Here is a 114,419-nt window from a genome sequence, read left to right on the forward strand (position 1 = left end):
TGGTTTGTTTACTTCCATGTCATCCGTCAACTTGAACATCCTGTTCTGATTTCTGTTTGCGTGCATGAATAATTCTTGTAATGCTACCTGTGTAGCACTAATTTCCACCACTAGAGTTCACTAAATTACATCATTAGAATACTTTGTTTCAAACAAGTTGTAACTATCTCTTGGAGTAGCTTAAATGAAAGACATTGTGGCCACATGACACTGAGCTGTAGTTTCAAATAACTCAGTGTGATACAATTCCTGATTATAATTTTGTCATAAGGGACAGAAATGCAACCGAAATGTTGTGATTTGGAATAAGTTCCAGATGTAGTTATTTGTCTTGTAGGTCCTCCACTGACTTCTATGGTTCTTAATGATCGTATCGTCATTAAAAAGTGCACCAACATATCTATGTGTGATCCTCAGGTCAAATTGGACCTACAATGAAAACTCTTTATTTATTAAAAGCTTATTTTTAATTGAATATCGTTGAAATAACACGACTCAAAGTTCAACACGTTTTACACAACTGACAAAGACTTTTCCTGGTTAACCTCATTAACTTTTATAATTTATAATCTCAGGCCTATTTCATAACTTCTTCACATGAACACGCGCGCGCACACACACACAGACAGGCTGCATTGCATTCTGAAGCCCGAAGGTGAACAGTCTTTTAAGAAAAACGTTATAAACTACATAGAAACTCGTTATAAACTGAAATAAGTTCTTTAAACCCCTAACAACGAGTCTAAAATAGACTTCAATTTAAATCCTACCATTAACCCTTCATTTAACAGACACCTTATAGCCTAGACATTATTTGGTCCATTGACGAACCCAGCAGGCTCTTCTAATCCAACCCTCGGGTGCCTTCCTCTGTTTCCCCACGCTGCTGCTCCTCTGTCTGTACACACACGCTCCCCCATCCGGTGCAGAGTGGACGCGGCGCGGCTTAAATCATCTGACGTGTTTTGCGCATTTCCTGAACTGGCGCTTGAGCGTAGGGAGGGAGAGAGTGAGTGAGTGAGAGAGAGAGAGGGGGAGAAAGAGAGAGAGAGAGAGAGGGCGAACAGGGAGGAAGGCTGCAGCGCAAAAGACTACATGAGCGTGTAGCTCAAATGCTTTCGCCTTCTCAAATCAACAAAGAAAAGAAGCAGCTGAATATCTCGGCGAGTGGATGGCAGTAGTCTCCGAGCGGTTCGTCAGCAGACTGGGAGAAGGAGGAATCCCAAACGCCTCTCCCACTCAACGCATATTGGAAAACGAATAGTACAAGACAACCCCATCTGAAGACCATCACATTTGGGATATTTTCCTCTATATTACTGCCGCTATTTCGCCTCCTGGACTCGTTTCTGTACTCAGCGCTATTCCAGACGTAGGGAATTCGATTGTTTACGTATGCTTTCCCATTACGAGGAAAGACGGGTCGTAAACAAAAACAGGAGCCTCTGGGTTTGCATATCGCGTTTTTGCATCCTATTTGATTGTTCTGCTCAAATGAGAGAATCAGGTTGATCCGTGTAGTGGTTTGAGGGATTAAATCAGCACAGCATCCATCTATATGTGCATACTGATGACGTGATGACATCTATGAGTATAGCGACCCCCTGAATCAAAACCTGAAAACGTCTGTTCTTGCAAAGAAGCCAGCTGCATCTCACTTGAGCGTCATCATGGTGGTTTTTAATGGAGTGTTGAAGATCAAAGTTTGCGAGGCGCTGGACCTGAAGCCCACTCCATGGTCGCTCCGGCATGCTGTTGGACCGAAGACCCAGACCTTCCTGCTGGACACGTACATTGCCCTCAACGTGGACGATTCACGTGTGGGCCAAACTTCTACCAAGCAAAAGACAAATAGTCCAGCTTGGAATGATGAGTTTGTAACAGAGGTTTATGATGGGAAGAAAATTGAACTGTCCGTCTTTCACGACGCACCAATTGGCTATGATGACTTTGTGGCCAACTGCACTATACAGTTTGAGGACCTGCTGCAGAATGGCAGTAGGCACTTTGAAGATTGGGTATGTTTATCTCACAATTTATTGGCATGGTGTAATCACTTCAGTCTGGCCCCTGGGGACCCCTGGGGGCCCCTCAACACTACACATTTTGGGTGTCTTACTATTCTCTCACACCCAAGGTTATGGAGCACTTCTAATGAGACAGGATTGAGAAACGCTGGTGTAATCTAGTGCAGTGGTTCTCGATCCCGGTCCTGAAGTAGCCCAGCACTGGACATTATGGATGTCTGCCTTTATTTATCACCCCTGATTTATATAATCAGCTCATATACCTGCACAAAGACCTAAAGTTGGTGTGGAGACATCCAAAATGTGCAATTCTGCAGAATTTAAAAAAACACTGATCTGTTGTCTAGGCCATAATTTTCACAGGGGCTGGTCGGTTTCTCCTTCTCCCCAGCAAAGCCCCTTAATTCCCAGCCTTCCTCATGGGTTCTCACGCTCTGGGGGTTTTCCCATTTCTCGACAAAACATGTTCTTGCTGCTGTTGAATCCAGACCTACATTTACCATTTCCGTCAAGTGAAGCTGTTTTGCAAATTGGCTTCATGAGATGTAATGCTCTCATGCTAGAGAAGGAAATAATCAATGCTTATTATGCAAGCTGTAAAACGAGTTTGACACATAGTTTGCTAGATGTATAAGTTACAACCTGTCATTTGTCTTGCCATCTTTTCTGACAAATTATGATACCTCTAGTATAGTGCTACCACATAGACCTGAGTTTTTCACCTTGCTAGTCACCTTATTTTGGATTTTGTCCACTTGGTAGAAATAGGCTCATTTAGAGCTCAATTCATTGGCTTTCATTAGAGTTTAAATAGGGTTGGCACTTTTGTGTCTTCTCTTTTGAGAAAAGAAAGGCTATATGCAATATAGATTGTAATATTGTTTGCAATTACATGCTATTGTGTGTTTTTATAGGGTGTATAACGCACATGCAAACTAGTAATTATTATTATTTTTTTTTTACAATAGTCTAAAAGTGGAATGTTTTGATGCTGCTGTGTTATAATGTGTTTCAGTGTCATGGAAAAATAGTCAGAGATTAATTTAGCATTCTAATCATGCCTGGAATTATGAGTTGGTCTGTTATATAATCTTCGCCCAGCTGAGGGGCTGCAGTGTGGAGTGCTTTGTATGTTTGGTCGTTAGACACCCAGGGAAAGGTCAGCATATATCGATTATGTCGCTGCATTGGTCAATCTTCCCCTCCTGTCGCTGGCAACTCGCGCTGTAAATGTGTCAGACGAAAGAGTGAGAAGGAAATCAATTTAATCTCTGCATTCCCCCATCACGGCTTTGACGACCAGCCTAATCATCATAACACATCCTGAGCCCTCTGTCTCACTGCCAGCTCTTTATTTCACCTGTGTAGTAACATTAGTCAAGTAAGAAATTGTTAACCCATCCCAGTTGTATATGCTAAACTAATTGTACGTTTTTTTTTGCAAATATTGCTAGTTTCCAAATGTTAACCTTACAAATGTATCATCACAAAATGTACAAATACTTGTTTTTTTTTTCTCTTAGACCGATAGTCTAGTTTTGGCTGTTGAAAGGGTAAAATTGCATTCACTATGCCAATGCCAATCATAAAAAATGGCTCTACAAAAAGGGCAGTTTGTGGCATATGTTAATTATGGCAAATGCATCGAACATAATTGGAGCTGAATGTTTTGTCAGACTCCATAGCCACAGACACGCTTGATAACAACGATTCAGACAGAAGCTCTGGTATGTCTAATTTCCCAGAGAGGCAGAGAAGTACAATCTTCATCTGCCATGTCTCGTTTATGCAAATTAATAAAGCAAGAGTTTGCTTTTAAGAGACAGTGACCGGAGACAAAGGGTGAAGGTGTCTGGTAATCAGAGTTGTGCGCCATTCAAATTTGAATTGAGAATGTTTAAAAATCAATGCCTGAATTTAAACAGAATTTGAATTGAGGTAACAAATAGGACAAAGAATTTTAATTTGAATATTAAGAATTACAATGTAAAGAACATGTAACGGTATTTATTATTATTTTTTTTTATATCGAAAAGCAACTTACAAACTAGCGGTTTGATAAAGCCTTGTTTGAAAGCGTTTGAGATTTAAAAAGCTTCAAAAGCCTGGAAATGTACGTTTTTAGGCTTTGCAGACACAGAGAATAACACATAGACAGATAATATAGTTCATATTAATACTTCATCATATTTAATTAACTTTTGTGGACTTTTCTTTGAACTATAATTCAGTAAATTTCTCTTCCTGTCATTCCAATTCAAATTTTAATTAAACTCAGGCCCCGTTTACACTAGTGCGTTTTTGTTTTAAAGCGGCGTTTTAAAATGAAAACAATCCTCGTCTACACTGGTGTTTCCACAGCGTTTCAGAAACGATCTCCGTCTACACTACACGGTCGAAAACGCATGTCACATGACCATTCATGCACACTGGGTATGCGCGTACAAGTGTAAACCGCTGCCTCTTGCGCATGTATGTAGCTGCAGTATTTAAAAAATGCAGAGTTTAACTGCACAGTGGCTGCTAAAAATTACAGCAAAGCCAGCAAAGATTGCAGTTCAGTCTCCATGTTATTGTTTACATGGTCGTCAAGGATACGCAGAGCGAATGTGGGCAGCCATTACACGGTTGTCAAGGATACGCAGAGCGAATGTGGGCAGCCACGCCATCGTTTTCAAAAGTCTCCGTTTTGGTACATTTACACTGAAACGCAACCCCAGCGTTTTCACACTAAAATGGGCTCTGCAGCGTTTTCGAAAGTCTCCGTTTTCGAGGTTCGAAAACATCAGCGTAGTGTAAACGATAGGCGTAACCGTAGCAAAACGTATGCTTTTTAAAACGAAAATGCACTAGTGTAAACGGGGCCTTACTGTAGAATATGGACAATTCAATTCAAATTCCAGCTCAATAATTGAAAGAAAGTCAGTTCTTTAATTCTGAATTTTACACAAACATGTTGGTGATGTGATGTTGAATTTGTTGGGGGTTTTTTCCTGTTAGAATACATGGCGTATGAGCCTTAGGATGTAAACTTCTTGAAGTTTTTAGCGTTGTCTCGAATGAATAGAGGGGCACTATGTCTAAGACTGAAAAAGAAACCAAATGAGGCTAATTTTTAGGAAGACAGTTGTTTCTTGGCTCATCATTTGAGTAGCAGAGACTGGAGCCAGACGTCTCCCGAGAAACCCATACTGTTCACTCAGTGGACTCACATCCAATGAGCTTCATCTGTACATTTACTCCCACTGTTACCCACACAGGTGGAGCTTTATTCTGCTTGGAACAAGGAGAGCATGCTTGCTAATTTGGATAACCACCTCTACTTTAACAAACACAAACAAAACCACTAAGAAACAGTAGCAGCAGTGTTACAAAACTGTTTAGTGGAAAAAGTAACCAACAAGGACCTCAGACCCTAAAGAAGACGCTGTTGTGTCATGTTTGTTGCTTTACCACTTCTCTGTTGGGTTTCTGGCCTGTAATCGTTCCCCAGTACATGTTGCGGTGGCCTGGTACGATGCAATAAAGTTTTCAGAAATTGCACCACTTTTGGACAAACACATCTTCTTCTAAGCTTATGGTTATTTTAGTTTGAGTAGACGTGTTAGCTTGTCTGTGTAGCGTTTAGCGGAAGAGGTAATTGGAGCCTGGTCTTTGTGGATGGTTCTCAGACACTACTAAGACAGCCTCCCGTCTTTGTTGTGTGAGGCAGGAACGGACTGAATAATTTACAACCCTTCCATCAGCCTCTTTATGGAATGTCTGACCCTGCAGAGATCATCCACAACACCCTTAGCTCAAGTTAGCAACAATCCCATTATCACCAGCGAAAGTGGCCCTTATCTATAGGGAAATCCTTGCCTTCAGTTACCAGCCTTTTACTGAGGAGTCATCTGAGAAAGGGGACCGCTTGTGGCAGGGAGAACTTCTGTTGATCTTGTAGCCATTCATTTGCTCTTGTCTTTTTCGGGTTCATTTATTCTCCTTCCTCATATTGTCCTCCTTCTGCTGTCCCTCTGTTTCCTTCATTTTCTCTCTACTGAGTTTCCTTCCTTTCCATTTTGTTGTCCAAACTATCCTTGTTAATTTCATAGATATTCATGCTAGTCCAGGCCATTACAAACCAGCTCCAAATGCTTAAAACACATTTCACTAGGAGTGTTGCTTTAGCCACAGATAATGAGCTTTAAAGGCCTGCAGTTTCCTTAATGTCTTTCCACTGCATTACAGCTTACATTACAGTTATCGATTGCACTCAGTATTTTACAGGTTTATGCCCAGCAGCTCTCTTTCCATTGTGTCTTCTTAAATGTTGGTGTTAGCCATACAGTTCTTCCTGGTTACTGGACATTGACATCATCTGCCCTCACTTCTCCCTGGCCATTTGCGCAAATAGGCCAGGCTGAGGCTAAAACACAAACTCCTCCCTCTCCTTGGCATACCGTTGCCACAGGAACCCGCATCACCCTTTTGCCAAGCCAAAGCGTACCGGTGTTGATTAAGTTCCTTCACCCATCAGAGATTTCTTAGGAATCTCATATCTGTGCTTCTAGACTAAGGTGGCAACATGTTGACTTGCACAGACAGAAACCTTCCCACGTCACGCCAGTTCACAGTGTTTTTCATCAGTTCTCAAATCTCTGGATTTGAAGGGGGAAGGGTGAATTGTGGGTAAGCAGGATCAGTCCATCCAGCAGCACTAATTAATTTCATGAAATGACTCGATGAGAGACCGGTGAAATGTCTTTATATGTTTGTTGTGTCCTCTTGTTTAGTTTGGTTTGTGTGAGTGCTGTGCAGTTTTGTGTGTCACCGCCGGTTGTCTAGCTTTCACATGCTGCGTTGAGCTCTCGCCTGGGGCACATTGAGCATGCTTACAGTGAAAGGGAACAATACAGGTGACATATGAGATACTCTGGCAAATATGCCTGATCTGCACCGCTATCTACATGACCCAGTTACTCACACACTCACACACACTTATACTCTCAGCTCCAGAGCAAAATACAGCACATATGGGAATATTGTCTCTTTGTAGCTAGTGCTAATGGGTTTTAAACTTCTGACTTGTTGATCTTTGGTGTGGATTGAGGGTTAAATTTATATTAATTAGTGAATGGAAAATGGCATCTATTACAATGTGATAGATTTCATATTAATCTTAGAATTTTGAAGCCATTTTTCTCGGTTCTAGTGTTGGCAGAGTTTTGTGTTTTTTGGGCATCTTTTTTCTTTTTTTTTTAAAGAAATTAATACTTTTATTCAGCAAGGACACATTAAATTGATCAAACGTGACAGTAAATTCCATAGACTGTAAAAAAAAAAGTATAGATGACGCACCTCCACTCTCTTCCATTGTAGAAAAATGAAGCTGCCAATGTACCAATATGGCGCTGATATCTTGTGTTGATTCGGGACCTTAGTCTGCGTAGTAGTGAGAGAAGTAGAGCCGCTATCAAGGCCCTGCCCACACTCCTGCAGAATGGTTTACTACAGTTTACTGCAGAACAACTCATTAATGTTGGTGTGAAATAAACAGTTATGGAAATGTAGAAGTTAAAGTTAAAGCTCCAATCTCCTCCTGAAAATCCCAAAAAATGTCAGTTGGTTCCTCAGTGACTACTTCACTCAGAGAAGCTGTCAATCACAGCGGTTAATAATGATGTCACACCCCGTTTTTATAGCATTAAAGGTGCTCTATGTAAGAATGACAGCTAGTGGTTGAAATTGGTACTGCAGTCCAAATTCAAAATATTGTTTGCCCCGCCCCCTCCTCCTCAGACTGGATGCTCTTGCGGGTTACCAGTTTGAAGACACGCAACAGGAGCGAGCTCAATTGACATTGGAAGGCGAGGAGACTTAGACACTGTAAGATAATTAGTTGATTTATTGATTCATGATGAGTTGATATCGCTTTTTAATATGCTCCCGTTCATAGAGATTTTTAGATGGATGCTGAGGCTTTTTAGGTCGGGTAGAATCTGCGATCTCTGACCCAGTTTGTTCGCTGGCTTCCATGGCTGCAATTCGCTGCATGTGTTTTCCGCCGACTGGCGGTTTTCCCCGGGTGGCGAAATACTATTGGGTAAATTGGCAACGTGCGGTCTTGCACAGACCAAAACAAAAACAGAAATTCTGACATGGAACGCAAATTTCAAAGTAAAATAACTGGCTGTAGCAATGGTTTTCAGAGAAACGAGTATTTTTATGCTTTAGTACAGTCAAAAACTTACATAGAGCACCTTTAAATAAATAATTAAATAAATTAAAATAACTAACTAAAACCAAATTTAGTTAAAAAACGAAAACTTGAACTTACATCAACGTGATAAAAACTACATAAAATGACCGTAGCCATCTTTGGAAAAAAATATTTGAAGTGTAATTTAATTTAGTTTGTCTCACATCTATAAGATTACATGGAGAGGGGCGGGGTTTATGACCTATACTGGGACTAGCCACCTGGGGGCGATCGAGACGCTTTGGCTTTTCAGGATTTGTGCGGCTCACTTGTTAAATACATTATGTTACTAAAACAATAATGTTACTAAAGATGTCAGTTTCGAAATAAATGCTGTTCTTTTGAACTTCTTATTCATCAAAGAATTCTGAAAAAAATGTAACAGTTTCCACAAAAATATTAAGCAGCACAACTGACTTCAACATTAATAATAATAATAAATGTTTCTTGTGCAGCAAATCAGCATATTATAATGATTTCTGCAGGATCATGTGACACTGAAGACTGGAGTAATGGCTGCTGAAAATTCAGCTTTGGCATCACAGGAATAAATTATATTTAATATATATTAACATAGAAAACAGTTATTTTGAACTGTAGTGTATATATTTCAAAATGTATTTCTAATTATCTTTTAGGCACTGTAGATGCAAAATATGCTTGTTAATGTTACAAATAAAATATATTATTATACATTTTTACTGAAAAAATGACTTCTTTTCCCAAAGAAGTGTTCATATGGCCCACAGAGAGGCCAGAATCTCCCATCATCACCACCATCATCTGCAGTCATCTTCACTGCAGGAGTCGGCAACAGACTCGAATCCTCTCAGCACCCTGTTCACACTCTGCATGTCCACACACACACACATACCAGTGCACCACAACCATCAGTGTACATGTGTGTGCGTGCTCGTTTTATAAGATTTAAATCAAAGTAATTCACACCCCATGATGTTTGAGACACAAAGGCTTGTAGTCTGTTCCTGTGCTCTCATTTACATGAGTGTTTCATCTCCAGATGGCTGTTTTCATTTTGTCTGGTCTCTTTTTGCGCTATTTACTAAATTAAAGCCGCGAAGCCCTCTCAGGACCTAGTGTTTATTCAAACTGAATTCCAATCAGACCTTCAAAGGCTCTCATTATTAGTCTGTATCATGAATTATGCACAATTAGCCCTGGTGTGGTGTCTTATTAGTAATTCATGGATCTCTGAAGGTTTCACTCAGAGCCGGTACGTTCACGGAGCCGAATGTGCTCGTATGGCCACATTTGTGTGTGATTTTGAGTGTGAATGGGAGCCGTGCGTGCCGCCCAGCCGTCATGCTGAGGCTCTGCTGTTGACAGATGGACGTAGGAGGACTGTTGCTGAGCTCAAACTGTCTTAGAGAGAGGGTAAGAAATGGATGAGGAGAGTATAAAGGAGGAGAGGGCGAAATTGAGGAGGAGTGGAAAGAAAGTATTCCTCTATGTTTAATCATAGCAGAGACTCATTTAGAAATCAGTGGCACGTGTGTTTAAAACTTCTTGGACCTACTTTTGATTTCCCATGTGCGCAGTTAGGAGGCCGTCTTCAGTCGCACACAGTATTCATGTCTCTCTCTCCCGCATCTCTACAGTGGGCTCTCCTAGTCAAATGAACAGTCCTAATAGGACTAACAGCTTAATGTGATGAACTTCTTGACCACAGTCTCATCTGTTCATATTTCATTTTTAAAGAAACAGGCCGCTTTTTTGTATAACCAGGATTGATGCATCACTTTTTATATTTAGTCCTGAGACACAGATCCATAAATCGCAACCACCTCCACATATACTGAATGTACAAGGTAGAAGTTTAGCATAAGCTGTCTTCCCAGTGCATCATACAAACTAATTCAAACTTCATGTTTATATTAAAGGGATAGTTCACCCAAAAATGAAAATTTGATGGTTATCTGCTTACCCCCAGGGCATCCAAGATGTAGGTGACTTTGTTCTTCAGTAGAACACAAATGATGATTTTTAACTCCAACCGTTGCGGTCTGTCAGTCGTATAATGCTTGTCAATGGTAACTCCATCTATAAGAGTCAAAAAAACAAGCACAGACAAATCCAAATTAAACCCTGCGGCTCGTGACGACACATTGATGTCCTAAGACACGAAATGATCGGTTTGTGCGAGAAACCGAACAGTATTTATATCATTTTTCACCTCTAAAACACCACTAAGTCCAACTGCCTTGCACATCCGGTTGGTGAGGTCTGAACGCACGTTCTGATGACGGAAGTGATGTCTCGCGTGTATACTTCAATGAGTGCAAGACATCACTTCTGTTGTCAGAGCGCGTTCAGACCTCACTAACCGGATGTGCAGGGCAGTTGGACATAGTGGTGTTTTAGAGGTGAAAAATTATATAAATACTGTTTGGTTTCTCGCACAAACCGATCGTTTCGTGTCTTAGGACATCAATGTGTCAACACGAGCCGCAGGGTTTAATTTGGATTTGTCTGTGCTTGTTTGTTTGACTCTTATAGATGGAGTTACCATTGACAAGCATTATACGACTGACAGACCGCAACGGTTGGAGTTAAAAATCATCATTTGTGTTCTACTGAAGAAACAAAGTCACCTACATCTTGGATGACCTGGGGGTAAGCAGATAAACATCAAATTTTCATTTTTGGGTGGACTATCCCTTTAAAGGGTTATTTTGGCCAGAAATAAAAATTCCGACATCATTTACTCACCCTCATGTCGTTCAAAACCTGACTTCTGTGAAAATAGAAGATATTTTTTTAAAATTCTCAGTGTTTTTTTCTGCCGATGCAGTGAAATTTAATTATTTTCTACTGATTTTTTTCAAGTCATACGGATTTAAAACAACCTGAGGGTGAGTAAAGGCCCGTTGACACCAATGATGATAATTACAATAAGGTTTTATTAATCATTCTAATTTTATGAGAATAGTCCACAACTATAATAATAACAACACAGAGGAACAATATCATTGCAGTTATTTCAGAACCAATTTTTCCCAGCTGATGAATGATAAAAACATTGACAGCTAATCAGAATCCATCTTGTTTAAAAGACCTTGAGCAACTAAAGCGGCAGATGACTTAAAGGTGCAGTAGGTAATCTGGGAAATGCTAACATTAGCCTGCTAGCATTGAAAGCATATGATCGCACCCTCCCTGCAAAACGCGTCCAACCACCTCCAAAACACATAAATGTGCGTACACACACAACTGTCTGCAATGCGTCGCAAGAGATGGCGTTAAACTACCTCATGTCTCCAAGCACGTAACATTACAAAAATAATGAATGTAAACAACTTAGAGAGCTCTGAACTGGACCACCTGACTGCTGCAGATTCATTTCGGTGTTGATACTGTTGACATGGATACGAGTCTGACTGAACAGCCCCGGTCAGAAAGTTACAGGTTGGTGGGAACGCAGCAAAAGTTTGTTGTTTTGATTCGGTAGGAACTGTAAAAGGTAGCTGCTGTTTGTTTGCAGTGAGGTCTGTCTGTATATACTCTGTATAGCATGAAACGCGCTGATGATATCTGCGCGAACAGGTTGCTCGAGGATATGTAAAAACATGTTGACAGGCAGATAGGATATTGTATTATTTCATTCGGACCAAATATAATAATTGGATGAACATATTATGGTCCTACGTCTTCCACAGACGATATATATTTATAAAAACACATTTAGACCATTTAACATATCTTTAATAACATGCTATCAGGATATGAGACTTTTAACCAGTATAACAAAAAATGTTTATGTAGAGAATCACCTATAGCAACTTTAACGGCAGTGCATGCTTATAATAAACAGGACATTATCTTGCGTTGATGCTAATATAGTTGTCGTTATAATTATCTTTAAAGATCATTCTTGGTGTGAATTGGCCTTAAATTAATTTTTATTTTTTTCTGAAACCTGTTGTTTCAAAAACCTCAGCTTGTTTTTAGACCGCTGAGCAGTGCTAAGCATTTTTCCATAGAGACGCGCATTCGGGAGAGCGTGAGCGGCATGTGTTCTCTGTGGCTTGTGGGTATCTGTTTGCACAGCGGTGATTAGAACAGAGAGAGGGCGAGTTAAGGCCAATGAGGGGTGCACGTTCTGGCTCTGGAGGACAGTAACCAGAGCAAGAGTTTGTTTTCTTTGTGTTGTACTTGATAGCCTTTCCACATACACACCACACTGGCATATCCGCATGTGTGAAAGAACTGGTCCTGAGGTGATTTTTAGCGGATGTATGAAGTCAGTTCTCCTCAAGTTCTCACAGGTGTCTTACCAGACTAACCACAGGTGTAGGTCATCACATTACCTATTAAAGAAATTCCACTAACATCCCAGATACATTCTAGAAACTGTCCAAATACTTCTTGTTGTAACTTATTTTGTAATTTTGCACTTCTCCTTCTCATTCCATATAGGAGAAAACAAACTAGACACAAATGAGACAATTGTTTACATTCAGTAAGACAACTGATCTATGTAATTGTTGTGGATAGTATTTCTCAAATAATTTGGTCTTGAATGAATTTGAGAAATTTTTGATTTCATATGAACATTTGTAGACTTTGGTATCTTGGCAAATCTGGCTCTTTTAGAAAATCTGTGAGGCAGGAGACTCTTCACAGTATCTATTTGTTCTCTATGTCATGTCATTTATGTCTAGGAGAAACAGTTGAGATATTAAAGCGATCTCATATGTGATATCTCTTTTCTAAGGGGAGGGACAGTGAGACAGTGAGCCTCTTGAGCTGTGGGTGTGGACGAGGTTGAGCTGCAGGGTGTTGCATAAGAGGAGCTGATTATGTCCCACGGCTTATCTCTGGGTTTTATCCTCCCTTTCTCCCCTTTCTCTCTCTCTGATTTTTCTCTCTGTTCCTTTCCCGTTACATCCTCATGATATCCGTATGATGACTTTAGTTTGACCCCCTGTAACATCCACTGTTTTAATTGATTTTGTGCATGGAGTGCTACAGTGACCTGAGCAAAAGTTTGAGACTGTGTACTAAATTAAGAGGCACTCAACTACACATCCCATGTAGCATTGCAAATGATACTCCAATTAGAAACAACAGTACAAACTATTGACCTAGTGAGCTTAAGTATGTAATTTATAATTATTAAAGCACTGTTTTTGTAATGATTAATGAAGATTACTCTGTGTGTGTGAAAACAATATACAGTGTGTGAATACAGTGAAAATTAATAATTTTTTTGTGAATTTCCGTTGACTTTGATTGTATGGACAGCAACATTTATCAAAAGTTATTTTCATATGGGTTTAGATCAACCAAACCCATATGAACAGTGTGAACAGTCAGTTATAGTGGTACATATGAGATCTGTGGATGAAAAAGGAGCGAAAGAGAGAGCAAGCCTTAGAGATGCCACAAAAGGAGGAAGAAAGAAACAGCACAGAAAAAGATAAAGGCAGGAAGAAACAGTCTCTCTTTGCAAGTAATGTAATCTAACACTCTGCAGCAGTGCTGCTGTACATTATTCAAAAGGGACAAATCAGTATTGATTGACAGACTGTTGTACATCTGTCTGTATTGTATGCTCATAGTGCTCTCTGGTTTTCCTCAGCCGTGTTTTTTTTTAATCTCCCACTTGTTCATTTTATAAAAGCTTATATAATTATAAAACTTAAAAGCTTTACAGAATTTCTCATGTTATCAGTGTAATATACATGGTTGGCATGTATGCATTTGACAACCTTTTGACATCACATGCAAACAGACAGATTAACTACATCAGTTTGTTCACTGCCACTTAGCAAGAGGTTTTAAAGTAATGCATTGTGGGGTGCGAAAGTCTGAGACCACATTGAAAATGTGGGATTCATCTAATTTAAACCTAGAAATGAAGAATGTTAAACAAAATGGAAAACCAAAAAATGTTATAACTTGAAATGATTAAGAAAAATGTAAGATTCTGCTCTATTTCTGGGTCACTTATTAAATAATACATGTAACTCGTATTTGTTGTAAAGCCGATAATGCCATTTTCAGTGATATAAATGTATTATATATTTTATAACTGCATTTTCGCTAGTGATCTCAAACATTTGGGCCCCATTGTTTTTTACAATTCAGATGTAATTTAAATGCAGTTAATGCACCTTTATAAGACTTAATTTGCCCCAGTTTTACTGAGAAACATATTCAATAGCAGCATCTTTTGAGCCATATAAGAGAGACTGGTATCATGCCACAGGCTGTTTCTTTCACATGAGTTCTTCTCTTGTCATATTTGGCCTTGTCCCAAATGATGTACGTGACATAGACTTTGCTTGCCTTCGTTTGCACATGTAAGTCAACAAAATTCTGTTGCATTTATCATTTTAGGATTGAGTTGATGCTCATTACCTCCCCTTAGCTCTGCAGATAAAGCCAAAAATATTTTTCTTAATCAATGTTTTGTCTTGTTCCACAGTTTAAAAAAAAAACAAAAAAACATTTAAACATCTATAAAACAAAATGTATTTCATTAAGAGAATTTATCTTTGATTTTTTCCACTTTTTGTTCCTTATTTTAATGGCAATTTTTTTTTTTTTTTAAGCATAAACCTCATTAAATTCTATTAGATTTTTTTTTTTTTTTTAATGACAGTGTGGTAAAAATAAAAAACTCAGGTAAAAACTTAAAATCTTGTTTAATTTTTCTTTTTTTTTCTGGAGAAAAAGACAAAAATATTGATTTAATATTGAAAAAAAAAATGTTTTAAGCATAAATCTAACATAATTAGCAAGGTTTATACTTAAAACAAGAAAAACTATTATTTGCAAATGGAGCAAGAAAAATAAAGTTTAGGATAAAAGGTAAAAAAGATTTATTTTAAGGATGTTTAGACATTTTTGCTGGAAAACTAGACAAAAATCCTTTTAAAGCAAATGTGAGCCTTCTGATGACTTTAACTAGACTGCCGTCTGCAGGCTGTCCTGGAGCCCGTATGATGACAGCAGCTTTGGAAAGAGCTTTCAAGTCACTGACGGCTGGACAGGCTCACAAACTCACATACACGACCAGCTAAGCTGCTTTGCCAACATTGTTTAGCAAAACATGATACTGGTTTCCTGGAGAGTGTCATCAGGGAGACTAGAACACACCGCTCTATCCTTGCACGTTCATACACACACACACGCACACGCAGTGGCCTTTCCTTCCTCTGCTAAATTTAGTGGCCGTTGCACCTCTGAGACAAACACACTCAAGGAGGCTGCTGTTGAATGGAATCTCATGACATCACAGGAAGAGAGGGGGTGGGGGAGGGGCCACGTGACCGAATAACAGACATGTCATCACCCTGTTAGCATTTCAGATGACATCATCAGTGGTTCTACAGTCGTAACTTTCGTCTTACAGTGATTTAAAGGGTTAGTTCACCCAAAAATGAAAATTCTGTTGTCATTTGCTTACCCTTGTGTCATTCTGAAGTTAAACCCATAAGACTTTGGTTAATCTCCAATATTTTTAATGAAGCCTGAGAGGTTTCTGTCCCTCCATTGAAAGTCTAGGTAACAAAAACCTAAAAGATCCAAAAAGGATATAAAGGCATAAAATGAATCACTATGAACTGAATGATTTAATCAGTATGAATTGAACAATTTAATTAAGTCTTGTGAAGAGATACAATCACTTTATATGATGAACAGATTTAATTTACGCTTTTATTAACAGACGCACACACAAGCTTCCGTGTTTACCATATTTGATGTGCTCTATGCATGTGTCAGTCATTGTTTAGATGTAAATAAAAGCCTAAATTAAATCTGTTCATCATATAAAGTGAATTTATCACTTAAAAAGTGTTTTGAAGATTAACCAAAGTCTTGAGGGTGAGTAAATGATGACAGGATTTTTATTTTTGGTTGAACTATCCCTTAAAAGCGATTTTTGATTGTAATTTCATCAGAGGGTAGATGGTCTGATATGTTCACGAGGGAGGTTTTGAGAGTGCGACAGGTTCAGTTTTCGAAAGTGCAGCAAAACTTGATGATTTCATCAGGAATTAAAGGAATAAATCAGGTTTTTCCCCTTAGCTGAAAGAGGAGGTTAAAATCGGGGCAAAACGACAGAACCGCAACCTCCGCAGCACAAACTGTGACTGAAATCTGGGCAAACCAAATCTCTTCTGCTGCAGAGCCCATCAGATGAGCTTGTGCCGTTCTTCATGTCCTAATTCCTGTATTCAGGAAGAGGCTAAGACCGGGAGTGCTGATCTGGCACCAGGTCCGCCGTGTCCCTGATGATCTAGATCACTGTGAAGAGAAAAATAAAACAGGCCTCCTATTTTGAGACGCTCTATGAATGCAGCTCAATATCTCTCTCTCTCTCCGACACCTCCATCCACCTCCACACATGCACCGCGGGGCCTGAATTCTCGCTCTCTCTCTGCATAATAAGATTAAGCAGTGGTTTCCTGACATTGTGGATCTGGTGCCTCTCCCAGCTCCTCTTCCCCCACGCGGAGTTGATGGCGAGTGGGCGTCGAATCTCGGCTAGGCGTCGGGCCCATGTGGGGTCTGCGTGGGTCGCTCGGGGATGTGCTGCACTGGCAGGAAATTGTTTGAAAAGGAATTATAAAACCGAAGCAGTTTCCCTGCCAACTCTCTGCCACCCTCCATCCTTAGAGACAACAAAAAGAGGCAGAGAGCAGGAAGTTAGTGAGCGCGTGTGTGAGGGGCCCATCCCTGTAGAGGGAGATTCACAGAGGGAATCTATTACTGGGATCGTGAACTTTGGCATCAGTTGATAAAACTAAAGGTGATGTTGAATGAGATGTTTTATGGAGCGTGTTCACAAAATCAGTGAATAATGTGTTTCTGGATGACTTTGTCTCTCTTTTGTGCTGAGATGCTCTCCTCTGATTGGTTTCTTTTCTGTGTTTCCTCTCTACAGATCGACTTGGAGCCTGAGGGCAAAGTGTACGTCATCATCGATCTGTCTGGATCCTCCAGTGAAGGTGAGACTCTTGAGTCCACGGCAAATTAGCACAAGAAGCAAACTGTTACAAAGACAGACAGTACTATAGGTGTGACGTCAGGCACTCAAGGAAATTGCTGACAATTTTTTTTTTTTTTTGCTAAATAATAATACAATAACGTTCAAAAGTTTGGGGTCGTTTGAAGGAAATTAATCCTTTTTTCAAGAAGGACACATTAAATTGATCAAAAGTGACAGTAAAGAAATGTTTTCTATGTCAAATAAAATTTTCTGTTCATCAAAAAACCTTGAAAAAAAAAAGTTTTTCAGTTTCAACAAAAATATTAAGCAGCACTATTTTTAAATTGATAATAATAAATGTTTTAAATTGATAATAATAAGATAGAATGATTTCTGAAGGATCATGTGACTGAAGACTGGAGTCAATTTTAAATTGCATTAATATTTCACAATATTACTAAATAAATAAATGCAGCCTTGGTGAGCATAAAAGATCTGAATGGTAGTGCAATATATGTTTAAGTTAAAGCTGCAATGTGTAAATTTTAGGAGGATCTATTGACTATATAATGTACATAACTATGTTCTCAGTGGTGTATAAAGACCTTATATAATGAACCGTTATGTTTTTATTACCTTAGAATGAGCCATTTCTATCTACATAAACCGCGGATCCCCTTACATGTTAAGTCGCCATTTTGCACCGACATTTTTCTACAGTAGCCCTAAACAGACAAACTGCTCTACAGAGTGTGTTTGCTTGACTGGCTACTCTCTTCTGTCTCAGACAACGATATCTTTGTCCTGTGTTGGCCACCGTAGCTTCTCTATATTGCAGTTCGCAACCTCACTGCTAGATGCCGCTAAAATTTACACACTGCACCTTTAATATATAAAATTATATAATATATAGAATGTTTGAATATTTAGTTTAATTTTATATTAAACTAAATGTAATCTTACAGTTGCCATTTTAATCAAAGTAAATCGAATTAAACTTAATTAAAGCTGCAGTCCATAAATTTTGCCTCTTTGTCGCCATCTCTGTTTGAAACCTGCAATTGCAGTTATTTGCGGAATTATCATCTTTACATGGTTTGTGTATCAACACGGCTCCTCAGCGCGGATGAATCTAATGTTTACTGTCAGTCACCACACCGATGTGGATACTGTACTTTGGAATCACAGATTCTACATCTTAGAAGTATGACCAAAATAAGAATTTTCACTGGAAAATGTCATCTGAACAAGTAAGTAACAAATCTGCCACTTTTGTTCTGACCAACCGAGAAAAAAAGCATTACAATAAATTGTGCTACCAAAGATGATTAAATCTAACGATTGCTCAGCTCATATCTCATCAAACTGTGCAAATTATTATTGTTATACTTTGTTCTCAAATTGTTAACGTTAACAACATTAGCATTGCGTGACTATGTGTATTTAGTGTGTATTAGTGTTACCTGTAGATTTCAGTTTCTGTAGCCACTCTGCAGTCCGAAGTCTTTTGCTTTTGTCTATAGGGTGAATCTCCAGTTGTCACTGATGATTGTCATTTGGACCTTTCCGGATTACAATCCACCATTAAAATGATAAGTTTAATTATTTCAGCTGCGGTGAGAAAAGGCTATAAATGATCCGCCATCTGCAGCATCCTCACATGATATAGCCTACTAGCTGGGACTCCTTTATATAAACACACGTAATGACGCAAAGACGAACGGCGGCATGCTCGAATTTCCCGTGGAAACCTACCAGTACCAGTCTAATTAGAAAACATTATTACAAACTTACCATTGTGAATCGGACTAAGGTAAGGAGATAGTTTTGAACACTGGCTGGTTATGTACTTGCTCAACCAAAAACCAAAAAAAGTTACGGACTGCAGCTTTAATATGACACAAAGTATTTTCTCAGTTTAAAGGGAAATTTGCATCCAAAGACAAAAACTGTAATAAAAAAAATGAACATTTGTTTTGTGCAGTCACTGATAACTGAATAGTAATGATCTGAGAACTGGTTTGTCTGTCCTGATGGTGGGCGTTTGATAGATTCATGAAATCCTCTTGGTTTTGTGATGCATCATTAGTGTATCAAGAGAAAGGCCTGTGCCAAGATACTTATAAATGAGAGGAAGTGTGTGTGTGTGGAAAGCAGCAGTGTCCATTAGGGAAATCCCACTCTTTAACTCTTCTGTGTGTGTGTGTGCGAGGGCTGAAGCTGTTCTTTCCTGGGTGTGTGTCGAGCATATGTTCTGAGAGCCCACTCACAGACCTGAGGCTGGTGCTGGGAGATACCTTTCTTCAGCTGAGGTAAACTAATGATGCAGACTCAAAGCAGAAATGCTGGACTGTGATTCAGGAATAGCTTTGTTTAATTCCCCACTCAGGTTATAACTGACTGGATGCATTAATGGAGATGATCATGACAGATAATCTTCATTGAATAACAATTCAATCAAAATTCAGATAATGTAGTGTCCGTCTCTGTGTTTTAAAGGGATAGTTCACTCAAAATGGAAAATTCTTTCATCATTTACTTATGTCGTTCCAAAACCATATGACTGGATTTTACCTATTGAGCAACTGCAGCTATCAAATCTCATTCTGACATGTGTATATTGCAACTTGGCTCTTCAGTCCGTGTTGCACAAGGTTTGACGTCAAATAATGGTATCATAATTTGTGCTGCTTTAGCTACAGCCACCAAAATGAACATTGCAATGCCTGTATCCAAAAAGTTTGAGCTCTTTTGTTCAACTTATGGTCAAGACTATTTTTTCCCATTCATATATGTAAGAGTGGACCATCTCTTCCTTATACAGTCTGTGGTTTTTTTTTTCAGCTCACAAATCTGCTGTATTGTATGGTTTCCAAAAACTTTGAACAAAGCGAAAGAGTCATATGGGCTACTGTTGTGATGTTTTTTCTTGTCATTTTTTGGAGCTTAAAGGGATATTTCACCCAAAAATTTAATTATCCCATAATTTACTCACCCTCAAGCCATCCTATATGACTTTCTTCTTTCAGCAAAACACAATCGGAGTTATATTAAAAAAAAATCCTGCCTCTTTCAAGCTTTATAATGGGAGTGAATGGTGCCATTTTTTGAAGCCCAAAAAAGCGCATCCATCCATCATAATATTAATCCGTACGGCTCCGGGGGGTTAATAAAGGCCTTCTGAAGCGAAGCGATGCATTTTTGTAAGAAAAATATCCATAATTACAACTTTATAAACTGTAATCACTAGCTTCTGTTAACGGCTTGAGAGAGAGAGAGTCAAGTTCCGGCGTATGGCTTCGAACCTAGGCGTAGCGTAAGCTTAGGTGAAGAGTAGACATCTCTCGTGGTTCAAACAAATAGGGCTGGGCAACAAACTCAAGCTCCTCTGATATTTCTCTTTAAAAATTCTCATTTTAGAATTCTAATTCGTCACCGGTGTTTTGTTTTGCTCTATCCTCTGCGCTTTTGCGTTCGTCAGTATGTCTTGTGTCGGGTTTGAGGTCACTGTTCGATCGGAACTAAACTCGCATATGGTTGTTACCGGAAGCCAGTTATTATAGTTTATAAAGTTATAAATATGGATTTTTTTTCTTACAAAACCGCATAGCTTCACTTCAGAAGGCCTTTATTAACCCCCTGGAGCGTATGGATTACTTTTATGATGGATGGATGTGCTTTTTTTGGGCTTCAAAAAAAAACATTGACTCCCATTATAAAGCTGAGAAGAGCCAGAATATTTTTTAATATAACTCTGATTGTGTTTGGCTGAAATAAGAAAGCCATATACACATAGGATGGCTTGAGGGTGAGTAAATTATGGGATATTTTTCATTTTTGGGTGAACTCTCTCTTTAACGACACTTTGATGACCAAATATTTGTTTTAGATTGAACTAGCTCTATTAAAGCATGAATTGTTTTTTTTCATTTTACAGATTATTGGTGTTTCGATACACTAGGACACTAGGCTAATTCATCAATGAGCTGTGATAATAGGCCTGCAAATGTGTACGTTAACGCTCAAATGTAAGGGGCAACAAACAACTACACAGCGCCCACACAAAGGCACATCCACATACAGTCGCAACAGACAATAAAACGCACACATACAAGCTCTGTGTCTAAATAATAGTTGTGTTGTCTGGATGTTGCGTTAATCACAGTCCTCTTTTCAGAGGTGTCGTAAACTGAGGATGAGCTTGGCTGGGGATCACTTAATTCTAGCGTCTCCGTGCAAACAGTCAGTTAGTGCTAATGTGCGACTTTGCTCTGGGCATAAATGAGAGCTCAGCATCCCTCCAGGTTATATCCAGTGGTCTGAGCAAAGCCTTGTTCTGTATTGTATGTACACACATCTATTGATCTCTGGTTGATCTTTCATATTGATTCAATGCACTCTGCTTGTTCTGACCTGCCTGGTTGGGGTGATTTGACATGGGCATGAGAATCCCAACAACAAAAAAAGATCAGGCCAGTGCAGTATATTAGTAGAGACTGATAAAATATCAATAGATGTCACTCTCAAGAATGTATCAAAAAGGTCCCTTTTAGATCATGACTAGGGTTGGGAACCAAGAGCCAGTTGTAATTAAAGGGTTAGTTCACTCTAAAATGAAAATTCTGCCATTAATTACTCACCCTCATGTCGTTCCAAACCTGTAAGACCTTTGTTCATCTTCGGAACACAAATTAAGATATTTTTGATGAAATCCGAGAGCTTTGTGACCTCTGACCTGACTGCAACATTATTACCACTTTCAAGGCCCAGAAAGGTAGTAAAGACATAGGCTGCATCCGAAATCACGTACTGTTGAGTAGGTACTACATTTGAATTTAAATTGACTTCACAGACTATTTTAAGAGGATACAGGAGAGGATTTGTGAATGGAGTTGAACACGCATTCGTACTATATAGAACATACTTTTTCAAAAGTTAAAAAGTACGTTCTATATAGTATGAATGCGTGTAGTATGAACATCTGCCATATTGTTACTGTCACATGACCTACCAGCATCAGTTACGTCGCTTCAACTCCATTCACAAATCCTCTCCCATGGCCTCATGGGATAGTAAAGTGTCCATCGTATGCGCACGTCAGAATTTCGCTGGAAGTAGTAAGTCATCCGGGTACTTTTCGCCTACTGTTACTACATACTACTCTGTTCGCATACTTTTTTCCGCGTACTATATAGTAGAGAAGTATTCGATTTCGGACGCAGCTATTGTTAAAATAGTCCATGTGACTACAGTGGTTCAACCTTAATGTTATGAAGCGTCGAGAATACTTTTTTTGCGCAAAAAACAAACAAAAATAACGACTTTATTCAGCAATTTCTTGTCTTTTTTCTTGTATTCTTATTTGTTTTTTGCGCACAAAAAGTATTCTCGTCACTTCATAACATTAAGGTTGAACCACTGTAGTCACATGGACTATTTTAACGATGTCTTTACTACCTTTCTGGGACTTGAAAGTGGTAAAAACGTTGCAGTCTATCAGAGGCTAAAAAGCGCACAGATTTAATCAAAAATATCTTAATTTGTGTTTCGAAGATAAACAAAGGCCTTACGTGTTTGGAACGACATGAGGGTGAGTAATTAATGACAAAATTTTCCTTTTTGGGTGAACTAACCCCTTTAAGAACAGGGTCTATTAAAGAAGCAAATTATTTTCATGACATTCACTTCCGGTAATGGTTCTCGCACTGCATACTAAAATACCCTGCATTTCTATTCAGCATAAAACATACAGCGTGATCAATTAAGTTTTATTGCTGAGTGTATGGCTCTTGTGAACTGGTTCTTTTTAGCGAATCAGTAACATACACCATGACCAGTGAAATCCGATCACCAAACTAATGTCTATGAGCCGATTCTTTAAGTATATAAAAAACAAACTCTCAAGCCTTTGACTCTTATGAACTGGTTCTTTTAGTGAATCAAAAACAAAAAGCTTGACCAGTGAGGTTCAATTCTTAAGCGAATGACTCTTCTGAACGGTTCTTTTTAGTGAAGCACAAATACTTATGAATCAGTTGGAGCGGTTTCTCAGTCAAGCAATCTTTAAATGCTCAATCTCTTTAAAGGTTTAGTTCACCCAAAAATGAAAATTCTGTCATTTATTACTCACGCTCATGCCGTTCCAGAACCGTAAGAGCTTCGTTAATCTTCGAAACGCAAATTGAGATATTTTTGTTTAAATCTGATGGCTCCGTGAGGCCTACATAGGGAGCAATGACATTTCCTCTCTCAACTGATTCATTACGCTCCGAATCTTCCTGAAGCAGTGTTTTGAAATCGGCCATCACTAAATAAGTCGTTATTTTGTTTTTTTTTGGCGCATCAAAAATATTCTCGTCGCTTTATAATATTAATATTTAACCACTGTACTCACATGAACTGATTTAAATATGTTTTTAGTACCTTTATGGATCTTGAGAGAGGAAATGTCTTTGCTCCCTATGTAGGCCTCACGGAGCCATCGGATTTAAACAAAAATATCTTAATTTGTTTTCCGAAGGGTGTAAAACGGCACGAGGGTGAGTAATGACAGAATTTTCATTTTTGGGTGAACTAACCCTTTAAGTTCTGATAAGCTGCCAATGTTTTTATCATTCATCAGCTTGAAAAAATTGTTCTGAAAGTGATTCCAATGTTCCATTGTTCCTAAATGTCATTATTGTAGTTATTTTTGTTACTTTGTAGTTATGGTTATCGTCCTTGGTGTGACCAACCCTTAACTGTTTTATGTTGTTCTTTAGACCTAAATCTGTGTCTTTTATGATGTGTAAACTAAGATACAGTTTATGAGTTTTATCAGTGGTGTTTTAGAAGGATAAAGGAGTGAATGAAGTATGTTACCACATTTGTGTTCTTTGTTGATTTGAACAAAGAACAAACATGAAATGATCCCAGCATTTGGCAACACAATTGTATTTCTTTTTTCTTTCTTAAATTCAAAAGAAGAATGAATGTAATTGAATGTTAAAGAACCAGAATCATTAGAAGGAGTCGGAATGCAAATTTTATTTAACATTTTTTTACAAATCCTTCCTCATGACCTTTGATCTTTTCTGCCATGGAGACTATACCACCAATAGCAGTTGAGAGCAGTTTTTGGTACCTAGAGGTGGGAGAGAGTGTCTTGTTTCCATAAACAGATCCAATCAATGAGTCTTACACACACAGGAAAGAGACTCTCTTTAGATATGAAGGGCAGTTGAGCTATTTTCAGTGGCACCTCAAGCTACGCAGACCAGAATAACTCAGGCACTGCAGCGTCCTTGTATTCTATAAAATTACCCACGTTCCTACCTGCCTGACCCACGTCCCACTAGGCTCTTTTGTGTGTTAAGACCAATTCAGAGCATGAATTTTCATTGCTGTTTACAGACTGATGATATCAGAGGCTTCCCAAGCTGCACTGGTCACAGATGTTTCACTCGGATAAATGAAATATATTTCTGTCTGTTCCACTGCCTGAGCGCATTTATATACACATAAATCTTGAGATATTGAAAAGAAAATGGGAGCAATAAAGTATCGTGACTCCAACCTGCTTTGTGTAAGTTTGTCCCTTTTGCCGTTATCAGCTCACCCTTCTGATGAGAGGTGACAGACGCTGTGCTTCTATCTTTACCCTCCTCTATTTATAGTGATCCTCTCATCAGCCAAATGTATTCCTCCTTTCTCAGGATTCTGACTCATCCCATCATTCAATACATTTAACCATATTAAAGGATAACCAACACAGGTCGAAAAAAGGAATAAGTAGTGTGTGTGTGTGTGTGTGTGTGTGTGTGTGTGTGTGTGTGTGTGTGTGTGTGAGCGCGCGTTTTTGTGATTTATGAGGACACAAATTTGTATAATGACATGGGTATTACACTGGTATTACGACGTAAACATGAAATATGAGGACATTTCATGAATATTTAAAATAGCTTTAAAAACATACTAATAAAATGTTTTATTAAAAATGTAAAAATGCAGAATGTTTTCTGTGATGGGTAGGTTTAGGGGTAGGGGTGTAGCAGTGTAGGGGGATAGAATGTACAGTTTGTACAGTATAAAAACCATTACGCCTATAAAATGTCCTCACTTTGATAGTAAAACAAACCTGTGTGTGTGTTTTTGTTTGTTTGTGTGTGTGTGTGTGTGTGTGTGTGTGTGTGTGTGTGTGTGTGTGTGTGTGTATATGCCTGTGGAGTGGAAACGTTTTTGTCGGGTGCAGCATGTCAGTTGTTCAGGATTTACTGTCTGAAAATAGCAGGTGGGACTGAGCCATGGATTAACAGACACAGATACACACCTTATAGGTGAGACAAAACAATGGAAGCATGTGAAAAAGTTTAGTTGTAGATTAAATATAAAAAATAGTTGCGCTTTATTTTACAGTATGTGCACTTACTGTACGTGTACTTACAGTGTACTTACCTAAGAAAGTACTGGGTAATATAAGGTAGCTACATATGTTAGGGTTAGGTTTAGGGGTTGGTTCAGGGTTAGTACCCAGTTATTTCCCAGTTAATGTCATTACTATAAAAAGTACATAGTATATACATGGGGAACAGGACTGTAAAATAAAGTGCTACCTAAAAAATATTTATACACTACTGTTTGAAAGTTTCGGGTCAGTAAGATTTTTGGTTGCGCTTTATTTTACAGTAAGTGTACTTACACTATTCTTACCTAAGAAAGTACTGGGTAATATAAGGTAAAACATGGGTTAAGGTTAGGTTAAGGGCTAGTTTCAGGGTTAGTACCTTGTTATTACTCAGTTATTACTATTAGAAGTACATAGCATGTACATGGGGAACAGGACTGTAAAATAAAGTGCTACCAGATTTTTTTTTTTAAAGAAATTCATACTTTTATTCAGCAAAGATGCCTTAAATTGAACAAAACTGACAGTAAGGCATTTATAATGTTGCAAAAGATTTCTATTTCAAAAAATGCTGTTCTTTTGAACTTTGTTCAGTCCTGAAAGAATTTCCACAAAAATATTAAACAGCACTACTGTTTTCAACATTGACAATGTTTATTAAGCACTGAATTAGCATATTAGAGTGGTTTCTGAAGGATCATGTGACACTGAAGACTGGAGTAATGATGTTGAAAATACATTACCTTTTAAAATACAAAAAAAAAAAAAAAAAAATTACAATTTAAAATTCTATTTCACAATATCACTGTTTTTGCTGTATTTTATGATCAAATAAATTCAGCCTTGGTGAACATAAGAGACTTCTTTCATACACATGAAAAAATTGTACCCAGATCTGTCGTGTTGTATAATGACAGTAGTAACCTAAATGTAAAAAAAAAAAAAAAAAAAAAAAAAGGTGAAATGACCCAAATAAATATCCAATATAGACCAATATGTATCCATTATCGAGTGGTACTGATAAATTAAAAAAACCTCAGATAACCGATATGCTACTTATATATTGTGTATCCCTAGTCTTTTTCCAACTCCAAGGCTAGACACTCTGAAAACACTAGTCAGGAATACACTTAATAAACACATAAAAACACACACACTACAGTGGTGCGCGTTCATAGCAATAAGAAAAAGACCAAATATTGCTACAGCTGTCCTCTAACAAACCCTTTAACCCCATTTCTGTCCATCTCCTTCCTGATTGGCTGTCTCCATCCACTTCCTGTTCGTCCTACACTTGAACTTTCTCCCAGGGTTCATGTGTTCACCGCTCAGTGAGTGTCAGCCTTTGGCTGCTTACCATGTAAATGTATGCAGGGCTGCTAGGAGAGCTAAAATCGGCTATTTTTATATTTTTCTCTCTCTTTTCCTTAATGAGTTTCTGAATCTGAGGCTTTAGTGCACTAAATGTTCTCTATCTATTAGTTTTCTTCCAGGTTGTCTCCTTCTTTCTACAACTTTCAAATCTGTCTATCTGTATGTTGAGCAGAGGGGATCTTCTGCGGTCGCTGTGTGTGTTTGTTCAGCGGGGCGGCCCAGGCTCTGAGATGGTTTAGATTGCAGGGGTTGCCATGGAAACGAGCCTGTGCGCTCACACTTATAGATGGATGGAGTGGGTGAGAGGTCTGAGAGCAGGGGAGAAAGAAAGCGAGATGGAGAGAAGGGTGAAAGAGTGGACAAGGTCAAAATCTGAACAATGACATTGCTGTTGCGAAGAGTTTTCGCATTAGTTAGCGTAACCTGCACACAGATGTTTGTCATTCAAATGCGGCTCGGGGTGTGTGGCATTGTGAAAACTCACAGAGTCTTAAGCATATGCATTTTGTGAAGTGTTCCATAATATCTGTTCTAAGTGTTGGAGCTCTGAAAGACTCACTGGTGATCTTAATGTATTTCCCTTCATGTGATCAAGGACCCTCAACGGAATAATCTGCACTCATTTAGATTTAGAAAGCAAGTGAGATAGAGAGTCATGTGACAGATGGCTAGTTAGATAACATCTCAGATCACTACGCCACTGTGGCTCAGTAATACTGTAGGACTGTGATATCATCTGGCAAGCTTACTAGAGACAGACATGACAGCTTGACAACACTCTTGTGACAACTACATGACTGAAGGAATCTTTCATATCCATCCAATCCATCCCATCCCATCCCATCCAATGCATCCTATTCCATCCATCCCATTCCATCCATCCATCCATCAGTCCATCCATCCTAGTGAAAGTACACCTTTCAAAAGTTTGCAGTCAGTTTCAATGTTGATAATATATAACATAACAGTTGTCCTGCTTCATATTTTTGTGAAAACTTGTGATACGTCTTTTTCAGGATTCCTAGATGGATAGAAAGTTCAAAAGAATAGCATTTATTTAAAATGGAAATCTTTTATAACATTATAAAAACTACTACTACTAATAACTACTATGTACTTGCATAAAAAAATAAGTACAATGTACTTATTGTGTTCATATTATATTGCAAAACACTTCTGCTGCTACTGAGGTGGGATACGGGTAAGGTTAGGGACAGGTTTGGTGGTATGGCTAGGTTTAAGGGTGGGTTAAGGTGAAAGGGATGGGTCAACAGTGTAATTATATATGTAATTACCTAAATTACTTACAGATGTAATTACATGCAGGTATTTTTAAAATATAAGTACAATGTAAAACATGTATGTACACAATAAATGCACTGTATCAAATTATTAATTTAAATGTAAGTACTTAGTCACACTTTATATTAGGTGGCCTTGACTACTAAGTCTTTACTGTCATTTTTGATCAATTTAAGGCATCCTTAGTCAATAAAAGTATTAATCTTTTTCAAAAAGTAAACAAACAAAAACATACTGACTTCAAACTTTTGAATGGTAGTGCATTCTGTACTCCTTATTTAATTGGATGTGCTCTTTGTGAACGCTGCAACCACTGGTTATGAAAATTACACATGACTTAAGGTCTAAGCATTTCTAAGCATATTTATTTTGCCGCCCATATTAAAAGGCTGCTGTATTCACACAGCAGGAGAGTAGCTGCGAGTACAGTTGCAGCGCTGAGTCTATTTTTGCCGTCCGTTGTGCGCTGAACTCAGTGGAAATAATTGAAAATACACTGTTAACCTATTCATGAACACAGTCTTTTACTATATATGCTTTTATGAAGCAACATAAAGTACTGGAGTAAACTACTCACACTCAATACAGGTTAAATGCACATCGACAAGCACAAAGAGTGGTTTCTCTTCAGTTAATCTGACTGAGTCCAGATAATTTTATAACAGATTATAGCTTTTGCAATTTGGGGTTTGAGTTCCATTCTGTGTTGATTAATTACTATATATTTGGTTCACCATCTCATGTAAATTAGATTTTGCAATGATCAATTTGTAATAACACTAAATGACCATGATCTCATGTATTTCCTTTAATAACTGCTATAAATCATACATGAAATGCATGTTACCTAATATGCATGTTACCTAAATGCATGTTAGCCTAAAAAGCTTGAGTCTCTTAACACTCCTGTTGAAAAGACCAGCATTACCAACATACAGTATGTTGTGTTTTGAATGCTGGTCTGCAACATGGGCTGCTGGTATGCTGTTGTAAAGACTTCTGAACTAGTTTAAGCACGCTGTAAAACCGAACAGTAAAACTAACTAAATGAAATGAGTTCATTCACTCAAATATTACTTAAACCAAAAAATAGAAAGAAAGAAAAAAACAAAAACAAAAAAACGCACATCACTTGAACTTGCTGAATCACTTAATAGCTTTATAATATGCAACGTTTCGTACTATATATTTATAGGTACTATATATTTCTTTACTCAGATATTACTGAAAATTCATTATACTTAATAGAAAAAAATACACAAACTCAACTAATTTGATTAAGCTGAACTTAAACTGAATGAGTTGCAACAGATTTCTAGTTTCCAGCATGTTTTCATCAGACTGAATAAGAAAAGTAAATGTTGATTTAAGTGTTATTTTGTGTTTTTGCATGATATTAATATAGGGAGAGATGGGTTAGTTTCTAATATTCTGATTTATAGGGGTTTTTGTTATTTTGCAATTTGATTACCATTGTGGTAAAGAGTAGAGCCTGTTATTAGGTCAAGGATTTGCTGCAAAACTTCAAGACTCTTTATGTTTTATGTTGTGTACATGCAAGTGTATAGTGATAGTATCTTTCATAGTTACATTAGCACATACAAGTGTGTTATTGTTAGCAAGCAGTTAACTGCGAAAGATTTGAGTTAATATGATGTTTATACATTCAAATTGTATGAATAAGCTTGGACAAAATTGTAATTAACATGTTTGTGTAGTACAAAATCAAAATTGATGTAGACTACCTCAGTTTTTTTAGTTTTGCCAACTTATTAGGGTTTACATTGCAGCAAACTTCCCTTGGTCAACCAATTTCTACAGAAAGACTTAGCTCAACAGGTTATGGTGGCCCACCAGCTAGACTAGCACCAAACCATCACTAACCAGTTTTTACCAGCATGCTCTTTTCCGCAGGGTGCTATCAATCTGAACTATTTCTCCAGCTCTAAACTCTTTAAACTTTATCTGGGATGATGAAGTTTAAGGTTGCCACTCATCTGCCACTCATTGATTAATCTGAAGTTATGGAACCGACTGTCATTGAGTTATAAGCAGATTTGCAATCTCTCTCTCTCTATCCCTCTCTTTTTCTGATTGATGCCATTTTAATTGGTCCCATGCTGTGCTCTGGCTGGATTGGAGAGTGCTTGTGGGTGGCGTGTCTGGGGCTGAAGTGGCATTGGCGTGGGTGGAGGCTGCCCCGAGCTTCTCTTGGCTGTCTGACCGTGGGCGAATACAGCCGTTTGGCTCAAACTCTCATCAGCTCAGCCTTCCACAAACCAATCAGCAGAATAGTGGCCGAAATATACACGAATTAAAAGAGTGGAACAGAGAAGTGTAGATGGATGAGTATAGTGCGGATGGAAAGGAGAGACCGTGGTTTAGTGGAGCGCACGTGCACGTCGTCCCTGATCACCATGGACACAGTCACTAGGGAACGTGCTCATGCATTCTCACCTGCTGCATGTCATCAGACTTGAATGAGAGAGATAATGATTGTAAAGGTGTATGTATACTGTTCACCTTCATCACACTTTGTTTCTCTTTTGCATGTTTCTGATCTGAAGTTTATCTCTTTATTTGTTAGCATTAACTAAATAGTGTGTGTGTAGGTGTGTGTTTGTGTGTGTGTGTGTGTGTGTGTGTGTGTGGTTCAGGCATTCCATACAATATGGGGACAAAATGTCCCCACAAAGATGGCAATATCTGAACTCCTTGTCCTTGTGGGGACATTTTTTGGTCCCCATGAGGAAAACAGCTTGTAAATCATACTAAATTATGTTTTTTGAAAATGTAAAAATGCAGAAAGTTTAAATTTCTGTGATGGGTAAATTTAGTGGATAGAATATACAGCATAAAAATTATTGTCTGTGGAAAGTCCCCAAATAAAAATAAAGAAAATAAGAACAAACTACAAGCAATAGCACAAATAAATACAATAGAGCAAAAATACAAATAAATAAACAGTTTTTTCAAGTTTTTCAGGTAGTTTTTCAGGGTCTAACAGTAGTTTTTGGGTACAGAAATAATAATTCAGTATGAATTAAATAATGATTTATCCTTATTAAAGTTAAAAAAGTTATTCAGTCAAGAGCAGTGAGTGATTTCTTTGTCTTTTGTTGTTTGATTTACATTAAAAACACAGACAGCAGCAGGAATATTCAAATTGCTGTCACTTAAGACTAATGCACTGATCCAATATACTGATACTGTACACATTCGTTGTCTTACTTGACTGTTTCTGTATGGCTCTGTGATCAGTAGTAAATGCTTCTCCGTCTGAAAGCCAGGGGGCGCTCTTGTGCAGAAACTCAAAATATGCTCTGCTGCAGTAGAAGATAACACGCATCATATCGCTGTAGCTGAATAAACAGAAAATTTAAACGTTTTAATTGATTAAACATGACTAATAAACACACGACTGCCTTATTCTGTGTAAGAAGCCACATCATCTCACAGGACGCTCAACTGTCATTATGAAGTGAGTTTGGAGTAAAAACACATTATTAAATGTTGTCTTTTGTTGGACAAGATGTTAATAAATGCTTCTCATGTCTGGAAAGATGTTTGACGCGTGCTGCTTTTTCAAATGTTAAGCGACTCAAACTCGCAGTGCTTTCAGATGGATTAGCATTTGGAGCCATACTTCATTGACAAGCTGCGCATAAAAAAAAATAATCGCAGCCTTTGCGATTTCATATTCGCACTAAGAATCGCGTTTAATCGATAATCGTGTTTAAGTTCAATTTTATTTTTCGTATCGTGCGATAAATCGTGCAGCCCTATCTCAAAGCACATAACATTAACAATAATGAACATATACAACTTAAAGAGCACTGATCTGTATCACCTGACTGCTGCAGATTAATTTCAGTGTTGATAGTGTTCCCATTGAAACGCATAAAATCGAGTCACAAATCGTTTAGAGTATAATGTCACAGGTTTCTATCTCTTCCAAATTACGGTAGTTATGGCGTGAATGCAGCATAAACTCATAAGGAACTGTAAAGCGTGGCTGCTGTTTTGGTTGCGGTGTTTGTGACTGATGTCTGTCTAACTCTGCATAGCATGAAACGCGCTGATGACGTATGATGTCTACACAAACAGGATGCGCGAGGGTATGTAAAAACATGCGTTGACAGACAGGTAGGACGTCCTATCTTATCCCTCAGACCAAGGTTTATGGTCGTACAACTTCTAAAGATGATATAAATACATATAAGTACATTTAGGCCATTTAAATTAGTGATTGCTAACGGGATGTAAAGAGTCTTTCAACCAGCATAACAAAAAATGTTTTTGAAGCAAATCACCTACCCTGCCTTTAAAATGATACAGTTTTGTGACGACTGCCAGCATGATGTTCTAACAATTATGAATAAAATTGTTTTGTTTTTTTTAACTATAAAATAACATTTCTATTAAAATAGCTATCTGTCATTTTGTCCACCATTTTGGGTGAACTTTTTCACTGAGCTTGCCACTGACTATTCTAGGTTTGTCTTCTGTGAAAAATACAGTATGTGTGATGCCGCCTTACCCTATTTTGGTCAAAATCTCTCTAAGAAAGCATAATTTTGCACCATAACTGCCTTCATGTTGGGCCTATGATGCCTTAAAATGCTTTCTAATTAGTCAGCACACTAGGTTTTAAAACAGAGCTATCGATTTCCTCCCTGCCTCATGTTCATGTCAAATTAAATATGGTGACTGCTCCGACTGGATCTATAAAGCGAATACAGAGAGCATGAACTCCACTGGTATCATGTCTTCCCCTTTCAGTGTGTCTGTGTGTGGTACACTAAGGTGAACTGTGTTGTGCTGGGAGGTATAGGTGTGTTCTGGTTAAGCCCTGCTTTTTGAGCAGATGGATAATGTATTATGTAAGCACATCTATCCCACTAATGGCCCTTTTAGCTGCCACGCTGTTCTCCTGAGCAGCTGCCCGCTCCAGAAGACAGGACGCTCTCTGATATCAGACAACACACGCACTCAACTTGCCCCAGGAGCACCCTGACATGAGACAGAACGCAGATACACACACGCTTACCGAACGTCCCCCTGGAACCTTGCAGTGGTAATTGTACTGAGCCTAGTCACACTATGGGGGCTGTGTGCCACCCTATGGGGATTCTTAGCTGTAATCACACCTCTGCAGCAGCTCCTCTTACAGACAGCATTAAAATAATGCAGCCCACACATACGCTGCTGTACTGAAAGACAAAAAGTGTGGGAGGAGTTGGATGGCAAGTTTATTGGAACCAAACAAGAGGGAGAAACTACTCTCCTCCAAGGAAACCACACTCTCTCTTTCTCATTGACGGACACAGGGCACATTATTGGCACCGCCACAACACACGTAATGATGTGAATGTAATTTCACAGTTGTTTGTCTGATGAAGGAATGCTGTCCCCCTCAAAGGCATCACCTGACTGCTGGAATGCATGGAGCCGTGGCGGTGGGTCACATGGTTGGTCAGGTGGTCCTTGGCCGCCAGTTTCTCTCATGATCAACACACATATACACAATTACTGCAGCCCTCAAAGGGGCAAAGTGAGGGGAAGAGTTGCTTGAGAATCAATGATGTGTTTGTTCACTTTCTCCGCTGGCTGGGTTAACTTTAGATCATGAGGCTTCTGTTTGGTGGTGAGCAGCGTTCTAGTGTGTGGATATGTATGTGATTTATCTTTAATGGAGAGCGTAAAGTGATCTGAAATGGATAATGCTTGTTTTCACACAGCTTTCCTCAAACACTTCCCCTGTCTGGTAGCCAGTTTTACTATGTCATGCTGCGACGTATGAAAAAATAGCATAGACAGTGGAAAATAATTTAATTTCGATTAAAAATGTAATTCAATAAAAGTCTCTGCTCACCAAACCTGCATTTATTTGACCAAAAATACAATAAAAGCAGTAATATTGTGAAATGATTATGATTTAAAATAATGGTTGTATGTTTTTTTATATATATATTTAACTTATTGTCAATATGTAATTTTTTTTCTCTGATAGAAAGCAGCCATTACTTTGTGTTTGTGTCACATGATCCTTCAGAAATCATTCTAATATGCTTATTTGGTTATCAAGCAACATTTCTTATTTTATCAATACGGGAAACCGGTTATCGATAACCGATAATTCTTTATATTTGAAAGCCAATAGCCGATATATTGGCCGATAAACCTAAATCTTATTGGGCCGATAACAATAACATTAAAAATTAACATATATCGGCCGATACCGATATGGTGGCCGATATATCGTGCATCCCTGCTCAAAAGCACAGCATTTATTTGAAATAGAAATCATTAGTAACAATATAAATGTCTTTATTGTCACTTTTAGCAGTTTTTGTGTTTAAAAATTTTAAAGACTCTCCATTTTTATTGTTCGTTTGTTTGTTTCAGTTATTTTTATAATCCATTCAAATGTAATATAAAAGGGGACCTAAATTGTGCAATATTCTGATGAATGTGTGATGAGTGATAAAAACTAAATATCAAATATCAAAAATCCAACATTCAGCTAACTTATTTTTTCAATGTCATTTTATCTTGCAGCTGCATCATCCAATGAAAATGAGGAGAGAGTGTTCCGTGAGCGGATGCGTCCACGGAAACGGCAGGGGGCGGTTCGGAGGCGTGTCCATCAGGTTAATGGACACAAGTTCATGGCCACCTACCTGAGACAGCCCACCTACTGCTCCCACTGCCGAGATTTCATCTGGTAAGATGCTTATCAATCCTCACTGTATAGGCAGACCTTTATATCAATCACAATAGCTACTATTATAAAGGACTACCTTTATTATAAGATCCCTTTCAGACATATAAAAGGTTTATGTACTTTTCAAAGGCGAAACCTGATGCTAATCACAGGCTCTCTTCCTCCTGATTACAACAAAAGAGTTTTTGTAATGAATATTAATATTGATAGCAAATTAGAGCCACTGTCCTTTGTACTAGTGCGGAGGGCCTAGACTACAGGGATGCATTTATAGATTAGACAGATGTTTATTTTTTTCTCTGTAAACAGTACCTCCCTTCAGTAATAACTGTTCAGTCTAACTATTTGCATACCTGGTGAATAGTGCATCTGTGTGGCTCTACACAATGCTGCTTGTTGCCGCTGACAGAATCAGCTTTAGAGATATGTGTTGTAGCATAATGCACCCTCTGCTGGTCAGAAACAGAACTGCTCAATCCTGCTGCGTGATGGAATTGTTTTAACACATTTATTTCTCTGGATCTGCAGGGGTGTGTTGGGGAAACAGGGGTATCAGTGTCAGGGTGAGTAAGACGCTCTTCTCTTATGTACAGTAATAATAATATCAATTATAATATTTCCTGGTTTGATTAATCTTTATCTTTAAATATCTGAAAAAATTGGTAACACTTTACAATAAGGTCCCATTACTTAACAACATTAAATAACAGCAAGAAAACATTTGTTACAGTATTTATTAATCTTTGTTAATGTTAGGTAATAAAAATACCTTATTGTAAAGTGTTGCCGAAGTAAACTTTTCGCCTATTCCTCAAATCTCTCAGTGTGTACCTGCGTGGTCCATAAGAGATGCCATGAGCTCATTATAACAAAATGTGCTGGCTTGAAGAAACAGGAAGACACTCCTGAAGAGGTCAGTTCTACATCCTTACTTTCTCTCAAAGGACCGAGCTATGTTTGAGTCAGAGTATTAGTTTTTGCAGTATGTATACTGCAGATAATTTTATGACCTACTGCAGTACATTTACCAAAATGTTGACAATTATCACAAAAGAAAATACAGCAAGCCAAGGAATACGGTTTCCTAGAATACAATACGGCTAACTTGACCTTCCTTTTACAGTGTGACATAAAATCAGCCACAATTCTTCTGCATTTCTTGTAATTTTTACAAATTATTTTGTTTCAGTGCAACTTATTTATTTCTTAGGTAATAGCACCACTCATAACATAATAAGATAAATATATTGTAGCAAGGTCATGATGACAGTTTTAAATGTTAAAGAATGATGCATAATGTGTAATGATACACATACTATTTCATAAAAATTGTAGGCAGCATACTGTACAGTGCGCTAGTATTCCAAACACATCCCATGCAGTGCTATTTTAGTATTATTTTTATACTATTATAGTATTTACTATTATATAAATTATTTATATTTTCATTTTATTTTTATATTTTGAGTTTTCATATTAATTTTAGTTTAAGTTCTAGTAATTTTATGTTTTTAATTGATTTTTTTTTGCAGTTTTAAATTGTAGGGCTTTAGCTTAAACTTATTTTATTTAAGTTAGTTGCTAAGGTATCTATTATTTATATTTTATTTCAGCTTTATATATATTAACAAAAATAATTTTTAGGGTTTATTATTAATAGGGTAACACTTTACAATAAGGTTTCATTTGTTAACATAAACAAACATTGGACGATACTTCTGCAGCATTTATTAATCTTAATTAATCTTAAAGCTAATCTCAAAACAATTATTAATACATTATTAAAATCAAACATTGTATCTGTTAACATTAATTAACACTAACATGAATATAAACATTTTTATTAAAGGCACAATATGTAAGATTATGTAATTACTTGCATGATCCCAAACGTTTCCAACAATGTTGAAATCCCAAGAAATCAGGAACTTTAACCAGGACCATGTCATTTCATCGCCTGTCAATGACGTCATATCCTCGTCATATCCTCGATTTCAAGTTTTACTAAAACCATGGAAACTCCAACGGTGCTTAAATATATTATGTGTTTTATTAGACAGGTGTGCAACTGTTTGGATACATTTATCAACAGAAAACAAATCATTGTTTTATAGCTCAACACGGTTAGTCTAATTGTTTGAATCGCTTGTTTTCTTGATTTACCACGAGTACTATGTTTTTACCATGCCTCAGAGACAACACTATTTTGTCAAGTGGCTTACATAGCATAATTGGAGAGAGCTTTCTCCATCATACAATATATTTTAAAATTAATTGCATGTCATTTAGCAACACAAGTCAATAAAAGCTCCCGCGGCTCTCGGCCCGCCCTGCTTCATGCCACAGTAACGCTGATAAAACTTGAATACATTAGCTCACACATTAACATGATTTCTGCCCAAGTCTGTTGGATTGCTTTCCATTGGCTGTAGAGGTGAAGACAACAACTCCCATGATTCCACACTCATTCACGGCGTCATCAAGCTACTCCTTTGTTTTGAATAAACAACCTTTAGTGGCGAAAATTACATATTGTGTTTTAACTAACATTAACAAAATTTTAAAAAAAATGCTGTCAAAATGTGTTGCTCACTGTTATGTATGTTAATACATTAACTAATATTAACAAATGAGACCTTATTGTAAAATGTTACCATTAATAGTTTTATATTTAGTTGTAGTTTTAGTTAACAATAACAACACTGAGCCCATGTACCTAAAACTACTGTAACCTGCACAGGATTTCCTTAGCAGAGAGATCAGTTGAATTGTGGGTATCGTGGCATGAATGATGTTTTGTTTTTACAGGTTGGCTCCCAGCGCTTCAGTGTAAACATTCCACACATGTTCAGCATTCACAATTACAAAGTCCCCACCTTCTGCGACCACTGCGGCTCCTTACTTTGGGGACTGATGCGGCAAGGCCTGCAGTGCAAAGGCAAGCGTTGTAGATACCAGTGATGAATAATAACATCTGTTTTTGCTGCCATATATTCATTTGTCTTCCTGTCTGTTTTCAGCCTGTAAAATGAATGTCCATCGGCGTTGTGAAAGTAATGTAGCTCCTAGCTGTGGTGTCGATGCCAGAAAAATTGCTAAAGTGCTTTCTGATCTCGGGGTGACACCAGACAAAATCTCCAACAGTACCCAACGCAGGAAAAAGGTGAGTGGTATTAAATAACTGCAGAATGAGGGGTGGCCAGATGTACCATGGGTCGATGCAAAAACAAAATGATGACGCATTATAAGCAGGGGAAAAAAATAAATAAAAGTATGACCACTTTAAATAATGATACAGTAAAATGGTTCCAGTGATGATTGTGATGTAAAGGATTAGGCAAGAAAGGCATTAAAATATTAAAAACCATTAGTATTGACATTAAAAATGTTTTCTCTTCAGTTGACTCCAGGGCAGGACCCTCAGCAAACCACAACAGAAGCCCCCTCATCAGAGGAGTCTGACCGATGCAAATCAGCTCCAGCTTCACCCTGCGACCAGGGTACAGAATTACACAAACTCTCACTTTCTTGCACACACTCTGCAAACTTAGGGTAGGTTTACACAACAACGTTGTACTAAAAATGAAAAGGTTTTTCCTTAGCGTTTTTCACATACAGATGACAACATTGTCAAAACGATCCCTGTTCTCACGGATCCGCCGAAACGACTAAAAACGCTGTATTCTGCATGCCAGGCCAGTAGTTGGCGAGGTCACTTTGTAAAGAAACCCTACACACCTAAAGACTGAACACATTTGAATGCATGACGTTACAGTTTTCACAAATATGCATTTTTGTAGTTTACACAGAGACGATAATGGTATCATATTCAAAAACTTGCTCTTTGAAACCCTTTTTTTTTTTTAAAGTTTGCATTTTCAAGCCCCCAAACACCATTGTTGTGTAATTGAACGCCCAAAACTCATAAAAGGTTTCTGTTTTTAGTTGAAAACGGTGTCGTGTAACAGCCCTTAGTCTTTCACTATTACACATTTATCATTTATTTGCATAATTAAAGGGATAGTTCACCCAAATATGAATATTTTAGGAATGTGCGGGATTCCCTTTTCAATTATTTCAATTATTTTCGGATTACAATGAATGGAGACTGGAGCTTTCAAGCTTCAAAAATGACTTAAAAGCACAGTAAAAGTCTTTAAAATGGTCCATTTGACTCTGTGTGAGAAACAAACCAAATGGACAATCTTTATAATTTTATCCAGTACCAGAAGTTACATTCATTTAAAGTGCCCCTATTATGTTTTTTTTCTGATATTACCCTTCATGTAGTGTGTAAAATACAGTAGCTGTTTGTAAATGTAAAAGGTCTGTAAAGTTTTTAAAGATCAAAGTGCACAAAGTTATAGTCTCCCAAAAGAAAACCAATTCTGAGCTGCCTGAAATGAGTCGTAAGTAATTCCAGCTTTACTTCCTGCACAAACCTATGAAGGTTTGTAACAAATTTGCATACTGGCAGCATATGGTCTTTATTGGCTGCCTGCGAACAACGTCTACTTTGCCCCGCCCTCAAACACTGTGGATGTAGCTGAGCCTGGAAGAGTTTTGGTTAGTGTTGTTGAGAAGATGCTGTTTTCTGCACTGCAAAAGCAAATCCACTTTGCTTGCATTTCCAAAGCATGAGGACTCCAGTTAATAAGTAAATTAATAAGTTAGAACCGACGCCATCATTACTGTTTGTATCACTGTGTATGTATACACATGCTAAGAAAGCCTCTGGAACTGAAATCTAAAGTCTTTGGCTGAAATTCAGATATGGTAATGGGGGTTTTGTTTCTGACACATGCTATAAGCAGTAGGCCAATCACAACAGACTGGGCCATCTGACCAATCAGAGCAGAGGAAGATCTCAGAAAAGTGGGGTTTAGAGAGAACAAGTCCTTGATTGAACTGTTTCAGACACTGTGAGAAAAGAGGTGATGATGCAATATATATTATGAGAAAATTAAAGGTTTTTTGACCTTGAATGCATGTAAACCTATTGTAGGAGACCTCAAAACAAAATTAGGAGAACAATAGTGGCACTTGGAAATGTTTCCTTTTGTGTTTTATGGAACAAAGAAATTCATGCAGGTTTAGAGTGTGAGTAAATGATGACAGAATTGTCATTTTTGAAAGTCTAATGTTGTATTTGTCTATCTGTAGCAGAGCTTGCAGAACTGGAGAGTATCCGCAAGGCCCTGTCATTTGGCCAGGAGCACAAGTCTTCCTCCTCTTCCTCGTGCAGCGCCGTTCAGAGCACAGCGACCGAGGGCCGGGAGAATGGAGATCTCAAGACCGTACAGACGAAGAGGATGAGTCTCACGGACTTCTTGTTCATCAAAGTGCTGGGCAAAGGCAGCTTCGGCAAAGTGAGGGTCACGAATCTGTACTTTTCAGTTTTAGTGTATGAAAACAAATCAACATCTTCAAATTGCCCTCTCCGTGCTGTAGGTGATGCTGGCTGAGCTGAAAGGCACAGATGAAGTTTACGCTGTGAAAGTTCTGAAAAAAGACGTCATCCTTCAAGATGATGATGTGGACTGCACTTTGACAGAGAAACGCATTCTGGCCCTGGCTAGAAAACATCCCTATCTGACTCAGCTTTTCTGCTGCTTCCAGACGAAGGTAAAACAGTCAATATATCAAAACCTGATTCTCTCTAATCCAGACATTTCAAGTCATTTCTTTCTTCTGATCAGATTAAACACTTTAGTACTTCAGTCTTCCTCATGTCACCTTCATGCTGTTCCAAACCCAGTATTCATTTCTTTCTACTGTGAAACAAACAGTGAGATTTTAGACTTTATGTCCACCCTTCTGTTGTCCATAGAATGAAAGTGGATGGATTTATATTGTCAATCTCCAAAATAGAGCTTTATACAATGATTCATTGGAGCTTCATATGACTTGTATGCTACATTCCATGCCATACAATAGCTGTATGTGAGAAACAAATGGTCAGCTATTCCTTTTTAAAAATATCAAGAAGACTACAAAAAGATTGAACTAACAATAAATAATTGCTTTTATTAGTTTAGGTTAATGTTAATTTGTAAATACACTATGGTTGAAACGTTTGAGGTCAGTGAATGTTTTTGAAAGAAGTCTCTTCTGCTCACCAAGGCTGCATTTATTTGATCAAAAATACAGTAAAACAGTAATATTGTGAAATATTATTACAGTTTGCATCAACTTTTTTATTTTAATATTTCTATTTTAATTTCTTTGATAGCAAAAACTCAATTTTCAGCAGCCATTACTCAAATTTTTCGGTGTTACATGACCCATCAGAAATCATTCTAATATGCTGATATCTTTGTGGAAAGATTTTTCAATGAATAGAAAGTTCAAAAGAACAGCATTTATTTCAAATAGAAATCTTTTGTAACAATGTAAATGCCTTTGCTATCTCTTTTTATCAATATAATGCATCCTTGCTAAATAAAATTTTTAAACAGTAGTGTATACTAATAAAGTTTTAACATTTCAAGTTCATAACACCTAATGCATTAAACTAATGATCACGAATTGAACCATATTGTAAAGTTATATGGAAATATCATGTGAAAAATCTCAATCTATACTTAGAGTCCAGCAGATGGCAGAGCCAGACAGGATTGATCAGAACTTAGAATAACAGAAGTCGTCCAGGAGGTGGCAGTGTGACCTCTTTCTGATACTCCTGTATCACAATGTGGTTTGAGGTGACAGTCTGTTGAGTTGTTTGAAGCTATATAAAAAGAGAGAGAGAGAGGTCAGATGGGGTTTTGAAACTTTTAACAAGTTTAGCAATTAAAAGTGGTTTAGCATAAAATACAAGTTTTATTTTCTAAGTTAAAAAAACAGCAGTCAGTGTGAGTTTAAAATAGCTGAAAAATAGCCGTCCAGTAAGTTCACTTCAAATGCTGTTAACTACTTTTTATTTTGTTTAATAACCAGGGGTGCCCAAACTTCTGCACACGATTGTATTTGCAGATAGGGAAGATTAGATGAAGTGGTACTAGTTCTATCAATGAACTGTGCTCATTAAAGACTCTAACATCCTTTTCACAAGTGCTTTTATCACTCTCATCATCTGTCTCTTTACCCTGTCCTTCTCTATTTTGCACTTTCACTTCTTTCCGTCTCTTGTTCAGCTTCCCCTCCCATGCCCCAGTTACACTCACAGTGATATCTAGTGTCCTCATTTCTCTTTTTCACTCTTTGACTACCGCCCACAGTATCTCCCCTCTCATTCGCCCACATGAGAACACAGGACACACACTGACGGAGGGCAACAAAGCAAGAGACGCAAAGAAAGAAGGGTTGGAGGCGGTAGTGGTGCGGGAAAGGGGCCGAAAGAAGAAGGAAGAGATGATTTGGGGGGAGAGAGGAGTCGTGTACTCTTTTTGAACTGCTGCCTCTGGTTTTAATCAGCTTTGGGATCACAGCCATATTCTTATCGACTGTAATTACGCTGCAGAAATGTAAATAACATTACACAACTGTTTCTGATGAGGCCTGTTGGGACCATGGGCAGACATGCTCCTGCAGATAGAAAATAGCCAAAAGAAGGGGCCCTGTAGAAAGACCGTGAGGAGGATTATGGAACATGTAAAGTCTGAATGATTGCCTGGGAAAAACAGAGAGACTGAAAGGAGGGGCAGAGAGTTAGCTCATGATGGAGAGTTCTCTGTGACTTTTATTATATTATATTATATTATATTATTAAAAATTATTTAACAAGTTTCAACAATAAAAATAAAAAATGAAATAAAGGATTCTATCCTGCCAATTATTAATAAATATGAATAATGACTATTATATTATATTATATTATATTATTATAAACTTACTGTAAATGAATAGTTCTATCCCAGTTTACTCACCTATAAATTTACATATAATAAATTATATTGCCTAAGGTGAGGATATGACATGACATAGCTAAAACCTAACGCTATGTCAGTGATGATGTGACTGAGTATTCTTAGATTCATTTTGATTAATCATTTTGCAAACTTCCCAACACCTAGAGATAGTTTACAGCTATAACTTTTAATGACAAGTGAGTAAGAAGAATTAGACTGGATGGTGAAACTGGCTCTGTCTTGACTTGACTTGTCATGGTTATGGACAGTGTGTGACATGAGTGTGTTCTTCATTGCCATCTGAGGACAGATACAGATGAGGTCATTATCACAGCTCACTGCTCACTATCTCTAGCACTGGCGCAACCCAGAAGCCCTCATGTGCTTTCCTCCGCTACTGTGAAGCAATCTAGACTCAAGTGAGTTCAGTGAAACTGTGTCTGATGATTTAGAAGTTTCAGAACATGTAGTCTTGCTTTGTGTGTCTAACACGTCTTCTAAGCCTATGAGTTGTGAAACTGCAGACACTTTTAAATACAGATGCAAGCAATTACTGAGATGAAGACCCAAGATTGCGTTACTTTTAATGCTTTTAATTCTCTCTTTCTTTAATATCGAAGTTGTCTTTATTAGAGCAAAATGAGAACTATATTTTTAGAGACATGCAATTTCAGATTACTCTCTTTTGGCCAAATTTCAAGATTTGTGTCATTGTTTTTGGTTGTGGTCTTGTGTGTTCTCTGAGTGTGTTCTCACAATTACACGGGTGATTTGAGCATCATTTTCTTTCTTTCATCCCTCTCTCTCCATGTCTTGCTTCTCTCTTTCTCTTTCTCTCTCCCTCTTTTTCCAGAGTAGATTGATGAGTTGAATTCGCTTTCAAAACTCTGAACAATGTTGTAGTGCAGCCAAACCTGAGCTCAAATTTCTCCTGAGCACGACAACATCTTTCCTTCCATCTTTTGCTTTTTCTTAGTCCGTCTCTTTGTCTGCATTGCTCTCCGTTTTTACCTATTTTTACACCTATCTGTTAGACTGCTGGCTCTGAACATTTCTGTAAACTGTCAGTGCATCTAATTCAAAATCCTTATAAAACTTCTTGATTTAGATATAGAAAGCAGCAGGACCAACCCATGTTTTAAAGGTCTAGATGGATAGAGAGAATATTATTCTTTTTTTTATAGATATTTTTTTATTAAAGCTTGTTACAACTTTAGAGTGCAATATTTATTGTGTAATAGTCTTGCAAATTTTAATAAGGTAATTGTGAGCCGTGTTTGTGTAATGCATTGCTAAGTAATTTATTAATGTCATTTAATTACTTTTCCTTTAAAGTATTAGTTAACTTCAGAATTAAAATTTACTCACTCCCATGTTATCCAAGATGTTTATGTCTTTCTTTCTTCAATCGAAAAGGAATTAAGGTTTTTGAGTAAAAATATTCCAGGATTAAACTCCATGTAGTGGACTTCACCGGAGTACAACAGGTTTAAATGGCAGTTTCAGTGCAGCTTCAAAGGGCTTTACATGATCCCAGCTGAGGAATAAGGGTCTTTTCTAGCGAAACGATCGGCCATTTTCTAAAAAAATAAAAAGTTATATACTTTTTAACCACAAATGCTCGTCTTGCGTTAGCTCTGCGATGCGCCACGCATTACGTAATCATGTTGGAAAGGTCACGCGTGACGTAGGTGAAAGTGACGCGGTAGGGCGAAAAACTAATTTTCTCCTTCAACTTCAAAATTGTCCAACATCATTGTTTTACCTTTTTTTGTAAAGGACGTTTGACTTAGTCTTCACTTTGTAGACACTGGATTGGTACTTCCACCTACGTCATGCGTGACCTTTCCAATGTGATTGCGTAATGCATGCCGCATTCGCAGAGCTAATGCAAGACAAGCATTTGTGGTTAAAAAGTATATAAATTTTTTATTTTTATTTTTTAGAAAATGACCGATTGTTTCGCTAGACAAGACCCTTATTCCTCGTCTGGGATCGCGTAGATCCCTTTGAAGCTGCATTTAAACTGCAATTTGGACCTTCAACCCGTTGTACCCTGGTGAAGTCCACTATATGGAGAAAAATCCTGGAATGTTTTCCTCAAAAACCTTAATTTCTTTCTGACTGAAGAAAGAAAGACATCTTGGAAGACATGGGGGTGAGTAAATTATCAGGAAATTTTAATTCTGAAGTGAACTAATCTTTTAAAAAAGTAAAGTAAGGTATTGCTCATAGTTTTTCTGTAATTTAATTAGTTACTTCTGATGTAATTGCATTAAATACTGTCTAGACTACAGAACAATTCTATATAAAACAATAGTGGCTAAAAATTAAAAATGAGATACAAAGTCACATTATGAGATATTAAGTTGCAAGTGCAACAAAGTTAGAATTACAAGAAATAAAGTCAGTTGTAAGATTTGAAGTTGCAATTACAGGGAATAAAGTTAATTTTGTTAGATATAAAGTCACATTGTGGCATAATTACTTTTTTCTGGGTGGGAATGGGTTTCCATAACAGTCATAAATTACTGTCACACACTAATGGCTTACTAGGTGTCATGAAATGTGCTTTTTTTGTACAATTCAAACAATTTCTATGCACACAATTCAAATTTTGGGGCTGTTTCCCAAGATTTTTAATGTTTTTTTGAGTCCCACTTTATATTAGGTCTCTTTAACTACTATGTACTAACATTTAAATGAATAATTTGATACAATGTACTTACTGTGTACATAGATGATTTTACATTGTACTCATATTTTTAAAATACCTGCATGTAATTACAGCTGTAATTAATTTCTATAATTATACTGTTGACCCTTCCCCTACCCCTTAACCCACCCTTAAACCTACCCATACCACCAAACCTGTTTCTAACCCACCTCAGTAGCAGCACAAGTATTTTGTAATACAACATGAACACAATAAGTACATTTTTTAATTATTTTTGATGTAAGTACGTAAGGACACCTAATATAAATTGTGACAGATTTTTCAAAGAAGTATGTTAAAGCTTAATTTATTAAATCAAAAATACAGTAAAAACAGTAATATTGTGAAATATTATTACAATTTAAAATAACTTTTTTATTTGAATATATTTTTTTAAAAGTAATTTATTCCTGTGATGACAAATGTGAATTTTCAGCATCATTACTCCAGTCTTCAGTGTCACATAATTATCCTTTGCTGAATTAAATTGTAGTGTAATAATGATTATCATTATAGAATCACTGCGTATTTAACTACAAACTATTGCCAAAGTCAGCAGTACTGCGTACAGTACAGTTGTAATCCGACACGGATTTGGTGAAGTTGTTGAGTTGTGTATGTGTCTATAGGCTTCTATAGGCTTTCGATGATGCAGATTACAGGTCTTATCATGTTTGTGTACTGTATTTCTGTTTTGTGTTTTCAGCACTGGTTTGTCAGAAGCGTCCTGCACCTGCAGTCTTTAGAAAATAAGCCATTGAAAATGTCTTTCATAACACGTTATATAAGCATGGATGAGACTAAACAGACGTTTCCTTACACCACCCGTCTGTAGCAGCATGACAGAGAACTGCCCTGCATAACACACACGCACTATAATTTCAGATGTAACGATACACTGTTCTTTTCTGCATTCATGACTCAATATTGAAGAGTCGTCTTGTCTCGTTCCCTTTTAAGCTAACAAAACAGAGCCAGTTTTGACTAACCCAAACGGGGCTGTGCTGTGTCTGCTATCTTCCAATCAGAGCTGCTGTCTTGTGGTCCTACCCAAACGGAAGACACTATTTGTTCATTTCTAATTAGGGGCAGGAAATGTTTGTTCATATTGGATTGGGTGGGACTCCTTCAGATTTCTTGGCACATTTACACAAACTATTTAAGCATCCTGTTTAAATTCCTCCTCTCTGAATGAAGCACATAATACACAGAAGTGGGCTTTTGTACATTTACATAAGAGAACTTTGTTCATCAAAAGTCATGGCTTAAAACTATTTGTGTCAGTCAGGGAATGTGGAGTATGTCAGTGTGATATTTCTGGCGGCACTTCATTATGTATTCTGCATTAAATACCAACCACCACTTCACCATTAAGATTAATTTAATATACCTATATCCTGATTGATTTAGTATACTATTCTTGTCATTAACCTCCATGCATAATGCTTAAAGGATTAGTTCACTTCAGAATTAAAATTTCCTGATCATTTACTCAACCCCATGTCGTCCAAGATGTTTATGTCTTTCTTTCTTCAGTCGAAAAGAAATTAAGGTTTTTGAGGAAAACATTCCAGGATTTTTCTCCATATAGTGGACCTCAACAGCTACTAACAGGTTGTGAAGGTCCAAATTGCAGTTTAAATGCAGCTTCAAAGGGCTCTACATGATCCAAGCCGAGGAATAATGGTCTTATTTAGCGAAATGATTTCGCCTATGTCACGCGTGACCTTTCCAACATGATTACGTAATGCATGGTGCATCGCAGAGCTAGTGCAAGACGAGCATTTGTGAGTATATAATTTTTATTTTTTTTAGACAATGACCAATCGTTATGCTAGATAAGACCCATATTCCTCGGCTGGGATCTTGTTGAGCCCTCTGAAGCTGCATTGAAAGTGCAATTTGGACCTTCAACCCATTGTACCCCAGTTAAGTCCTCTATATGGAGAAAAATACTGCAATGTTTTCCTCAATTTCTTTTCGACTGAAGAAAGAAAGACGTAAACATCTTGGATGACGTGGGGGTGAGTAAATTATCAGAAAAGTTTAATTCTAAAGTGAACTAATCCTTTAAGAAGTACCTTAATATTGGCACAAAATAACAAGGTCCTTTCATGACAAGTACTTTAAAACGTTGGGATTTCTTCAAATTCTAATAAACTTAAATGTTTTCCCACACTGTTTGTGCTACGGATACCTCAAATCATGTGGCATGCTATGTGATATATGCTTTTACATTTATTAAAAACAATAAAAGGGACAAAAAATCCCATTAACCAACAAAAAATGAGGGAACTTATAGACACTTGAAGGTGGGAGATTTAACTTGAGCCAATAAGAACTACATAGAAACCCTCTACAACCTCAGAAGCCACTCTAAACACGTTAGTGATCTCATACGAATGCCACTCTCAACAGCCTAACATCACGCCGTTGACTTTTGCACTGGCAAGCATCATACATAAATAAAATATAGTGAAATGTAGTGACTCAAATAATATATAGTGACTCCATAGTCAGATAAGACATTAAGGGCTAGATTTACTAACAGCTTCCTTCAGCGCAAACACTCTTTTGGTGTTAAAAAGCTACTGTCAGGATTTACTAAAGACACGCAGTGGAAAAAATAGCGATGGACACAATTATTTTTTGACCTTATTGCATATGCATTTGTGGGAGTTTCCTTTTCAGATGCACAATTTATGGGAGGAGAGAATTTAAATAAATCATGCAACGTGATTTTCTAAGGTTTGCGATAGTTTATGAGATAGATTTACTGGTATTTGCGCTATTATTTACCGCCCAAAAAAGCATGTCTTATACTATTTTGCGTATGGCATGACTGCGATATTTACTAGAGGAGGAACTGCAGAGAACAGAGAGAGTGCGTGATAGAACGGAGAGAATTCTCTCACTCATCTTTTTTTGGAATGCCAGAGGAAGACAAACATATCACTTGCCAAGCCACATTATTTTTAATTTGCTGCGCCTGTGTTATTAGATTACCCTCACCTGATTATCAATGGCTTTGTTAGTTTCTGACCGTACTCTAATTTGCGTTGGTCAAAATGAAAATGAGCTGCTGCATCTGTGTTCTTTAATTTACTCCCATTGGCGCTTTTATTGGATTGTGGTCTCACGCTAATTTGCCCTGTTTAGTAAACCTGGCCCTAAGAGGTAATTTAGCAAAGAATGAGATGATATGTGATTTGATATAAAGTATTTCACCTTAAACAAAGACTTACAGTAATTGTGTTGTGTGTGTATTGTTTTGTTTCCTTATAATCCATTGACCTTTGCTTAGCCACACACAAGCTTCCTCATACGTGTGTGTGTGTGTGTGTGTGTGTGTGTGTGTGTGTGTGTGTGTGTGTGTGTGTGAAACACTTTGGACCCATGAATCAGCGATATGATTGGTGCAAAAAAGCAGGGCTTTTGCCTACAAGAACACCATCACCGCAGTCAAACACTGAGCTGGACCAGTCTTGTTATGGGGTGTTTTACTGCTGTAGGAAGTGGAAAACTTGACTGTATGAAGGACATAATGGATTCTTTGAAGTATCAAGCCAATTTGGCAGAGAATATGGTGCCTTCTGTTCATAGACTGAAGCTTGATGATCAGTGGACTTGATGATTAAGCATACATCCAAATCTACCCAAACCTGGTTTAGGGCTTGGTCCTACAATGTTCTTGAGTGGCATGCTTAGTCTCCAGATTTAAATCTCATTGAAAATATTTGATGGGATTAAAAGAGAGCAGTGGCAACATGAAAACCAAAGATTATCAGTGATCTGAAAGCTTTTGTGCATGAGGTATAGGCTAAGATTCCAATAGAGAGGTGACAGAAACTTTAGAGCACTTAGAGGCTACATTTAGGTTATAAAAAGTAAAGGATTCTCTATTAAATTTGACTTTTGGGGGGTGAATAATTTTGTACACGGATGTTTAGAGCCATTTTTTAAACAGCGTAACTCAACATTCTCAGAATTACTCAAATGTGTATTAATAAACTTTCTATGATAGTTTACTGATACCTTAGTTAAAGTGTTTTCAAAAAATGTAGTTTACAACAGCAGAATGTGTTTCTGGTCAGGGGTGTTGAATAATTTCAAATTTGGTAATTAAATATCATATTTAATATATAATATATTTTAAACAATAAAAGTCTATGAAATGTCCCCATGTACAGTTGATAGCCGGGTAAACTTTAAACTCTGCAGGATTTCATGTAGCTTTACTGGAAATGCATTTCTCTGAATTGGGGAATTGTGTTGTTTTATTGTAAGGGCAATATAAAAGATGTATCTGAGCTTCCTGATCATAAACTATGTGGATATTGAGATCAAAAGATTATGATAAGAAGTGTATACAGTTTTTATATTGACGTGCCTATTTCCTAATTTATAGAAAGGGAACACAAAAATCACAAACTTTCTTTTCTTCTTTCCTTATTAGACTAAATAAATGAGAATAAAATGAATAAAATGAAGCACACATTCTGATCCACAGTAGGAAAGATTTCTTGTAATGTTTCCTACTGTGAGTCAGAATGTGTGCTCCATTTTATCATCCAAGAGCCTGTGCTGTAATTATTTTGTTTATTGTGTTGTCAGGTAATCAAATAAGCAAATTTGCTTTGTTGTCTTTGGCATGTGCAATGCTTAACTGTTATTTGGACAGGTGTAAAACTATAGCTGCTTTTCCACCGAAATTACCCAGAACAATTTGTCCTAGGAACTTTTTTTCCCCCAGACCTGTTGCTATCTGCGTTTCCATCGCGGTCTAAAGTACCGTGAAGATTAAAGGAACAGTTCACCCAAAAGTGAAGAAAAAAAAAAAAAAGGATTTACTCACCCTCAAGCCATCCTAGGTGTATATGTACTGTATATCTTCTTTCAGACAAACACAATCAGAGATATATTGAAAAATATCCTTAGTCCTCCAAGGTTTATAATAGTTGTGAATGGCTGCTCAAATTCTGAAGACAAAAAAATCCATCCATCCATAAAAAATTAATCCATACAACTCCAGGGGGTTAATAAAGGCCTTTTGAAGTGAATCAATGCATTTGTGTAAGACAAGTATCCTTATTTAAAACTTTATAAAGTAAAATAACAAGCTTCCGGTGCAACAGCCATACACATTTGCCGTACGTCCAAAAAACGTTAACTTCCGCAACGTAGTACACAATGACATGATGTACTACGATTGTGTTCGTATGAAAGAAGACCGTCATATACACCTATGATGGCTTGAGGGTGAGTAAATCATGGAATAATTTTCATTTTTGGGTGAACTGTCCCTTTAAATCTGGGACTGCGTGCAATTTTCCAGTTCCAGCTAGATTTCGTCCTCCGCATATAAGCTTAATAAAGCCTGAACCTCGTTGCTGGTCCATCGGTCGTATTTTTAAACTCCATTGTTGATTCGAATAGCAAACAGCTCTTACTGCACGCACTGCAACAGACTTTTAAAAATGCTGGTCAAAATAAAATGCTGAGTGGAGACAACCAGTCAAAATGCTGCGTGAACTCAACCAATCAGTTCAGTGCCCAAGTCCCACCCCCGAAAGTTCCTGAACTTTGAAAAAGTACTACCCCATGAGCAGGTACTTTCTGAGGGGGAAATTACCCAGAACTTCATTTAGACCCTGGTTCCTGCGGTCAAAACACACCGAGTACCACCCCAGAGTCCCTAGTTCCTGGGGAAAGTTCCTTTGGTGGAAACACAGCTTATAACTACAATAGGAAACTACAACAGGACTGACAGTGAAACTATACAAGATTTTAGATCACGCTATTACTGGGTGTGGAGTCCCGTTCTATGAAAATGAACTGTCTTCTTTTTCATTCTCTCTCTGTCTCTGTAGGATCGGTTGTTCTTTGTTATGGAGTATGTGAACGGAGGAGACCTGATGTTTCAGATCCAGCGCTCACGAAAGTTTGATGAAGCCCGTTCCCGTTTCTACGCAGCTGAGGTCACATCAGCACTTATGTTCCTGCACCAACACGGCGTCATCTACAGGTATACTCACACAAAGTAAAAGTCAACAGGAAATGCTATTCGGAGCCTGTTTTACTTAGATAATGTGTCATTTTTATAAATGGTTTTTATGAGATGGATTTTCAATGGGAAAAAATGTAGGGCAGGACTTACTTTTATCAATCAGAATATGACTGGATTGTGAAAAGTGGACCAGAATGGAGCCAGGTAGTTTTGACATTTATATTCCTCGTCTTACTGTACATAATATTGACAAAATAGAGAAAGCGTCAATTTTATTCCATGTTGCATTTTTTGGTGACACTAGCAGTGTAGAAATGGCACACTTTAAAGACACACACTAGTTATGCCATGAGACTGCAGCGTGACTTCTGCTCCCACAAATGATGCCAATCCTACCCAGGCTTCATGCTAACTGGCACTCAAAGACGTTAAATGCTTGTTTTTGTTCCAGCTCTGAGGTAGATGCTAATCCCATTTGACCCAGGAGAGTTAGCAAAAGATCAAGCCATTGTTAGCGTAGCATTTAGTATCAGCTTACCTCTCTTGATGAAGTAAAGTTGCTATTCAGGCCAGAAAAGGTTTCATGTTCTCCAGGGACAACCAAAGATACAATGTATACTGTGGGCTGACCTCAGCACTGAGCTCTTGATACAGTTCAGATTTTTTTTAACAGAGGCCGATAAGATGAAACAACTGTGAAAAGTCTCAAAGGACTAATCCACAACCTTTTTTCATGGTCTGCACAAAACTACAAGAGAAGCCCCCTCATTTGTTTAGCATTTCTTTATGTATATACACACACACACACACACACACACAGACACACACGTTCGGACAGGTATTGAGACACACACACACGCACTTTGTTCATAAAGCAGCAAAATACAGTTGTAAGTCTTGTTATAAGTGATAAATTTGACAAAATACAGTTGTTAATCTTGTTTAGAGTGACAAATGTGGCAAAATACAGTTCACAAAGTGAACCGAAGACATTATTGAATACTCTTCTGTCTACTCTCGTAGTTTGAGACAGTTTGAGAGTCACACTTGTTGATAAATACTGTTGTCAATCCCAAACACTGACTGTGTGAACATAGCCAAACTCATTAATTCTTTCCCAGGTACAAATTTGTATACATGTCCTTGCTGTCCTTCTGTCTGTTTATCACACAGTCAGACTTACAAGCAAAAAGATACACTGTAAGCTGAATACAGAAGCTGCAATGGGTCACATGCCAGGAGAAAAGCACAAAAAGCAATATTCCTTATCCACAGTTCGGGTAGATATTGTAGTACTATGACAATCCTACACATTCCTGCTGGTTTCTGCAAGATACAAGAGGTCAAACTACACACGACCCCCATTTGAGACAGCCGTCGTTATTGCAGTACTAAAGCACCTATCTCTCCCTATTATCATGTCAAAAGTGCTTGCCATATCAATGTCCTGATTCTTATATTGATTGTTCTTGTCCAGTAAAGTGTTTTAAGTTAATTAATGCAAGTGAGCTGTCGGTGTCCATCTCCTTCTCGGTTTTTGTTAATAGTAGTTATCCAAACATAGATCAGACTATAGGAATAGCAGTATTAAGTTTCTCAAAGTATTATATTAATAGTTCAGTACCTGATTTAAACATATGATGATCAAATGTTTGTGGTTTGTAATTTATTGGGTTTTGTAAGTGTCCCTGTAAATGTGTAGATGGTTTTACATGATAGATCTGGCCTCAGGGAAGCGCTGAGGAATGTAAGTGGAGGTGGGGTGAATTAGTGGATTAGAGCATCTCTCTGATGAATTCGAGGCCTCTTTAGCCCGCAGCAACACCAAATCCTTTCCACCTTTTCTCTCCAGCTCCTTTTTTTTTTTTTTTTTTTTTTTTTTGAGGAGTAAAACCTTAAAAATATACAGTATACTTCTAATTTGTACAAGCACTAGGTATACACTTCTAGAATATCAGGTTAGTGTTCGAGATCACTTGAAATGTGTCAAGAAAATCCTATTATGTGATTTATTTTCTATACCATTTCTTAGAGAGGCAGAGCTTATGCTTATACAGTATATTGGCTACTGTTCAAAAGTTAGGTGTCAATAAGATTTTTTTTTTTTCTCATTTTTTTGACATAAGATTGACAAAAGGTTTCTATTTGAAATAATTTCAACATTGATAATAATAAGAAATGTTTACTGAAAAAGAAATCATCATGTTAGAATGATTTCTGAAGGATCATGTGATACTGAAGACTGCAGTAATGGCTGCTGAAACTTTGGCTTTAAATTTTTAAAATTTATTAAAATATAAAACTTTAATTGACAATATTACTGTTTTTACTGATTTTTTGATCAAATAATTGTAACTTTGGTGAGTATAAGAGACTTCTTTCAAAAACATTTTAAAACAGACAGACAGATGGACAGACAGATAAATAGAGAGATAGATAGATAGATAGATAGATTGATTGATTGATTGATTGATTGATTGATTCAGAACTACAAAATGCATCTTTTGCTGGCTGTTTGAACAAATGAGATTTTATTTAACCTAATTCTCTCCTATTAGAAACGGGACATAAACAGTGTGAAAGAAAGAAAGAAAGAAGAGGTTGACAATATCTGTTGTGCAGGTCAATGCTTGTCCTCTGTAAAGACTTGATTAGGCCCGTAAACCATTCAGCTTCAACTCTCTTTATTTTCTGTCTGTTATTGAATGTTTAGCAGAGATTTTTTTTTTTTTTTGACTGAAGGTTGATCAGTTGCAGAGCCTCATGTTAAAGTGACGAGGGACTCTATGGAAAAATCACTCCACACTCAAAGGGAACACAGGAAGGCATTTCAATAGGGCCTAATTATGTGTGTACATGCAGATCTGTGTATGTGTGGGAGTCCATGCATTATGGCATGTGTACGTGTGTGAGCAATTGTCCACTGGAGCTCAGAGGAAGTGTGAAATCAAAGTCAAAGTAAAAATAGAATTTGTATAATAATATTTTATATAATATAATAAAAACTATATTACTTATAATATTTGTATTTTTATGACATGATTACAAATATATAATATAGAGATGTGTGTATGTATGTATATATACATATACATACATACAAACAGTAATGCATCATTACTCCATCATGTGACACTGAAGACTGGAGTAATGATGCTGAAAATTCAGCTTTGATCACAGAAATAAATTATATTTTAAAGTATATTAAAATAGAAAACCATAATTTTAAATTGTAATAATATTTCACAATATTATTATTTTTTCTGTATTTATTATTAAATAAATGCAGCCTTAATGAGCATAAGAGACTTCGTTCAAAAACATTAAAAATAGTAATGTTTCCAAACTTTTGACTGGTAGTGTATATATTTCTTAATTTTATAAAATAAATAATTAATCTATTTATTGTATATTTTATTATAATATTTGCATTTTTAATTTATGTGTTTTAGGTATTTTATCTGTATTTTATATTATTTATTTATTTATTTCAATTTGGTCTCAGACTTTTGGACCCCACTGATTTATGTATGTGTAAGAGAGAAATTGATTGTCTGTGTTGTGTCCGTTGAAGAGTCCTGAACACTGAAGCATTTGTTGGACCTTGAGCAGTAGTTGCCATTGTTAAATACATCCCACAGAGTCCTCTTTATATGAAATTAAAATGCCCAATCCTTTTTTTCATATATATCAGTATTTATTATAAATGATTTATCTATGCACATCATTATTTTTTTTTAAATACATGTGCCCTTGTATTTTTTTTTTTTTCAAAGTAACTTTCCCTCCTACTTGTAACGAAATCTCTTCTCTGATGACGTGTTTGTTGGTGCAAGGGCGGGACAACCTGTCACTCAACATGAGATCACAGCAACAGCAAACCACATCGATCCAATGATCCAATCAATTCCCAGTAGACAAAAACAAGACCCACCCTACATTTTTTCTTGTTTGAGAAGCCTTTTTACTCAGATATATGTTACAATAAGGAAGAAAAGACTATCGAAACTTCCATTTAAAGGTGACTTTAACTCTGTGTAGTGGACGTGTGGCAGCTTCTGGCTTTAAAGAAGCTGGGGTCCAATCCGCTAATTATTATTGGCTATTGTCATGTTAAGTGCCTATCTCTAAAATCATTCCAACTTCAATGGTTGCTGTCAAAAATAGAACAGTTACATAAACCTGGGCTGTCCGCCCTCATGTCGGAACAGTGCCTCACAAAAAGATTTGTGCTTGAATGATGCCAGTAAAGAAATGTTGACATTTTTTGCCAATCAACCATCAAAGACCGGGCCTGTTTGGCTCTCTTGTGCTATCTTTGTCCTGTAAAGCTTTATTGAACTGTTGACACACAAAACACACTCATGAACAATTTTTTTTTTTTTTTTTTTTCACAAAAGCAAGTGGGTTAGTGAGATCAGTAAGATTTTTTTAATGTTTTTAAAAGAAGTATCTTATGCTCACCAAGGCTGCCTTTATTTGACAGTATAAAATACAGTAAAACAGTAATATTTTAGAATTTAAAAGTACTCTTTTTTTATTGTAATATATTTTAAAATGTAATTTATTCCTGTGATGGCAAATCTGAATTTTCAGCATCATTACTCCAGGTTTCAGTGTCACATGATCCTGCGGAAATCATAATATGCTGATTTGGTGCTCAAGAAACATTTCTTATTATTGTTAATTTTAAAAACAGCTGTGCTGCTTAATATTTTCATGAAAACTGTGTTACATTTTTGTTTAATAGAAAGTTAAAAAGAACAGCATTTATTTAAAATAAAAATCTTTTGTAACCTTTTAAATGTATTTACTGTCATTTTTGATCAAAATAATGCATCCTTGACTCTAAAAAATAACTGTAAAAAAACAAACAAAAAAAATGTTCACAGTAACTTACCATAAAACAATGCATTCTGGGTAATATTATTTTTCATTTCAAGAAAAGAGGCCTATAGGCTACTTTCTCAAAAATATTACCCAGAATGCATTGTTTTTACAGTATATTACTTCTGTATATTACATTGCATTCTGTATATTACAATGCATTCTGGGAAATATTATTTGTCGTTTTCGAGAAAGTAGCCTATAGGTTCTTTTCTTAAAATGACAAATATTACCCAGAATGCATTGTTTTTATGGTATATTACTGTTTCAATGGAAAATGGTATTTTACTGTGTAAGTTTATTCTGTTTATTTTTAGTTATTTTTTAGAGTGTTGCTAAATTAAAGTATTAATTTTGGTAACACTTTATTTTAGGGTCTTTTAACTAGTTGCTTATTAGCATGCATATTACTATAATATTGGCTATTTGTTAGTGCTTATTAAGCACATATTAATACCTTATTCTACATGGCCATATTCTACATTCTTAATCCTTCCCAATACTTAAACTTAACAACTAACTTACTAACTATTCATAAGCAGTAAATTAGGAGTTTATTGAGGGAAAAGGCATAGTTAATAGTTTATATGTGTTCCATATGCTAAAGTGTTACCTTAATTTCTAAAAAAAAAAAAAAAAAAAAAAAAAACTGCTTATATTAGGCAACTAAAATGACTGGAGTCTTCATCTCATATAGGTGTACATCATTTTGCACATTTCTTCATTTCTTTAAGGGTTAAACTTTTTTAATGAGGAATGACTGAGTTAACTTTTTAATGAACTCGAGCTTCCTTACAAATGCATGTAGTCTTTATTCACTTTACTTGAATAGCTCATATTTCAGTATGATAGGCAGGTTTTACGAGAGTAGTGTGAATCCTTATCTTAGAAGTGTGCAAATGGATGCACACCTGACATGTGTTGAACCACACCCTGGCTTCTGTTTATCTCAATATAACCACATACACATATAAACACACAGGGTCATCGAGAGGTCATGCATACTCTGGCACCCACATTTCTCTCCGCAAACCCTTCCTGCTACAAGATATCTGTTAAATAGAGCATGGCAGGAGCTTATTGGCAGTACACATCCCCTCAGTCTCAGTCACTCACCTATTGAAGCCATGCTGAAGCCATGCTACCTCTTAAGAAGGGGCAGATAGATTGTCAAGGCTTTGATAACAATGGCTCTACACATTCTTACACGAGCTAGAGTGGACTCTATTCTCAGGTGAATAGTACAGTGATATAAGACTCCTCTATGGCTCATTAACTGCAAACTGTGAAAGGCAGAGATCACAGAGAGACGAGCCATGCTCTGATACGTCTGAAGAGATGTCTTCAGATGTATTGCAGCATCCTTTATCAGTGCAATCTAGCCTCTCGTGATTCCAAGCTTATAACTCACAATTCTGACTTTTTTCTCAGAATTGTGAGATATAAAATTGCAATTGCAAGAAAAAAAGTCACATCTTTTTTCGTGGCGGAAACTAACTTCCATAGTAAAATGCATAAATTGTAAATGTAAAAAATGTTTCCACAAGTTAGTCTATTTTTTAGGCTCTAGGACACACCAGATGATAAACTGAAGCGTGACATTGACATTGTTAAACTTTAAATTCAGTATAGCATTTGAAGTCAAACACTTTAAATGTGTAGGTACAGCTGGATGTAGACTGAACGTCAGCCGTGTCATGATAGTTCATGTTAGTTAATGCATTAACTAATGTTAACAAATGAGACATTATTGTAAAGTGTTACCGTTAACATGAACTAACAATAAAAATACTACTAAAGCATTTCTTAATCTTAGTTCATTAATTTCAACATTTACCAATACATTATTAAAATCAAAGTTGCATCTGTTAATATTATTTAATGCACCTGAGCTAACATGAACTAACAATGAACAGTTGTATTTTTATTAACCAAAAGATGATTAAATACTGTAACAGATCTATTGTCCATTGTTAGTTAATGCATTAAATAATGTTAACTAATGGGACCTTATTGTAAAGTGTAACTAATAATACATTAATAAAAAGTCAAATTAGGTTCTTTACGTTCCTGCCGGCGCATCGTTGTCTTTGTGGACCACAAAAAGTTTCATGCATGGGATTGACTTAAGCATGCAGTCACCAGGCTCGACAGGGTCTTTTTCTGTATTGTCAGTTCTTGTCTTTATTTTGCTCTGACACACTGAGAAAACAGGATTTATCAGGCATGACAATCAGATTAGCTCCTCTGAACATTCCTGCATGCTTTCAGGTTCCAGCTAGTTTGTCCAGGTGCATGTACTGTAACACATATACACACACGGTGCGTACATGCAGAGGAATACTCTGGTGTCCTGTACATACATGTTTGTTTTGAAATATGCAAATCACTTCACATATTTAGATCATCAGCAAAAATGGTGGAATGAACTGTCTGACCATCTGAAGCCATGCAGACACTGCACTTATTTACTTGACTGACATGGGCGGCATGTCTCATATGAGCATGTCAAACTGTCATGTGACCCCCATTAAGTGTATTTAATGTTTCTACACGTTTGAAAAATCCTTTGACACTGAATGCCCTCAGCCAGATTCCACTGACACTGTCCTGGCTGACATGTACCAGGGTCTCATCCTTTAACCTTTAAAATGGCATTACAAAATCTCCACCCTCTATATGTGTACTTTTCTTTTTCTAGTCTGTGGCACTGAGCACAAACATCCCCCTGTGCAAAACAACCTATCTGCACTGGGGCAAGTCTCTGCAATCACTGCGATTCAGATATTATCATTGTGTGCTCCTCTTGAGGTGTTTGGCTTTGGCCCATAGACTGTAAAAAAAAGATGGACGACGCACCGTCACTCTCTTCCATTGTAGGAAGTGAAGCCGCCAGTGTGCCAATATGGCGCTGACATTTTGAGTCTCGAGTCTGCGCATAGTGAACATGGAGCACGAGTCTGCGCATTAGTGAGCGCGAAGTGGAGCCGCGATATCAAGGTCCCGCCAAAACTCAGAACAATTCATTATGTCGGTGTGAAATAAACAGTTATGGAAATGTAGAATAGAAATTAAAGTTAAAGATCCAGAAAAAAGTCTGTTGGTGCCTCAGTGACTACTTCACTCAGAGAAGCTATTAATCTCAGCTGTCAATCATGACGTCTCACCCCTGTTTTTATATCATCAAGTAACTAACTAAAACCAAACTTATTTAAAGAACGAACACTTGAACTAACACCAGCGTGATAAAAACTGTCTAAAATGACAGAAACTGCCTTTGGAAAAAAATGTTTATAGTGTAATTTGATTGTTTAGTTTGTCTCGCGTCCCATTACATTACATGGAGAGGGTGGGGTTTATGACCTATACTGCTTCCATCCACCTGGGGGCGATTGAGACGCTTTGGCTTCACTTTTCAGGACTCGTGTGGCATGCTTGCTTTGGCCACATCACTAGAGTTTACTGTTACACTCTTCGGAGTTTACAGAAATCAGCATATTAGAAGGATTTTATGTGCCGCTGAAGACTGGAGTAATGACTGCTCTTTTTTAGCTTTGCCATTACAGGAATAAATTACATTATGAAATATATTAACAGAAAATATTTCACAATATTACTGTTTTTACTGCATTTTTGGTCAAATAAATGCAGGCTTGGTGAGCAGCATAACAGTCAAAATCATTAAACAATTTTACCAGCCCAAAAATTTTGAAAGGTATTGTCCATGTTCATGAATGGCTAAAGTAAATGAAAGTATGCGGATTAATTTCCATTCAAATTTTAATTAATAATAATAATAATAAATCCTATTATTTTCATTGGTGATGATTGTTAGATTCTCATTACTGTAACAGCATTTTTTTCTGTTTTGCAATATATTACCCTTTTTTTCATCACAGAAATGACATAATTTTGGATTCTGTAATAGGAACTGAGTAGAAATGTGGTTAAATGTCACAATGCAAATTCAAAAAAAAAAAAACTTTATTAAAAATCTTCATTATTCTTTAGCAAAAAATAATTTATTATTTATTTGCTCTTATTTTATGGTAAAATATGACAAATGAAAAGAAAAAAAATAAATATTAATTGAAATAAAATAAATATATTATGTGCTGTGTTGCGTATTGTAATTGTTATTTCAGCTATAGCCATTTTCATTTAGTTTGACTTGGTGTACTAAAGTACCTAAAACTAAAACTGAAATAAAAATTAATAAAAACTATAGGCATATTTAAAGAAAACTAACAGAAATTATAACACAAATGGAAACAGCACTTAAAAAAATAAAAACAAAATATTAAAAATATTATAATGAATGTTGGAGAGAGGAGTCCTAAAAGGAGACTCAGATGAAATCTAGCGCTCTGGGTGGTCTGTTGGGTAAAAGGACTTGGTATTGGCACAGTAAAAGAAATATCCAACATACAGTCCATCATTGATGTTGTTTACTCTCTGCTATACGTATAAATCCGTCATCTTAACACAATGCTGACATAAGTCACCCTAAACTCTGAAATAATGCTCATGTGGAAATTTGTTTCATACCTTTGAAGAAGCCTGTGTCACGATCAAAACTAAAGTAGGGCTCAGGGCAAAAATGTCGCAGAAAGTAATGTATATATAAATAAATGAGGGGTCAGAATGTTGATGTGTATGTTGTGAAGGGAAGGCTTTTTAACAGCTCACCTGAGGCTGCTGTCATTTTTACCTCCACAAATGTTCTGCCCTGAACACTCCCAACACCTAGACCCGCATACAGCCATCTCAGGAATGGAGCAGAGAGCAGCTTGAGTTATAAATGAGGCTTAGTGCCATATGTTATTGTTGTAAAGGTCTAGAGAACAGTCAGACCCTCAAGGTCTCATAGATCAGTTGTCAGCTTACTGTCTAACAGGCATTTTCGACCCCTTCACACCACCATTTTAAACAGCCTGGCGATTTATTAAAAGAGTTAAAGCCAAACATAAAAAAAAAAAAAAAAAAAATTGAAATATGGTCTAATTGTTTTTTTCCCACGTCACTCCAGAGATCTAAAGCTGGATAACATTCTTTTGGACGCTGAAGGCCACTGTAAACTGGCTGACTTTGGCATGTGCAAAGAGGGCATTCTGAACGGGGTCACGACCACTACCTTCTGCGGGACACCTGACTACATCGCACCTGAGGTACAACTAGTAAATCATAATAGACAAAACCAGCAGCTGAGGTGTTTGACACCATTTTGAACCTCATTCTTGCATTCTTCTCATTCAGATCCTGCAGGAGTTGGAGTACGGCCCATCGGTGGATTGGTGGGCTCTGGGTGTGCTCATGTACGAAATGATGGCCGGTCAGCCTCCGTTTGAAGCTGACAATGAGGACGACCTTTTTGAGTCCATCCTCCACGATGACGTGCTTTACCCCGTGTGGCTCAGTAAAGAAGCCGTCAGCATTCTGAAATCTGTAAGCGGCCCGTTTCTTGAAATCTCATCATTTGTTTGTGTGTGTTTTGTGGTTGGCCCATTTATCATTTCTTATTCCACTTCTGTTCAGAATCTTTTCTCTTCCTGCAGTGCATTGAGCTCCTCTGTATGGTCATACAGCTGGCTGCACTTTCCCTCTGACCTCTCCAACCTTCCTCTGTTCATTTTTCCTCCTTTTTGTTCCTCATTCATCCCTCTGTTCTGGTACATTTACCTCTGACTTACAAATACACTAATTTTGTGGCATATTTGATAAACTTTGACAGGATATTATGTGATTTATTTCCTTGTTTTAAATGTTTGTGCACCAAAAATTATGAATTGCCAGAAAAGGCTTGAGCAACATAACCTGAAAGGTGTTGTAAGCTGTTTTAGCCACTTTGCTAATTTCAACCAAGCTGACTTAGACCATTCTCAGCAATTGGTAAAATATATGAAATGTTGAAATGTTATTAGCTAATGAACCTTATTATAAAGCGTTCTAAGAAAGACAAGTGTGATTTCTTCAGGACATCTTTTTCAGTGATATCTGCCTTGTATTGTATTTGTGGTATTCCACAAAAATTGCTTACAGCTCCTTACACACTGTTCATATATTAATATATATCCTTCTATATAAATTATGTAATATGAAATGTATTCCCTTTTCCTCAGTTCATGACAAAGAACCCCAGTAAGCGTCTGGGCTGTGTGGTGACCCAGGGGCTGGAGGAAGCCATCAAAGTCCATCCTTTCTTCAGAGAGATCGACTGGGTCCTGCTGGAGCAGAGGAGGGTCAAGCCCCCCTTTAAACCTCGCATTGTAAGCATACATGCTTTCTCATACAATGAAATCAATCCTGTAAGCTTATATAAAGAAATTTCTATACTGTAGAGCATGACACTAGCAATGGCAAGACTAAGCCCAAAGAATACTTTGGCCACCCACGTGCAGCCCAATTTTTGTGTCCACGCGGATGGTGTGCGTACAACAGTGCATGTGACTTGAGCACTTGAAAACAAAGTCCACTAGATAGTGCGCATGCACCGAATGCATCTTTCCGTGCTCACGGCCAAAGGAGTATTCTTTAAAAGGCTCACGCACTCAACTGTGTGACAGATGGAGCAGAACGTGGAAAATGATGTCAAACCAAAATTTATTCAGACACCTTGAACATTTCATTCATTAATACAGTTTATTCACTATAGTTTAAAAAAAATGGTAATAAAATATGACAAGATCTCAGAGTTAAACTGTGTCAGAAAAAATTAATCTTAATTATGTCAGATAACACTTAAGCAAATCATGGTCAGGTCAAAGTGTCTGAAAAATGTATCAGTTTTACTGGTAGTCCACTGTATGAAGAATTTTTGGGTATAATATGTCACAGTTTACTTTATTTTGCTATCCTCACTTACATAAATGAACTATAGTGTCCTGCACCCACTAGTAAAAATATATAAAAAATGTCTGAATAATTTTTGGTTTGACTGTATACCTGGGCCTTAATGGGTTCGATTCCCAAGGAAAGCAAGGACTGATAGAAAAGTACTTTATATACCTTGAATGTAATGTAAGTCAACTTGGATAAAAGCTTCTGGCAACTGAATAAATGTAAAATGCAAATATAATTCATTTCACAATTAAGACTTTTTTTTTGCTAAATGCTCTGATACAGCATGCGCACGTTGACTTTATCTCTCGTGTTCCTCTGTCTTTAGCGTCTGTGGTCTAGACTGAAAGTCGGATGCCACAACGGCACTTCTCGACTTCTGCTTTCCCATGGTGGGGGGAAGGGGTGATGGTGTTGTGTGTATGCGCGCGTGTGTATATGTACACAAGTGGGTGCTTTAGATGGAAAGGTCACAGAAAGGTTCAGAGAAAACGCGACCAACACGTGCTCTCTTGCCCTCTGAGTAACTTTGGCGTTCCGTCACCACAGCGGCTTACCAGCAACTTTTTACATTTACATCTGCACCTGTGGCTTTTAACTGAAAAACTACACTGTTTCTTAGAACAGCATCAGGGGCAAAATATGATACTTAAGCAATACAGTCAATACAGACACTTGTTGCTTATTATCATAATTTTTAAAGGGTTATTTCACCCAAAAATGAAAATTCTGTCATCATTTACTTACCCTTATGTCATTCAAAACCCATAAGACTGTCGTTCAACTTTGAAACACAAATGAAGATTTTTTTTTTTTTTTTTTAAGGAAACCTGAGAGATTTCTTTCCCATTGAAATTCCTTTTGATGCTGTATAAAGACATTGTAAAAGTAATCCATATGTATGAAGTGGTTTAATCCAAGTACGGTTGAACTTTTGCTTACAATATTTGATGTGCTCAATGTACACCGATCAGGCATAACATTATGACCACCTTCCTAGTATTGTGTTGGTCCCCCTTTTGCTGCCAAAACAGCCCTGACCCGTCAAGGCATGGACTCCACTAGACCCCTGAAGGTGTGCTGTGGTATCTGGCACCAAGATGTTAGCAGCAGATCCTTTAAGTCCTGTAAGTTGCGAGGTGGGGCCTCCATAGATCGGACTTGTTTGTTCAACACATCCCAAAGATGCTCGATTGGATTGAGATCTGGGGAAATTGGAGGCCAAGTCAACACCTCAAACTCGTTGTTGTGCTCCTCAAACCATCCTTGAACCAGTTCTGATGCTCACGTGCCCACTGTCGGCGGTGGACAGGGATCAGCATGGGCACTCTATGTAGCCTCATACGCAACAAACTGTGATGCACTGTGTATTCTGACACCTTTCTATCAGAACCAGCATTAACTTCATGAGTAATTTGAGCTACAGTAGCTCGTCTGTTGGATCGGACCACACGGGCCAGCCTTTGCTCCCCACGTGCATCAATGAGCCTTGGCCGCCCATGACCCTGTCGCCGGTTCACCACTGTTCCTTCTTTGGACAACTTTTGATAGATACTGACCACTGCAGACCAGGAACACCCCACAAGAGCTGCAGTTTTGGAGATGCTCTGACCCAGTTGTCTAGCCATCACAATTGGGCCCATCTCAAACTCACTCAAATCCTTACACTTCCTACCTGTCAGTGGTCATAATGTTATGCTTGATTAGTGTATATGCATAGATCCTGAATAAAAGCCTAAATTAAATGTGTTCCTTATATAAAGTGATCGAGTTTCTTCAGATTTGGATTAAACTGCTCAATTCATATGGATTATTTTTTATGATCTTTATATGAACTTTTTGAAGCATCAAAGTTTTAGTGGAATGGACTTTCAATAGGGGGACAGAAATCTCTCAGGTTTCAAAACAAGTATCCTCATTTGTTTTGAAGATAAACGAAAGTCTTATGGGTTTTGAATGACATGAGGGTGAGTAAATGATGACGGAATGTAAATTTTTGAGTGAACTATCCCTTTTTATCAGAAAACCTTCATACAACCATGTTTCTATCTCTCTTTTGTTGTAGAAAACCAAGCGCGATGTGAATAACTTCGACCAGGACTTCACTCGCGAGGACCCCGTGCTCACGCCAGTAGACGAGGCAATCATCAAGCAAATCAACCAGGATGAATTCAAGGGCTTCTCATACTTCGGAGAGGAAGCTTTGTCTTAAAGCCCAACCCTTCATCTGTCAGCTCAAATATATGCTAAACACACCCACAAACACTCAAAAATCCACATCGCATCGCAATACATGAACACACACTCCACAGATGCGCTGAAGATGGGGCTCAAACCAGACGAGAGCAGAACGGCCAGTCCCTGTGGTTCACTTCCCCTTTACTGCTGTTTTTGCTCTTTTATTCTTCTCTATGTCTCCAAAAAAGAAAAAAAAAGTACTGCGTATGGATCTCGTCCCAGGCCTCAACGAGTCTGACAACCAATCATAAAACGAATGTTCTCCAGAGCCCAAGAAGGAAGGGTTGGAACGCACTACCTTAAACCAAAATTGACGATACCAATGATTGTACTACCATTTCGGACACTTGTTGGGTTTTCGAAATCCCCTGATGGAAAGGTTGTGCCCTTGAGGAAGAATTTACCCTGCATACGTGACAATGAGACATTCTGTGCTGTGCAGTCAAATGCCTTTTTGTGTAATCAGGTGACATTTTGGGAGCAATTTTATAAAATATACAAAGACATTTGTAGTGTGTGTATATATATATATATATATATATATATATATATACACATTCCATCACAGTGTTTTCAAGGTTCATTAGGAATGATAACCTGCTGTATATGGGTTGTGTTACGAAGTGTCGGCCTGAGTAGGTGTGTGCATGACATGTATGTGTCCGTGTGCATGTGTTTGCATGAATGAGAGCGAGAGGCCCTTGCCCTCCTGAAGCTCTACAGCTGTTTTCATGTTGTTTTGCAATGGCTTTTCATTTGTAAAGACTGTGGTGTGTGTGTGTGTGTGTGTGTGTGTGTGTGTGTGTGTGTGTGTGTGTGTGTGTGTGTGTGTGTGTGTGCGCGTGCGCGCCGTGTCCCACCGCTATGCATAAGATGGTATAGTCGTGGGCAGACAGACCATCACCCATAGCTGTCCGGTCGTTTTGTACAGAACGTAACATGTACATAGTATTCACTCCAAAAGCCTGTGAAAGCTTCTTAGAATAGGCAATTGTTTGCATGGTCTTGCAAATTGTGTCGTTATTGAGTAGCATCAGTTTATGGAAAGATAAACATGTTTTTGATATCTATGTGCAATACCCTGAACACATTTCCCCCAATTCTTTTCTTTATTTTTGAATTTTTCTGTTGTTTTCTCGTGTGTTTCATAGGTTAGAGCTTCACCAAAGGCTTTCTCGCTCTCGCTCTCATGCTTCTCTCTGCCATTCTCGTGTACATAGTTTGCTGAATAAGCTGTGGAATGTAGTGGAAAAATGTGTGAGCTCTTAATTTATTCGATTTACATGTAGCTATGCTTCCTTTTTGTGTCAACAATTCAATCGTTTCTTTGTGTTACTTTATTTCAGACAATTAAGCCTTGTTACACACCTCCGTAGAGTTTTTAAACTATTCAGTTTTGTTTTAAAATTTTGTGAACCCCCTATAGTTGAATCGTTTACTTGTGCAATGTGAAAAGCTCTAAAGTAGAGGTGAACTAAACAAAAAGGGTACATTTCAGGCGTACTAATTAAAACCTTCTGGAATGTGATGACTTTTGCTTTAGCAATTCAATGGCGATTTGAAGATGTGTTTTATTGTTCTTTTAAAAGTGGTTGCTGACTTTAAACATTTATTTCTGTCTGAAGTTTTTTTTTTTTTCCTCTCGAATTGTTCCATTGCTTTTTTTAACCATGTCTGTGGGTTGATTATGGTAGCTAGGTCAATGTTGCCGATTGTCTTTGAAGCCTTTTTCTCTCGCAGGCACCTTCCTGTCTGTCGCCCTCACTGTATCATGCCAAATGTCTCGTTCAGCTTTATTTTCTCCCGTTGTTTCCTTTTTAAGTGTAAAGGAATGAACTTGATATATAGGATGCATCCATGGTCTGTCTTCAAAGTCAAAACAGAATAAATAAACTAAAAATTACCTCTTAAAATAAGTGCAAAGATTTCTCTGGCTGAATATTGAATATTTGCGCATACAGTATTAAAATACATAAATGTTTCATGTGTATGATAGTGCTGTATTACATACATCTGGTATTGGACTTTAGTTTCTGTATGGTGAAGCTTCACGTGCACAGAGGTATTTCTTTTCTGGATACACTAGCGTTAACTCATTGTAAGCATTTTACTATGTGCCAAATGTACTGTCATCTAAAGGATGTGAATGTTTTTGTTTAACCTATTAAACCCTAAGATGTATGAAAAATGCTGTTTTGGTGATATGTTGAAAGAGAATTATGTGCACACACCCATACAGAGGAAACAGAACATCAAATTGCAAAAGTGAGTATAATATTTGAGTAGAGGTTACTTGTAAGTCTAAACTTTTAATAATGTCCTCACAAATATAGTGGAACTGACTTGTAAGGACATTTAAAGTGTTTTATGATGATTATGATGATGATGAAGATTATCATTCTTATTATTATTTATTATAACAACTCACAAATCAGCCAAGTCATGTGCTGCTTTAAATCTGCTGAAACCAACAGGTTTCTCAGAGGGTTTAGGTACAAAAAATCTCACCAAAAACATTTGCGTCAATGAGATGTTCTTGCTAATATGGTGAAACCAACATGCATATGTGTGCATTATTGCAAAAGGATGTAAGCGGTTCAACAGTCATTTAAAGAAAGGCCTGGACATATTTGGGGTGTGCAGATGCAAACTTTTCAAAATATGTGGCTTTCTCTAACCATTCTGATGCTCTTAAAAAATAAACCATTTCGATACTCTCTTTAAAATAAAGGTTTTGAGTGTATGACAGACACAATTGCAGTTTCCCATCAAATACGTGGTTTAAGTCATAACGCTGTTAGAGCGGATCGATTACATGTTTGTTTACATGATATACTGGTAGAAGCCTTCTAATCTGGCTTATTAAATGGGAATGGGTCTAGGACAAAGTTGAACTAAAGTTAAATTTGTTCCAATTAAGTCCTACTTCAGGAAAAGACGCTCAACTGTTATTTTTCCATGGTCGACGGTCATGTTTGCTTGTTTATCCACGTTTAAAGATTAATATTCAGCCCTGATGAACTTTTGCTCATTTTGGCTCCTTCTTGGACACTTCACGTGGGATTCCCGTTGTTTGTTTTATACGCGACTCTGAAACAACATTTTCACGGGCCAAATACTCACAAAACTCGCGGAGCGCGCACGCGTGACTAGAAAGCGTCAAAGCGAGAGTCTCGGGATCGCGCGCTGGGAGGCAGCCCAGAGATGTAAAGAGCGCCAATCAGTTCGCACAGTGCACAGAGTGCTGATAGCACGCGCAGCACAGGAGTGGCGCTCACGAGCTCTTTACCAGCATCCGGTCAGTCAGTGTCACTCTGGAGAGGTAGTGCGATCCTCGGCAGTGTTCTGAGACTGCACTAACTGCTCCGGTCATTACTGGAAATGTCATGAGATTACGGAGGAGAAATAACAAAATAAAAGCATCTGTGAGAAAATACGCGTTTAAAGTTTTTCTTTTTTGGAAAAGTTAAGTGAATTCATTATACGCAGGACAAGGTTGTCTTCAGCATAGGCGCATCATGACAGCCGACAGAGAGAAAAAAAGGTAAGGCGCCAGAAATCATTTTTATACCGTGAACTATCAGTTATGTATGACTCAAGTTGTTTTAGCTTGATTTGAGAATCTCAGGTGAGATTTGCAATGACACTGGCATCAGAGCGGAATAAACGTCTGTTTTAACAAATCTGAGCCGTATCGGATTAAAGGATTCATAATAGTACTGGTGTTGTATTTGAACTGATATTTCCCCCTTTTATAAATAACCTTTTTACATAATCTCCCCCGCAATTTTAGTTTCTCAGGACTTGATATTGGAGAGGTGCGCGCGGATCCTATTTTTGGCTCGCTCTTGTTAATGGACTCATATAAATGACTTGAAAAGTTATTAACATGTCATCACCAGAGTTGTATTGCTACTAAGAAACGACAACGAATGACACACTTACTGTATCTCAATAGCCTATACATACGAGTTAAAAATATTGGATAAAAATAATTATGTTGTAATCACGATTGGACGTGTGCAATATGCATTCATAATATAAAACAAAACAAAACAAACTAGTTTATTTAAAAAAAAAAAAAAAAAAAAATCCTCAGAGACTGAGAATAAAAATGCGCAATGAGGTCTGACAATAAGTTTCTAAAGCTCTTTTTTTTTTTTTTTTTTTTTTTAGTAATTAAGTGGTCAAAAGAGTGCATTGAACTTAAAAATGAAGGCAGCAATTAAACTAAAGTTTAATATTTTTTTTGACATTTGTTTAAAATATTAATATTTATTTCAGAGTTATAGTTATTGTGATATTTTCTCCAACCTGAGTAAACTAATTATTTTTTTCAAAGATTGTGATGATCCTGCGAAATTTAGAAGAAAAGGTAAACATGAAGTAGTGCAAACATTATGAAAAAGTGTTTTGTCTTTTTAGTCTGTAGTTCACCAACTACTTCTGATAATTGTCAGTTTGATCTCAACTATTACACTAATACATAATTTAATATAATACATAATTAACGATAAATATTACATTTATTGTTATTTTGCAAACAGTATTTGTACAGTTTGTATCTATCAGGTAAATAACAGCATACCTAATTATGACATGACCTAATTAAATCCCATTTCAATGCTCTACCCAGATACTGAGCCCTATCTTTCACTGTTCCTCCCCCGGTCACTCAAATGTCTTTATACTCCAAGATACAAACCCATATAAGAATATCTATCGATCATTAAAAAAATGCATTTGTTGCATGGTGTAAATTGTGACTTGGTGATCTGCATGGATGACATTCTAAATTCAGATGTTGCCAGAATCAGCATATTGATTTGGTGGTAAAATAAACCAGCACTGGCTCTCTGGTGCCTAAGGCATATTGAAGATGGGGTTTATGTTCCTCAGTGTGGTTCTTGGTGGCTTGTTAACAGGAACGTAATGTTCCAATTGAAACTGAGGTTATCAGATCAGGGCTCACCTCTCTTTTTAATTCATGGACAGCGTGAACAGGCCATGATGTGTCCCTGCTCTGGTTACTTCCATGACTTTATCCGATTCTTATCTCTTATCTGGTTTGTTTAACCTGCTCTACAAGTGTTTCATTAACACTGTGATTTACTGTGATGTCTTTTGTAATTGGTGCCGGTGGGGTAATGTAATCATTTAAGTGTGCTGTTTTAATGGCATCCATCAAAGCTTGCTGCAAAGAAGGAATATGCAATATAATACATATGTAATATGACACCCTGGGTTCACTTATCATATTCTGTTTAACACTGAATCTTTCACTTGTTATTAGTTGGAAAACTAAAGGTTGGCCATCTCTTTGAGGTTAGGGAAAATAGGATTATCTGTAGTGAATGGCCGCTCTGTACAGTCTGGCTTTTGGCTTTCTGTGAACTCTGTCCTAATCTGGTTGAGAGGGGAGATGCAGAGAGAGATAGAGGGAGGAATGGGTTCACATCGGCCTGCTAATCACATGATCTGCTCGCTTTGACAGGTTTTGCCTTGGTTGTGCGTGATGACGCCCGAGGCAATAGGTGATAGTTTCAGCGGTCTTGCCATTGTGTTTGCTAGGTCGTTATGTGCACTTTAGGAATTGTGACAGCTCTTAAAATCTCCCTTAAGATCTCTCGCTGAAATACAGACTATTCTCGTGTCAGCTACCTGTTGAAAGCCTGATTGACACTTTTAATGTAAAGAACACTGCATGTTGAGAACAGACGGGAGTGGCTACATATCTGTCGGTCTTGTTATTTTGTTCTAGTAATGCCACAAAAGGTGAAAAGATCACAAAAGAGAGGACTGAGAAGTGAAAACGGCCAGCAGGCCTCTGTCTTCAGGCTACCTTGACCTGTAGCACATCTCTAATTCAGAAGTTGTTTAGCCAGCTAATGTCGAAAGCGTTTGCAGCGTAGCTGGGGGTTGAGGTCAGCAGCTGGACTGTGTGGGAACAGAACTCAGTAGCCTAGTAGAGGGCAGAGGACACAACTCCCCTTCATTTGAGAGATTGAATCCAGTTAGAATGAGGCCAGAGGGTTTGTAAAAACTACATCTCAGCAGAGAGATAAACCTTTATGCTCAGCTCACATCCAAGGGGTGTTTGGGCAGTGTAGATCTGGATTGTGTTACTAAAAAAATAAGATAGGAGTTCACACATTGGGTGATGGTTACTGATTCCAGCTGGCTTTGAGAGAAGTGCTTTCTATATAGTGGTTTTTATAACAAAACCACTGGAATGATGTGTATTATATATTGTTGTTATTGTAAATCAAGTCTAAACAGTTATGGGCAATATACATAATACTGATGGGTTTTTTAAGCGTTTTAACCATCAACAGGTAGATTACATCAATATGCCAGTAGGTGGTGACAAGTGACAGTCTTTTTCATTGAGTCATTCACTCAACCAATTCATTTGGAACACTGATTTATTCGGGAATAAAACAAGTAGCTTATAACTACTGTCTTTATAAGTGAGTCATTGAGTCAACCGATTAGTTTAAAATACAGATTCATTTAGAGCGAAACTTTACTATGGTGTGTTTGCTTGAAGATGTGCAGAAGTTTATTCTGTTTTGGCTTTGTAAAGAACTATTTTTGTTGACGGATGAACATAACTGGTAAGATTGTTTCTAAAATGTAAGTTACTCAACTTCTAGTTTATTGAACTTGCTCTTGCTTGTGTGATATTGATTTATTATAGATTTGTTCAGTTCTGAAATGTAAATGAAGTGAAATTTCTGGCATTGATAGCGTAACTACTTTTAAGCTCAAGAGATCCATCTGGTTTCTCTGGCACAGAAGTTTAGTTTCTATTTTAGTTTATAATGTTGTCTGGTAGGTTAATGGTTTGCCATGCATGTCAGACTTTCAGAATGAGGGAACAGTGTGCAGTGTTGAAGTCAAGCGCAATGTTGCATTGTGCAAATTTTACAGTGAGCAACAATTTGTTGTTATTTTTAATGCATTAGTGCAGATATAAATTGTACATATACAATGCAGTTTGTCTGCTATCTTTTGTACTTAAATGCCCTTCTATTAAAATGTCCTTCTTGACATATGTTTGACATTTGCGTGAATTTAAGAGTTGGACAGTTTCCAGGAAATGATAAGAAATTAGAGCATTTTGTAAAAGGGCAGATAGTGTTAGAGATTGTCTGGTAGATTGCATAATCATCATTTCATTAGTGTTTTATTGCGTAGAACTTTAAGTTCTCTATAACTGTAAATTGCTTATATAATTGATTGTATAAGCGCTCAGACTCTGGGAGGACATTGTGCTGATGTCAAGGAAAACAATTTCTCCTTTTTCCCCACAATTGAATGTATTGAACATGTGAATTCTATGAGTCTGCATTATCTTTCCCCTTTTTTTTAACCATTGTGTCTGTATTTTTAGAGCTGCACTTGATTTCTCCTCATTAAGACCTGATGGGGTTTCATTTATGGTTAGAGACAGAAAGCAGTAAGCAGTTGGGTTGAAATGGAAGTTGCCATTCCTCATTTAGCCCTGAGAAAAAGCAGACAGAAAATTAATGTTAAGTCCCAATGGTTTGACATCTGAGTAAAAACGATCAGCCATTTTCTGTGAGAAGAATATATAGTTACTATTACAATTACATTTTTTTTTTTTTTCTGAAAATAGGAGGGCAGAAAGGGGGCATGTTATGGTCACCAAATATGCAGCTGTATAATAGAGGGCCGATTATCACATTCCCGCACCCCCGCACCACGCTGTGCACATTTTACAAACACTCCCAGACCCGGGCTGACCTGAGCCGGGGAATAGGGGACCCACACTGGGAGGCTGCTACTGGAATTACACAACTAGATCCTGGTCTCAGCATCAGCCTCCCACAGACACTGAAACTTAGTGCTGCACACAGGCCACGTGTCGTGTGTTGGTATATGTTTTAGTGTGTTATCATATGTGACGCATTAGAGAGCACTTGTGGTGTTTCGCCAACAAACAGTGCTGTGGCTTGGTTTTTGTTGTGAGGGTGGCACACCACACTCAGAGGCCATTGAGAGTTCACTTCTCTCTGCCACACTCTATTTCACACACTGGCAAGCCACAAACCGCAGAAATCTTTCACCTGCCAAGATAAACGTTCAAAACATTCTTATTTTTTTCCTTTCACTTTTACATTTACATTTTTGGGTGAACTGTCCTTTTAAGCTGTATGGTTATAGATAGAATGCTATATGGACTAATTTACAGAAGCATATGCTGCATTGCATTTTGTCAACTCTCATACACTACCATTTAAAAGTTTGGGGTCAGTAAGATTGTTTTTTTGTTTTGTTTTTTTAAAGAAAGTACTTTTATTCAGCAAAGAAATATGCATTAAATTGATCAAAAGTGACTGTAAAGACGTTTATAATCTTACAAAATAATTCTATTTCAAGTAAATGCTGTTCTTTTGAACTTTCTATTCATCATGCTTTCTTAATCATGGTTTTAGCAAAAATATTAAGCAGCACCACTGTTTTTAAAATTGATAATAATAAAAAAAATGTTTATTTAGCACCAAATCAGCATATTTGAGTGATTTCTGAAGGGTCATGTGACATTGAAGACTGGAGTAATGGCTGCTGAAAATTCAGCTTTGCATCACAGGAATAAATTACATTTTAAAGTATATTAAATTAGAAAACTGTTACTTTAAATTGTAAGAATATTTCACAATATTACTGTTTTTACTGTATTTTTGATGAAATAAATGCAGCCTTGGTGAGCAGAAGAGACTTCTTTCAAAACTATTTAAAAAATCCCCAAACTTTTGAATGGTAGTGTACATAACTGTCACTTTACTGTCAGATTATACTGTATAACATGTACTAACAAGCTCAAGATAGACATCTGCATGGGCCCAGCCCTGTGACCTGACCTGACCCGGCCCGATTTGACTGATATTTAATTTATCGGTGTCAAATTTTAAGAACGAACTCTTCTTGAACCTGCAATGACTCAATTTTTTTTCCTCTGCGAGTGAGTAAACTTAGATTAAAAGCCTGTTGCACAGATTCTCACAGGTGTGGTTTTGCAATGCTTTTGCTTTGACTCAAGGAGGAGCAACATTGCACTTTTGTGCTTGTCCACAAAAAGTATGCTCAAAATGATTGATAAAATTATTTACTTTTATTAAAAATGGACCCAAACTTGACCAAAAACCTGGCAGTTTGTCAGTCTGAGATTGGGAAGCAGGCTTATAGCTCCTAAAATGGGGCCTTCAACTGGGTGTCTCCTGACTTTCGCCAATTTTTGTTTGGTCTTAAAGTATATTATAATCACATTTACCTTTGCAAGTGTAACTTCACAGGCGAAATCCAATAATCTTTTCAGTGTGAATCCAGAATTTTGCATGAGGACCCCACAGATTTCACATCAGATTCACATTTGGTGAACTTTGGCACACAAATTTGCCATGTTGACCAATAAAAAGCTGCTTCGTTTAGAAGTGACCCTTGTGTGAGCAATGCTTCATTTTTTGTTAATAAACAATAGACTTTCTTTGCCCACGATATTTCCCTTGTGACCAACAAAAAGACGATAGTTATCTTCAATGAAGATTAAAGTTCATTGTTTTATTGTCCTTCCCACATAAAAATGAACAATAAATAATGTAATGTACATTTACTGTATGTGAGTATATCTCTCTCTATTCACCAATTTAAAAACATTGACTGCATACAGTGTCTAAGCTGAAGATCAGCCTATAGGCTATGTGTTGTTTTCATCAGCCTCTTCTGTTTTCCAGGCACCCTTCAGAAAGGCGCAAGGAAAAGTCTCGTGATGCAGCACGCTGCAGGCGCAGTAAGGAGACAGAGGTGTTCTATGAGCTGGCCCATCAGCTGCCGTTACCCCACAGCATCAGCTCGCACCTGGACAAAGCCTCCATCATGAGACTAGCTATCAGCTTCCTGCGCACACGCAAACTCTTCAACTCAGGTACACAGCTACACAAAAATTTATGTGCACATTGTCATTGTATCTGTTGGTTTTCTTATTATTGTGATTCTATCGCAATTTTGGCTTATATTTTTGATGGTCGAGATTGTAATCCTGAAAAACTTTAAACTTGCTGATGAGGATGTCTAACAGGAAGTGCTGTATGTTGTCACCTTGGTAGCTGCTTTACATATTGCTGTGAAAATGGTTTTGTATATTATTTCCAAATTTACTGAATCTACTGTTCAGATTTTTTAAATGTTTTTGAAGTCTCTTCTGCTCACTAAGGCTGCATTTATTTGATCAAAAACGCCGAGGAGCCGTACCGATGCACAACCCACGTAAAGATGATAATTCCGCAAATAACTGCAATTGCAGGTTTCGAACAGAGATGGCGACAAAAAGGCAAAACTTACGGACTGCAGCTTTAATATTATAAATGTCTGTCACTTTTAATCAGTTTAATGCTTGCTGAATAAAAGTAACCCCAAACTTTTGAGCTGTTCTTCATGTCTGTCCAAACCTGCGTTTGGGGATGTCTTCATTTGGAAAGATGATTTATGAATAAAATGCTGTTGTTTTATACTAAAAATGCAAAAAGGTTGGTTTGTAGTTATTATAATTAGCCCACACAAAAGAGGTCTGTGGTGTGTCCTCATTCAAGTAAACATGTTTATGTGTCAGTGAAGTTGGGTTGGGTAGGTCCATGAGATGTCCTGTACTCCTTAATATATACAATAAGAAATGCAGGAAGACAGACAAAGAACACTGCACATTGTTTCCAGACTCCAGTCCTGACGCACATACATGTGTACAGTATGTGTGCATGTCTCTGAGAGAGAGAGAGGATTAAACAATGAAAAGGGAAGAGATGGAATCTGGTGATGAATATGTGCGTGTGTGATGTGGAAGTGGGTGGGGGAAGATCGATGTATGTGGAGAAACAGGGAAAGAGAAAGATAGCGAGGTGTGGGGTAATTAGGGGCTGCTAGTGGTATTGTTTTCTGTGAATTCTTCTCACACTCTTTTCTTAGCAACAGTAATTTCTGTGTTGGCGCCCTGCAGGTCGGCTTGTGATATTCAACGTGCTGTATATCTTCCTGGATGTTCTGTTTTGACCTTTGATACTGTAGGTCACTCGATTATAAAACCAGAAGCTGAATAAAGCTATATGTTCAATGAGGTGTATGGGACTCACAACTGTATAGTCATAAAGTCACAATATCACTTATAGGTGTTAAAGCGGTTGGCCCTGTCCATAACGGCACACTTCATGTGCAATTGCGATCTTGTGAACTTACAATGGCCGCTGCGTGCGTGTGTCTGAGACCGTAGCGTGTCCCGTTTGTCATTGTAGGTTTCAGAAGGGTGCTCATGAGCACCCCCTTTGCAGCTCGATGCACGCTTTTGCCAAGTTCGCAAGCTCCGCGGCAGACTTCTACCCGACAGTCAGAGCACCATTACATGTGGACTCGGAGTAAGATTGTGAGGGCTTAGGGTTCCATTTGGGACAGGGCCGTTATGATTCTCATCTGAACCAAATCTCAGTCTTGATCTTTCTGCCATTTTGAACTTACCTCAAAGGTGTCATTGGTTGAACACTGATCATATTATTTCCTGAAATTCCAGCAAAGTCCTTCTGAAGATATAAATCTTTGAACCCTCATTAACAAATGGCCCAGGACAGATGAACCAAAGAGGATCATCTCCTGTCAAAATGAAAAATCACAACTCATATCTCTTTAACAACTTAGTTGTTTCTCCTAGACAGCGGTAAGATGGAATTGTTAGCAAATGGAGACATGAACTGAAATCTCTTGCTTCTCTTTTGTGTCTCATTTTTAAATGGCCCAGTTTTCAACAGGAAGTTCTGTAAAGGACAATTCAACAGTATTAGAATAGTATTAGAAGAGGATTGTCTCTCAATTCACAAATTATATTATTCAACATCTCAGTTGTTTCTCCGAGACAGCAATGAGCTTAAATGTAAAGCAAAGCAAGTCTCCAGCTAATCAGATTTTCTAATTTTTTATTTAAAGACTAAAAATGTCACAGATTGTTCTCAAATTTCAATATGAGTTCAAACATTTATCATCAAATTCTTTCGAGACCAATTGATTTGAGCTAGACACATTAAATGTATAGCCCCATGCTCTTACTGTAAATAATCGTATCACTTACACTATCGTTCAAATGTTTGGGGTTAGTAAGTTTGTTTTTTTTCACCAAGGCTGCATTTTACAGTAAAAGGGTATTGTTGTGAAATATTATTGCAATTTAAAATAACTGTTTTCTATTTTAATATATTTTAAACTGATATTTATTGTGTGATTGCAAAGCTGAATTTTTAGTATCAATACTCCAGTGTCACATGATCCTTCAGAAATCATTCTAATATGCTGATTTGCTGCTCAAGACATTTCTTATTATCAATATTAAAAACATTTTCAGTATTCTTCGATGAATAGAAAGTTCAAAAGAACAGCAGTTATTTGAAATAAAAATCTTTCTAACATTATAAATGCCTTTTTAACATTTCTAACATTATAAAATGCCTTCACTTTTGACCAGTTTAATCTGTCCTTGATGAATTCATTAATAAAAAATCTTACTGACATCAAACATTTGAACTTAAACAAACCTAAATGAAACATACTGTAACTTTCTGAGACATGAAAGAGCAAGACTCTCAGAGAACCTTGTTTACAACCAGAAAAGGCCTAAATGATTCTAATAGAGATGGACAGAGGCAGAAAATTGTGAGTTCTTGGGTTTGGCTGAGAGCCAGAGAAGTAAGACATCACAGTGAAGTATTTATAGCACCAGAACGAATGCAGTGAGGCTTGAGGTGGGAGCGCAGACATGGACCACCTGCTGATACCCAAACACACAATGCGGACACACAGTGCTGATGTCTGAGCGGGGTCAAAGCCTCAGTGCTCGGGACCTCAGTGCCTGATCTGAATGAGCAGGGGAGGACATCTTATCTGCAGGGAAGCAGACATGAAACTCACAGCATGGAGCCTCGCTTTAATTATTTTCACAAGTTGTTGATGCTTTTCATGGCATTGTGTACCTCAAACTTCCCCTCTTTGCTGATCAGCTGAATAGCTTGTTTTTATTCCATGTTAGTATGTGAATTTAATTCGATAAATAAGTTTGTTTAATTGAATCTGAGATGTTTAGATTTTGTGAAGCTAAATGCTACAGGATATGAGTCAATGTTTGTGTAAGAGTGTGTGATTGTTCCATAACTTTCGATTTGAGTTTGTTTTGATTATTTGCCTGTGTAAATTACAAAAAAGACAGAATTTTACATTGTACACGCATACTAAGTACATACTAATGTTTTGTCGCAGGCCGCACAGTCCAACAAACCCGGTACCAGGATGACAGCCAGATGGACAGTCTATATCTGAAGTCTCTGGAAGGCTTTGTTGCTGTGGTAACATCAGATGGGGACATGATATTCCTTTCAGAAAATGTCAGTAAATTTATGGGCCTTACGCAGGTGAGCTTCACCTCATTTCCTTTATTCTTTCAGAATAATTACAAAGAGAAAACCTATAAAAGCCTTCTGTTACTTCAGTTATAGTGGCTGAGCATTTAATTTGACTTCCCTTACAAAATGTGATCAGGTGGAACTGACAGGCCACAGTATCTTTGACTTCACACACCCCTGCGATCATGAAGAAATCAGAGAGAATCTCAATGTCAAATCAGGTGAGAACAATTTTCCCAGAAGTATGTTGATTTTTTTTTTAATTTTGGATACACGGTTGCCTTTAATACCAAAATGGCAGAATCTCCTAGTCCTCTTTATCTCTGGGAATAATTTGCCATGGAGATGTCCTTATCTGAGTGCACTTATCACAGTCATGATGTTACATTTTGTACGTTCTTGTGGTGGTTCCTGTGAAGACAAATCCACTTTTTTACCCAGCTTCACACTATAGACCACAGTGTAAAGCGTAGTCATAGTCCTGTAGTCCTGAACAAAATAAGAACTATATTACTATTGTAGTAATATTATTTCACTGTAAAATAATAATAATATTAATATTACTTTTATTTTACAGTACGCCTGTAAACCCTGTCAACACATATACATATTGGACTAATCCAGTCTCATAAACAAGAGGAATTGTTTTACTCAGTTTTATTATTTTCATTCGTTCATTTTGTTTCTGGACTATTCGGGACTATAGCCAGGGCAAGAATTCATTCAGAATTAATACAGTATCCGTATTTATTTCAGACGATGACAGGAATTCAGCAGGCTTGATTTGAATAGTTTCGGTGCTAAACATAGCTTGTGAATTGTTATGCTTTCATGTCATTTATTCACACCAAACTTGGTGTGAACTTGGCCTTTACTCTAGCTCAAGTAGTTTCTGTTAATTACTGTTTCTGTTGCTGTCATGTAGCAGTGTTTGCTTGCTCACAGACACATACTCAGAATGAGAGTAAGTGGGCCTTCCCCACAGAAAATCTTCCTCCTCATCTGTTTTTATCTGTCTCTCACTGTCTCTTCCTCTATCTTTCATGAGCCTGTCACCTGACCTGTTTAGAGCTCTTGAGCAAATGACGTAATTTTCTTGCCATTTCATTGGCCACTTGGAGATAATATCTATGCAATACTGTAGTTAAGGTTTCGACAGACTGATTTAGCTTTGGTTGAACTTTGCACCTGGCGTCCACAACCCATTGACAGACCAAAGTCCTCTGAATGTGCTAGAAAAAAGTTTAAAGGGTTAGTTCACCCAAAAAATGAAATTTATGTCATTAATTACTCACCCTCATGTCGTTCCAAACCCGTAAGACCTTCATTCATCTTTGGAACACAATTTTTTCTTTTTTATCCCCCATAGAAAACAATGTAATTACCGTCCTTCAATGTCCAGAAAAGTAGTAAAGACATTGTTAAAATAGTCAACGGGACTACAGTGGTTCAACCTTAATGTTATTAAGTAACGAGAATACTTTTTGTGCGCAAAAACAAAACAAAAATAATGACTTTATTCAACAATCTCTTCTCTACCCTGTCAGTCTTGTACGCATTTGACGCAGTGAACGCAGTCAAAGACTTTATATATAGAAAGACGGTTCACTCGTATTATTATGAATGGGAGAAAGTGCAACGCGCAATATGGCGGAATAAGCTTCGCCTTCTAAATAAGAGCCAATCGCCTAATGGTAAAGTCATCGCGTCACTGCAGCTAGAAGCTCAGGTTCCTATAGAAACAGTCAGACGCACGCTTCCTATAGAGTACCTCAGGGATGACGTGTTTTTGTAGGCCAACCCGGAAGTTAGCGGCGCACGGGTTCCCTCGATCGAAACCCAGTGCATTTTTCCCATAGACTTTTGGAAAATCGCAAAAAATAAGCTCTGTGTTTAACAAAGGGTTATGACACTTACACGTTTTGTCTATCAAGATAATCTTTACAAGTTAACACAACATTTATACATTTTGAAGCCTAAATAAAGTCGTCAGATATAAAAAGCTAACAGTAGGCTATAAACGGACTACAGCACACCATGGTCACAGATCAAGGTCACCACCACCAAGCTTCCTTTATTTAGAAAACAACTTTATTTAAAAACATGCTCGCTGATTATGATCTGCGCTGTGTATGAATACTTATCCACTTTTTCATGAGAAATGCTGTCCAAATGTCCTGTTTGTCATGATGACGTCTGAAGTCCCCGCCAAAGGAAGTAGTCCCTTTTAGCAATTTGTTAGCAACCGCCATTTTTAAGACACAATAAAGGTTTAAAAAAATCACAAGCGGGTTATAACTGGTGTGTTTTATGTCATAGATCAAACGTGAAAATATTTAGAGGCTTTGTTAACCACAGACCTTATTTCAGGCGATTTAGCAAAAACCCATTCAAAAAACCCATTGACTTCGGGGCGATGGAACCGGAAGTCCTAAAATGCTAACTCGTTTCCGGGCTTTGCCTACAAAAACACGTCATCCCTGAGGTACTCTATAAAGACGCGCGCTTAGGACTGATCATGCACATGAACTTCATCCAGCCTGAAAAATGTAGTTTTTTGTCATGATTCGAGAGTTTATAAACAAAATTTATGAGATAGTTGTTGTCGAATTTCATTGATGATTTCAAATATGAAATTTAATCAAAAGCTTGGCGAACAGCTTTGGAGAATTTCATGTTTCCCCATTCAAAGAGATAAGAGCTGCACTTGCATGCCCAAGAGGCGTTTCAAAGATGGCCGCCGAGTGAAATGACTTGTCTTAAAGGGACTTTGACGCAGTTCAGTGCTTTCGTGTTTTATGTCCGAACGACGGCTCAGTATTGGCCGGGGCTGTTCACGTGAGCACCACGACGCATGCGTGTGATGCTGACGCAGGAGCCGGCCAATACTGAGCTGGCGTTCGGACGTAAACACGGAAGCGCTGAACTGCGTTCACTGCGTACAAGTCTGACAGGGTAGAGAAGAAATTTTTGAATAAAGTCGTTATTTTAGTTTTGTTTTTGCGCACAAAAAGTATTCTCGTCGCTTCATAACATTAAGTTTGCACCACTGTAGTCACGTGGACTATTTTAACAATGTCCTTAATACCTTTCTGGACCTTGAATGGCGGAAATTACGGATTTCTCTCGGATTTCATCAAAAATATCTTAATTTGTGTTCCGAAGATTAAAGAAGGTCTTATGGGTTTGGAACGACACAAGAGTGAGTAATTAATGACAGAAATTTCATTTTTGGGTGAACTAACCCTTTAATGACCAGCACTATGGTCAATTATAAATGCATTTTTTTTCAGTATATATCTTAAAAGGTGTTTGATTGGCAGGACCTGTGTATGGCAGAAGAGGTAAAGACATGAGCACGGGCAGAGATTTCTTTATGAGGATGAAGTGTACGGTCACCAACAGAGGGCGCACTGTCAACCTTAAATCAGCCAGCTGGAAGGTAACAATGCATAAGCATATCATACAACTTTATGCAGTGTACACATGCATGTGCTATCAAGTAAAACACTGCGTCGCCGCTCTGTCTTTCAGGTGCTGCATTGCACGGGGCATCTGCAAGTGTGCAGCAGCCGGCCCCCTCAAGTCCTGTGTGGGTTTTCAGAGCCACCCCTCACATGCGTCACCATGCTGTGTGCACCGATCCCACACCCCTCTAACGTCGACACACCTCTCGACAGCAAGACGTTCATGAGCAGACACAGTATGGACATGAAGTTTATCTACTGCGATGAGAGGCAAGGGACTGTTCACTAATTGGAGTATGAATGCATTCTGTGTATGTGTGTTTGTGTGTATGTGTGTGCACATGTACAGTTGGCCCAAAAAGACACAAAAGTGTTTCCTATTAAGACAGGAAGTTTGTGCAGGATATATCAAAGGGTCTGTGATTATTTTTATTATTTTATAGACATTATTTTATTAGCCACAGACTTTGTTTACATTTGTTTACAGTCATGAATCATGATTTGCAGGTGGTTTTAGAGGGAATGACATTCTCATTCTAGATAGCATTTGATATGACAATTATCGATGTAGTTCAGGATGAGTCATATTGTATTTATTGTTTGGAAGATTATGAGTGTGTATCTGCTAAAATTTATACTACCATTCAAAAGTTTTTTTAATTAATACTTTTTATTCAGCAAGGATGCATTAAATTGATCAAAACTACATTTTCAATCAAATAAATGCAGACTTGGGTAGCTTAAAGGGTTATAGTATGACTATAACGATCTTCTTTCAGTCAAACACAATTGGAGTTATGTTAAAATAAAAAAACATTCTGGCTCTTCCAAGCTTTATAATGGGAGTGAATGGTAACCAAGATTTTGAAGCCCAAAAAAGCACATCCCCCACATCCAGGGGGGTAATAAAGGCCTTCTGAAGCAAACAAATAGGGCTGGGCAACAAACTCCAGCTCCTTCGACATTTCTCTTTTTAAAAATTCTCGATTTAGATTTCTAATTTATGACTGGTGTTTTGTTTTGCTCTATCCTTTCGCGTTCGTCAATACGTCATGCGTCAGGTCAAAGTTCACTCTTCCACCGGAATCGACTTTCGAATGGAAGCCAGTGATTTTAGTTTGTGAAGTTATATGGATATTTTTCTTACAAAAATGCATTGCTTCACTTCAGAAGGCCTTTATTAACCCCCTGGAGCCGTATGGATTACTATTATGATGGATGGATGCCTTTTTTTTGGGCTTCAAAATATTGGTTACTATTTACTCCCATTATAAAGCTTGGAAGAGGCAGAATATTTTTTAATATAACTCCGCCTGTGTTTAACTGAAAGAAGAAAGTCATATACACCTAGGATGGCTTGAGGGTGAGTAAATTGTGGGATAATTTTCATTTTTGGGTGAACTAACCCTTTAAGAGACTTCTTTCGAAAACATAAAAAAAAAATCTTACTGACCCCAAACTTTTGAATAGTAGTGTAATTTTGTGAACATTTAGGAGTACAGTAGCTTATGGATCACCAGACATGGACTATCAAAACTCTAGTTTACAATTTATTGAAGGTCACTGTATCTTTGGTAAACAAACAATTTTGCGCTTATGTGAGTGCACGTAAACAGCATTAGACAGCTAATACTGTATGTGTGTGTTTCAAAGGTCAGTATTGGAAACTCTTATCATAATTCTGTTGTGCTTCTACTTGCATTGCTATCAGTGTGTGTGGTAAGGAAGAGTGATTATGAGCTTTTCTTGTTAGATTAGCTACATTTCTTAAAAGCTCCTAAGGTGCAACAAATGACTTCTCTTGCAAATCTTGCATAACAAGCCATGGAAGTTAGTTTGTCCTCTGGCAATATGGGGCTGGTGCTGCTCTGAGTGCCTGGTCACCCATCTGTACTACACTACAGTGGATGTGTTGTGAAGAAGGTTAACAGCTGAGGTCAGATATTTGCATGCTTCCATTTAATAGGGCTTATTATTGACCGCACAGAGTTCATTAAAAGCCCATACTGAAACAGGAAATGAGAGGAGGCTACTCCAGGGAAAAACTCAAATAGAAGAAAAATAACAATTGCATGAGTTTGTATGAAGTATTTAACATCACAAAAAAATGATATGATGAAGATATTGAGCATTGCAACAAATGCGTTTGTGATTAATAGACAAGCCACATCTGCTTTCAATCTAGCATTTGCTACAGCACTTCAAACACAGAAGAGGATGTGGCCTTTGTCTTTTGGAGGCAGTGTGTTGATACATGTGTGCTGTTCTGACTTTTAATCCAGCAAGTTGAAAAACAGACATTAAAGATAATGATCAGACAGAACAAGTACGACTCTCTTGCACGAGAGATTTATAGCTCCAATAAACAAGGGTCCTGCTTGTAATCATTTGTTCTCACTAAGCTAAGCAGAGAGTTTACATTGGCTCCCAGCAGCACAAGTTCGATTGCTTTCACTAGATGTAATCAACAGTCATGCATCTTGGTTAATGATGGCTTCAGTGCTTTAATTCAATCACACTTTGTTTTGACTGTTCCATTAGTTTTATTCTTGATCTGTCTTTGTGTTTCAGAGTCAGCAGCCTGATCGGATACAGACCAGAGGAACTTCTTGGCCGTTCGGTGTATGAGTTCTGCCATGCTTTGGATTCTGAAAGCATGACAAAGAGCCACCAAAATCGTAAGTACCTGTCTACATCCAACAAAAACAAAGCCAGGAAACACAAAAACATTAAAAGTCAGACTTTTTCTGTTTAGACTTGAAACAGCTAAACAGTCTTGAATTGGAGATACCAGTCTGAACAAAGCCATAGGGTAGATTCATGTTCAGTTTTCTGCATTTGCTCCTTTCTCTGTACCTTCACTTCCCACACTGGCGCAAGCACACCAGAAACAATGCAGTAGCTCATTGTGTGAATACCGTTTTGGCTAATTTACCTATCTTTAAATCAATCTTGACTTTGTCCCGAAGTGACTCACAGTCTGGAACAGAACCATGCCTCTCATCTCTGTCCATGGGTAAACTTCTTGAGTTCAAAACCTTGAAGACCTGAGGTGTTCCCATGGGCTTGATGACTGAGGGAAACAGATGTCCCGCCGGGCTCCAGGAATTGTTGAGGGATATTTATAAACTGAATGGTTGTTGCATTGCTTTATTTATTTGCTTAGCAGATGCCGTAGACTCTACGTTTAATATTTTCGGCCACTTTGCTTTTAAACCTACCATATAGTTCTAACCTTAAAGACCATTTGAAACAATTTACATTTTGTAGTACATTCAATGTTAAATATGGAAGCCCATTTCTGCCACATAAGAAGAAAACACATGCTTTGGTAAATCATAATTATGCCATAAAAAGAACTTAAGAAAATAAAAGATCACAATTATGTCCTAAGTATTAGATAAAAAGTAGTCAAAAGTCATAACTTAGTATGTCACAATTATGGCTTTATGGCATAATTTTATTTTTTTTATATAAATTCTGACTTTTTATCTTATAATTAAGACTTTTTAATCCCATAATTATGATTAACTAAAGTATTTTTTTTTCTTATGTGATGGAAATGGGCTTCCATAGTTGTGCGAATCCATATCTGTTTTATTGATTACTTATTGATTTATTTACATTAATTATGTTTCCAATGTATTATCTCAGGAATAAGCAGTGTATAAACTTTTTTATTGTACAGCTGCAATAAGATTAGTTCCCTCGCATACAGTAATGGACAGCTTCCAGTTTCATCCTAAACCACAAGATAACCCACTGTATACAAAGGCTCCTGTCAAATCTTGTTTTGAATGTGATTTGAAACTGATTTGATTGTTGTTGCCACATGAGGCATTGAGGCTGAGTAGATGGCCTGAATCCCATTATATGTCCTTTGACTTCATCTATAACAACCCAAAAGCTCTCAGATTTGCTTCTTCAGGATGGCCCACCTGATTAGCTAGTGCATTAGTGGCTAACAAGCCTTTGAAGTGTGCAGCACCTCTGATCTGGTTCCTCTGATGTCTTTAATCCAGATCAGTGCTCTGGTGTTCTTTACTGGCTTCTTCCAGTGATAAGTACCTGGAATATTACCTAACAGTAATATCTTTTGATTTGAAAAATGACTACACTTACATGATCTGCAGTAATGGACCTTATTCAAAGACAGTATTAAGCTTTAAGCCATTTTCACGGTGTTACATTTTAAAACTATTCAGTAACACTTTACAATAAAGTCTACTTTGTTAACATGAACTAACATGAACTAACAATGAGCAATGTATTCTTACAGCATTTATTAACGTTAGTTAATAAAGATGTTCATGTTAGTTCACAGTGCATTTAACTAATGTTAACAGATACAACTTTTGATCTTAAAAATGTATTAGTAAATGCTGAGATTAACATGAACTAAGATTAATAAATACTGCAGAAGATTTGTTCATTGTTAGTTCATGTTAACTAATGTAGTTAAAACCTTATTGTACCAATTATTGTTGTAAAACCTTGTTGTTATTCTATTTATATTGTCATTTACATGATACAGAGCCTATCCCAAATAATGTCTAACAGAGAATGTTAAAGTTTGCATGATCAAATAATTTATTTGCCATTTATGTCACAAAACACAGCGAAAACACTGATATAGAGTCATATTATGATTAGAAGATATACTGGTAAGATATTACTGCTTATTAATAGTTAGTAAGGTAGGTGTTGGGTAGGTTTAAGAATGTAGAATAAGGTTGTGCAGAATAAGGCATTAATATGTGCTTAATAAGTACTAATAAATAGCCAATATTCTACTAATATGCATGCTAATAAGCAACTAGTTAAAAGACCCTAAAATAAAGTGTTACCAATATACTTCAATAATCCATCTAATACTCCAGATCTGAATATGGACATTGAAATTGATGCAATCATGCTGTTTAATTGCAGTGCAATTTCTTATTCTGAGTAAGAATGTAAGAATGTTAATAGTCATATTAGTTGAATACATGTACGTCAATGTCCTGGCTATTGAACCTAAATGGAGATGTCATGACCTTTAATATCTTCATGTTATGGAGGATTATGAGTGTTTTATTTAAACTTTTATTTTTTATTTCATTAACTACATGTTTAGGATGTTTAAACACACACACACACACACACACACATATATAATCAATTGGATGCAGAAATATATTTGGCAGAAATATATTGTGTATCCATTTATTATTTGTTACATGTAACAATTTAGGTCATTTCCTCTTTTTCTGTTTTCTTTTTCAGTTTGTAATAAGGGGCAAGTGGTGAGTGGCCAGTACAGAATGCTAGCCAAGCACGGGGGCTACGTTTGGGTTGAGACCCAGGCAACCGTCATCTACAACAATCGCAACTCCCAACCACAGTGCATCATCTGCATCAATTACGTCCTGAGGTACTATATTAAACGATGACACTAAATGATGATACTGATACTTATGATACTGTTCTCACGCCGTTATTGTATTTCAGTTCTGTTGAGGAGCAGTCCCTCGTCTTTTCGCTGGATCAGACGGAGGCTCTTTTCAAGCCCTACCACATGCGTAGCATGGGAGAACTGTTCAGCCAGGGTGGAGCTTCCTCCGTTTCAGAAGCTCAGGACATTCTTTATACTAAGCTCAAGGAGGAGCCTGAGGAGTTAGCTCAGTTAGCGCCCATGCCAGGAGACGCCATCATTGCCCTGGACTTTGGTCAGAGCGCCACCCGGCACTACTTCAACCATTCCCCCTACAATACCTTCACCCTCTTCACATCCTCAAACCCCGAATACAAATCTCCTCCCATCCTGCATGCATGAACTCTTACTCCTTCCCTTGGTTCTCCTTACTCTACCTCACAATCACACACATACACTGCCCAGGTCATAAGTTGCGGCAGACGTTGTTGTACTGTAGCTCAGTGGCACTGTAGCTTGGCTTTGCTGCAGGGTACGCAATATGTGACAACGTAAAAGGAAGCTGAATCTTTCTGCTCCACAGCACATGAGCATCTTATGGCTTAGCAATGGCTTCAGCAAAACAATTTTGTATTATTACAATTAATTTTTTTGTTTGTTCGTTTTTTTATAATAAAATTAACTTTTATTTCAACATCACCTGTGTTTTTGAAGGTTTACCGATGACAACAGGCAGTGTTTGTGTGTTTCATTACCCTACCCACAGGGCTATAATGGGTATACTAATTTCACTTTTCATCACAATGCATGTCTTTACAAGTAAAACCACTGCATGGAATGGAAATAACCACCTAGTGACACTTTCAACAGTTCTAATTGCCTTTGGTGATGGCTGAGGTTGTTTTTAACACCCTAATTATTTATGTAACCATTTATTCTCATGTAACTCTCACTCTGAAAATGAGCCAGATCATGGTGAGCACCAAACTTTTGCACATTGTGTTGTTTAAGGTGTATCTATCCACTGTTAGTTGATCTTCCTTGGCTCTTTATGCAGTAGTTCTGTGACATTGCATCTTATTTCAGTTATATTTATCCCACATGTTGAACTGTAACTTCAGAGGCATCGTTTGACTTGTTGCTGTGTGCAATGCATTTGCAGAAAGGCCAGAGTTTGATGAACCGACGTACTTCTCCAAGTCCACCAAGCTTCCATCGTGGGTTGTGGACACACCCCCTGAGGGCAGTCCTGATAGAAACCTGTCCAGCATGCCCTCTACCTTCAGCGTACCCCAGGTGCCTCCTGTGGGCAAGTGCACACCCTGTACCACACCCTGCTTGAGTGGCTGCAGCAGATGTTCTACAGTACGTCCCATTCTCATCTGGTCTCTCTCACTATGACAGGCTGACACTAGAGTCTTATCATCATTTTTTAATTTTTTTTTTTTTTTTTTTTTTTTTTACATGTGGTATATTGTTTTAAATGTCAAAAACAGCCATCATTTAGTTCTCATGGTCTTTTATGACCTGCTCTCTGAACCTTTAAAAGAATTGTTTTGCTGTATTTTTAAGATTTCTATATTGAAACAATTAAATTTTTTAAACAGTATGTTTTCATAGTACATTGTAATCTCAAAAGATCAAGGGAAATTGGTTTCCTCCTAATATGACCTCTTTAAATAGTGGTGTAATTATGATTTATTTAACATGATGGTGTGTTTAAGTGGTTTCATGTGTTTGTCTGCAGCCTAGCAGTCCAGTAGATTACTGTGGCAGTGGAGAGTGTGATCTGAAGGTGGAGCTGACAGAGAAGCTATTTACTCCTGAATCTGTAGCAACAAATCCCACTGAGTCCCAGGTGAGTGAAGTACAATACTTGCAAGCATTTCATCCGTAATAGTTCACATTACATCAAAATTCTATCCCAGTGTTCTTTTTTTTAACACAGTTTCAGTCATAGTCTTTGTCTTTGATAAAAATGTGAATAAAATGGAATACAATTTTAGTAAACAAAAATTTATTTTGAATTAATGATAATGAACAAAAGACTTGTCAGACAACTCTTTAACAGTGTGACTTGCACATTTTGACTAGCTTGTAACTTTAAGTTCACTTGTTCGTTCACTTCAGTGTCTGTGCAGATGCAAGATGTACAGTAATATTAAATTTACATTATGGATATGGCTGATTAATCACATATACACTACTACATATTTATTTAAAAGTAATTAATACTTTTATTCAGCAAGGATGCATTAAATTGGTCAAAAGTGACAGTAAAGAATTTTACAATGTTACAAAAAAATTATTTCAAATACATGTTGGGTAACGCTTTATTTTAAGGTGACATAGCTGCATGTTACCTCATGTACTTACTATAGTAATTACAGTAAATTATGCATATTTACAAGTAACTAACCCTAAACCAAACCTAAACCGTAACTCTATAATAAGTACATGTAGTTAATTAATATTACTCAGTACTTATGTGAGTAAGTACAATGTAACTACGTCACTTTAAAATAAAGTGTAACCACGTGTTGTTCTTTTGACCTTTCTATTCATCAAAGAATCCTGAAAAAATGTATAACAAATGTATTCCAGAGAAATATTAAGCAGCACATCTGTTTTCAACATTAATAATAAGAAATATTTCTTGAGCATATTAGAATGATTTCTGAAGGATCATGTGACACTGAAGACTGGAGAAATGGCTGCTAAAAATAGCTTTGCCATTACAGGAATAAATTGTATTTTAAAGTACATTAAATAGAAAACAGATATTTTAAATTGTAATAATATTTGACTATATTACCATTTACTGTATTTTTTTAATGTGTTACCGACAAACATTTCAGCAGTATTGTATGATATCAGCTCTTTCACCCAAATTCCTGACATACTATTATTTGAACCAATTCATTCAGCATTTTTCTTCTTCTAAAAACATTGCAAGTGTTTTTTGTTTTTGTTTTCTCATCAACTGTTTTAAATGAATATTTGGTTGACATGATATCTAACTGTGTGCAGTTGGACCTGAGCGATCTGGACCTGGAGACTCTTGCTCCATATATCCCAATGGACGGTGAAGACTTCCAGCTGCACCCCATTTGTCTGGAGGAGCCGGTGCCTGACACAAGTCCAGGCCTGAGCACAGCCCTCCAGCACAGCTTCAGCAGTGTAGCTGACCTCTTCCAGCCCCTGAGTCCATTCCCTCCTGTCAACAAAAGCAGTCCTAACACGTGTCCAGACACGGCTCATGTGCAGCCTTACCAAACCGCACCAAACGTCCCTCTCTCTTCTGAAGAGGGTAGACAGAGTCTTCAGTGGCCTCCTGACCCACCCTCACAGTACGAACGCACAGATATTGGATGCATGGATGACAGAAACACAGCAGATCCAAGACAAACATGCAGTTTCACTGCTGCACTGCCACAGCAAAGGTGAACAGAGTTCATCATTCCCTTACACATGCATTTTATTTTGCAATACATGAACTAGACATTAATGATTAACTAGATTAGGACTTCCAGAAGGAAATGCCTTTGCAAGGAAGCAAAAGAATTGTGTTAAAGTTTCAAGTAATCTTCTATGCAAGTAAAATGCTGCATCAGAGTTGCTTTGTCATTGCGACCATTCTGTTTGTGAGTTTCAGTCCATTCTGTTTCTGAGTTTGAGAATCAAGTCTAGAAAAATCACAAATTAGCATGCAAATCCATGAAAGAAAAGAACACCAATGTGCAAATATGTTGTTGCAAACAAATTTTTAATGCTGAACAGTCTATCAGTGTAAGTCAAGCAGACAGCTGAACAGGGTTTTAAGCCTTTTTGATGTAAGGGCAACCAAATATACAGGCAATTATATATTTTTATGTAAAAAGACCCATTTGTGACCCTGGACCACAAAACCAGTCATAAGTCGCACAGGGTATATTTGTAGCAATGGCCAACAATACATTGTATGGGTCAAAATTATTGATTTTTCTTTTATGCCAAAAATAATTAGGATTTTAAGTAAAGATCATGTTCCATGAAGATATTTTGTAAATTTCCTACCATAAATATATCAAAGATTTACGGGAAAAGGTGAACTTTTCAGTAAATTCAGTAAGTTAATTTTCATTAAAATTACTTAGTTGTATAGCAACTTCCACAATAAAAAAATATTGTTCCAAAGCTTTACCAAGAATATTGTTTTGATTATATTGTTTTTGATACATACACTAACATTCAAATATTTTTGAAAGTCTCTTTTGCTCACCATTTATTTGATTAAAAATACAGTAAAAACAGTTATTGTGAAATATAATTGCAACTGTTTTCTATTTGAATATATTTTAAAATGTAATTTATTACGGTGTAGACAAAGCTTTCTCCCATTCATAGTAAAATGGGTGTGCTGTCTTTGTATATCTAAAGTCTTTTATTTAATGCATCCTTGATAAGTAAAACTATTATTTTTTTTAAAAAAAGAAATAAATAACATATTGACACCAAACTATTGCACAGTAGTGTACTATAACAAGGGTCATTATGTTCACTGATGGATTTAATTGTTCTTGCTTTTTTTAGGTTTTTTGAGAGCTTTGCCCCTGTACAGAAGGGCATGAGTGTGGGGCAGATCGCTCTCCTCAACAACTTCAAACGGAAGTGGCCGTCAGAGTTTGGTTCATCGTGCTCTTTCTCAGATATTCCAAAGGTAAGCTCTCAGAGCTCACTGTAGACTAATGGAAATGAGTTAAGTTTATATAGTGATACCAAAGACAGAATTTCAAATTGGCATGTGTGTTCAGCAGGTGGTACCCCCTCACAAGTCTGCAGATGGAATGCGAAAAAGGATGAAGACGATGAACGTCGACAGCTGCGCCTTCTCTGTCAGAAAGTCTCTCAGCACGAGTGTGCTCACAGGTACATCAGCTCTCTCTCTCTCTCTCTGACTATCTTTAGTTGTTTCTACTTTTTCTATAGCCAAATTTACACACTCCATTGTTCCTTTTTCACAGATAAATTTCCATGCATGCAAAATGGATTGGTTTCTCGTCACAGCTGGAGTCAATCTCTCAAAGGGACCTCAGATGACCTTAAACAGCATTTCACAGAGTCATTCTGCTCTCCCAGTAACAGACAATACCACATGATGCCTTCACACAAACACTCAGGTCAGTCACCAGCCCTTACAACAAACCAAAATATTACCAACACTTCAATATTCACAAATATTTCCAATATATCTCATGATTCATATCTTGGCAGCATCAAAGAGATTTACTCTCCCCTCATATCATTCCAAACCTGTTTGTTTTTTTTATTCTGTGGAACACAAAAAGAGATGTTTAGGAGAATGTTCATGCCAAACTGTTCAATAGTTTGGGGTTGGTAAATTTTTTTGATGTTTTTGAAAAGAAAGTCTTTTCTGCTCACCAAGGCTGCAATTATTTGATGAAAAATACAGTAAAAACAGCAATATTGTGAAATATTATTACAACTTAATTTTCCATTTTATTATATTTTAAAATGTAATTTATTCCTGTGGTGGCAATTACTCCAGTCTTCAATGTCTTTCAGAAATCATTCTAATATGCTGATTTGAAAAAAAAAATACTGACCCTAAACTTTTAAACAGTAGTGTATATATTTCAAATTTCTGAAGTCATACAATGGATTTGTGTGAAGAACAGACCCAAATTGGACCAACTGGGTGTTTATCTATGTGACATTTGAGTCACAGGTCTCTTTTATTTTCGACAGGCATGATAAGTCAACTGTTGGGCCCATCCTTTGACTTGTACTGTCTGCCAGAGCTGACAAGATATGACTGCGAGGTAAACGTGCCTCTACAGGGAAACTTGCATCTGCTTCAGGGCAGAGACCTTCTGAGAGCCTTGGACCAGTCCAAGTAGACTCAGAGCTTCTTCAGTGATCCATTCACCCAATGTGTTTTCATCCCAACTTTGTCTATATATGCTTTTGTCTTGTACGCATGTATTATCAGCCTTTATTTAGACCTATTTGTACATTTTCCTTTAACATCTGTGTGATATTTTAATATATATTTGAAAAATCAGATTGTTACTTGTTTAGAATGTGTTGGGACGTACCACGTTCTGTGCTACTATCTTAGACTCTAATATTGTCTTGTGCCTTCAGATGCTAAGTGTTCTTAACATTTATGGTCAGATTTACCAGATTCACTGTTGCAGAATTTAATATGTATATGAATATCAACTAACTAGAGCATATAAAAAATATAATATCATATAGAGTTTAAATGGTAGTTTAATTTGTAACTTATTCATGGAGCTTGGTATACAAATACTGTGTTTGTATAAATCAAAGAGAGTTAAATGTTTTGCAAAAACTATTGCCTTAAATATAAGCTTCGAATTTGTACCAGCAACAAATGTGGCGTAAAACTGTGTCGCTTGGAAATGTGTCTGTTTTCCCGTTTAGAATCCATTAGTAGTGGAATCTTATGCCTCAGCTTTCCCCTACATTCCCCTCAACACAATCATAATGACAAAAATGCTGTATTAAATGTATAGTTTCTGTCATGTAAAGCACTTTATTTTAAAAGATGCTAATGGAAGACCAAAACGCCCCAGTATAGTGGTGTGTCTTAGCCATCTTCTAAGGCCCACCAAACACTAACCATTCTTTAAAATATCTCTCATCTTCTTTCTTTGAAAACTGAACTGTAAATTCAAATATTATTTTCTTATACAAACATATCTATTGTGTCTAAATTAGGTCAGAGTTCTATGCTCTGGATCTCTGTACACGTGAAAAATGTTTGTATTTGGTGTTCAAAAGTGCCTTGGTACTCGGTCTTATCTACCTATTGGTAGACAGAGATGAATCTGTAGCTTTCTCAATTACAGTATATATATATATATATATGTATGTATATATATATATATATATATATATATATATATATATATATGGTAATTTAAGGTTATTAGATTTTGTATTTTGTGTATCACCTTCTTGTGATACTCTGGGGTTTCTGTGTGTTTCTTAACAAAATATATAAAGCTAATTTTATCTTATAGCTTTTGAGAGAGTCTGTGGTTGTTTATTCTCAGGATAGTCGTTTAAAGTAACAAGCATTTGTATTCCAGTCTTTCTTTGTAGCATTAAAAGATATGAAAGATTGCATTATGTCCAAAGCAAATTAAAACCTAAATGGTGCTACTTGCAAATCATTGTCAGCTTATTTTTTCCCATGATCCTCACCTGTCACCCTCCTTTTTGAAAATTGATCTGAACTTAAATGGTTGTAATTCATGACTGCATGACACTCAGTAGATTATTGCAGAAGTAGAAGCAGCTTCAAAAAAATGAAAGTGTAAAAGGTATAGCAGTTTAGCTTTACTGTAAAGCAAATGTAACTAAACATTTTTAATTTTATACAAAATATATATTTTACTAAATAATTTGAACTCTAAAATGGCTAGAAAATCAAAGCCATATGTCTACAAAGTTATGTTCCAAATTTGAAATTGATATCACAAAAATTGAGTCCACTGAATGCTGAAGTACCGTTTCTATGTATGCAACGGTTTTCACAGGATGAATTTTGCATGTTTAAGCTTTCGAATGATACCTAATGAAATACGTGATATGGAAAAAAGGCAATAAAAAGTGTGCCAAGTGTCCTGCAACCAAGATGTTTCAATAATGTCCTTCTTTGCCAGGCTCTATTGTCATTACGGCTTCTATTTATATAAATGATGAGAGATACAGGATCTGCTCAGTCTTCCCACTGATACAGTTCTTATAGACTTCCACTGATTGACCACACACACTTGTTTATGAAAATGAACATTAATACATTCAGGGCTGGATTATGGATCTGGGCTGCGTTTCTCAAAAACATTGTTAGCTAAGTTGATCGTCGAGACCATTGGTTGCAATGGTTCAATGATCTACTAGGCTTACAACGCTTTTGAGAAACGCCACCCTGGTTTAGTGAGCCTCATATACATGTGAGTAATTAGTATTAAATTAGTGATTATTATGGAAAAAGGATAATAAATTGATGTTTATCAGCACATTTATGCAGCATAATATTTTCTAAAACAATTCACACCAGCAAATTTACATTATCATTGCAACGGCTTATGCATATGATTAATCACCCTGGCTTATAGGAATTCAAGAATGTTCAAGCAAGCCAAAAGAAATGGCAGGAGATACAGAAAATTAACTTGTTTTTAATGACATAACAATTAGGCTACAGGAACATTCCGATCCTGGCCTCTGTATCCCACAAGACCATGATACTGTTGGCCGCAAACAAATGTGTAGCGCCAAAATACACAAATGACCATATAAGGAATAAATATTTAAACACTGAAAAGGCAAACACTTCCTATCGAATGCTTCTGGGAGTGGAGGAAACCTAAGAGCACTGATAAAACAAAAATATACAGGCTGCATGAAATTGATAGGTATTCATATTATATGTGGATCAAGGACACACGCTCTTAAAAATAAAGGTTCTTTATTGGCACCATATAGAACCTTTCCCACACTCTAAAAAATGCTGGGTTAAAAACAACCCAAGTTGGGTTGAAAATGGACAAACCCAGCTATTGGGTTGTTTTAACCCAGCGGTTGGGTTAAATGTTTGCACAACCTGCTGGGTAGTTTTATTTAACCCAACTCTTGTTTAAAAATGACTATATGGCTGGCTTAAAATGAACCCCAAATAGGTTGGAAATTAAAAATCAGACACATAGAGGCAACAATAATAATCAAAAGGTGAACATTTATTAATAAGCAATTTAATAAATGTTTATTGTTTAATTATTATTCATTAAACTTAAATGTTCATTTATTAAAATATTAATAAATGTTAATTTCCAACATACTTTGGGTTTATTTTAAGCAAGAAATAGAGTAATTTTTAAAAAAATAGTTGAGTTAAACAAAACTACCCAGCAAGTTGGGCAAACATTTAACCCAACAACTTAGTCAAAACAACCCAATTGCTGGGTTTTCCATTTTCAACCCAACTTGGGTTGTTTTTAAGCCAGCATTTTTTTTAGAGTGCATTCCCTTCTCAAAAGGTTCTTTATAGTGGAAAAAGGATCTTCGGATTATTAAAATGTTCTTCAAAAATGGTTCTTTTCAAGAACTTTTTACTGAAAGGTTCTTTGAGGAACCCAAAATGGTTCTTCTGTGAAAACCCCCTTTTGGAACCTATCTTTAAGAGCGCTGGTGGGAATTCAATGGGATATTTTGAGTAAGAGATGAGAGTAAGATGTGTTGGGCATCCTTTTATTTAGATGCTGACTACCTCAGAAAGGTAACAGCATCCTGATGTTGAAAGGCTTGGATGTCGCAAAATTCAGAAACAGACTGGCTTGTCCTGTATGGATTTGCATGTGTGGAACTGGATGCGTGATGATTTCTCATACAGAGTTTCTATAGCTACACATACATAAGATAAGGGTTATTCTTTAGAAATCAAAAAATTGTGTTCATTTGTAGCTGAGAAACAACAAAAAAGAGAAGAACTGAAATATCATACAATTTCGTGACTACTGAGATGTTGTTTTTCAAGGATGGCTGTGTGCTTCCAACTATGCTGCAACCACAAAAGAAAGCATTGTGTTCTTGTGCATCTGAGAAAAAAAATGAAAAGAATGGAAATATTATCATCATTTTTAAGCCAAGATACAATCTGATTGCAAGTACACTGGCACACTTTCAGAGAGGAAGTTTCTACAATGTGATGTGGTTAAAAGTGAGTGATTTTGTTTAATATTGTCCATATGAAGTCAGCAATATGTATCCAGTAATTGTTCCAGTGTGACAATAGATGTTTCATAACCTAAATCATGTGACTGATGCAACCGCTTACTATTGAGGTCAAACTTAAATATTATGTAACTAGTTCCATGTGGTTCCTAGAAATCTTTCCATTAATCGCAATAATCTGGGTAAACCAGGCAAATCCTTTATATTTATATAAAACTCCTCAGAATTCAAAAATACCATAACTTTGCCTGCAACTAAATATTAAATGATTAAAAAAAAAAAAAAAATCCCTCTATATTTTACCATGCATCTGATCTTTTATTATTATTATTATTATTATTATTATTTTTATTTATTTATTTTTTTTATTTATTTTTTACTAAATATAGTAATACACTATTTTTCTTATGTGCATTTTTATCTACATTTTGTATAGTATAAGTACATCTGGTTCTCTATAACAGTAAAGGTTTCATATTAATTATTAAACAAGGTATAATCAAGTAGCCTATAGTTATTTTTTAACCTTATTTTCATGTGTTAATTAGTAAAAGCTCCATGCTTACATGAATCTGAGTGCATATAACAGAAGTGAGACTGATAGACTGTTTGTCAAACTTGTTTATTTCTGCTATGCAAATAAGTTGTGTTTTCTCATGAAAGATGTGGATGGAAGCCATGCAGCCTTATTCCCAATGGGATTACAAGCATCTTCAAGAGCCTCCCATAATGCACAGGGTCTTAGTGGCAGACCCTTATTTTCCATGGAGAAGGGAAACACAAATAAGGAAGAGTCAATAGATCATTAGAATCCAGTAACACCGCAATCAACAACTGTAGTCACTCAGAATTAGGCCTATATACTGCAAAATAATTTGTACATCTACCAGTTAAATTTAAATTATATTAGAAATAAAGATTAGAATAGGCTACAGCCACTTAGTAAGGATGATACTATGGCATGAGTAACTGAGCACAATGACCTTTGTGGCTAAATATTTTCATTTTCATGTTTATTATAGTTTCTCAAGTCTCCTATCTTATATGTTTAACATTATTGCAAAATAATGAAATAACCATTGTTTGTTTATTAATAGAAACGTTGCATAAGACTGCTTACTTTATGTCTTCCTGCTGTCAGCTTTCGGTTTGTTTGCGAGGACAATACTTGAGTTATGATTTATTATTATTATCATCATCATAGCTTTGCATTATATATAGATGGGGTAACACAATGACCTTTTGGGCAGTATGATTTCCATAGAGGAAGAATCTAAATAAATCTGTTTGAGTTGTGTTTCCTGGGTATTCAGAGTGAAGCATTCTGTGAGATTTTATTTAAAAAAAAAAAAAAAAAAAAAAAAAACACACTCAACGAAAAGTTAGATTTTGGTGGATGGAGGAAAAACGTCTGCTGTTTGGCACTAGTTCTCAGACTGCAAGAGGGTTTTGTGCCGTTTTGCAACAGCCTGACCTGGCGGGGACCTCCATGCTGCTGCTACCTGAAAGCCAGACACGAAAAAGCGTGATTTCAGCTGTGATTTGTAAACGAGGTACGAGACGATGTAGACCTGTTATTCAGATACATTGCATACAATGCATTCGACGCTATCTGTTACTAACATATAGTCACTGATTCGAGACCAGTGACTGCGGTAGTGTGTCTGTCCGCCAGGCAGATGCATTGAGCTTTACGCAAAGACTCACACCACAATAACCACCATTTCCGGCTGTAAGGCACTTGACTGGAGCTTTCTCGTGGGAACTTGTTCGACACTTTACCTCTTGACTTTTTCATATTCACACACTTCTGTGAGTCTGTCTCGATGTGTGTGCATGTGCTTCATCATGAAACTTCTGCATGTAGCCTAATGAAAAACACAATTCAAAACACCAGGACATGACATCTGTGGAGAACAAAAAAAATATATATATATATATCAAAGTATTTTTTTTAATCAGAATAATTATCAGTTCAGTAGTTATAGACATAACATAACATATAACATAATGTGAACTTGTTTAAGAGATTGTAAAATTATAAAGCGAATGAGCGAGGAGAAATGAGAATGAACCTGAATGAAGGACAAATTCATGAAAAAATTTACATGAAATATACCGCATCTTAAGATAGGTTAGCACAATGTTTCTTTTCCTGGTGTTCAACAGTCAACGATTCATTTTTGACGTTTGCCTCCATCTAGTGGCAAAGACAGCAAAACGAGCTGATATCAAGATAATGTTTGATAATGCTGTGAAACATTGTTACCTCAGGTAAAATTAGCCTATAACAATATAAAATAAAATAACGTCTTAATGAAAACAAATATCTAACATTTTATAAGGTAAACCTTAACAGCAAAATGGCACTCTGGACCGTGTTGTGAATAGTTTGTGAAGTTTTTTATCCAATACCACAAGAATTACATACATTATTAGCAACATTAAGAGTATATAGCTGAAAAGAAAATTACATAGATTTAAATGTATTTAAAACATTTTTTCAAGTCAGTTTTAACATTAAAGAAATTTAGTTTGCAAAGAACACATATATAAAAATGCATAATGTATTGTTTTTCACATTCCAAAATGTCATTCTGAAAATAAAAGAGCATATAAAATAACGCCTCTTTATAATAAAACTTCTCTTAGGGTTAGTTCACCCCAAAATGAAATTTCTGTCATTAATTACTCACCCTCATGTCTTTACAAACCCGCAAGACCTTCATTCATCTTCAGAACACAAATTAAAGGTACAGTAAGCAATTTCTGAAAATTTCTGTTGATATTTGAATTCACCAAAACATACTTAAAAGGATCACACCCCTATCTTGATAGCTCTGTCTCAAATTCACAGACACACTATGCAGCACAGGCACCTCCCCCCTAATGAGTTGACACGCCCCTTACTGCTGATTGGCTACAAGTTTGTTTTGGTGCTTGGTCTGATCCACTTTCAACATCCTTTCTCAGAAATTGCTTACTGCACCTTTAAGATATTTTTGATAAAATCCGAGAGGCTTTTTATCTCCCATAGAAAGCAACACAATTACCACATTCAACGTCCAGAGAAGTAGTAAAGACATCATTAAAATAGTCAGCGTGACTACAGTGGTTCCAGAGTACTTTTTGTGTGCAAAAACAAAACAAAAATAACAACTTTATACAACAATTTCTTTTCTACTCTGTCATTCTCCTACGCAGTTGACGCAGTGCAGCGCTTCCGTGTTTACTCCCGAACGCCGTCTCGGTATTGGCCGAAGCTGTTCACATGAGCACCACAATGTATGCGTGTGATGCTGACGCAGGAGCCGACCAATACAGAGTCAGCGGGTTGAAAGCAAATTGTTGAATACATTTTTGTTTTAAAATTTTTGTTTTGTTTTTGTGCACATAAAGTATTCTCGTTGCTTCATAACATTAAGGTTGAACCACTGCAGTCCCGTTGACTATTTTAACAATGTCTTTACTACTTCTCTGGAACTTTGAATGTGGTAATTTCATTGCTTTATATTGGAATTTAAAAAAAAAAAAAAAACTCTCAGATTTCAAAAAAAAATATCTTAATTTGTGTTCTGAAGATGTTTGGAATGACATGAGGGTGAGTAATTAATGACAGAAATTTAATTTTTGGGTGAACTAACTCTTTAAGTAAATACAATACCTTATTGGTTCAGACTCTGAGTGCATTTTAACAAGTACTCACTTTGGCCAAAAGATGTCACTGTTGGAGCACTTTACAGTATATAACCAAAAGCCAGTGACTCTGCAAACAGGCCAGAGAGACATAAACATATGTCTACTGGATGACAGAATCCACCCAGCACACGCTCCCTGTTACTGCACACAAACCTCATGCTTTAGAAGACAGGTCTTTTAGAACAGCATTATTCATTTAGTGAGCGACGAGCATCCCTCACTTAAAACTGAGAATATTCAGTGATAGTCGATTGAAGATTATTTTTTCAGTTCTTTTCATGACCTAATATTCATTCACCAGAAATTAAAGTATGTGGGGAGTCAAGCATATGCCTATATATATTAATATTTGATCACCAAAAATCTTTAAGTCGCATATTCCTTCGTTCCAGCATATTAATATGGGAAATAATTTGCCTAATGAGGCACAATAAATAACTGAAGGAGACTTCACATGCTGAGTTGCAGTATAGCTTGGGGGTGGAGTTGGGACGTTGTGGATTCACATGAAAACGTAACAAATTCCCAAAACCCGAAAGAAGAAATGCTACACAATGCAAGAGAGAGGGCTGCATATTCTTTTCAATGTAAAGAGGAAGCCATTCTTGGAACAACACATAAAAGGACAGTTAATTTACAACCTCTCCCCGCCCCTTACGCACCCTCCTCCTCATTTATCCAATCACGCAGTGGGTGTTGTCAGTGTGTGAGCCAATAATGGCCGAGCACTTGCCCTTTGAAACACGACCATGATAAATCATTGTACGTCAGTCTTGTGTGAAGAGGGAACCGTCTGAGGGGGCTTAGACAGAACAGAACAGACCAGCAAAACATGAACCATTTCCTTTATCTTCAGCCTCAGTTAATTATTCGTCTATCATCATTGTGCTGATTAAATCATATTACTCTTAAACAGTAGCCTAATACCTTTGTCTTTACAATAATGTTTCATAATAGTGTATTAAAAAGTAAAGTAAAATTAACATCTTAAGAAAAGATTAAGATTAATTCAACAGCAAAATATATGAAAAATGTTTTGTGTTATTGTTGCCGTATTTGTTACTGTTCTATTTATTGATTTATTTACTGGTGATTTTTTGATATTATTTATATATAAATAATAGTGCTGTCAAATGATTAATCGTGATTAATCGCATCCAAAATAAAAGTTTGTTTACATAATATATGTGTGTGTACTGTGTATATTTATTATGTAGGCTGTATATAAACACAAACACATGCATGTATATATTTAACAAAAATATATTATATATAATTTATATATAAATGTATACATGTAAATATTTCTTAAATATATACATGTATGTGTATTTATATATACATAATAAATATACACTGTACACACATATACAGTATCTCACAGAAGTGAGTACACCCCTCACATTTTTGTAAATATTTTATTACATCTTTTCATGTGACAACACTGAAGAAATGAGTGCAGTGAGTGTACAGCTTGTATAACAGTGTAAATTTGCTGTCCCCTCAAAATAACTCAACACACAGCCATTAATGTCTAAACCGCTGGCCACAAAAGTGAATACACCCCTAAGTGAAAATGTCCAAATTGGGCTCAAAGTGTCAATATTTTGTGTGGCCACCATTATTTTCCAGCACTGCCTTAACCCTCTTGGGCATGGAGTTCACCAGAGCTTCACAGGTTGCCACTGGAGTACTCTTCCACTCCTCCATGACGACATCACGGAGCTGGTGGATGTTAGAGACCTTGCGCTCCTCCACCTTCCATTTGAGGATGCCCCACAGATGCTTAATAGGGTTTAGGTACCCTCAGCTTCTTTAGCAAGGCAGTGGTGGTCTTGGAGGTGTGTTTGGGGTCGTTATCATGTTGGAATACTGCCCTGCGGCCCAGTCTTCGATGGAAGGGGATCATGCTCTGTTGGCATTCATGGTTCCCTTAATGAACTGTAGCTCCCCAGTGCCGGCAGCACTCATGCAGCCCCAGACCATGACACTCCCACCACCATGCTTGACTGCACACTTGTCTTTGTACTCCTCACCTGGTTGCCCCCACACACGCTTGACACCATCTGAACCAAAAAATTTATCTTGGTCTCATCAGACCACAGGACATGGTTCCAGTAATCCATGTCTTTAGTCTGCTTGTCTTCAGCAAACTGTTTGCGGGCTTTCTTGTGCATCATCTTTAGAAGAGGCTTCCTTCTGGGACGACAGCCACGCAGACCAATTTGACGCAGTGTGCTGCATATGGTCTGAGCACTGACAGGCTGACCCCCTTCCCCTTCAACCTCTAGAGCAATGCTGGCAGCACTCATACGTCTACTTCCAAAACACAACCTCTGGATATGACGCTGAGCACGTGCACTCAATTTGGCGAGGCCTGTTCTGAGTGGAACCTGTCCTGTTAAACCGCTGTATGGTCTTGGCCACCGTGCTGCAGCTCAGTTTCAGGGTCTTGGCAGTCTTCTTATAGCCTACGCCATCTTTATGTAGAGCAACAATTCTTTTTTTCAGATCGTCAGAGAGTTCTTTGCCATGAGGTGCCATGTTGAACTTTCAGTGACCAGTATGAGAGAGTGAGAGCGATAACACCAAATTTAACACACCTGCTCCCCATTCACACCTGAGACCTTGTAACACTAACGAATCACATGACACCGGGGAGAGAAAATGGCTAATTGGGCCCAATTTGGACATTTTTACTTAGGGGTGTACTCACTTTTGTGGCCAGCGGTTTAGACATTAATGGCTGTGTGTTGAGTTATTTTGAGGGGACAGCAAATTTACACTGTTATACAAGCTGTACACTCACTACTTTACATTGTAGCAAAGTGTAATTTCTTCAGTGTTGTCACATGAAAAGATATAATAAAATATTTACAAAAATGTGAGGGGTGTACTCACTTCTGTGAGATACTGTATTATGTAAATACAAACTTTTATTTTGGATGCGATTAATCACGATTAATCGTTTGACAGCACTAATAAGTATATTTTCATTTTATGTGTTATTAAAACAATAAGCTCAAATAAAATACAAATTAAATTAAATATAAAAAAATTAAATGTTTTCTTATAAATCCAGCTAATATTAATAATAATTCCATTATGTGTTTGTATTAATTTGGTTATAAATTAAGCAACAGCTGTTGTCTACATCAGCATCACTGTCACTGAGCACAACATCATTATATCACTGCACTAGATTTTTGAAACTCATAACAGTTTAACATGTAGTTCTTCCTACCTTATCTTTACAACTCTTCACCACTCCACAGATACTAGCTGTGAATGAAAGTACTGAATGTTGCCTAACGTCTCTTTCTTTCTCTGAACGACAATTTTATCTTCTCTTATCCTGTTTGACTCTACTGATGTGAGACTTCAACTACTCTTTGACAATAAATCTACTCATCATTGTGGCAATCGTTGTAGTATAAAACCTGATACACTGACCCTTTGGTCAATATACATATAGGTTGTAAGCACAATGAACCTTACAAATTAGCATGACGAGATCACTGAAACATTATAAACTATCAAGATTTTCATATAATTGTCCTCGGAGCTTCTAATGTAGAGTAGTTATGTTTTACTGTATCAAAACATACGTTGGTTGATTTTAAGCCAGCGAAGAACAAAGTAGGACAACATACGGACCATTAGCAGAGCAAGTGAGATAAAATCAATGTAACGGGGAGACATACAAATGTGCAGCCATATTTTTTGCAGGATGATGGGATTGATTTTTCACACACTGGCTACACATAAACACTAGCCATGATGAGACATCTGTGCTTCTCTTGGATGACAAATACTCAGCAAATACTCTTTCTAAAGCTTATAGTTAATATTTGCTTATTTTCTTAACCAGACTTGGGGCCAATTTGTACCAGGTTTCGTGGGGATCAATCGTAATCTTATCTTCTGTGCAGAGTCCATTGGGATAATGTGAGCTCAGTGTAAAGGTTAGACTGTTGTGAATTCAATATCAGCGAAACGCTTCCCCCATATTGTCCATTTTAGGTACTGTGCGGCTAAAGACGAACTGAGTGCATAGTGATATGATTTAAAGATTTATTAGATAAGATGAATGATTAGTGAAAAACAGAAATAAATCAGAAGTTAGTTGGTTAGAAAAACATACAACAGTTTTGGTTTTTCAAAACTGATCTTTCTGCTTCAGCTGGTAAATAGGTGTGTGGTGGAAATAAAGAGCCTGCTTGGTTTATTAAAGTGTGTGTGTGTCATAAAAATCTGTCTGATAAAGATTTAATAAACTTTATTGACCATATTCATCTTCAGTTGTTTGACTTTAAATATAACAGCAGGAACTCATTAATTTAGCAATGACTGGTGGACAGCTGACTTTGATTCGCTTTGTTGCTATGATGTAAAACAGAACTTTTTTTTTTTTTTAACAAATAACATAATATATTGAGCAAGTTTTATAAATCTGTGTGTATGAAAAAATATGTGGGCTGTAATCGGTGAGTATGTTTACACCAATACTATGGATTTTGTAAGTGATTTAAATTTAATAATAATAATATCAAGCAAAATATGATTTAACATCTGGATAGATCAAGTGTTTCTTGCGAAACACATCAACAGATCACCAACAGTATTGTAGTACATTTTATCTGCATATTTTTATTTTATTATTATTATTTTTATTTTATTTTTTTTACCTCAGGATCAAAATATTTGATAATTGATTTGAAAAATATTTTTTTCTTTTTTTTTTTTCTTTTTTTTTCTTTTTACATACATTCAACTCTTTGCATTTGCAATTCATATAAAAAATATGCATCTTTATTAATGTTTTCAAATGAAAAGTCATTTTGAAAACGTAGTACTATGAGGGTTTTTAAGTTGTTAATGTTGTAGGTGAGCTTAAATAATAGCAATAATTTTCATAAATTAATGAATCAGTTAGCTGAAAGAATAAGAGTTTTAAAAGTAGCGCGTGCGTTTCCTCCTCCTTCCTGGTACGCCTTGACCTTCCGTCAGCTCGCGCGACTCCTCCAAACACGCCGCTGCCTTTTAAAGCGCGAGACGGCATGAGCGCTGTCACTTTGACACTGAACGAGGCAGGCTCAGGAGCTTTCTTCGTCTCGTTCATTTACCCCCCTTTTCGTTTTCCTTTTTCACCTCGTCGATAACCCATCATCCTTTAATTTCTTCTTTCTCCATTGTACTGTAACTTTCAAAGCCCCTTGTCGCCATGTACCGGTATTTTGGGGAGCTGCTTACTCGCGGAGCGGGTAACGCTCTGGCCTCGGGATGCGTCGAGTCCGCTCTGCCGGCTTCCTCATCTTTGCTGAGGGTGCGTCACTACAGCGATGCCGCTGACAAGGAAGATGACCCGAACTTCTTTAGGATGGTGGAGGGCTTCTTCGATCGCGGCGCTGCTATTGTCGAAAACAAGCTGGTGGAGGACCTGAAGACCCGGGAGACGCCGGAGCAGAAGAGACACCGTGTGCGGGGGATCCTCAAGATCATCAAGCCCTGCAACCACGTCCTGAGCGTGTCCTTCCCCATCAAGAGAGACAACGGAGAATGGGAGGTTATCGAGGGTTACCGGGCACAACACAGCCAGCACAGAACTCCCTGCAAGGGAGGTAAGAGATTTTTATTTTTATTTTTTCATATCGTGCAGTAATAAGGCATTACATTACTAATCAGTTTGCTTGTCTAGTGTTTTGCTCAACAAGAGGTTTCACAGCAGTTTCGGTTTGCAGTTGCAAGTACATTGATGCTTGACATAATGTTGACATAATATTATATTTTATTTTTTTTTTGTTTGCACAATTTTAAACATTTGGCTAGATTTGACTAGTCCACCTGTCAATAATAAATCACCTTGACACACCTTGCACCTGCACAGGTGTATGTATTACCTGGGGACAGAAGCCATTCTATTTTATTTTTCTCAAATACTGCTTTGCATTTTAGTTTTTATAGCTTTTAAATTAATGAAAATTACAAGTAGTTTACAAACATAACGAAGTGCGTCAATACAGAGCATGACCATATGATCCAAAACAGAAAATTGCATTTTTATTTTATTTTTTTTATCTAAAAAGTATTTCAAATCATAAAAGTTTTGCAGAAGACATCTATGGCTGAATCACAGCCTGATATTCAGTTCAACAGCACTCTTGCTTGTGTTTTCCTTAATTATAATAATAATAATGCTAATACTAAGTTAATATGTAAGTTTATTATTACTATTACACCAAATATTATATTTTACTTTACAATAAGAATAGATTTTTGTCTTTATTTCTTAAATTGTACATGTCCAGTTAAGCTGAGATTTTATTTTTTGAAAAATGAGTGAAGAACTTTGTGTTTCTGTGTGCATTAGTCAATCATTTTTTGTTTTCGTTTTTATTAAAGTTCGCATTCCATATGAAAAAGAATGGGAAAATCATATGGCCCTAGCAAGACTTTCAGGCTTTAGTGTTCCTTGTGTGCCTGGTTTTGTTACTTTTGTGTTTTGATATCTGCGGTTTCTGTTTGCCCTTAGAATATGCTGCCTGCTTGACACGTTTATATTGTAGGCCATTAATGTGAACAGCCCAGTTTCAGCTGTTTATACTAACTTGCAACTGATTTTACCCTCATGCCAAACAAAGGAAACAAGTCGTTTCAAGTCAACTTTCTGTTTTCATTTACACAAAGGATCATTAATTTCATTCAGTTAGGTTCATTCATGTTAGGTTAATAAACATTTACCTGGTTGCTAGCTGATATGGAGGAGGTTTTATACAATCTATATTGTGTCAAAAGCATAAGATGTGATCAGTACTCGTTTACTAATACTTTCTGTGATTTAAACGAAATGCGTACTCCAATGGAAGGGGTTTACGCCCATAGCGAGGCGCATTGTAAATCACGTGAGGCCCACAGAATCACATTCATTCTTAACAGCAGATGTTAAGGAGCAGTGGTTAATCAAGAGATTGAGGCCGTACAGAGTGGGAGGGGGAGATGTCATCATGGCACTGCATTGTGGGTGATTTGTGGGGTGACGTATCGTGAGAGAGTGTTTTTAAGGGTGGATATGGGGGTAGGGCTCAGGCGCTCTGACTCGTCATCTGCTTGGCAGGACCACTCATTTACACACAGTGTTTGGAGACATCTAATTCACCAGTGTGTATTTGTTCTCATGTTAATGCGTATAAGTTAAGGGATATTAATGTGACTGCAGCCTTGCAACATTATGAAAGAGTATAGGGTCTGCTTGACTAGAAAATTTTCTGGAGTGTGTGGAAAGCCGTTGTTCTCTCTTTTCACTTGTTTATCTATGTTTTGTAGTGAGTCTATAATAATCCTTAATCTTAAAGGCCACAGCTTCCCAATCAGAAAGATACTGATTTCTTTTTTTAATCATAGTACTTAAAGGGGTCTTTGATTATGATTTCACTTTTTTAACTTAAGTGAGTGTGTAATGTTGCTGTTTGAACATAAACAACATCTGCAGAGTTACAATGCTCAAAGTTCAATGCAAAGGGAGATATTTTCTTTTACAGAAATCACTTTTTAAGGACTACAACAAGCTTCTTCCTGGGTTGGTGACATCACAAACCCCAAAATTCACATAAACCCTGCCCCCAGGAAACACGCATCAAAGGGGTGACAGCACATGCTAGTCGATGAGTTGAATCAACTCCGCAACAATTAACATAACTAGCGTAAAATCACCATTCGGAAATGTCTGGATGCATTCTAAAAGTTGTAACTTCTTCCTGAGTCTCTCCATCAGTGTCCGACTCCGGTTTGAACAATGTAAGCTGAACACCGTTACTGACAATCATCATTTTGTCTGTGTGAGATTCTCCAGCTTTGTTGTTGTTGAGCAACCGAAGCGCAAGCTGTTAAAGCTCCGCCCTCTTCTGGAAAGGGGGCCGGGAGCAGCAGCTCATTTGCATTTAAAGGGACACACAAAAACGGCGTGTTTTTGCTCACACCAAAATAGGGGCAAATTTGACAAGCTATAACAGATGATCTATGGAGTATTTTGAGCTGAAACCTTACAGACACATTCTTGGGACACCAGAGACTTATATTACAATTTGTAAAAGGGGCATTATAGGTCCCCTTTGAAGTCTTTAAAGTCGGCATGAAATTAAATTCATCCTGTTTATTTATTGTGAAAAATCCATCCATGCATATGGTTCTTTTTCTTTTTTTAATTTTGACCTTGTAATGTTTAGTAAAAAAAAAAAATCTCATAACTGGACCTTCCAGTGAAAATTACTTACTTTTCTCTGGTAACATATACAGGACTTCTCGAATCATTTTTACCACTCACGTTCACGCTCATCTGCCTCCATTTTTTTGAGCGCAATGTTCACATCTCAAAATCCAAACAATAAACAATGCATATAGAACCAAGTCCCCATCTCATTCCTTCATGATTTTAATTAACCCCATCAGTGTGATTCTGATAAGACCAGTGCTAATAATCATCTCGGCACAACAACCTTTTGATGCATCATTTTCTCTTCCCAAACCAATGCTGGCTAGCAAATTTTCTGAATGTCATTCGTAAAATATCCCTACAAATATTGCATTTGGTGAAAGGTTCCCCATTTAAAGCTTGGCAGGCACAAAGTGGAGCACCTTGGGTAAATCACAATGAAAACCAGCCAATCAGAAACACTAGCTGCTCGTGAATCATTTTGCATATTCAGGTAGTTTGTAGTTAAAATTTGCACATGTTGACCGGTTTGCTAACTTCCAACATCAGTTGCAGCACTTTTAATCATTCATGTGACACAGACTCTTGATCTCGGTGGCTCAGCGAATATCACTGACAAAAGAGCTGTGATTAACATTATCTATGTGTAATAGACAAGATTAGGTACACATTACAAAGTACAAGAGCAATTCAGCCAGCACACACCGTCAGCTAATGGCTATGTGCATTTCAACATCTGTTTCATCAACCAAAGTCATGCACGTGAATGTCAGAATCACTAGATCAGCAGAAATGTTTTGGCTGCATATCCTTCATGTGCAAGAGTAATGGGGGGAAAAAAAGGATGGCGTGAGTCAGACTTGTGCAAATAGTGCATATCCTGGTTATGATGAAGCACATTTGGCTCGATAAGTGGAGTCGAAAAGGATGCTGGGAAAGGTCTCCTGTGTTTTTTTTTTTTTTTTTGTTTTTGTTTTTTTTTCCCTCGTCTGTTAGGTGCAGTAGGTGATCTGTGCTGAGTCATTCCTCCTTTCAAGAGCCCCTACCAGCTCTCTCGCACGCACCGTTTTCCCCTCCCCTCTGTGTGTAGACCATGTCAGCTATAGCGGAAAAAACACATCTGTTCAGCTGGTGAGCTTTTAAATGCAGACAAAATGACGCCTAGAGGGGCTGATTTTCTTATTGATTTTTTTTTTTTTTTTTTCACCAGCAATAAAAAAAGCATCATGTTCAGTGGTTTATATCTATGGGCCTGTATGTTGGCAGCATTCTTGCTTGTATTATGAATATTGAAAATGATTAAACATTAGAGCACATAATTTCACTCGTTTGGGCCAGGCATCCTCATCTGCATTTACAGAAACATTGTGACCAAATCAGTCTTTAAAGATCACTAATTCCCAGTCTCATTTTCTACTGCTTTTGCAGGATGGCAGTGTGTCATTTATGTTAATTGTAAAAGGGATTGATACGTCTTCCAGGCCGAGACAGACACAACTCGTTCACACAATCAATCAAGATTCATGATGCAGCCTGAGTCAGTACAGCCTCGACACAAACACATACTCACAAATACACAGGACTCCCCCAGCACACATGACATTCAGATACCCTTTACCTCTCCAGGTCAAACAGAACATTATATACTTCCATGTTTTTCCTTTTATCTTGTGTATATTTGGATAGTTTGTACTGTCCTTTCTTATTATATTATATTATATTATATTATATTATTGTGAATATTCATGAAATCTTTATCCAGCAATCATGAATGAATGGAAATTCACTGGTCCAATGGATACCTAGTGATTTATTTCTTTATTTCAAATATTTTGTTTCTTTTTACAGTGTAATTACTTTTAATCTTACATGATGTGCATTATTAAGGTGTGGTCACAAATTTTGCATGCAAAAACGGGTGCATTATTCATTGTCAATAATGTAAAAAGCACAGCTCACACAGTAGTCACTTTCAAACCAATCAACTTTCTGCTGGTCAGTATGGCAAATGCACATGGCCAACCTGAACATGAGTGTAATCTGTGCGGAAAACTTTTTTGCCCTCACGTAACGTTAAACTTCTGAATGCACATGTTAATATAGGAATGACTGGATTTTTTTTTTTTTTCGTGCAACACTAAATGTGATCGGGCATTTGATTCGTGTCCCTTTGATTACACACATAAGCGATAATAAAGATCTACTTGTAAACCTGATTCATTCATTTCCGTTCAACTATTCACACATTTATTCTTACATAATAGGACACATGGTTTGTCATTAAAAATCATAGTGCGCTCAAGGTGTGTGTATCATATGTATGTGTAGCAGTATGCTTTATTAAAGACACAGTCTCTGTCCTTTGAGGTTATGTCTGCGATAGTGCTGTTGCTGGATTTAGAAAGCCAACATAAGGCTCCAGAGAAAGAAGTGATGGTAGCACCTGTCTTAATGGAGTGTGACCAGAGCACACAAGTTGAGCTGGAATTTTAGCTGCATAACTGGAAAATGTGACCTGTGTCCTTAGAACATGATCTGCTGAACCCATGTAAAAGTCTCAAAAAAATGGTCTAAGCTTGGTTTATTACTAAACTGCTTTGTTTGAAATGTAACTAGTCTTACATATGTTTTCTTGTCTAATTATACACAAAAAGTGACAGAGTCATTCATTAAGTCTGACATTTTCTTGTCGTGTTCTGTCCTGTTTATCTTCAGTCAATTCAGCATGAAGACACAGCTAGCAACACTGGCCAAGAGTCTGTATAGCTTCAAAATGTCTGTTTGTTTAAGCCCATTGTGTGTGTTCTTGGTGTTAAATCCTCATTAGTCGGTAGAGAAAAGATCTACCGAGTAGGCTTGTGATGGTATCAAATTTTCATGTTGCGATAATTACTTAAGCTTTTATCACGGTATACGGTATTATCACGATATTGAAATAAGTTGCAAAAAAAGTGTTGTCATAGTATAACAAGTTTAAGAACTCTTTCTTATAACAATGTTAGTTAATACATTAACTAAGATTAAGAATGAGCAATAGCTACATTTGTTACTGAAGGTATTATTTTATTTTTTTTTGTTAATATTAGTTAAAAAATACAACTGATCATTGTTAGTTTTAGGTCCATTAAATAATAATTACAAGTTAACTAAAGAAGTCACTAAGTGTACCAAATACCAAATAGCTTAATCAGAAAATTTTCAATAATTATAGGGCATGTTGTAGTCCATATTAAAATATAAAAATGTTTAAGTTTGAAAATAAATAGTCTATTAAGTCTTTAAGTATTAAGTATTTGGTGCTGTAATGAACAACATTGCGAGTACAAAAAAAATCGAATGGCTGTTTGAAGCATTTTAAATACTGTAATAGCGCAGCTGCTTTGTTTCAGGGGTAACCGCTGCTTTTCTGCTGTTTCATCAGCGCCATCTGCTGTCGGAGAGTGAAAGTGCACTTTCATTCAGTGCGTCTCCTTCACTTGTTCCACCATGTGCTTCTAACGCACTTTGGGTTTGTTTACATAATGCGCGTGCCTCTTTGACGGCGCATACAGCAGTGTTGTAGATTTTATAACGGTTGATAGGTAAAGTACTCTTAAATTGTAATATAAAAATTTGAATAGATCGTAATATGTAATTATTCACGGTATTTTGAAGTGCCCACGGTAGCAATATCATGCATATTCATTATCATGATGTATGGTATTACCGAATATCGGCACATGTCTACTACCGAGGCTTTAGTAACTAATTGACTCTTTGTAATGGCTGTGATTAAGTTCAGTTTCATGGGTCATTTTGCTTTTCTTTTTCAGGTATCCGATACAGCATGGATGTGTCTGTGGATGAGGTTAAAGCTTTGGCCTCGTTGATGACATACAAGTGTGCTGTTGTGGGTAAGCTTTGTGTTTTGTTTTGTTTTTGTTTTTTTTTGTTTTTTTTTGCTTTTTTTTTTTGCTTTTTTTATCCTCAACATCTAATTTGGGTGAATTTTCCACTTGGTATATTGCTTTAGAGCTCTCTCTTACACTCAAATACATTGTTTTTAATAAGCCGTTGAGTTGAAGACTCATAGATTACACATCATTTATCATCTTCTAGATGTGCCATTTGGCGGAGCTAAAGCTGGAGTGAAAATCAACCCCAGGAATTACTCTGTAAGTACCCAACACGCATGTATAGACTCTGAGCACACAGACTCCAGAAATAACTCTTTATCGTGTCTGTTGGCTGTCTTTGCCTTTTTCATGGGCTCGATGAAGTGGAAACACGTTTCATGCCATCAGTCCTCCTTGCTCTTTTAAATGGTCCTTGCTCCCTGATTGGATGAAGGCTTGAGTCCACAATATAAAGATGTTTTAATGTACAGCTGTAGATCTTTGTTTGTTCTGTTTATGTCCTTTCTGAACCTTATTGCTTAAGGAAGTGAAAGTGTTTCCTTTTACCCTGTTATATTTCCATAGGTGAACATGCTATGATATTGTTTTTGTTTTTTTTGTTTTTTTTGCTTTTATGGCTGTCATAAGTTATAAGAGGGGAAAAAATAGTGTTACATTTTTGCTGCAGAGGAGCACTTTTTGATTTACATTTTGATTTTATTTTATTTTTTGTGCTGTTCAGGATAATGAGTTGGAGAAAATCACAAGAAGATTCACCATTGAGTTGGCGAAAAAGGGATTCATTGGTGAGTTTGAGCAGCACAACTGTTTTCAACATTGATAATAATAAGAAATGTTTCTTGAGCACCAAATCAGCAGATTAGAATGATTTCTAAAGGATCATGTGACACTGAAGACTGCAGTGATCATGCTGGAAATTCAGTTTTTACATTACAGGAGTAAATTATATTTTAAAATACTTTTTC

The 114,419-nt window shown here is 37.1% G+C and overlaps 3 protein-coding genes across 5 annotated transcripts in view; all 3 read left to right on the plus strand.

Annotated features, from left to right (window-relative positions):
• The first annotated feature begins 951 nt into the window (after positions 1–951).
• Positions 952–67,739, plus strand: prkcea (protein kinase C, epsilon a). 2 transcript variants are annotated; one of them, XM_051915061.1, is made up of 15 exons: positions 952–2,018; positions 17,186–17,249; positions 34,851–35,016; positions 35,545–35,579; positions 35,841–35,929; positions 37,825–37,954; positions 38,037–38,179; positions 38,417–38,516; positions 40,183–40,385; positions 40,468–40,641; positions 51,453–51,607; positions 61,506–61,644; positions 61,733–61,921; positions 62,596–62,742; positions 65,379–67,739. In XM_051915061.1, the coding sequence occupies exons 1-15, from the start codon at positions 1,671–1,673 to the stop codon at positions 65,523–65,525; spliced, it is 2,229 nt and encodes a 742-aa protein (XP_051771021.1). In that variant the 5' UTR covers positions 952–1,670; the 3' UTR covers positions 65,526–67,739. The 2 variants fall into 2 exon arrangements, with proteins under 2 accessions (XP_051771021.1, XP_051771020.1); XM_051915060.1 differs by having other exon boundaries at positions 956–2,018; positions 40,180–40,385.
• A 1,047-nt stretch (positions 67,740–68,786) lies between these two features.
• On the plus strand, positions 68,787–95,084 carry epas1a (endothelial PAS domain protein 1a). Of its 2 annotated transcripts, none has more exons than XM_051914842.1 (16): positions 68,787–69,095; positions 75,310–75,500; positions 78,860–79,011; positions 79,139–79,223; positions 82,326–82,444; positions 82,537–82,739; positions 85,041–85,147; positions 87,735–87,882; positions 87,960–88,177; positions 89,045–89,247; positions 89,630–89,740; positions 90,913–91,325; positions 92,455–92,581; positions 92,676–92,790; positions 92,886–93,041; positions 93,631–95,084. In XM_051914842.1, the coding sequence occupies exons 1-16, from the start codon at positions 69,070–69,072 to the stop codon at positions 93,780–93,782; spliced, it is 2,526 nt and encodes an 841-aa protein (XP_051770802.1). In that variant the 5' UTR covers positions 68,787–69,069; the 3' UTR covers positions 93,783–95,084. The 2 variants fall into 2 exon arrangements, with proteins under 2 accessions (XP_051770802.1, XP_051770803.1); XM_051914843.1 differs by having other exon boundaries at positions 92,679–92,790.
• Positions 95,085–106,352: 11,268 nt separating this feature from the next.
• Positions 106,353–114,419, plus strand: part of glud1b (glutamate dehydrogenase 1b) — a 19,045-nt gene continuing 10,978 nt past the window's right edge. The window contains exons 1-4 of the mRNA XM_051914362.1: positions 106,353–106,970; positions 113,371–113,451; positions 113,657–113,712; positions 114,176–114,239. Of these exons, the coding sequence (XP_051770322.1) occupies positions 106,574–106,970; positions 113,371–113,451; positions 113,657–113,712; positions 114,176–114,239 (598 nt within the window). The 5' untranslated portion in view covers positions 106,353–106,573. The remainder of the gene's footprint in view (positions 106,971–113,370; positions 113,452–113,656; positions 113,713–114,175; positions 114,240–114,419) is intronic.

The sequence above is a fragment of the Ctenopharyngodon idella genome, chromosome 12 (assembly GCF_019924925.1).
Source record: "Ctenopharyngodon idella isolate HZGC_01 chromosome 12, HZGC01, whole genome shotgun sequence".
In the NCBI taxonomy this organism is placed as follows: domain Eukaryota; kingdom Metazoa; phylum Chordata; class Actinopteri; order Cypriniformes; family Xenocyprididae; genus Ctenopharyngodon; species Ctenopharyngodon idella.

Bases quoted from the DNA above. Each gene is read 5' to 3' on its own strand.
- epas1a (XM_051914842.1), top strand. From the start codon at position 69,070: ATGACAGCCGACAGAGAGAAAAAAAG. The intron at 79,012-79,138 runs GTGAGCTTCACC...AAATGTGATCAG, and splicing joins AATTTATGGGCCTTACGCAG to GTGGAACTGACAGGCCACAG. The intron at 92,791-92,885 runs GTACATCAGCTC...CCTTTTTCACAG, and splicing joins CAGCACGAGTGTGCTCACAG to ATAAATTTCCATGCATGCAA.
- prkcea (XM_051915060.1), top strand. From the start codon at position 1,671: ATGGTGGTTTTTAATGGAGTGTTGAAGATCAAAGTTTGCGAGGCGCTG. The intron at 35,580-35,840 runs GTGAGTAAGACG...CAAATCTCTCAG, and splicing joins ACAGGGGTATCAGTGTCAGG to TGTGTACCTGCGTGGTCCAT. The intron at 35,930-37,824 runs GTCAGTTCTACA...TTGTTTTTACAG, and splicing joins AGGAAGACACTCCTGAAGAG to GTTGGCTCCCAGCGCTTCAG.